This window comes from Equus caballus, chromosome 2 (genome assembly GCF_041296265.1).
Source record: "Equus caballus isolate H_3958 breed thoroughbred chromosome 2, TB-T2T, whole genome shotgun sequence".
In the NCBI taxonomy this organism is placed as follows: Eukaryota; Metazoa; Chordata; class Mammalia; order Perissodactyla; family Equidae; genus Equus; species Equus caballus.
Window position 1 is genome coordinate 98,690,958 of NC_091685.1, and position 144,179 is coordinate 98,835,136.

The 144,179-nt window shown below is 36.6% G+C and overlaps 1 protein-coding gene across 2 annotated transcripts; it reads left to right on the forward strand.

The window, feature by feature from the left end:
- The first annotated feature begins 15,646 nt into the window (after nucleotides 1–15,646).
- SLC7A11 (solute carrier family 7 member 11) lies at nucleotides 15,647–115,323 on the forward strand. Of its 2 annotated transcripts, none has more exons than XM_070259043.1 (12): nucleotides 15,647–15,748; nucleotides 39,128–39,254; nucleotides 43,160–43,275; nucleotides 50,499–50,624; nucleotides 54,455–54,554; nucleotides 61,446–61,490; nucleotides 89,273–89,396; nucleotides 91,259–91,362; nucleotides 92,164–92,260; nucleotides 93,760–93,909; nucleotides 95,152–95,329; nucleotides 107,223–115,323. In XM_070259043.1, the coding sequence occupies exons 1-12, from the start codon at nucleotides 15,739–15,741 to the stop codon at nucleotides 107,288–107,290; spliced, it is 1,245 nt and encodes a 414-aa protein (XP_070115144.1). In that variant the 5' UTR covers nucleotides 15,647–15,738; the 3' UTR covers nucleotides 107,291–115,323. The 2 variants fall into 2 exon arrangements, with proteins under 2 accessions (XP_070115144.1, XP_005607903.1); XM_005607846.4 differs by lacking the exon at nucleotides 15,647–15,748 and adding an exon at nucleotides 34,689–35,573.
- Nucleotides 115,324–144,179: the final 28,856 nt, after the last annotated feature.

Genomic DNA, 144,179 nt, shown 5'->3' on the forward strand with positions numbered 1-144,179 from the left:
AGGATGTGTGATGTTTGAGGTAACAAACAGAACCCTTAGTAGGTCACATGGAGATGGGTCTGTTTGCATTCTCTAGAATGTGTGTGATATTTAGTATTGATCCCCCTCAACTTTGGGACTTGAGTAGCATTCTCAAATTGTTGGAAGAGTCTTATTCAGCATCCTGATTCAGGCATAAATGAGAGAAAATTATTAGTAATACACTACTTAGGGGAACATATAGGTTTTGTGAAGCCTGAACTTATATAATTTTGCAGAAACTCTTTAAGAAAAGAATATGAAGGGGCCAGCCCAGTGGCACAGTGGTTAAGTTCACACGATCTGCTTTGGCGGCCTGCAGTTTGCTGGTTTGGATCCCAGGTGCAGACCTACTCACTGCTTGGCAAGCCATGCCGTGGCAGGCGTCCCACATATAAAGCAGAGGGAGATAGGCACGGATGTTAGCTCAGGGCCAGTCTTCCTCAGCAAAAAGAGGAAGATTGGCGGCAGATGTTAGCTCAGGGCTAATCTTCCTCAAAAAATGGAAAGAGAATATGAAAGTACGAATACAAATTTAGGTATGAAAGAAACTTTGGATGTAGAATTAGAAAACCACAATATATTTTAAAGAGTTAATTAATGCTGAGGACATCACAAAACCCTCACAACACTAGGCTACTTTTTTCCTCTACTTTTGGGCTAAATACTCGTTGAACACTTCTTCATATAAGAAAGATTTTATAATATTTTCCACAAAGCATAGGAAGATAATTTATTCTTTCCTCTGGGATGGTTGGTTAAAATTTGTTTTCACTCATATTTTCACCACTTACTATTAATACCATCACATCAATTTTTAGGATTGTAAAATTTAAGAAAATTGCTGTAGTGTATTTATAACTGCGTACACTTATTTTTCAAGCATATTCTTGACAGAAGTCCATTCTTTTTGGCTAGATGTCAACATGAATCAAATTCTCTGCTTACAATTTTTTTTCCTGAGGAAGACTGGCCCTGAGCTAACATCTGTGCCCATCTTCCTCTATCTTATGTGGGATGCCTACCACAGCATGGCGTGACAAGTAGTGCCATGTCTGCGCCCAGGATCTGAACCAGTGAACCCCTGGCCACCGGCAGCGGAATGTGCGCACTTAACTGCTGTGCCACCAGGTAGGCCCCTGCTTACAATTTTAACTTATCTAATGATTGCAAAAATTTTCCACAGTCTGGCTTCTGGCTTGGTATATTTCACATCTCGCTTTTTCTCTACTGACATACTCTGGTTACAGGTGCTATAGAATTGGCTCACATTGTGATCTGACCTCTGGACCCGTATGTTAGTGTCACGAAGTTGGGTGTGTCTCCAGAGTGATGTGTTCCTGGAAGCCTCTCCCAGCGGGTGATGACCTAACCACAAACATAAATCCCTGAAAACCACATAAATCTTTCTCATTAAACTCAATAGAAATGTATCCCCACCTCAACTTCCACTATACTGGATCCCAAACATGCCTGCAACCGCTCCAGTTCCAGAGCAGAGATTGGGGTGGAAAGAGTTCGTAGTCTTTAGTGGTTGGGGTTAAAATATCTAACGTTTGCTAAGTTTCTAAAATTCATGACCGTGCAAATACTTCTTTAGACCCTCTTAGCACACTGAGGGTCCTTGAAGCTTGAGCTTCATTTGCTTCATGGTAAACCCATCTCTGCTTCCTCGTTGTTTTATCCTGGAGCACATGAAAGCGCTTCCTGTGTGGTTGGATGTGCATGGGTTCTCCTCTCATGTTCAGGTCCTCTTATGAAATCCACCATCGTGTGCTGTCTCCTTCAGCCTCTATAAAATATACTCTCCCCAGGGTATTAGCATCCATAAACATTGGGTCCCTTTGCTGTCTCTCTCCCAGTCCCAGAGGCTTTGGTAGATATTTAGAGCTAGGAGATTTAGTGGATATTTAGACAAAGTGGTAGGTTTCATTTTTCCTCCAGGGAGCATCTCAGCTGTCAAATGAACCAATAGGTAAGACTTCATACTTGAGGGAAGGCCACTTATATACTATGAATATTTGAGTCCCAGTCTTTTGTTGGCCAGGAAACCCAGACACACGATTAATGTAAGAAATCTCTAGATAATTGGGACCAAGATGCCTCAGTGTCTCTTTGCTCGCATGACAGCCATCAGTAACTCCCTTAGAAAAATATTGGCCAATATTGTTTATATATTGCACATCTATAAAGATGTGAATATAAATTCATTTCATTTTTAGTCATCCAGTTAAAGTCTTAAATCTTGAAATCTCTTTTGGACCACTGACAGTTTTATTGTCAAGGTACTTACTGCTCTGATAATGCTTGTAATTTTAAATGAGGCCAGCATCTGAGGAAACTTGGACTAAAATTCTTGTTTCTTCATTCTGCCAAATTATGAGTAGAATACCAAAGTCGAAAAGACAGCTCTCCAAGTCTGGGAATAAAATGTTTCTCATCACGTTGAATTCTGCTACTGCTTATTTTGCACTTTTGAATTTGTTATTTAAATAGTGATATCATATGCACATATTTGCAGATGTGTGCTGCTTATAAAGTAGTTTTATTTTTTCAGGAATTTTAACAAAAATAATATTATGTCCCTACCACCAGTGAATGGTCTTTTCTTACAACTGGACATACTAGTGGCAGATATTTAAAATAGGGATCAAGGCGAGATTGCTAATACTTCAAATATGATTTGGGACACAGATGCATATAAAATGAATTCTTTATGACCTCCCTACCAGGTTAAGTTCAGGCTTTTTTCATTCATTGTCATGGGAAAAGAACAAAAGACAATGCTGGATGAAAGTAGGGAGAGAAATTGGGGTACAGGGGATGCTTAAGGTGTATAATAATGACTAACTTATCTATGATATGGAGTTATTGTGACAGCTCAATAAGGTAGAGTACATTAAAACATTTTGGAAAATGTAAAATGCTATAGCCAAGAATAATTAGGTTTGTGTTTTACAATTACATTTCTCTCTATTTAAATATAAATATTGACCTAATAATCTGTGCCCAACAGAAGTTCTTCTTTTAAAAATTCACGAAGATTTAAACGGATTTTCTAAAAATTTCTGGGAAGCCTCCTGGTTATAATTATTCCCATTAAGTTGAATGTAGTTTTCTAAAAATAGGTTGCTTTGGGGCAATGCAGATTTTAGAAAATAGAATGTTTGAAGACAGTTTTTACTGGGAAAAAAATTAAGAAGGCCAATAAAGACATATTCCTGCATATCAGGAATAAATCTAGTGGAATAAAATGCAAGTTAAAGATTTCTTTCAACACAGTGTTAGCTTGTCTCTTACTTTTCTTTTCACTATTCTTACCTTCCTATTTGTTAAACTATTGACAGTGGTATTTTCCTATAAATTTCTATTAAAACTTTTTTTCTATCCAGTGGAGACAATGACCACAGATGTTAGTAGTTCCTGGTTCCCTTGTTTCTCCAAATTTCACTTTGATATTCTGAATGAATTCCACAAAATTAATATCAGAAAAAGAGGAGAAAAAACTTCATTTCTGATTATTGTATATGCCTGTTAGTCGTTTGTCAGCCAGCAAATTGTCAAATTTTGTGTTTAGTTTACAAACTTTGAATAAAAAGTAATCATTACACACAAGGTGTTAATTTTTAGTTGTGTGACTTCTAATTGATATATATTCAAATGTGGGTGGATATATATAAATAAATAATATGTACATATATATATTTTTTAAACATTGGACCATAAAAGACTAGACTTCTGTTTTGCTATTTTACGATGTAATATTCCAGTGGTAACAACAAAGTGTAGCTTATAAACAAACTAATTTATTTATTAGATTATTTAATTTGTGAAGAAATAATCCCTTTGCTTAAAATAATTGAGGTCGCACACCTGTAAATACTTTTGAAACCATAAAAAACATAACACCCAAAGTTGCTCTGACGGCCGGAGATCAAAGGTACATATCAAACTGAAAAACAGACATAACATCTGATTTTTAATTCCAGCAAGCCACAGCCCATATTTCAGTTTATGTCTTTTCTAATGGATTCGGCAGGCCTCACACTGGACAGCACATAATATCACCAGTTTGATGAGGTGTGACCTATCCTAAGGTCACTGGGTAACTGTAAAAAGAACTCTCACATATGCTTTCAAGTCTAGGGTTTCAAAGTTGGACAGCATTCCTTGCAAATATATTCAGAAATGAAGTTTCCAATTGCTATGCACTTTTAAAGATTTACTTTGCTGAAAAGTCTCCTTTGGAACAAATAGCAATATTAGAGATAGAATCAAGGAATATTCGTGGCAGAAAATATTGAATTATTGTAGTGCAGCAATGATATTTGCATTTCATTAATGAAACAAAAATTTCTTCACTGTAAAATGAGGAGGTGGGTTCGATATTGTGTCATTTTCTTCCTAGCTCTAAAAGTCTATAAGTAAACAATAAAGATCAATACCCTACAAAGAAAAGCAGCAGAGCCAAATGGAAGTTCTGTTCTGATACTCCATAAGTTGGATCTTTGTTCTGGCTTTCCCTTTCAAATCATGTTTTCCTTCAATACAATAAGTATCCGAAACAGGAATCATCAAACTTACATCAAGCAAAAACTTACTGATGAGACAAACTAGGACAAATCCAGAAAGGTAGCTGATGTGTTTATAGTCATGCCATCCTTGCTCCTTTTACTTTGAAAATGGAGTTATTTGTTGTTGCTAGCAAATTCCTTAGCAAAACAGCCTCTGAATCTGTTTTAAAATGGTTAGAAGAAAAGGGCAAAAAATAATTTGATTTTCACTCTCCCTGATATTTTCCCTTCCATTACAAAACTCCATTAAAAAAAAAATACTTAAAAGCTCTTGTTTTTGACAGGCATCGCAAAGGCAGATTCCATGCCGGCATTCTCCCACAGCTGGCAGACGTCAGAACCCACAAGCACCTGTTGAATGAATCCCCAGTATTATCCAGAATGAGTTATTTGGAATAAGTCATTATTGCCCCCGGTATCGCCCCTTCAGTTTGAAAGTCTCTCCTGTCTAAATATGTTTTCGAAAACCATTGATAAGCAGAGTTGATGTGGGCAGAGATCATTATAAAGAAACGTCCAATGTCCATGCTTGGAAAATGGGTGTGATTTACTATGACATATTTGTGTGTTTGCTTTCTGATATGTCACCTAGTCCACACACGATTTCTAAGTTGAGAGTAGGAAATACAGGCCCAGAAGCGAAGGAGAGCGAGAAAATATGGCAGGAAAATTTGCATCCTAATAATTGAACAAAACACTCTGGTCTTTCTGAAATATATTTAACTTTTGTAATTACTTTCTGGAAATAGTTAATTTTTTAAAAGTACCCAATTGAAGAGTTATGTGCAATGTGTATATTATCAGTTTTCTCCCTAAAGCTTTCTTAATCTAGAGATTATTTTTCTATAAAGATCAAGGAAATATTCGTTGTATGTAGAAACATTCTGAGTAGGATAAATTACAAAACTGCTTAGAGTAGTATAGTGTACGGTATAATTTTATCAGGAATGTAGCACGGTAACATAAAATTTAAATTATGAAATATGAACACCACAGATATTAAATAAACAATATGATAATGAAATTAAATTATTCTCATGAATAATATTTTACCAATCTTTGGAAAATTATGTGAAATATTTAGGGATTTTTGATAGAATTTAGAAACAAATCAGAATTGTGTCAACTTACCCATTTTGTAGATGAGAAAATTGAGATGAAGACAAGATAAATTATTTGCCTAATGTCTCAATAGTACTTGCCGTAGAATAGGCAGTGAAGACTTTTCTTAATCTATCACACTCATTCTCCTTCCAGGGATATGAGACTGCCATAGTGATGCACATCAAATGTAAATCTAGTACCAGGAAAATTTTACATAACTTCACATTGAAAATGTGTGTAATATTTCACAGTCACTCTGATGTAACATAAGTAAAATATCTTATGATTCTAATAAAGGTTTTGATTCATGGCACAATATTTTCTAAATACCAAGGCGATTTGTTATTTGAGCATTGTGCACTCCTTGTGTAATTGTACACTCTACTTCAGTTATTAGACACAGCATACAATTTATAGAGAGTATGTTCTTGCTTTTGAACTTGAGACCACGTGATTTCTAATTTCTTACTAAACACAGAATCTTGGACTATAGCAAGGATACTGAAAGCTCTATAATTTAAGAGTTCTCCCTAACTGTAAAATATGGATAATAATTCTATTTACCAAATGGTTGGCACTTTTTGAATTCTTATCATGAGCCTGGAACTAAACAATATGAGGAACTAAACATATATCAACTCATTAGACATCAGGATAACCCTTTGAGGTAAGTTCTAATAGTCGTGTTATGAGGATTAAATGGACAAATACATGCCAAGCACTTAAGTGAACATAGCAAAAACTTAGTCTCCAAAGAGTTAATCTCCAAAACATTAGCAATTAGGATCGTCTTAATGAAATGGTCTTCAAATTAAAGTGAACCTAAGTTTAATCAAGATGAAGTCACTGTTGGTAGTGATATCACCAATGTCAAGAGAGTACATGAACAGTTACAGCCGGGATTATTTGTGAATTCAAGCCTCCTGATAGTGTCTGAAGATCAGAGTAAATCATCCTATCAATGTTGTGATGCTTCACATTTGTAAATCAGCTATTTTTATTTGTTCATTTTCTTTTAGGAAGTGCCTATTTTTACTGCACACAGACATGCCTTGAGAATGGGTTTCTAATGAACTCATTTTTGGTTTTGGCCACCAGGTTCTCTCCAAAATAAATGTAATAAAATAAAATCCATTGAGTGTAGTAAAATTTCAGATTCTGGTTGAATTTAGTCGATCCTTTAAGAATTTCCACCCCTTTTCCACAGTGGCTTGAATGGTTTTTTCCTTGCTATGCCACAGGCTACCAAAAATCTCCTCCTTCATAAACAAAGCTTTTCAGAAAGAGTTGGGTCAAGGTTCTCCCACATGTTGAAACAGGGACTGATTCTAAGGGACTAGAAATTAATGACTTTAGCTAAAGCTGAAACTTGCCTCAGCATCTCCCTGGTCTGTGAGCAATAGAGCAATTAAGTTAAGTAAGATTGGTATACTGATTCTACTATGCCATGCAGCAACGGGTACCTGTATCAACTGCAGATGAAGAAAAGGGCAAAGGTCAATGCCTTCTGAATATTCACCCTAGAAAATGAGGAAATAGAAGTGTCTTTCCTATTAGATTCTGTGGTTCTCGATTAAAGAGTATTATCTTAAAATCTTTGGCTTTTTCTATTTTTCAAATATTATATTTGTATATAGCAATGCAGTCAACTAAAACATTTATTAAGCAACAAGTGCAATACGAAGTACACAATGAAGTGATTTGCCAGTGTAGGGGAGCAGAATTTGCCACTCCAAAATGTATCTTTTTGCCTTGAAGATTATTTTGGGCTGATTATTTTCAAGAACAAAAGACTTAGGAAGAAACTTTGGCTTTCCCCTTAACTGCCTAAAAGAATTTAAGATAGAAGGTCTGTTCCAGGAAGGGGCTGTCATGATAGATAACTCCAGCATAATATGAACTACTGGTAGACAGGGAGGAATCTAGCAAGGCCCATTTGATCAAAGTCCTCTCCTGTCCCACTGTCTGTGATGGCCCAACAAGCACTGGTTTACCAAACGTTAACTCTTCATCTTTCTGTAAGTTGCTTCCTTTCCCTTTGAAGGCCAAGATCCTTGCCCCCTTCTCCTTAGATCACAATGACAAATAAACTTCCTTTTGCCTGACTATCTTTGGACTTCTTAGTGCTTATGTGAATCCCCTTTGTGCACTTATTAAGCTTTGTGGGTTTTTTGTTACTTTTTTTAAAGAGCCTGAGCTAACAACTGTTGCCAATCTTCTTCTTTTTTTTTTAATTGCTTTTTCTCCCCAAATCTCCCCAGTACATGGTTGTGTATTTTAGCTGTGGGTTCTTCTAGTTGTGGCATGTGGGACACCGGCTCAGCATGGCCTGATGAGCAGTGCCATGTCTGTGCCCAGGATCCGAACCGGTGAAACCCTGGGCAGCCGAAGCGGAGTGTGCAAACTTGACCACTTGGCCACGGGGCCGGCCCCTTAAACTTTGTTTGATTTTCTTCTGTTAACCTACCTTATGTCACTTTAATTATTTGACCAGCCATGAGAACCAGGAGGGGAAGGGGGGAATTTTCCCCTCCCCCACACCAGTTAGGCACATGATTACTATCCTCAGGAAACCTATAATTTAGTAAACATAGGGATACATTTTAGATAATTTTTTTTTTTTAAATAGGAGAATGACATGAATCACCAGGTACAAAATGCTGTTGGAGATTGCAGGAAGTTATTTATGCAATACATTCAACTCAACATGACGGTATTTTTCTGTTATGATTAGGTTGCAGCTTTTTAGATGTAATCGTTAAAGATAATGTGCTAAACTGAAGAGCATATTGTAAAAGTGAAGAAGTTGAGCTCTGAGGTTTTTCAGAAAGCCTAAAAAGGAAGAAGTGGGAATAAATTTTGAAAAATATTTGTAAGGCTAAAATAACGATCTCAACAAAAATGCAAGAATAAAATATAGGCTGTGCTCCTATAAACTGGTAACCTCCTTGGCTGGGCTCCAAGTGATCCTCTTTCAGATCAAGCAGTTTTTCTCCAGGAAAATGCAATATGTACATTGATTTGTCAGGAAAATGAGCCCCTCTAGAATTCACTGATGGCAGTTCAATGCTAACTCTGAGAGCATTATATGTGATCTGATGTTACTCATCCAGAACACTTTTTTTTCAAAATGGGATACATTCTCCATTTTTAATTTCTTTCTTAGTACAGAGAATCTGTGTTGACTTAAGTGATTGCTTTTTTCTCCCTTTTTTTGCTTTCAGTTTTGTCTGTATTCTTTTGAAAGCGGTTCACTGCCAGGTGACTCTATTACTTGGTCAACTTTATAAAACAGTTTCCACTTGGATACAACTTAAATCTTAAGTGGATATCCTGATTATTCTTCTGCAATCTCTTTATCAGCAGAAGTGATGACTGCCTTCCACAATGATACACAGGATGTTTTGCTGCAAAGCTATATTTGGAGTTTGCGTATATTATAAACACATGAAAAGATAGCATTTGTCTTTATTGGAAATTGTACAGAGTAGAAATATTTCCACAAATACTTCAAATACTAATTTGTCTCTAAAGAGTCAAGAAAAGAATGTGGTTTTAGACTCCAAGACTCTTTGAAAATGATGTCAGATCTTCCACAGTTGAAGAGACAATCTAGCAGAGCGCCGAATATATAGACTTTGGAGAGAGACGTATCTAAGTTCAACTCATTCCTCGTGGACTTACTGACCAGGTGTCAGATTTCTTAAACTCTCTGAGACTCTTCCTTCATCTATAAAATAGGGATTGTAGTATATACCCAATAGAGCTCTTACGAGCATTAAGTAGGCTAATGTGTGATTAGCAGAGTAAAACATCAGTGGCAGGAGATGACTATTACAAGGGCACAAAAAATTTTATCAAATTAGAACAAGCAGTTTGGAGCTTTTCCCATTGGAGAAGCTATCCCAGTCGTATTTGGTCTAGCTCTGTGAGAATTGAGAGATAAAGTATATTAAGTAGGTATGTGTAAAAATTATTGGAAGGGATGCCCCACAAACTACCTGTTCCTGACGTTGGAGAATAGTAGAGGGGATCATGCCATTCAGATGATGGTAGAAAAAAGTTTGCAGTGAATGAGTGGGCCCTGGTCTGGTTTTCCCTCAATAGAAAAAAAGTGAAGACATCAATTTAAATAAGGGTACCAGAATATTTTATATCTCTGTGGCATTGTTCCAGGCAAAGGGGATGGAACAATGAACAAAACTGCCTGATTTTTCAGAGTTTACACATGGATGGGAAAGATAGATAGTAGATAAGATAAATAGGTAATTTATAACATATAATAGAAAGGGAGTAAGTGCTTTGGAGAAAAATCAAGCACAAAGTGATTGGGAATGCTGTATGGGATAGAGAGCTAGCTATCCAGGGTGATCAAGGAAGATCTCCTAGGTCAAGATTTGAAAGAGGGAGGGAGCTAGCAGATTCCTGGGGCTAAAATGTTCCAGACAGAGAAAAGAGCAAGGATAAATGCCCTGAGGCAGGAAGGCACTGGCATTCCCAGAGAACAGCAGGAAAGGCCACATGGGAACAGACTGGACGGGAGGAGGAGTCAATGCTGTCAGACAAGGACTGCTGGAACTTCCAGGCCATTGTAGAGACTCCTGCTTTCATCTAGCGCGAGTTAAAAACCAGAGGAGAGACCTCAGAAGACTTCACATTTTAGAACATCATTCTCACTTCTGTGTTTTGAGTCCTCAGTGATCTGTGAAGGAAATAGAGAAGATGATTTATTTAAAATCTTAAAATGTGAAAAGAGTAAATGATCAGAGTAGCAGCATATATTTATTGAAAGCTTTACCCTGCGGCTAAGCCCTGTATGAATTTAACATTCCGTAATCTCATTTAATCCTCACAACTAATGTAGGAGGTAGGACATAGCTTATCCCCATTTTACAGACAGGAAAATCAGTTCAGGGTCTAAGCAACTGGTCCAAGCTCACCGGGCTACCGAGTCACACTGAGGAGATCTGATTCTAGATTCTAGGGTCCAGACCTTAATATGTCCTCCTTCTAGGACATTAGAGGAGATTTTAAAATTTTGTTTGTGTATTTAAAATTTTTTCTTTAAATTCTGTCTTCTTTCTACTGGAAAGCCTAATTACTACTTATTAATAAAATACATTGCCTTTCATATTAATGAATATGAGTGAATGCAAGTATCTTTACGTTTCCACTTACTGTATTTTGTAGCAGGGCCAGAAGGTCAGCAGACAGTTTTCTGTAAATCGCATCCAACATTACTTACATTAACATGAGTCCTCAGCAGTGAGAGCCTTTTTAAAACATTGATTCACAAGTGTATGCGTTTTACATCTTGACAGTCTTTAGCTAGCGCAAGTGAAAAGTAAACATACTGATTTTCAATGTACCCTATATTTCTTTTTTCAATTTTGATGCATGATTCAGAGTCCTAATTAAATCTCTCCAGGAAAGTAGCAGATTTTGAAATAGATTGAAGAGAATAGATGTTTGCCTTAAATCTAAAGCCTCTTTCTCATCTTTGAAATGCCTTCTCTTCAGGTGCCAGTGGCTGGGTTACAGCCCAAAGTACAGCGATTGCTTTCAAAACAATCGAGATCCCTGAGGAACTTGTAGTTTAAATCCTAGTGGAAATATGACCATGATGGCCAATCCCAGCTTTACACAAGTGGAAGGCCTATCTTACTTTGTGTTTCACACGGAAAGGCTAGCCTTAGCTTGCTCCCTGCGATAGGCTGAATAATATCCCCCAAAGATATCAGTCTCTTAATCTCTGAAACTTGTGAATATGTTATCTTCTATTGTAACAATACCTTTGAAGGTGTGGTTAAGGATCTTAAATGGGAAGATTATCCTGGATTATCTGGGTGGACCCAGGGTAATCACAAGGGTCCTTCTAAGGGGGAGGCAGGGGATCAGAGAGGAGTAGATGTGGCGACAGCAGCAAGAATTGGGCGTGATGCGGAGGAGCCACGACAAGGACAGCAGGTGGCCTCTAGAAGCTGAATAAGGGAAGGAAATGGATTGTCCCCTGGGGCCTGAAAAGGAACCAGCCCTGCTGCTGACACCTTGACTTTAGCCCCGGTGAGGCTGATGTTGAACTTCTGACCTCCAGCAGTATAAGAATAAATTTGTGTTGCTTGAAGCCATTAAGTCTGTGGTACTTGCTATCGCAGCAATAGGAAACTAACACGCTTGCCCATTTCCCTCAGGTTTCTGCTTCAATGTCATCTTGCAGTTGAGGCTTTCCCTGAGCTCCCCATATAAAACAGCAGTGCTTTTGCTACCAACCTGTCCCCTCTGTAGCACCTTGCCTCTTCCTTTTACATCCTGCTCTCAAGAGTCCCTCCTTAGTGCAGGGCTTCATCCTGAAGGGCAGCTTCATTTGGTTAGTTGCAGGAGTCCAGAGGGTCCGGATCACTCCAGCACAGTCACCCTTTACTGTGGTCCTTTTCCAGTCACCCATGAATTGGAGCCTGCAAAGCCCACTTGTAGTTTGTGTGTGCGTGAGGAAGATAGTCCCTGCGCTGACATCTGTGCCAATCCTCCTCTAGTTTGCATGTGGGATGCTGCCACAGCATGGCTTGATGAGTGGTGTGTATGACTGCATCCAGGATCCGAACCCACGAACCCCAGGCTGCCAAAGTGGAGCACGGGAACCCAAACACCATGCCATCAGGCTAGCCCTCCACTTGCTCTTTTGATGGCTGTTTACAACTGGGCCTATTAAGCTTTTCAGTGAGTACTTCTCAGCAACATGTGGCTTCTTCAGCTCCTAGGGCCCTCAGAAGTTCCTTTGCCTTTCCTCTGGCTTCTCCTTAACCGCTGCTGATATTCTGGGGTTCTTTCCTCTTTGAGTGGCTTGTGGCCACTGATTCATATTTTGGGATTTGTAATGATGCTCTGTTACTTAAATTTTTTGTTGATATTGTCTGTAGGTTTGGGGTCTTTGCTTGCTGTTTATATGGGGGATTCAGGGGGATCCTAAAACCATGCCTCTGCTGTCATCTCTTCCCAGAATCTTCTAATATCATTTAAATATTCACTAATCTTGGAATGGAGCTTTCCTTTGTTTTTTAAATAGGTTTTAGAGGAACACAGAGAAGACAAAAATATGTTATTTAGGGATTTGAAACCCAAATTGTTAATCAGTCCTTACTAAGTAAACTATTGGCCCGGTACAAATTTATACGTAACATTTTCCTATAACAGACCTCTCTTACTTAGAATGGAAGTCAAAGTCATTTTACATATTATATGTTAGGCACTATGCTGAGTATTCTGTGTCCATTAGGTCACGTACTTCTCATAGCCTTATAAGGATATGTTAGCTCCATGTGACAGACAAAGAGACTCAGGCTAAGTGAGGGTGTTTGGTTTGCTTCAGCTGGTGGGTGGGATGCTTACACAACTCCGGCTCCTGAGAGAGATGGAAAGTCAAGGGTCCACAAAAAAGATGCAGTCAGGGTAGGGGTCTAGTTACAGCAGAAGAGAATGTGTGGAGAAACTGAGGAAGAAAATTATTCACATGGGCTAGGCTAGCATGTGGTGGGTTTGGAACAGTAGTAACAGGCTGGGCTTGTGGGTGACCAGGAGCTGTCTCTTACCTGACCATGGGAAAAATGGTGACAAGACTTTCTCATCGTCCCTCCTGGGTGAGTGAGGTTGGAACTTCCCCACTTGCTCTCAGGAGCACCTGGGGTGAATAACAGGGGGAGCGGTGCTGTGCAATCAAAAGATGCCTTTATGCTAAATTATCTGTTTGGAGGAGGGTCAGCAACCTACTAGAAAAACCCAGTGAATTATTGTGTAAGTATTCTACAAACACATGGAACAAAAGACTGCTTTATCAGAGTAAGCAAGAGATGCTTTGCATTCTTCCATGCCCAAAACCCCCAAACAAACAAAACTTCCTACATGTATCATCAATTGCTTTTAATTGGAAGATACTCCTTTGAGGTTTGAGCTTATATCATGCTTAGTATAAATTCCTCCAATAAAATTGCTTTTTTTATTGTTCTATGTAAAAGGAAGGACATTTTCATGAAAAAAAAAAAGATTATTTTATGTTATGAGGCACTTTATTGAAAAGAGGATTCAGTTGGGGGATTTTAAAAGATCAAAAAGATAACAGAAATATTCAGCTGAAAGGAGGGAAAAGGATGAATGAAGGATGCCAGAAATAAATTTTTCCTAATTTACCATTTTCCTAAGTGTGCCGCTGAAAATGTTCTCTTTAGAAGACTTTCCATGCCATAGGTAACCCATACTTCATCTTTTAAAACAGTCAAATATTTTGATTCTGTCAAACACATAAAATGGTTGACTCCAATTTCTTTCTCCTTATATTTAAGATATGTCAGAGAAACATGAATTATTGTAATTGGATGCTTTTCTCATACTACCTTTGCAATTAAAATGACTGTAAAACACTCAGCCACGTACATATTTTTAAAGAATGACTTTCTTTTTTTCTTTCCTCTCTTCCTTCCTTCTTTCCATCCTTCCTTCCTCTCTCCCTCCATCCCTCCCTCTCCCCTTCCTTCCTTTCTTCTTACTGCTTTCCTTTATTTTTTCCTTCTTTTCTCAAAATGCAAACCAGCGTTGACTCAGTTTGCTAGGAAATGAAATGTGACAAATAGGTACAGTTTGAACCCTTATTTCACTGGCATGTTGAATACCAAGACTTCAAAGCTATAATTGGTCCAATTTCCTACCATTCTTATCTAGAAATCGAAGCCACAAAAATGTGGTCAAATAACTAGTTGTGACAAATACACTGAATGTTGCAGCTGGGCATTTAACTGAAATGGCTGCATTCTGACTTGACGGTAGTGGAAGGAAAAGGTCTCTTTGCCAAATTAAAAACTCACTGCCAACTTAGAGCTTTGCAAATTTAAGTTGTTGCCAATCACGCTGTACTTGAGTATGTAATCCCCAAACATAGCATAACTACCTGCCTTATTTCCGAATTTTAAACATGCCCTCTCTGCGTCAGCTTTACTTATCATCTTCCCCTTCCTTTCAGCCTTCTCATGAGCACCTGTCAAGTCTTGATACTTTTTTTGCTTTAATTTTTTTTCAAAAAAAATGTTTGTTCCAGATTCATTGACACTTTCTCAGCACATGATGTATGTTTTGGGTTAGCTCCAGCCTGGCTTTCCTTTCTGGTTCTTTCACAAAACACTGTGCATTTGATCACTGGAGGGTTGGACGGGACAGACTGCTAGGGTGCAGTTTGCTCATTAACTTGGCAGATTGATCAATTCAGGGATTCAGCGGAAGGCAGAACAAGTACACCATGTTGATGTGTTTTGTATGGTTGTCATTTGAGTGGCTGCCTTAGCAGTTCTCGTGTTTACTCTCCCTACCTTTTCAACCAGCACATACTTGCCACACACACACACACGCACATGCATACACACACACACAGGTTTGCACAATCTATTTGACTCTCAGGGGTCATAACTATGCCTGTATTTCTGAGGTTTCTGCTACTGCTTGCCTGTTAGCCAGTCTTAACATTCTTTTTGCTTTGTCCTCACATTGTGTCATGCCATATATTAGACTTTTGATTACTATTTTGGACACTGGTGAATACACACATGCACATACATATATATGCAAGCTAAACAAAACAAATTTTTGAAGGGAATTCCACTATAATGTTTCAATAAAAGCACTGTTGCTATAAGGTACTAGCCAGGACTTCTAAACATATTTATTACAGTATAATTTACCTTTCAGTATTATTCTTTCAAGACTGACTTGTTCTGTTTTCTTTTGCTTTATTTTTTATTTTTATTTACAATTATGTTTTCAAAATTGTAATGAGGAGGAAAAAAAGACCATGTTAGTTTAAGAACCAGGAAAGAATTCCTCTTCAGTGAAGCAAATGCATTTCTTGAGACAAGTATTGTGACGGGCCATTTGGTTTGTGGAATGATGTCTCTCAGTGTAAGAATACGCTGGGCTAGGAGTTGAGGCAAACGCAAGCCAAACGCTCTGAATGACAAAATAAGAAGTTTAAGTTTCTCGAGGAAGCCTGAGACTGAGAGAGAAGATGAAAGTAGGTGAGGAAAGACAAACGGCTAGAAAGTTTCCAGTTGTTGGTATTCTGTATGGAAGGAGGGCGGCCAGGTAAAAGTCTCCAGTGTCACTAGTGGCTAAGAGACTCTAAAAACAGATATATCTAATTTTTAATTTCAAGTTGCTCACTGTGTTGCTCTGATATGTAAACTCCCTCTCTTTAGCTCCTATTGCACCAGAGTTTCACATCAGTCTGTTAGATACATGTAAATATGCAACTTTGAGTGGTTGCTATTTGCATGTGTGTGAAAGGGTTGGGGCAGTGTCCAGTGGATTGAAGAGGTGAGGAAAATCAAAAGAATAAGCAAGAAGCCAAGGCAGAATGGTGATATAAAATTCAGCAGAACTAAAATCTCAGTGCCAACAATGGCTGGCAGAGTTACAGGCACTGCCCTCTTCCTCCAATCTGTCGCACGGGTGAAATAAAAGGTTTGCTCAGCTTTACTTAAGGGACAAGGGGACCTCAATACCATGAAGCACTTATTGCATCCAGAGGCTGACTTTTGCATTGCAATGTAGTCTTCATGTGGGAAGCATTTCTGATTAGATTAACACCATGATATATGTTTTAAATTGTGCATTTATGTGCATTGATAGCTGAAGGAGATAAAAAGGAATAGAACACAAGGAGAAAGGCGAAAGAAGGAAGAGGAAGTGGAAAAAAAGAGAAGGAGGAAAAAGGATGTCAAAGTTCTATACTTTAAAAATTAATCATGAACTTTCTGCCAGTGCCCTTCTCTCCTACTGCTTTCCTTCTTATCTTACCTTTTTTCTTTCTCTTCGTTCATTCCCTCCTCTTTCCTGCCCTCCTACTTTCATTTTCTTCCGTGCAATGAAAGAACACAGATTGAGAGGTAGCAGCGACATGTAAGAATTTTGGGAAAAGGTAGCTTTCAATCAGCAATTCCTGCATTCTCTTTGGTTTTACTTAGATGATGCAGGAAAATGACTGTGCATGAGTGCTTGTGTGAGTCTTTGTATATTCAATGGGATGAAGTATATTTGCCTAAATATGGAGATGGAGGCCGAGTATGAGCTCATTACTGCAGAGCAGGTCAGGACACCGGAGAGAAAGAGGTAAGAGGGAGGAAAAGGCTGCTTAAAGGTCTCTAGGGGTACAACACTGGTCTTCAGAGAAAAGCATTGTTGGGGCACGGAGACAAGACAAGGAGGGCGATTCCTGTGCTTTCTCAGGGGCACCATACCTGATTTTCAGACCATCTCCCTGTCATTTAGACTCTTATAGGTTTCCTTCTTGGTATTTATTATAACTAATCAATTTATTAGTTACTTCTTCTCTACTAGATTGTAAACTTCATGAAGGCAGGCATTTTAAAGAGCTTATATAGTGCCAGGCACATAACACACATTATTATATTATTATTATTACTATTATTAACTACTAAATATTCCCACCAGGTATAATACATGGCACATGGTATTCGCTAAATATTCATTAAATGTTTGCTGAAGGAAGGAATAAAAGGACAGGTGCACAGTGGGAAAGCATGGATGGAGGAGGGCAGTTTATGGATTGGTTCTCCCAAAGTGGGCGTTCTGATCTAAGAGCTCTGGACAGTGAGGTGTGTGACTTTGTGTATCGTTTATACGCCTTCAAAGGATGTACAAGTGGGAAGATAATTTGCTTAGCAAAATTAATTTGAATGCTTATGAATGTAAACAAATTTGAAAAATAATCCAATTTTAGCAAAATAATTTTATATTTTTTTGATTTTACAATTTATTTGTAGTTCTTTGTGACACCTGCTATAGCGAGTTAGCCATTTTACAAAAATTGTTTTGGTGAATTCTGGCCCTGAATTTCACATTGAGATTTTCATATAACTCAGGACTGTATTGAATTCACAGTTTATTACTTGTTTTATATTATGTTAGTGACAAGGATTCCACCCTCCCCTCCTTTCAATAATGCTTTTATTTTATTTGTAACTAAGCTCTGGAAAATTTCTTTAATAAGTTCTTTCCCGAAACAGAGTATGAAGTACAGGGCCTCTGACAAATCATTCTAGTGGTGTCAACATAAATCATGTTGTAGATATGCTGTCAGTAGTGATGAAGGGTGTACCCTTTTCAGAGATTAGGAGATTTCCTGCTTCTCAAAAGAACAAAGAGTGGAAATCCAAGTTGAGACTTGCCTGGAGTTACATTGTGATGACTCAATCTCATGACTGAAATCAAGGCATGAGTCTTTTATAGCTTGAATTTTTGAAATGGAAATACCATAGGAATCATGGTATTTCAGCTGTACATATGACTCATATTTATAATTTCCCTCATTGCTTCTAAATATTCCCTTTGGAGTTCACACATTTCCAAACAGATCACAGTACAAAAAATGAAGAATTTTAGTGACTACACTAGGTGTTTTGAAATTGCTCATTTATGAATGATTTTAGTTTGCTTAGGTTTAATATAACCTCAACCATCTGCTACAAAAGAGCACTTTCAGGCACTCTGTGATGATTGATAAAAATGTATATTACAGGAGGCTAAGTACTCTTCCCCAAATCTCTTTGATGTCACAATTTAGGCTTAGTCGAGTAAAATAATTACAGGCAAGACTAGACACAGCTTATGATTCCGAGAATTCCAATGATTCCCTTGCTGGTGCGTGCTATGAATCCATCACTGGAAGTGATAGTAGTCACTGGGACTTTAGGTAGATTTTGAGAAGTCAGATTATTATGTCATATAGTTCAATTAAATTTTATTGATAAAATAATTCAAACCTACAGAAAAAAGTTATAAAACAATATAACAAACACAGGGTGCACAATTCAGACTTAGATATTCTTTTGCCGTGTTTCCATGAGCTCACACCTTTCTTTTTTTTTTTTTATTTTTTATTTTTTTGAGGAAGATTGGCCCTGGGCTAATATCTGCTGCTGATCCTCCACTTTTTGTTGAGGAAGACTGGCCCTGAGCTAACATCTGTGCCCATTTTCCTCTATTTTATGTTTAGGACGCTTGCCACAGTGTGGCTTTATAAGTGGTGTGTAGGTCCACAGCTGGGTTCTGAACCGGTGAACCCAGGGCTACCCAAGTGGAGCAAGCGAATTTAACTGCTACACCACCAGATTGGCCCCAACTCACACCTTATTTTTATTTGAAAGAAATAAAACACTAAAGAGCCCAACAAAGGCTTGTCCCTCTCACCCTTTCCTCTCTTGCCTCCTCAAAGGTAAACACTCTTCTGGAGTTGGTTATATCCCCATGTGTATGTTTATTCTTTTACTACATATGGAATGGATTCATAAACAATATGCAAAATTGTATCATGTACTTTTAAACTTTACATAAATGCTATCATGGCTGTGTGCATCCCACAGCAACTTGCTTTTTCTCACTTAAGCTTGTGTTTTTGAGATGTTAATACATGCAAATTTAGTTTATGCATTTTACCATTTGTATCACTTTGTATAGGAATAAACCACAGTTTATCTATTCCCTTATGATGAGCAGTTAGGATGCTTCCACATTGTTGCTGTTATGAACATTACTGCAATGAAAGATTCTTGTACTTGTCTCCTTTGAACACTTGTACGCAATTTTCTTTTAAGGTAGATTCCCGGGAGTGACATTCATAACTCATAGGGCAGGTCACCTTTAACTTTTCTTTTCTAAATTGCTCTCTAAAGTTGTATAAATTTATACTCAGATCAACATTTAGGTGTCTTTTCCCCATATTCTTACCAACATGTTGACGTTACCCGTCTTAAATATCTGTCACCGTGAGTGGGGTGAAATTTTAACTTTTCCTTCGTTTCCCTGTGTAAAATAGCTCATTTAGATTTGTTACTACCAGACAGAAGATACAGTTACCTCTTTTTATTTCCTTTAGGATCTCAGGCATAAGGAATTACATTCATTATATGCCTAGGTTCACGATACAAAGTCATTATTAGTCCATGCATGGCCATGTTTCATTACCTGTGTGTTTATAAATAATGTCATAAACACCCATGAGCTCTCAAAACTTCTCCCTTTGCATTCCATAACCTTGAATTTTTAAGTTTTGTCATTTTCTTGTCATTTAGGAGTTTAGTGTGTTCGCTTTTGCTTGTTTTTGAACTTCATGAAGAGAGTATCATCCTGAATACCTTTTGGGACTTTCTTTTACTTAACATTGTATAAGATACACCAATGTTGTTGCATGCAGCTATAGTTTCTTCATTTTCACACTCTAGTCTCTAAATAAAACCCAATTTATTTAACATTCTCCAGTCGAAGGGAATTCAGATGTTTGTAGGTTTTTGGTTTCTGATTGTTTTTGTGAACCTCTCCTAGCGCACATGTGTAAGCCTTTCTCTTAGTTAAATTGCTTTGACTACAATTGGTGGGTTGTAGAGTATGCAAATTTCCAACTGTACTAATCTTTGAAAGTTCTTGTAAGAGGTACCTGTAAAACCATTTGAATTTGTGCTACTCTGTTAAGATTTTACAACTCTTCAATTTTTTTAATAGTTATAGCGCCATTTGGGAGTTCTTTGTCTTCATAGGTTAGTTTTGTTATGCTAACTTTCTGTAAGAATGTGTCCATTTCACCCAGGTTTTCAATTAAATTTGAATAAAGTTGATAATATTCACTTATCTTTTTAATTTCAGTTGCATCATTAGCATTGTGTCTCCTTTATTGTTTATAATATTATTTGTGCATTGTCTTTTTTTTTTTTCCAAGAAGATTAGCCCTAAGCTAACATCCACCGCCAATCCTCTTTTTGCTGAGGAAGATTGGCCCTGAGCTAACATCCATGTCCATCTTCCTCTATTTTATATGTGGAACACCTGCCACAGCATGGCTTGATAAGCAGTGCATAGGTCCACTCTTGGGGATCCGAACCAGCAAACCCCGGCCTGCCAAAGTGGAGTGTGCGAACTTCACCACCATTCCATGGCCTGACCGCTGTTTGTGTATTTTTATCCATCAATATTACCAGAAATTTGCTTTTGTTTTGTCACTCTTCAAAGATCCGATTTAGAGTTTATTGAACTTCTCTATTTTATCTTCATCTTCTATTTCATTATTTTAATTATCTTCTTTACTTTCTTTGGGCTTATTATTTGTTTCTGATTTCTTATGTCGGGCATTTACTCTTTAACTTTTAGTCTTGATTCTTTTTTAATGAGCAGTTAAAGCTGTACATTTCCCCTCTCAGGGAGGCTTAACTACTCACCACAAATTAAGATACAGTATTTTGACTTTTATTCATCTCTAAGAATTTTAAAATTTCTTACCATTTATTTCTGACCAATGAGTTTTTAATGAGGATTTTAATATTCCTATTTCCAACTTCTAACTTAATTGTGTTGTGGTCAGAGGATGTGATTTGTATGATACCTTTCCTCTGAAAAGTTATTTGCTTTATGGACTCATATGTGGTCAACTGTGGTAACTGTTCCATGTGTATTTAAGAAGAACGTGTTTTTAATTCTGACTCTGACTCGGATGAAACTATGTTAGCCTGGGGAGGCCGAGGAGGCTGGATGAGAAGGTTGGTTAGGGACTAGGCATAACATAGGGTAACTTGTACGCAAATTGTGGATTGCATACTTCTGAGATTGATGGGATAAACCTGGCCTAGAGGAGGCCAAATTAGTTTACCTGCAGAATTGCTCTGGGATTATTTATGTCAGGCTAGATCTGGAGAGCAGATGTCATGCTAAAAGAAAGCCAGGGGGACCTCGTTCATCTCATTCATATGTTACGGTCTGCAACCGGCGAACCTTAACCCCCACCTGTGCGGAAGAATGTAGCTGGGATCTCTAGTGCACTTGACTCCTTCTTTGTCCTTTAAGCAGGTGAGTCTCATCTGATTTCCCCAAGTGGTGCTGGTTTTTCAGTCAAATTTATTATTACAATTTGTTATAAAGTGGTTGTGTACCTAATGAGGTACACATTTTCATGTTTTCTGCCAACTGAGTTTTCTTTTCTGTAAACAGTCTGATTAAATCCTTTTTGTCTTGAGTTATTTTTTGTATACATTTGCCTATATGTCTTTATATATTCTGGACCTTAAGTCTTTCTCTTGTTAGAAATGTAAATATCATCCATCAGATATAGCCTATTTCTAAGTTTCTGGTGATTTTTAACATACAGAAAAATTTCAACTTAAGGTAGTAAATTTATAAATACTTCTCATCTTTTCTGACATTTTGTATACTTTTACAAATGTTATTGAGGAAATAGTAGGTACTAGATCTTGGGGATAGAGGAGTGAATACAAAAGACAAAGTCCCTACTCCTCTCTCAGTAGTGGTGATAATTGCTATGATGGAAAATAAAACAGTAACGGTATGGACAATGTCAAGCATTAGGTATGAGGGCTAGTGTTTTATATCTGGTAGTCAGAGAGGGCCTTTGTGATTAGGTGACATTATAGCAGAGAACTTATTAAGTGAGGAAATAGGCTGTATAGATATCTGTTTTAAGAAAGTTCTCACTACTCTGATGATATAAAATTTACTCCTATACATTTTTATAAAACATTTCTTAAAATTTGATTTTCATTATCTAGGCCTTTAACCTGTCTAAATATTTTTGTGTGTGTGTATGGTGTGAGGTAGGGGTGCAATTTCAACTTTTTCTGTCTGCATAGCTATTCCTACACCACGTATTAAACAGGCCACTCTGTCTCCATTGTTTTGTAGTGCCTCCTGTCATATGCCAATAGCTCTCTATATAATTGAGTCTTTTTTAGAAGCTCTCTGTTCTGTTTCATTGGTCTATTTATTTGTTTCGGTACCAATATCACACTAATCTATTGCTACATTTTGGTGAGAAGTCATGATTTCCAGTTGGTTGAATCCTCTTCTTGCTCATTTTTTTTCTAATTTGTCCTGGATATTCTTGACTTTTTACCATAACATATAAATTTCAGGATAAGCTTGTCTAGTTTTATAAAATGTTAAGTTTTTATTGTGAGTTTGCAATATCAATTCACTTAGCAAGAATTGCATCTTTAAGATATTGAATTTTGCCATCTAAGAAAAGAGCATGTGTCTATATTATAAATCTTCTTATAAGTCCTTCAGAAAAGATTACAATTTTTTCTAAACTTTTAATTTATCTTTAGGTACTCTGCATATTTTTTCAATTATTAATGATACTTTTTTTTAGAAGGAGTAGCATGGCATTTCACTTTTATTGATTTTTTACTAGGTGTCAGACAATATTCTGTATATTTTCATATATTAGGTCATTTAATCCTCTTACATAGAGCCATCATTTAGCAAATTTGAACTAATGATAATTTTTAATGATACTTTTTAAAAGATTATATTTTAAAATTATTTACTATAGGTGTTTAGAAATGTAATTTTTTAAAATAATGATCATATATCCAGCAAACTTACTGAAAATTCTTATTATTTTTAATATATTTATTGGTAGGTTCTCTTGGACTTTCTATTTAGATAATAATGTCATCTGTGAATAGCAAAGATTTTTTAAACATAATTCTTAGACTTTCTATTTCCTTTGCTTGTTTTTGTGTAATTGGTTAGGAACTCTAATAAAATGTTGAATAGAATATGAATGTGTATATTTTACCATATTTTCATATATAAAAAGAATATATTATTTAAAAGATGTGGAATGTATGATTTTTAGCATCCATTAATTACTCAATTAAAAGATTACACTGATTTTACTTTTGTTAAACTAACTTTATATTATTGAGATAGCCTAATTTGATTATTATGAATTATTAAATACATTGTTGAATATAGTTTGCTAATATTTTTAGGATTTATATTAATACTTTAGCATGCATTTATCTATGCTTCAAGTAAAACTGGACTCTCATTTTTCTTGTTTTTACTGTCTTTTTCTATTTTTTGATATCAAGATTACACTAGCTTAATAAAAAGAATTGGGAGATTTTTCTTTTACTACTTTGGGTAACAGTTTGCTTAAGACAGGAATTATATATTCTTTGAATGTTTGTGGATCTTTTCTGTAAAGCTACTTATATGTATTTTGTTCATTTATTATATATAAGTTTTTAACTGCTGATTAATTTCTGACTATTAAAGAATTCAGAATTTCTATCTACATTTGAGTCATTTTGGTAATATAGATTTTTCTAGAAAATTGTCCATTTAATCTGATTTTTCAAATAAATTGGCTTGGATTTGTACCTCCTCATACAGTTTTTAAACCAGTGTTTTCTTGGTAGTTTTGACCCCTATTTTTCTTTTACAAAGATTTACTTCTGTCTTGTCTCTGTTTACTTTGATCCATCCTGCCAAAAGTGTGCTTAATTTGCTAGCTTTTCATAGAATCATATGTTGTTTTTTAAAAATTTCTCATTATCATCTTTATATCAATTTCTATTATTACCTTATTATCCTCTTTTTCTTTACGTTCCTAGAGCTTTCTCCATGGTTCTATGTTACAATTTTATAGTTGTTTTGAAAATAGGTATTTATTCACAGTGGTTAAATATCAAATTTAAAAAGTATATAGTGAAAAGTTCTCTTCTACTCTAACCTAATGTGCTTAATCCATGCAGAGGTTTTGCGCAGTCATATTTATACCCACACCCACACAATTATTGTCCGCCTTTTGTTACTTAATATCATACACACTACATCATATTTTAGAAATCTATATCAACACTAAGAAATTTGAAGTTTTTTTCAATAGGTGGTTAGCATTCTGTTTTATGTTTGGTTAATTATTTAACCATTTTAGTTTTGATGGGCATTGATGTTGTTTCAAAACTTTTGCTGCTACAGACTATGATGCAATGTTAATATTATACTGCATTTGATTTACCTCTCTTTATACATAGTTTTGCTGAATCATTTGGAAATATATTGCATACATCATGACATATATATTTTACACACATTTCTGAAGAATAATGATATTTTCTTCAATCACAGTTTTACCATACCCAGGGAAATTAATAAAAATTCCAAAATATAATCCAAAATATAATCTTATTCAAATTTCTTCAGTTGTTCCAAATATATCTTTTATATCCTTTTCTAAAAATCTGAGGTCCAATCAAGTTTCACAAACTGCATTATGTTGGACTGTCTCTTTAGTTTCTTCTAATAGAGAACATTCCCATCTTTCCTTGTTTTTTATTACCTTGAGTTTTTTGAAAATCTTAGGCTATTGTTGAATAGATTTTCTTTTATTATGGATTTTTCTGATTGTTTGCTCATCACTGGATTCAGGTTAAACATTTCAGGCAAGAATTTTACATAGGTGATATTGAGTTATCAATATTGGTAGCATCAACCAGCACTATTGATATTCACTTTGATAATTAAGATGGTGACAGTCAGATCTTCATCTTGTAAAGGTATGTTATCTTCTCTGAAATTTGTAAGTAATCTCTGGAGAGATAATTCAAGGTTGTGTGAATATTGTCTTTTCAACAAGATTTCACCCACTGGTTTGACACTCAGTAATATCCCCTTCTGAATCAATTATTTCCCTGAATTGAAAAATCATTGATTTTCTAATTCTTTCATTCCTTTTACATATATTAGCTGTGATTCTTTAAAGAACTTTCCTTTTCTTTTCTCTCTCTCTCTCTCTTTGCTGAGTAAACTATACTCATAATTTAAAAAAGTGTTTTAAATCATTGCACTCATTATATTTTCTGATGCTCAAATTATCCCCAGTTAGGACAGTAGCAACTTATTCAAGCTTGTCTTTTTGATTAATTCTATTTATTATTAAGCACATCCTTGATTTATGAAATTGTATTTCTCTCAATATGGGTAAAGTTGAGCATCTTTTCATATGTATGAAAGCCATTTTGTATTTCCTTTTCTGTGCAGAATATATTAACATTCTTCGTTCATTTTCTTGGGTTGTTTGTCCTTTTTATTGATTTATATAAAATTGTTTAAATTTAGAGAGTAGATCTTTGGCTGTGATATTAAATATATCATTCCCATTTTATTTTTTGACTGTGATTTTTTTTGCCACATGGATTTTAAAATTTGTATCCTCTTAATATTATCATTTTTTATCATGGCTTCTGGAGTTTGTGTCGGTTTGATAAACCTGCACCTTTAGATTCTAACTGAATTCTACCACATTTCATTTATAGGACTTTTATGATTTCAGTTTTACATTTGTACCTTTGATCCACTACGATTTTATTCCTGTTGTATGGTGTGTAGAATTGAAACAACTTTATGTTTTTCTAAATGATTATTCAACTTTCCTCACAACATTACTGAAAGCCCATATTTTCCTCTCTTGTTTGAGATGACGCTTTTAGCATTTGATAAAGTCCTGAATGTATTTGGGTCGATTTCTGGGCTTTGTGTTCTTTTGTATTACTCTGTTTTTAATGTACTTATGCCACAAACTTTTAAATACTGAAGAAATGTAGTATATTTTGATAACTTAGTATTCCCTCAATGCTGTTATTTTTCAGAAATAAAAAAATATTCTCATACAACTGCAGAATTACTTAAAAACAAACGAACTCTTGGCATGTTTATCTGAATCATGTTCTATTTATTAATTTAAGAAATTGATAGCTTTATGATATTAGTCTTCATATCCAAGAACATGACATACCTTTCCATTTGGTCAAGCTGATTTCAAATATATAAGTTTTACAAATTTCCTGTTAATTTTATTCTTTGGTTTTAAGTCTATTACTGTTATAAATGGCAGAACTGCTTTCATTATTTCATTTAAATTGTTGTTTAGGCAAAATCTATAGATTTTTCTATATTTATTTTCACTCATTACTTTACAGATGCTTTGATCGTAGTAGGGATTTTTTATGACCGTTTTGTTTTTTCCAGATAATTAATCATAAAATAGTGAGAATTTTTATCTCCTCTTTTTCATTTCTTTTAAACATGCTTAGGTTCTTTCTCTTGCCTAATTGCAGTGGCTATTATCTCATAGATAATGTTAAATGATAATGGTGACAATGGATTTCTTTGTCTTATTCCCATCATTACGAGGAATACTTCCAGTGTTCCTAAGCACCAAAGAGGTTGCACAAGGCAGTGTATCCCTTTCCAACTACGTTTTATTCCAGTTCAGCTCAGGTTAAAGTCCTAGTAATTGGAATATAACAGACTGACAGAGGCTAGCAATACTCTATTTGCCACTAGTGATGGGGTCCTTACTTCCATTTGACAGGTGAGTGAGTAAACTGTGGATCCCGTTCTTGGAGTTTGCATTCTAGACTACTTTCAATATTAACCATCTTAGTTAAGAAGCTCTAGAAAAAGACTGTGAGGTGAGGAATCATAAGCAAATGATTTTCTAGAGAAATACGTTCATGAACATTGGTAAGGGAACACAGAAAGAAGGACAGGGAGAGGAAAGAAGACAAGCAAAGATACAATTTCAGGTAAACTCCCAGGCTGATCCTGCAGGAAGAGCACTCGAGGGTAAATTATACCCTAGAGTCTCTCTCAACGCAAGGCAAGGATGTTGGACTTTCATATTATCAGATTAGTGGGTCATTGGCTGACATCCATTGAGGATTGTAAAGACCCAGGCACTTCCCATTCTGTGAACTCATGGGAAATGTGACTCCATTAGTCCAAGGGGAGTCCACTGAGGAGAATCACAGTATGCTTTTATAAAGCAGAATCACAAGCCAGGAAATGGGTGCACAGAAACAAGAAGGGTGATGTGAGGAAATATGGATAGGACATCAATAATTTGCTACAATTGATAATACGTTTTCTTGTTGATTCAAGACATATTGAAATAAGAATGTTGATATTCCCAACAACAACTGTGTATCCCATTTTCCTTGTAATTGTATAATATTTGCTTCACCTATTTTTGTGGCTATACTCCTGGGTGCACAAAGATGTTTTATCTGGGCAATGTTTCTGGTCATCCATAATTTTTTCTGTTAAAGTTTTTTGTTTTAACTTCATATGCTCTTTGTAAATAGAACCCAACTGTATGTGGATTTTTAATAATCCAGTCTAAATCTTTGTCTTTTAACTGGTGCTTTTAATCCATTTAAACTTACTGATGTTATTGACATATTTGGATATATTTTTATAACCTAATTTTATGCATTTTTGCTTAGCTTGCCCTTACTCTTCTCTTTTTTGACTCTTTCCTGATTACAGTTTGGAATGATTGAAGTTTTTCTGTTTTCTTTTTCCTTTCCTCTGTTTTGGGAGTCATACATGGTCTCTTTTTTCTTTTCTCTTTCTTTTCCTTCCTTCCTTCCCTCCTTCCTTCTTTCCTTTCATTTTTGTGATTGATCTTAAATTATTCACGTGAGTACATGACTTTACATAATCTAAATTATTATTGTCTCTATACTCCTATCCCCAAATCAAAACACCTTGGAAATCCTACTTTAATGACTTCTTATTTTTTATGTTATTAATTAGCTATACTTTGTTTAATTTAATTTTTTTGTTTTATTTTTATGAGAGCGCAAACAAGAAGATAGTTTGAAAATTCAACTAATCCCACGAGGCTTATAACATAAACAGGTATCCTAGTTTTTCAATATCTCTTTCTATCCTTCCCCTGCCCACTTCTTTGCTCCCCAGAGGCAACACATTCCCCTTGAACCTGATTTTTCTCCTGTTCCTTGCCTCCATCTCTCTAAATAATATGCCAATCCTGTTATTTTATACTTATAGTTTCGTATGCTATATATCAACTTTCTACTATGAAAGATGACTATTGACCATTTTGCTACATCTCTCTCTCCCTAATCCCCCCCTTTCACTTTCCCAATAGAACTATATAATAACATTGTTTATGCTTCGGAGTTAATAATTATCAGTTATATATCCAGTAGTTACTACTCTGTAACAGATAGTGAGTTAGAAATTTTGAGATGCAGGAATAAAAATTCAGTCCAAGATTAGGGCACTAGCAATAGAATAAGGGATGGAGAAAATTAATACAAACTAGCTTTGCAATATAATGATTATTATGGTAGAGGTTAGTACAGGAGGTGAGAGAATGAAACATGAAGATATTAAGGGAATAGAATTTCAAGCAGAGAGAAGAGCAATTCCAAATGCCCTAAGGCTGCATGCAGCGTGTCTATCTTGTAGGAAAAGCAAGCTCTGAATGTGCAAGAAGAGTTACCAGTAAGAGAGAAAAATCAAAGAAGAAATGGGTCGTCAGGTCCCGTATGTTCTCTTAAGCCAGAGTCAGCAAACTTCTGAAAAGAGCCAGATAGCAAACGTTTTCCACTTTCTGGGCCGCTCAGTCTCTGTTGCAACTACTCGCCTGTGCTGTCGTAGGATAAAAGCAGCCGAAGACAATATATAAATGAATGGACATGGCTGTGTTTTAATAAAACTTTATTTACAAAAATCCCTGTCATAAGCCATTGCAGTGGCTTTGCATTGCCCTATCCTATTTGCAGTCAAGATATTACCAGACCAAGGGTAGGCAAACTACACAGGAGCTAATAATAATTTTTACAGTTTTAAATACTCACACACACACACACACACTCTCACAGAACATTGGCCAGGGACCATAAAGCCTAAAATATTTACTACCTGAACTTCTACAGAAAAAGTTTTCCAATTCCTGCACTAGACTCACAAAAATGAATTGGATACTTTTCTTCTTTTTTCATTCTCTTAAATAACTTCTCGAAGAAAAGGGTTATTTCTTTTATGAAAATTTGGTAAGCTTTACCTGTAAAACCAATGAGGCTTGTTTTGTTTTGTTTTGTTCTTTTCATTCAAAGATATCCTTGCTTACCACTCTAAATGGTTACTCAATTTTTCTATTTATTCAATTTTTCTATTTCTTCTAGTACCATTTCAGAAGCTAATTGTTTTATGGCAATATGTTCATTTACTCTAGCTTTTCATATTACTGGCACAAAGTTGTTCACTATATTCCTTTATTATTTAAAAACTCTCAGGGCCAGCCTGGTGGTGTAGTGGTTAGGTTCACATGGTCTGCTTTGGTGGCCCAGGGTTCATGGGTTTGGATCCAGGGCACAGACCTGCACATTGCTCATCAAGCCATGCTGTGGTGGTGTCCCACATACAAAATACAGGAGGATTGGCACAGATGTTAGCTCAGGGCCAAGCTTCTTCACCAAAAAACAAAACAAAACAAAATCACAAACCAAAAAACCTCTCTCCACCTCTCTGTTTTCTCTTTTTTGTTTTACATTTAATTAATTTCCTAAGTTTTTCTTGTTCGCTTTTGTCAGACTTTTATTTATATAATTAGTGTTTACAAATAATTAGAATTTACTGTTGGGAATATTTTCTATTGTTTTTTTTCACTCCTGGAATTACCTTTTTTTCTTCTTTGAATATAGTCTTTTTCTCCTAAATTTTGTGCTGAGTATTTAGGTTATTTGCTCTTAATCTTTCTTATTTTCTGATTACTGTAACTGATATTTTAAAATTTTCCTTTCATTAAGAAGTCTTTACTGAGTCTCACAACTTTGAGCATGTAATTTCTATTATTACTCAATTTTAAGTATTTTGTGAATATTTTCCTTGCATTTCTTCTTTAATCTAAAAATAAGTAGATATGTTTTTAAATTTCCAGATAAACAAGATTTATTTTTTTAGTTTTATAATTATATTAATTTCATATTTTATTGCATTATGGTAAGAGTGTATAGTTTGCATGTTAATTCTTTGAAACTTGTTTGAGTTTCCCTTGTGTCTTAGACATGACATTTTTGTTAATGCTTTATAATAATCTGTATTTTCTATTTGGTGGATAGGAAGTTCTCTTTAGAACTGTCTTAAGTTTCTTAATCATGTTCTTCAAGGACCAGCCTGGTGCTGCGGCAGTTAAGTGCACACATTCCACTTCTTGGTGGCGCAGGATTTGCCAGTTTGGATCCCGGGTGCAGACATGGCACCACTTGGCAAGCCATGCTGTGGTAGGTGTCCCACATATAAAGTAGAGGAAAATGGGCATGGATGTTAGCTCAGGGCCAGTCTTCCTCAGCAAAAGAGGAGGACTGGCAGTAGTTAGCTCAGAGCTAATCTTCCTCAAAAAAAGGAAAATCATGCTCCTCAAAATTTCTATAGTTTTGCTTACTTGACTGCTTGATCTGTTTTTGAGAGGATATCATAAATTTCCAACTAAGATACTTTTTTTTAAAAAAATGGAATTTTAACATAAATATAGAAAAGTACAAAAATCTAAGTGTACAGCCCAGTGAATTATCACAAAGTTAAAACACTCAGGTAATTACCCAGATTGTAAAATAGTACATTACCAGGACCCTAGAACTGCCTTAGTGCCCCCCTCAATCACTAGAATCCACGTACCCCAAGATAACTGAGTTCTCACACCATAGAGTCATTTTGCTTGCCTTTAACCTTTATGTAAATCAAATCTTATAATATGTATACTTTTGTATTTGTCTTCTAACGTTATGCGAGATTCATCTATATTGTACTTAGTTATTGTTCATTCTTTTTTATTGTCTTGTAGTATTTCACTGAATAAATACAATGATACTTCTATCCATTCTACTGTTTATGGACACTTGCATTATTTTCAGTACTGGCTATGAGAAGTGAAGCTACGATGAATATTCTCATTCATGTCTTTTTGTACATGGACGCCTTGCATTTTTATTGGACATTTTCCTAGGAGTGGGATTTATTGGTCGAAGAGTATGGCTATGTTTAACTTTTGTAGATACTACCAATCAACCCTGCATAATGAATGCAATAATTTATACTCCCAGCAGCAGAATAGAACAGTTCAAGTTGCTGCACATTCTTATCACTCCTGGTATTGTCAGTCTTTCTCAAGTAAGCCACTGTGATGGTGGAATTTAATATCCCATTGTGGTTTTAATTGTCCTAATGACTAATGCTGTTGAGCAGTTTCTCGTGAATGTATTGGCCATTTTATCAAGCGTCTGTTCAAATATCTTGCCCATTTTCTATTGGGTTGTCTGTCTTTTTCCTATTGATTTGTAGGAATTTATTATTTATTCTGGAAATGAGATCTTTGCTTGTTGCAAATCCCTTCTCCCATTTTATGGTTCACTTTGGCAATCTCTCATGTCTTTTCATGGACTTAAATTCTTAATTTTAATATATTCCAATGTATTTTTCTTTTATGGTTAGTACTTTGTGTGTTCCTCTTTAGAAATCCCACTTACACCACGTTTAGGAATATATTCTATGTTTTCTTCTAGATCCGCACTATCCATTAGAAATATAATGTGAGCCACAAACTTGAACTTCAAATATAATTTTAATTTTTAAGTAGCTCCATTAAAAAACAGAATGAGACAGGTGAAATTAATATGAATAATAAAGTTATTAAGGAGATGTATTTTTTTAAAATAAGATTTTAAATTCCAGTGGCTCTTTTATAGCTATAGCACATACCAATTTGGACTAGCCATATTTCAAGTGCTAATAACCACATGTGTTTAATGGCTATCATATACCATATCAACTCAGTTTAGAAGCTTTAATGACATGCTATTTACATTGAGCTCTGCCATCCATATGATATTGTTTTTTGTGTGTGCCATGAGGTAACACACTGAGCAAGGAAACTAGGTAACTTGTAGAACTGAAGGAAGATCTTCAGGATCCAGGGCCAATCTGGGTCTCTTAGGAACGAAAACAGAGCTTGATGATTCTGGGATTTTCTATCTCTCATCTCTGCACGTTCTCTTTTATTTCATCAAGATTTTCTTAACATTGCAGGGGACGTGGGCACTAATTGTTCTGGGCTCACATCTTTACAACTTCCAACAGATGAGAAAAGATAAATCTAATTCTGTTTAGAAATATCCCAGCTCAGGTCACATTCCTATACCCTGTAGCTAGGGAGATGATTACTTTTGGCCAGGTCGTTACATGCCCATATATATAATCATGGGACAGAAATTATTACCAGAAAAAGGAAGGCACCATAGTGTATGTACCATGTCTATTTCTTACATGAGATGCTTTTAGAGACCTGGGGCTATTCCTTGTGCGCAGTATGCACTAAATAAATATTTATAAATAGCATTAGCATAGTCTCCTAATTTGACAGGAATGCTTAAAATAAGGCCAAAAGCAGGAGGAAGAATATAAACTTATTTGCTTGGAACTCGTTTTTATGATACATACATATTTGAAGACCATCCAAATCCTTAGTTCATAAGTTTAGTTGATTATAAGGGCTTGTTAACATAGAAGATAACTCAACACTTTCTTTGTAACCTGCATTTTTTGCAAATTTCTGGGTGATTGGAAGAGGTATACTGGTGTCATTGGTAACTATGTACAGCTTTGCAGAATTTTTCAATGTAACTCTCTTTTATGTGAAAGTATAATCCTTTCAGACATTAGTCTAACTTCAGCAAATTTCTTCATAATTATTTTTTTAAATATTGTGAATGAGGATTGCAATGTTATTTGATATTTAAAGAACATTTTTTCCTTCTTTAAAATTTATCTAACTTCCTGTCTGAGTGCAGTGTTAGTCTCAATTTATGAGTTCAGTCATTTAGCACAAAATTTAAAATTGAAGTGAGCTCTGAGTTAGTGAGAGATGAGAAGTTGTGCCCTGAGATTTCTAGTGTTCGACTTTTAACTCACATTTCTTTAGAGCTAATCTGTTCCCTTTTCTGGAAACAAAGTCCTCTCCTCTCTCCATTATGTGCATTAATCAGGAGAATTGTGTGAGTGGAAGGACACACAGAAGCAGGAGGAGAAATAGGGGACAAATCTTCCTTTTGCTTCCTTTTTTGGAATTTCCACAAGATTGAATGAGGAAAATTACCCATTTTTATTTTTTGAAGGCCATCCAGCTGAGAAAAAGTATTTATTTTGGCTTTATAAAAACCCTGACTTGGTATACCCAAAGCAAATTATGTAGGGATTAGGTAAATAATATAAAAAGGAAATGATGTAGCCTAATTATTTGGAGAGTGGAGCATTGATGTGATATAATTTTCTCAGGTGCCCACATAACAGAAAACGGCTCTGACATTCTTCATGCTACTTTTCTGGAGGCTGTTTCTTTCTTATATCTGTCTTGACCCTCCTCCCGGTTCCCACTTCTTGCACACAAGTTTTTTGTCTGCTGTTTTTGTTCAGACATTCGGAAGCACATTCAATGATGTTTGCAAATGTAGCCTCAGGGTAATGATAACATCCGATTCTCACTGAATCGAAAACTACCTATACCCACAGCCAAAAGTGACATCTAAGATTTCTTTTCTTTTGGTATTTGTTTTATGGACTCTTGATTAAGAAAGTTAATAGAGTTTAAAAATGTTTCGCCTTTTTTACTGTTTCAAACTAAACATTCTATTTCTAATTCATTTTAAATTTATAATCATAAAATAACAAAGTTCTTACACTTTAGAAAAAATCATACATAATATCATCACCTTCCACAACTGTTATTCTGTGTATTCTTTTTCAAACTTTTGCTATATGCACGTTTTAATGTCATTGTAGTTATTGCTTAATTTTGAAATTGGATTTTTTTGAAATTGGATGGAACAGTATGCAAATGAAGAATATCTTTTACTTAGTTTAAGAGATCACCTAGTGCTAATGAGAATCAGGAAACGACTATTTTCTAGAGTCACCGTGACTTTTAACTTTGTCACAGTCATATGGTGATTTTATATACTGATTTATTATGGGTAGTAAGAAATAATTTTTATCTTTTGAAGTTGAGTCAGGCTCACAATTGTTATGTGCGCGACAGCAGCTATGCAGAATCATTCTAGCTTTGTAAATATTAGATTTGACTGTGTTGCTAGGAAACCCAAAATTTAAAAAAAATTAAACTAATCAGGAAACATCTTATGAAATCTAAATTGGGTTGTAATAAACAATGAAGCTCTTAGTTACGTTCTATTATCAAAACAGTTGCGTGTCAGATGTTTTATACGGAAGGGAAGTTAAAGAAGAAAGAAACTCTTTACAATGCCGTGATCATTTCCTGTTTCATTTTTCATTTTCTTTTTGCATGAAGAGCTTTTGCCCCTCACTAAGAGTTGCTTTAAATCTCTGGGAAGTTCTGTTCCTTATTTACTACTTCTGGATGGTTAAGATCCCTTTTAAGTGTGTGCTTTGTTCTCTGAAAAGCTTAGGTCAGTTGAGCAACATGCTGCTAATGTGAAAAAAAAAAAGAAAAAAGAGCTGAGTAATGCTGGCGCCTTCTCATGTGGCTGATGCAAACCTGGAGAATTTGCATCATCATTTAGCTGGAGTAAGTTGGTGTGACAGGCAGGAGCTTAAATACCAGCCCATGAGGAAGCTGAGCTGGTCTGTAACGATAGGGCGGCAGCAGCAGCCGCAGCAGCAGAGGTAGTCAGAGGAGGTGAAGGAGCCGAGAGCACCATGAACACACACGTGTTTCTGAGGAGTTATTAGATAGCCGTGAAAGAAAATACACCTTTGAGTTTTTACCTATGAACACAATAGCACTGAGAGAGACAGTCTGAAAGTAGAGAGGAAGAGATTGATCAGTCACACCAAGAACAACCAAAGTTGCAAGTTTGGGAGTTTTTTTTTTCCTGTGTTTCATTTTTCCCCCGTGTGTCACCACAATGGTCAGAAAGCCTGTTGTGTCCACCATCTCCAATGGAGGTTACCTGCAGGGGAATGTTAACGGCAGGCTGCCTTCCCTGGGCAGCAAGGAGCCCCCTGAGCAGGAGAAAGTGGTGCTGAAGAAGAAAATCACTTTGCTGAGGGGCATCTCCATCATCATTGGCACCATCATTGGAGCCGGAATCTTCATCTCTCCTAAGGGCGTGCTCCAGAACACGGGCAGCGTGGGCATGTCTCTGATAATCTGGACGGTCTGTGGGGTCCTGTCACTATTTGGTGAGTGCAGCTTCTTCTCTGGGGGTGTGTCTGTGGAGCTGGGCGGTTTGCTTTCTGAGAAAGCAAAGGGGAACTTTTAAAGAGTGAATGAATGGCAAAGGCTACGCCGGACTTTCTGATTTCTGTTTAGGTATGCGAACCACCCAAACACAGCGTCCACTGTTGGCAGGATCCTGAATTCCCTCAACTGACTTTCTGCAGGCTGTGTCCTCTTTTCCTCACTAAGACAATCTTCTGACTTTACCCTGTGGCGATGAGAGCAAAGGCTAACTCTGATGAGCCAGTAAAAGACATTTGAGCTTTCTGTGCGGGGCAGTTGTGCTTGGTTACGTATGTTTGGGGCATCTTGGCAGCTGACATGCTGAATGAAACACTTGTGAAGTAAAACCCAGCTGTAGCCTATTTAGACACAGAACTAAGCATTCGGCAGAAGTTTTACTGACTTTTTATTGGCAAAATGAACGGGCGGCAGTCTTTTCCTTTTAATTTTTTTTAACTTCATGTGCTTGCCAGTTCCTAATATTCTTTCAAAGGTCCTCAACGTGAAAAGCTGTGTGATGCACGTAACTCAGTGCCTATTGTAAATAGGAATATTGCGAGGATCTGAGCGTACTTCAAATTATTTCCACCTTTCACATCTCCCCAATACCTTTAAATGTTTGCAATATAAATTGTAAAGTTGGAATTAGGCGTTAGTTTGCTGTGCTTGCCCAGATCTGTTTTCTTTCTTTATAGTTCACTTGGTCTCCAAAGACACAGGTAATTTGTCCACCTGTTCAGTGGGTTAATCTGAGCAGAACTGGTAGAAGGATAACAATTATTAATTTTTCTTCAAAATCTAGATCTCTTTTATTGATTTGATAATTAATAGTAAAAAGGTAATAAATTCCCCCTCATGTGGTGGGAAACTTACTAGAAAGCTACCTGAGTTAGTTGTAAAGGTAACAAAAACTGGTGAATGGTCAAAAAAATTAAATTATTTTTATACTTTGGGTAGATGTCTAAGATTACTTGCTCCTCTCTGGCAAATAGTGTGTTTTGATTCCAAAAGGACTCTAGTACTAATTCTTGGTCATAACTGTAGGACCTCGTCCTAACTCTTGGTCATATAGGTACCAATCTGATCATTTTTAAGACCTTGTGATATTTTAATGCATTGGTTTGTCATTCAGCTAGAGAACTCAAATTTCCATTATTAGAAAGTATTTTAAATAAAACTTGTTAAAACAAAGCCTTAGTATAGAAATATCATAGAGGAATTATTTTTAGGTTTTTAATAAGAGTTGGTGGTTTTCTACAGGGTTCTGGCACGTACATATATAGACAAACAACATAGACAGAAACCTAACTGTTGCTCTTCTTAAATAACTTTGTGCACCCTCAGTCTTTGATCTTCTACAACATTTGGTATATTCAGAATAAATCCACGTCTAAAAGGGAAAACCGTAACCAGCTTCCTGGACTCTGCATACTTATGTGCATGCAGCTTCCACTATGTGATTTGATTTTTGTACACAATAAAAAGTTATTCAGATATAAAAAAATGGATCACACTGAGCATTGAACTAGTTAGTGATGTTGACCTGACTATGAAAATGCGCTTCTGCATAAGTGTATCATCACAAGCAGAAGCTCAGGGAAAAAAAGTTAAAGGGACTAGCTAAGGTGACACGAGATGGTATTCTTTGATTACTAATTGCAAAGTGTGCGCTCCTGTATTAATCTTCTTATCTATAGTTACATTGCCTTTGTCACTTAAGTTACCAGGAGCTTTTTGAGAGGATGCTTCCCTAACAGGAAGCAAAGCAACGTATGAGAAAAAAAATCCTTTGCCTTAAAACTCTAGAACTCTGGGACTAAGAAGAAATAATCTATATATGTGGTTTACAATTTTTTTAAAGTCAGGGTCAGTACATGGAGTTTTACATCCTGTTTTGAACTTTTTTCATCTGGGTAAAATGGTTCTGGAGCTTGACACCTTTAAATGAAAATCTCATTCCTCCAGAACTCAATTTAGACCTAGGGTAACCATCCTGGAGTTTCAGCAGAGCGTACACAGGTCTAGGTATTGATGCTCTGGCAATAAATTCTGAGGTACTTAAGACTCTTTCCAATAGCATTTTATATTGGATGCTTTTCTGTACAGCCTACCAACATGGTTACTGGTTTCCAACAAAGAGTGAATGGCAACTTTAATGAGTTATAAATAGGCAAACTCCCAGTGATCCCCCAATATCAATCTGCAAACTAGTTACTTTAGAATCATCTGTGTGAGTTTGGAAATAATAGATTTTCTTGGATCCCTCTATTGGAGAGTCTGGACTCTCTTGATTAGAGAGTAGTTCTGGGGTATGGCCTTAGAGTCTGTTTTCTATTTGTTTTTAAATAAAAAATTCTTCCCAGTGACTCTGAGACAGTGCTAGGTTCAGGAATAGCATAAGTGATACTAAGATTTCACTGAATATCCAGATTATCTTCATGTCGGACACTTCTACCTGAAGCTTTACTGATTGGCAATAATTTCCCACACTTGAATCTCTGAAGTTGCTCAGGCAAAAGTTGTGTTACATTTGAGTACTTAGCATTATGGATAGAACTTCTCGTAAAATATCCAGATTATATTTTTCATTTTCTTGGTAAGCAATTGCTCAAATTAATAGGTATAACTTTATTTCATGAGGTGATTTCCGTGTGTCAGGCCCAGTACTGCCCTTGGCATTCATGATCACATTTATACACTCAACTCCCTTATGGGCTGAGACTTGCAATCTCCATTTTACAGAGAGTGAAACTGAGGTTTTGCTCAAGTCCGTGTGAATTCTATTGCTAGATGTTAAAATTTGGTTTATAATTAATTCTACCTAAGGTACATAGATATAAGTTATAGCAGCTCTTTTTTAGAAGTATGCTATGTCAACTACCCAGAAGTGTACACTTCAAAAACATCCAAGAAAATATTTTCTAGAAATAGAATATCTGAGTCAAAATTCGTTTTTTTGACAAATAAAACATATCCCACAAATTAAGTGAAGTCTTGCAAGGCCCAGAGTCCATATGCTTCCGAAGTACAGATAAATTTTGTTTATTTTGATGCGCCACAGAAATACCTTGATTAAAAAGATTCTCAATATAAGGAGGTCAATTTGGAATAGTTCCTTGTCTTGGCATGAAGTTATATTCTTCAAAAATAGGTTAGTTATTGGCATCTGTCTTCTCTTTTTCTCTTGTTCTGAGGTTTGAGATTCAAAATTCTTAATAATATGATGTTGTTTTAGAAGTTTGTCTTTACCACTTTAAGTAAAATTACATTGTTTGAATCGAATGAACTATATCTCACATGTGAAGAAGTTGCAAGATCAAATGTGAAGAAGTTGCAAGAGGAACTTGTGGCTCTTATCAGATGACTATTTTTTTTTGTCTTGAAATAAGGATGTCATTCAGACCAAAGCATGCAGTCACATATCAGGCAGCATAAACATTGCTGTATCAGTTCTGTTGCAGGATGACTTGGTAATGTTTTAACTTCGTGCCTTTCTGTTATAAACATTTCACAGGAGCCTTGTCCTATGCCGAATTGGGAACCAGTATCAAGAAATCTGGTGGTCATTATACATATATTCTGGAAGTCTTTGGCCCGTTACCAGCTTTTGTACGAGTCTGGGTGGAACTACTCATAATACGGTAAGAGCATAGATAGAAAAAAATTAAGGAAAAATAGACCTATTCATTATGCCCTTCTTTGAATCACTTTGATTAGTTTTAACTAATTAGAAACATGAATGTCATGTGACTATGTTGTAAATACGTCTACATAAAATCTGTGATGAAATACCTCAATTAATGTTCTTAAGGAAGTTTTGCCCCTGACAGTGGTTTGCCAACCATGCCAAACTTTTAAAGTATCTGCTTCTCTTTAATATTCACTTATTCTCTATGACATTTATAGGAAAGATGTTGACCTGAAAGCATATGAAGCATCAAAATCCACCTTCATAAATCATACCTCTTGACTAGCCAGACAAAACTAAATATCATGCTAGGAGTTGGAGCTTTCCTTTTTGTAGATTACACCATTAAGTTGTTTAACTTCACTTAATTTTTATGATTAGGAAACTTCTGTGCCTAACAACTTAGTGTGTCACCAAGTCTTATGCTTTACAACAAATAAAACCTTGACATAAATGACTCACGTCCTCAGCTTAAACAAATCCGTGAACCACAGTTGCGAAAGTCTTTTTTGATTTTATTGTTATGAAAATGTCTTCCTCTTCCTGATTGTCTTGGTTGAAAATCAAACCAAATAGTGCTAAGTCATTCTGAATAGCAAATTTCCTTCAACTTTGTGGAAAACTTGTGATGTCATATGAGAAGTTTAGAGTGTCAGAGTTCCATAAGGCTGACTGCTTCCATAAAGCGTGACTTGCACATTCTGGTTAGAGTTTAACAGAGGTAACTAGGGGAGTTTGCTCTTACTGTAAACTTATCAGGCGTACACAGCTGAAAGCTCACGTAAGTTTTTATCCTTTCATTGGTGGCTAAGTGGCAAATGCAGAGCTAATAAGTATTGACAACATTAATCATGATTTTTCTAGTCCTAGGAGTCTCTTTTTTAACAAAAAGCTTCAGAGTAGTATTCACTCCTTTGTTAACTCTGTTCTCATTTTAAGCAATTCTGTATTATTTAAAACTTGTTATAATGGAATAATGATGAAGAACTATTTTGTTCCTTTTCTAAAATCTCGGATTTGCCTGAGACATGCCTTCCATTCTTTTCTGATGATCCGAATCTTACTCTTCAAAGGTCAGCTTAAATCTTATCTTTTCCACAGTTAATTTCCTGTTCATCTCGGTTTATAGTATTTCTTTCCTCTCTTAATTCTTCTGAAAAATGAAGTCTCTGCTTCTCATTTGACATTGAACATGATAACTTAGATTCTTGCTTAATATTTTAGGTGTCTGTGTTCTGTTTCCCCATTAAAACTGCAAGCATTTCAAGCACTTAAGACCAGGTCTCGCACTTTTCGTAACCCTTATACTACTTACTTCAGTGCCCTGAGTATCATAGATGTTAAATTCTTTTTGAATAAATGACTGAAATTTTAAGGTAGTAATAGTTTGAATACAACACACTCAGCATTCGAATGAGTGCACTACTTATTTAGAGTGCTTTCCTGTCAGGATAGTGGTCTTTGTATCCTGATCCAACTGGACTTGAATCCCTCTTCAGTCATGTATTGATTGTCTGGCTTTGGCTAATTGGTTATCATTATGACGAGCATGATCATTCCATTTGCAGTAGCACAGATATAGTGCTCATTCATTCATTTATTCATTCCACGAATTGCTACTAGATGGCGAATGGCAAGTTAAAGCTATGTAAAGTGGATTGAGCCCTAATTCCTGTTCCCAAGTAGCTCATAATCAAACGTTACTTTAATTGCAAGAGAGCTGCTTCATGGTATGTGTGTGTGTGTGTTTTGACAGAGGAAATTACCTAGATGTACTCTAGAATCTTTTTTAATAGGCTTTTGTGTTTCTTTGTAATAATGGACTCACATTGCTTGGTTGCTCTTTCAAACAGAGAGTGTAATGAATGACTTGAGGGGTGACAAGGTACCTGTGTACTTTAACATTTCTCTTCAGTTGACAACACTCATAGTACCTAAATACTTACTATTAAAACCATATTTCAGTTTAAGTCACTCTTGCCAGAAATAATCTGAAAAACATATCTTTCAAGGAAAGAATTATCAGACATCTGTACATAGCAGGGGTCATTATAATGAATTCACGCATTCACCGTAGATTCAATATTTATTGGGTTTCTACTGTATGATAGACACTATACTGAACACTGGGGATAAAATAGTGATTAAGATAGACACAGTCTTGTGGTCATGGAGCTCAGGGTCAAAGGAGGGAAATAGTTATCAATCAAGAAATCACACAAGTGAATATAATGTTCAACTATGATAAGAGCTGGAAAAGCGAAGCCATGAGGTTCAGTAAGAGAGTATTCTCTGGAGATCTAACCCAGTCAGAATGTTGGAGAAGCTTCCTTGCACCAAGGAAGATTGGACTAAGATCTGAGGTATAAAAAACCTGTCAGCGAGTTGCAGGGCCCCCAGGTAAAGGGTATTCAGATCCTTCTAGTGGGAAGAAACAAACTGAAGAGGAAGGGAAAGAGACTTAAATGGAGGATTTTTGCATATTCTGAACATATTTTGAAAGCACTAAAATGACATGATCCTATTTTAACTTATACATCAAAAATTGATAAATGATGGAGAACAGGAAGAATATGTTTGAGGAGAGGAGGAGAGGATCTCTAGTAAAAGAAGGAAGTCAAGAAATTTATGGCGCTGCCTAATATAAGCAGGCCAAGGTTGGAACACATAATGGTGGTTCGTTTTATGACAGTCTAGGGACCGAGCTTGGGTGTTGGGTCACCAAGAGAAGGAAGAGAAGCTGAAAGGGAAGATTGGCATGAGAAATTAGATAATTCCCTGGACTTGTCCGTGTATCTAAAGAGTATACATTCATATATACATATTTTTAAACTGAAAGGCATGTGTAATTTTCTCATAGGAATATTTGAAGAATTAAGGTAGAATGGTTTGTTACCTAACTTGCTACATGCCTGAACTTATTTCATTTTCTTGTCTCATGCCTGTTTTCTCAATTTTATAAAATTACAAGGGTACTATTATTTTTCAACTTATACTTTGCATCTAAATATTTCTATGGAATTAAGAATAATCACTTGGCTCTTCAGGTTTTTGTCTGTACTGGAAAAATAAGAATAATACAATGTCAAGGATATAAGCATATATTTGCGATGAGCACTTATTAATACTAATTTTTTAAGTCGAGTTTTGTGTTCATGTTCTGACCATGCCCTGACCCTTGAGATCTGCACTTTTAACATATTCATGCTATGGCTGGGGTTTAGTTGTTGATTTATTGAGAAGAAGACTGCTTCTTGTGAAGTTCAGCTCTGTCAGGATCTCAAGTAATAAACTAGATTTTTTAAGGAAAAGTCAAATATGAGAGAACAAAACTGATAGCGCTTAGTCATGCTCCCATGGATATGTGAAGTTTAAAAACTAGCCACCAGGGCTGGCCCAGAGGTGTAGTGGTTAAGTTCACATGGTCTGCTTTGGTGCCCCAGGGTTCGCAGGTTCAGATCCCAGGTGCAGACCTAGCGCTGCTCATAAGCCATGCTGTGGCGGTGTGCCATATACAAAATAGAGGAAGACTGGCACAGATGTTGGCTTAGTGACAATCTTCCTCAAGCAAAAAGAGGAAGATTGGCAACAGATGTTAGCTCAGCGCCAATCTTCTTCATAAAAAAACAAAACAAAACAGAACAAAAAGCCAGACACCAAAGTTATGGACAATATTTCATTTGGAATTTCTCTGACAACCTAATCAAATATAGAGTTCTGAAAACTATAGACTTGCATCTTTAACATGTTCCATATGCTGAATAATGATACCTCAAAGTAGAAAAAGTTTGGTGAAGACACTATTCAGTTTTTTCCTGTAGTTAATGTGAATATATATTTTTATTTTTTTTTTCCTAGCCCTGCAGCCACTGCTGTGATATCTCTGGCATTTGGACGCTACATTCTGGAACCATTTTTTATTCAATGTGAAATTCCTGAACTTGCAATCAAGCTCATTACAGCTGTGGGCATAAGTGAGTATCGTGAGTATAAATATGAAAGAGAAAAAAACCCACAAAAATATTTGGCTATAAAGACTTTTTGCCTGGTGGGACTGCGCCCACATTGTAGTGTTTTGCTGACAGTTCCTTGCCAAATTTATGTTGGAAAATAAAAAAAGAATAAGAATTTGGAGTGATCCCTGATATTCTATTACGTGCCAGTTTTGCAGTGAGTCAAGACATCTGATGGCTAATCTTTTAAAATAGGACAGCAAAAACCACTTTGTTAGGAAAACTATAAGTGGATTGAACAAAAGAATAGAATTCTTCAGAGGAAAAATCAATTATTTCATGGATTTTTTTGAATGAGAAATTACCCTTCCTCAGCAATAACTTGTTGAATGATAACTCACTTATCCCCATGGAGTGATGTTTATGTGTTGGGTGTGTACATAGTGTTATACATTTTATAACGTTAGCAGCTGTCACTTTCAGTGTCATAGTTCTAGCTGTCCATTGACGGTCATGATAAGAGTCTTCCTTCAATAATTGATTATTAGTAACATTTCTCAAATTAGGTCTCCAAGTTAGGAAGTTGTTCCTTTTTATCAATGGGCACAGATATTAGGAATTTTTTTTAAAGGAAATAAAAAAGAGGAACATGCACAATATTACATAAGTGACATGAAGCCAAATATAACTCTAACTTCCTATAGGAGTCTAGATTTCAAACTCTTGAGTATTATGGGAAACAACTTATAAAGAACAAAAAAAATTTGTTGACTGATTTTTATGAGAAGAGGTCTAAGAATTTTCCTCTAGCAGAGAAGTCTATGGAATGCCAACTTGTTAAACTTGGAGAATTACGCAGCTTCAGTTTTCTCAGGCAGCAGAAAATTGGTGGTAAATGAACAGCATCAATGTGATGTTCAGATCTAATACCATGAGCTTGTGTGGGATGAACCATCTGAGCATAGGATTATAGTTCAGGTTCTAGAGACACACAATCTAGGACTGAAACTTAGTGTCACAATTTCTTAGTTATGTGATTTGGAGCTAAATATTAAACCGTTTTAAGTGTCAGTTTTATTTATGGGTAAAATACCTGTGAAAAGATAATCTATCTCGAATGGCTGTAGAAAGATGAAATTACGTCAGAGTTTTAAGGCCTTTAGCAGAGTGTGTTCCCCATAGACAGTTCTTGATAAATCTGGTGTCCCACTAAGGGATTGGACTAACAGCCATTGTTGTACCCATTACATTCTTATCCCTCAAATGACTAAGGTAGAATTATATCACAATTATTATATGCAAAAAGAGGATAGGTAGCATTTTTGAGAGCTCTATAAATTGACAATACTGGTTAATAATTAGAATCTATAACCAGCAAACTTTCAGTAGATTTTCTGTAAACATTTATGAATCCACAAATATTGCCTGCTTGGACTTGAAATGAGATGGACAATGATAAAATATTACTCTTTCAGTAACTCTAAGTGACCTTCTTCTTACTTATCCCAATTCTATTAAACTTCTTAAAGGGAAAATTTGTATTTTAGAGGAGTAAGAGGAAACCATTCAAGCTAAAATTTTAAAGCAATTATAGGTAAGGATAACTAAGTATGGGCCATTTACAAAACTCCTGGAGCAGAGATTGGAATGGAGATGGGCTAGAGATGGAATAGTTAACAAAGAGCCTGAGTAAATCTTGGATGAACCTAGACACTTCCTTCTATTTTTTTCATTAGTTACAACATTAGTTTACAAATTTTGATCTTCCCATCGCAAGCTTGAGATTCTGAGGAAATGTGTTCCCGTAGTCAGAAGCACTGAAAGAGAAAACGGGATGTTCTTATGACTCAGTGGTTGGTCATGGCAATCAGAGGCCTAACTGGGAGAGTCAAACTGTCTTTGAGAAAGATTTAGCCTTAATGGAGCAACAGCGGGTGGAGAATGGAGACTGAGAAGGAGAAATGTACCTGGGGGCAAATCTCTCACATTCTGCATTGTTCAAAGTGACTATAACAGGTGATTTTCTGCCTGTTCGGGGTGGAAGGGTAGGAAACAGAGTTTAATTGCGTGAGTTGCCTCTCTGTATTCCCTGGGGAAGGAAAGAGTTTGTGGGAGTTTGAAATCTTTAGTTCAAGTGGAGAAGAAGAGCAAACCTGAAGGATCTTGTTATAGTCAAATCACAGCAAAAAGAAATTTCAAGCTTTGTTAAATGCCAACCAACCATTTGAGAAATGATAGTGGGTTGGGGGTGGGGAGTTACTAAATACTAATTTACTCCCGTCCCTTTTTTTAAAGTACTCTACTTCAATTCTATCAAATTAATAAAGATGAAAAGTTTTTGCTTATCCAAAATCCTGTCCATTCTGGTAAACACGTCAGGCACGTGGAGGTTTAACTGGGAAATCTTAAATACTCACATTTGGCGCTCCCTCTAGTGCAATACTGACATTACGCCCTTTACTTTCTATGGAAGTCTGTGAATTTTCACTGTCTTTGTAGGTAGGTTCAATAAGCATTGAAGTATGTTTAATTTTAAAATGATATTTGGTCTTTGGTTCTGGTCTTCTGAAACTACACCTTATATAAGAATACACTAGAATGGCAGAATATTATAATAAAAATACTTTTGTCAAAATGTGAGATCTAGTCCCAGATCCACCCCTGACCAACCTCTCTGAGCGTCAGTGCCCTCCCTAGTTTAGTTTATGTAGGTGAGTAAAGAGTCTGCCATGCTTTTCATACCTTGTGGGAATAATTAAGGGCAGCAAATAAACTAACACTTGCAGCTACACGGTGAAAAAAATTAGCCAGTTCTACAAATGCGTGACTGTATTTGCAAAACTGTGTTGTCCTGGCATCATTAAATTACGTGAAAGAAAATCTGGGACCAGGTCTGTGCTAGCATTTCAAATATAGCATGTGGTGTGGCTCTGTTCAAATCTTCGGAAGTCTGGCTACATGTCCTCCTTTTCCACCATAGCTAAATTACCAACACAACCAATTCTTAGGTCCATATACATAGTATTGACATATGCAAGTACTGTGGAACAAGAACCATATCCTTCAGGAGGATGACCAATAAAATATGGAATCCAAGTGTCCTGAAAACCCAGCCAAGATAAACATGAACCTTAGCAGAGAGGAAGAGCCATCAGGTGTTTGAAAGAATGAGGTAGACTAGAGGAACAATATATGTTTTTTGAGCTACTTCCTCATTGTTACCTATGAATTAGCTGTAAGAGTGGGGTCAGCTTTCCTAGGCTCTGCGCCTATCTTCACACTTAGTTATATGAACAGAGACAAGTTAAATAATATCCTGAGCCTCAGCTATTCACCTCAGAAATAAGGCCAATGATGGTAACAATGTCATAGAAATATGAGGATTAAATAACACTACCATGTAAAGTCTTTGTACAACGTCTGCCACATAATAACAGTTTACGTTTGTGTAATGCTTACCATTTTTATTCTCAATCATGAGATCCTGGATACGGACTGTCCTCTGCATTTTAATGGTGTTTGTTGGTATACATCCTCTCTGAAATTAATGCATCCAGGAAATAAATGCTAACAAAGAGATAAAAGGCAACCCAGGCAGCTGTTACAAAAAATAGTGGCAGGATCCACTTTAACTCACCAGGTAGCATCCATACGGCATCCATATATTTTCTCAGTTTAGCACGAAGAAATAAGAAGTCAGAAGCCAGGGAGAACCCGAACATGGGAGAAAATCTACTATATCCAGGCTCAGTGATCTCACTCTGCAAAACCGGAGACAGACTGGAATTATGGAAGTGCAGAAAGAAATACTCGCCAGTCCTTAAATCACTGCGGTAGTCCTTGACATTCCCCTAAACATTCTCTTCAAATACTGCTCCCTTCAAATATATATTTCTTACCTCCAGGATTTATACATTTAGCTTTCATGGCTGCAGCTCAGATCTTAGGAAACTGCATCACAAATAAGTAAATAAAAACTATATGTCCTGGTATTTTAATTTTGGCAACATTTAAGGAAAGCAAAAAAAAAAAAAGAAGCTCAAATTGATATAAGTACTTCCTAATGTGTGAAATTAGCAATTATTATTCAAAGGAAGTAAAACTAGGACCAGAGAGCTTGCTCAGATTTTCTTGATTATTACAATGTGGGGATAGTGTCTATAAAAAAGCAGATACTATTTGTTTTAGAAACTCAGAAAGCTCTTGCATTTAGTGAATCCCAAATCCCTTTTCAATATTGTTAGATGAGCAAAGTAACGTGGACTTAAATTTCTCTGTAAAGACACGTGATGAAACAGCCGTTCTGGCCACTGGAGGACCTTCATGGTGCCTCTGTACTAGCTGCCTTGTTACTTGTTAAGCTGTATCCTCCAGGTCACAGAGGTACCTCTCAGCTGGAATTTGGCGTACCAAATAATGAAAACAATGTCTGGGTGCTCAGATAAAGCAGGGTTTTGAGAAACCTTTGAGAGAAATCAATCTTAACCAGAATTTTTAGTTCAGCATCTGAGAGGAAAGCAAGGCGAGATTATCAACTCACAATATTTGCTTGATTTTTGTCTTCCATTTTTCCAAGAAAACTTTACAAAATATAAAAGGAAATCTCAAATATTCACTTTTTTCCATTCCAATAGGCATTAAGTACTTACATTCTTTAGGAAAGTTACAAACCTTCTTTCCTCTTTTCAAATATATAGACAGAAGTTCCAAAAATAAAAATACCTCTTTCTCTCAAAAATAAAAATACCTCTTTCTCTCTTCCCTCTCCCTTCGTCCCTCCTACCCTTCCTTTCCTCTCTCCCTCCTTCCATCCACCTTTCCTTCTTGCCTTCCTTCCCACTTTCCCCTTCTTCCCTCTCTCCTTTCACCCACCCTTCTTTTCTCCCTTCTTTCTCTTCCTTCCTCCCTCCCTGCCTTCCTTCCTTTTTTTCTTTCTCTTTCTCCTTTCTTCCTCCTTTTTCTCCCTTCCTCTCTGTATACTCAGCTCTTTTCTATTGTGGAGTATTTTCAGAAATAGAGACTGTTTGGGGTTTTAGGGGCTCTACTTAAAAGAACACAGTGCTCTTTTGTTGCTGGTGGGAACATGAGTCCAACGTTTTTCAGGCCAATGTTGAATCTCCTTAACTAAAATAATAATCCTTTTCAAATGATGACTTATTTGTTATAGTGTAATTTGCATAGAAAAAGGAAAAGAATTGCTGGATGATGAAGATGAGAGGAGAGTTGCATTAAATTTTTTTCAATATATAAGTGCTTTATATGTGGGAGAGAAAAATTATCTTATTTTTTATCCTTCCTCTGATAAAATAATGCACTTTGCCATTAACAATGGACCTGTTTATTTCTTCATGTTTTCAGTTTCAAATGTAGATAAAATATTTCCCTTAGCTTCCCATGTAGCTTCTCACTGCTCCGGACTCCTCATTACTGCTTTGAAACATTTCTTCATTAGTAACCCCCTATTTAGCTTTGTATGGGATCTACTGATCCCTGATTTTTCCCAACGTCAAATTTTCTTCAAAAATAAAAATTGCTTTATTGATATTTTACTTAAAAATGGCGTATGCTCATTATAAAAATTATTAAAATAATGCAGAAAAATAAATATAAAAATTGAAAATTGTTCAGTATTCTATCATCTATAAATACTCTCTGTTAAAGTTTTGGTAAATGCTCTTTTAGATGTTTTTCCTTCCCTTTCTCTCTGTCTTTGTGTTTTTATCTATCTGTCCATCTATCTATCTATCTAGCAATTGCCTATCCTGTCTTTGTAACTTTCTGTATTGGTCAGTAATATGTCATGAACACCCTTTCATGTAATAAATATTTGAGTGCATCGTGATTTTAAATGGCTTCATACTAAACCATTAAAAAAGATGTACCTTAATTAGCCTTCCTTTAGGAGGCTAGATTATTTTAAAATTTTTGCCATTACATGTTCTGTGTTGATAACATTTGCACTGATTCTTAAATTCTGAAATGAGCTACTGATTACAGCAGGCGATGGAAACTATGAAGATAACTCAGTACTGAAGATGTAGAAAACTTCCCACTGTAACTTGAATTATAAAAATTCTGTATTTTTTTTTATACCTGAGAAGTATCTTCATACAGTTTTGTTATTTGTTTACGGAGAATACACCTTTTAAAAAATAAAGCTTATAGATAATAATTGCAAATGCCAGATAAGAAATAGCTTTTTTTGAGGGTGGAGGCGAGTAACTAAGCATAAGTTTGGAACGAGCGTAAGGTTGGACTCCACTGTCTAGAACAACCTCAGTCATTCTGGCAGAGCACAGGAGGCAGGGTCTCAGAGTATCACCACTCATTTCGTGCCTCCTTGGCTGAAGGTAGTTTTTCTAAATTGAGGATCTAGCTCATTTATTTATTCAACAAAACTGGGCCGGGTATGGAGCTGGATACTAGCAATACAGAGATGAATAACACTTGTTCTATTCTCAAGGTTCTTATTGTCCACAATGTAGGGAGAGTGGATAGTTGAGTGCTGCTCAGGAAACGAGACAGCATCGTTAAGACAGAGAAATTCTACTGGCTTCAGCCCCAATGTGTCTTCTAGCCTGAGATCTAGTCTGATTCATCCTTAGAACATTTTTTCAAGTCCCCAAATCATATCTTGGAAGCCTCTACTTTTAGGGTAGGTTGAAAGTCTCTCCTTGATGTGCTAACTGGAAAGAAGAAGAGAAATCCAAAACTTGCTGGCTAAGGCTAGTCCTGAGAGTGAACAATAAGGTCCCAGCCAACTTCTCGACATATTGTTCCATCTCGAGTGCGATTCCACTCTGGCAGGTGAATATGCATGCAGTCATTGAGGGAGAAGATAGCTGCCTGCCACATCAAGCCAAAGAGCCACATCCAGCAATCTGATTGCATGCTGTGATGAGTTCAGGATTTGCTTAGAAGATATTTTTGTATCATTGTCAGGGCACCACAGTCTTTGTCCACTCTTATTGACGTGTACAAAGAACAAGAGATGACTTCTTACTGTCTGGAGATTTTATCCAAACTTCTCAAACGTTAATGTACATAAACATTAGAAGATCTTGTTGAAATGCAGATTTGCATTCAGTAGGTCTAGGACCATGCCTGAGATTCTGCATTTCTAAAATGCTTCCAGGTAATGCCAACACTGCTGGTTCACGGATGGCACTTTGAGTAGCCAGGATCTAAGACGTCTTCATGCCAATGAGGATTCACCTTTTGTAACTTCATCTATTTGTTTGCAGCTGTAGTGATGGTCCTAAATAGCATGAGTGTCAGCTGGAGCGCCCGGATCCAGATTTTCCTAACCTTTTGCAAGCTCACAGCAATTGTGATAATTATAGTCCCTGGAGTTATGCAGCTAATTAAAGGTATGGACTGAAAAGTAAATGCTTTTTAGACTATGAATCTGCTTTTGGTCTAACACTAACTTTCGCTTATACTAGCAGAATCCCTTAATTAGTCTCTGCCTGTGGAACTTAGTCTCTATACTGTCATCTTATTGATTTGAAAGTCTGCTACACTGGGGATGAGTTGGTATTTACAACTGAATGGCAACAAGAGGATTAAGACTGGGTCAAGCAACAAAATAAGGCGTCGGTGAATTATCTTGGTATAAACTGTTGAGAGTGAAAATTTAAAGTGGAAAAAAAAATCTGCCTTTAGTTATAACCACAAATAAGTAAGTCCTCTTATTTTTACTTTAAAGTAGTTCAGTGGTAGTAATAAAGATTAAAGAGAAAAAGATATTTGGAAACTAATGAAAGATGATCAATAATTATTTTCCTTTATGGATATTATTCCTTTTACCTTGAGAATAGAATCTTGACAGAAGGCGATTGAGACATGGGAATAGCAATCCTAAAAATGAAATATTAATTGACAATAAAAATAGTTGTAGAAACAATTTTTATTGTTACATTATTTTTTATGTAAAATCTGCCTTTCTACAGAAATGTGACACCATTTTCTGGGCGTATTTGTCTTATAGAGTTGACTATTTAATAAGAAAAGATGAGATGGTTGAGGAGGCGATGTCATTTGGAGTTTCAGTTGTTTTAGCAAAGAAGGTACTTGTTTGGATTTAGTGAAAACTGTTGGAAGAGAAGGAGGTTGAGGTGAATTATGTAATTAGCAATGGGCATGATAGTAGGAAATAAATAGGAAAGTGAGACGAAATTGTCAAGAAGTGACATATAACTTGGGCATGTGAAGTATTTAATGTTTACATTGATACTGTCTGTTCCAAGAAAGAGAATTTATAGAGAAATTTAATGAAGTTGCAGGAGAAGAATTACACAAGGCGAAAGGAAATGCCAAAATTCAGCAAAATCATGGCTGATAGTAGAGGCATTAAACAATAACAAACATCAAGAGATCAGTCACTCTGCAGCTGGGGAGCAGGAGCTGCTGCTGGCCATTTAATAAGCCTAGTGGGAGATAGAGCTCTCCTGGCTAAATGTTTGCATCAAATCCAGCAGCCTCAGCCAACTCAGAATAACCAGAATAAGGCTTCTTAATGCTATTCCTTACATTGAAGAGAAGACGTGCGCTCGCTCTTCTGGTTCATCTTGGCCTCTCCGGAGCTGGCCTGCTCTTGTTTTATGTGATCCATTAGAAATGTGGGGAAAAAAGCCTGTTTTGTTAGTGCTTTTTTATTTTCCCCTGGACTAACTCTTTAGTCTTCTGTAAGGAGTTTCTTCCATTTTTGGAAAGTGTCGAAACTCAGGGTCATTGACACACTTTATTCTAGTTTAGTTTGCAAAAGATGATATACTATCCTTTAAAACTAAGATTTTTTTCTTTCTTTTTTCTTTTTGGTGTAATGTAAGACTGCAGTCAGTGTCTACCACTTATTTATATGTGTGTGTGAGGTGAGGTGAGGTGTGGTGAAGTTGCCAAAGGTTACTGTATTGCAAATTCTATGAAAGCAGAGTCATGATAGAGCTTTTGGATGTTCTTTTGGCACTTACAATAGAATGATTCTTTAATTAAAACTTATAATATCAGTACTTAATGTGACCAGGCTTTCTTATATATTTCACCTAACAGAGAAATACCCTGAGAGTAGTACCAGAGTCTGCAGTAAATTTTAATATTTGGAGAGCATTCGTAGAGGGTATATTTATTACTATAAAATGGAGACTTTCTTTATCTCAAACTTAATCACATGTTTTTCACATTAATTTGATACTCCAGGAAGAGAAAAATTTTACTAATACGCGTTGTGTATTTGTTTCTACTCTAATCAGATCCTGAAAATAGTTGTATGTTCTGTCTTCACTTACAAAGATTTGTTAAACTTTCCTTTGAATATCATGACTTTCATCTTCCTGAGACCTCTAGTATGCAGCCAAAATATTCCTGAAGTTTAGAAACAGCTCGTTTCTGTAATACTCTCAAAATGGCTCTTTTTGGGATCTCTGCTTGGGATCGCTGCTTGGGATCTGGTCTTTACAAAGTTTGTTTTCTCTTATTGATCATTCAGCGCCACACTTTTAGGAATAGTGTCCTTAAGGCCAAGGAGACCACAGATCATGATAAAAGAATATTCAACAAATGTTTTTATCTGAGTTCCAGTATTTATATTTCCCATCTATGTGGACACAGAAATGTTTCAGTAAAGCAGGCACTTCTGAGTTCAGTATCATTTTAAAAAATGAGCTATATTTGGGTATTGGACGCTTTGAGGGAAAAATCATTTAGTGTATAACCCAACATTCTCCATTTTTAGTCTCAAAACTCACACATATTTTATTGATATGGCAACCCAAGCAAAAACGGAGATAGGAGTGAAGAGAGGGTCTTACGTACATCATCTACCTCTCAACTCCCTTTTATTCACTTCTGTGAAGAGAAATTTTGAAACAAAGTCACATTTCCCATTTGGATAATCTCATTTGCTGTTTTCTTTGGGAAATAGAGACATTTTTATGCTTAACTTTGAATATTGGCTGACTGAAGTAAATCTGAATTTCTAGTTTTTTAAATTATTCAAATTATATACAAGAAAAAGCCCATTATGATTCACAAAGTAGAGAAAAATGTGATGAATAAAAATGTTCAATCCACATGTTGCAAAATTTGTTAAAATCTATTTATTTTAGAGATTGGTATAATTTCTTTTGGTGTTTCTAGGAGGAAACCATGCCATTCTCTAGGACAGAGTAGCAGACTTTCTATGTAAAGGGCCAGATAGTAAATATTTTCAAGTTTGCCTGCCATGTGGTCTCTGTTACAACTACCCAACTCTGCTGCTGTAGGGTGAAATCAGCCATCCAATCATAGTATAAGTCAGAATAGTGAGGCTGGTCCTGTGGCCAAGGGGTTAAGTTCATGCACTCCTCTTCAGTGGCCTAGGGTTTTGCCAGTTCAGATCCTGGGCACGGAACTAGCACTGCTCATCAAGCCATGCTGAGGCAGCATCCCACATAGCAGAGCCAGAAGGACCTACAACTAGAATTTACAACTATGTACTGGGGGACTTTGGGAGAAGAAGAAGAAGAAGAAGAGGAAGAAGAAGAAGAAAAGAAGATTGGCAACTGATGTTATCTCAGGTGCCAATCTTTAAAAAACAAAAAATTAGTAATATGTAAAAAAGTGGGCCAGACTGTGCTCCAATAAAACTCTGTTTAGAAAAGAAGCTTGGCGTGGGAGGGGGGACAGGGGAGCGTAGATTTGGTCCACAGGGTTTTCCAACTCCTTTTGGTATCTAACGAACTATAAGGGAAAAGCAGAAAGATAAATGATATGAGAGAGTAGTTTTGGGTTTCTCACCACCGCCTCATTGAGAATAGACCCTTGGATATTTCTTCCCAAGCATTATATCATCTTAAAAAAATTCTGTCACACTCCTAAAAACTATAATTTACAGAAGACCCTTTAGTCTTTCATGGTCAAACTCTGTTAAGAGTAGAGGCATGCTTAAATAAGGGATGCTTTTTAAATGCCATGTTCCTCTTTGCTGTGATTTTTATTTAAAGAGAAATGTGAAGTAGTGTTAGTGATGATCATTCTGCTTTTGGGACTTCTTCTCTAGAATGGATACAGTATTGATAGTTTAAGTTGGCAATGTGCTGAGAGAAAGAAATCTACACCTGAGACTATAATTCATCCCCTTTCCCCCCTCATGTTTATGGTTAAAGAACGAACAATAACCAATTCTTTGAAAAGTCCTAAAATCTTTCTATGCTCATTGCAGGGCAAACACAACACTTTAAAGATGCCTTTTCAGGAAGAGATGCAAATATTATGGGATTGCCACTGGCTTTCTATTATGGAATGTATGCATATGCTGGCTGGTAAGTTGATATCTCTAGATTTAGTGGTTTGATGGTTCATAAATTCCTTCAAGTGTTTTGATCAAGTGCTAAGCAAGGTGCTAGGCGAATGTGAAAAGCCATGATCCAGTGTGATAAACTTTACTTGAAATGAGGAAGACAGTGTGCCTCCCTCCCCCAGGCCAATTACTGTGCACAGGACTTAACACAAACGTAACTGAGGTTTCCAGTGAAGGCCACTCCTAGATTTAGCAAACAAATGCTGGGCCTTAAGAACCAGTACAAATCACTTTTAAGTATGTATCAGTAAGGACATAACAGTGCCTTGAGAAATTAAACAGTGCCTAAAGAAATTAAAGATTAGTACTTTGATTGTCAAAAGGCCTTTCAGCTGAAACTCCAAGGGTGTTTACAAATAGTGATTAATTGATTTTTCTCCACCTTGCCATGAGAAAGAAATAATTCAGAGGTAGAAATAAGTAAGATGTTCCCAGGAGGTAAAATGGTACTCTAAAGGCAGAGAAGGAGAAACTAAGATAGTGAAATCGGTGTATGAGTAATCTGTTACATTTGAAAGGACCTTACACATTCCTTAAAATTTCCTCAACATTTGAAAACAAATTTGTGGTAAAGATGATTACAATCACTATGCCATGGGTACATTTCTTTTGACGCATGTCCAAGTCTGGTACTGTTCTGGTTGAAGTATTGGAACGTTGTATTCATGCCTCATTTTCTTCAGGAACCTGAATAACAATAATCATGGATAAGAGTGGGATATTTTCCTAATTAAATTTTATTGATCTAGTAAGATTTAGTTGAAGTGACTGTTTCAGGAAAGCCCATTGGGTAGAAAAGTATTGTAGTAAAATTAAATTTCACTGTTTTGAAGTAATTAGTAGCAAGATTTCTTTTTTATTATTTATGGAGCTAATAGTTTTATAGCTTTAGCTGTGAGGATGTTCTATGAGCCTAAGAATAATGTCAGAAAATGACACTAGCTCAAAAATTATGTAAATGCATTTCAAACACAAATATAATTTCCTTTTGTTTCTTTCATTTTTAGGCTCTTACCTTCCAGCTAATGCATGAAATATAAAGATATATTTCAAAATAAATGAACTATTTACTCTATTAATCTCATTGAATTATGAACATATAACATTAGAGGGGAATGAGGAGAGTACAGGAACTGAAAATTTTAGCACGGCTTTTGAAGCAGAATATGTTTGAAGGTCTTTAAAAATTTGTAGGTCTAAGGAGTCTAGTGTAAAATATTTGTATATTCCCGGAATATTTTTATAACCATTGTGTATAGGAATTAGTCTTGAATCACTCAGTAGTTTTGAAGTCTTTTTTTTTTTGTCCAAAAGACAATGTGATGTGAGGAAAGTACAGAGTTGTGATCACAGAGTTAGTAGCAGAATAAACTGTTCTAGGGCTACTCAGCCTGGATCAGAGCTCTAGAGGCCTCGGGCAGCAGCCAAGCTACTGGGAGGGTCTCCGGGAGATGCCAGAGCAAAGTGGGGAGGTGGCAAAAGCTTTCAGCTAGAGCCAAGTGTTGGGAGCACGGCAATATTCAATCAGGAATTTGGAATGTGGAGATAGTCACAAGGGAGATTTGATTAATTCTATTGAATGAAGTTTCTTTTGCCTGGGAGTACCAAGCATCTGTTCCCACGGAATCTTAAAATATTCTTCTACCCAACTCACTCCCCCACTGCCAGCACTGAATATTCAGGTCACCTGCTTTATGGAGAGGAAATCTTCTCCACTTCTGGAGGCTTTTGAGGGCTGATAGATTTCCCTGTGTATAAAGATTCTTTTCATTTTGAGTTATCCTATTATCTTAACATTAAGTTTTATTGATGTTGAATCCAAAGTGTTACTCTTCTTAAAATGATTATAAATAACAATTTAGGTGAGACAAGCCATAATTAATACTTCATGAAGCGGGAAGTCTTTACTCTCAAGAATCCAGAGAACTGCAAAATGGAGCCGAAGAAAGGAAGCTTTTATAGGATAAAGAATAAAGAACAAGGGAGAAAAAAATGGAAAATGAATAAGGAATGGGGAAATAAGTCTAGAGCCCAGAGTTGGCTTGGCATTTGCAGATTGAGTGGCTCCATCGTGGGTCTAGAAATTTACTTCAACACTCTGTTTACAGAGTAAATGAGGTTTACATGAACATTCATTTATACTTCTACCCAATAATCCTCACGTCCACTCCCTGTTTTAAAGAAAGGAGACTATTGATTTTCTTATGCTTGAGGGTTCAATCATAGTATCAGAAATTAAGACCAGGATTTTAAATGGAATGTTATCTGATACAAGTGGCTTATGTAGGGGACAGATAAGTAACTATGTTTCCATAACAGGTTGTTATGCTACCTGGATGCTGCTTTGTGGATAGGTAGATATAATCTGATTGTTAATCAATGGCAATCAGTTTAAGAAAAAGGAAGCTGTGTTTAGAAGAAATAGTCTCTTGGTTTGGAGTTCCCAAGGAAAGGTTAGTATCTGGATGTAAATGGAGCAAGATGGAGACTAAAAGAGTTCCCACAGAGAAGGGGTATTTATTCTCTTTCCAAATGTGGGCCTGCCTCTCTGACCTTTCTCTGTCCTTCATGATATAATTACAAACTGGGTTGTGGAATTATAAATGGGCCACTGTAAATGAACCTCCACTCCCTGTGCTGCTGCTGTGACAATGTTTGATGCCAAATAAAAGTGTGGGGGACATAGCAAGTAAGTAAGACAGAGCAGCTATTGTCGTCAGAACCTAACCACCTGGGGTGTAAGTAAAAGCAGCAAGACTTTGTTGTCCTGGAGGCCTTGCTCTGTTGGCAATTCAACTCATTCATGTTGAATAGGAAAAAGACCCTGCCAAACCTTGAATCTGAATAGGGTAGGCTTTTGGCTATAAGGAGTGCAGAACCTTTTTAGAATGATGAGAACTCCTTCACACAAGCATGATTAGAAGGAAAGAAATCATTAACCCAGGCCAGGTCACAGAGTTGGGTCAGAACAACTTTAATATTACTGCCAATGTCTGCATTCAGAGAAATACGTCTGCTAGTCTCCTTTGTGGCCCGGGGGAACTCAACCAATTTCAGTCCCATATCCAGATCCAAAGTTAAATATTGCTTGGTGGGATTTTTTTTTTTAATTGTGTGATAGAAAATAGTTTCTTGGTGTCTTTTTTCTCCCTTTTAAATCCTATCCTCAGTGGATTTAGTTTTTCTAAAGCTGGGGTTATTTTGTACCATTGTGTCAAATCTAATCTGAAGAATAAGCTTCTTTTTAAAATAATTCACATAGTTGGGTACTGGAATGCATTGCCAGCTTTGGGATGTCTTTTATACACAATCATGGAAAAGCTGAACAATAGATCTTGTGAGCGTTCTCTAGACACCTTGAGAAGATGTAAAGCCATGAGGATGTTCTGGACTCATTGCTGAAGACTGGGAGAGCATAAAGATCTATTTCCCACAGGATGTGAATGTTTGGACCAAAATAAGAAGCTTTCTCCTTCCCACCTCCCACCCCGCCCCAAGCCCTTTCCTTTTCCCTAGAGCTATGGCAAATATTTGAAATTGTGTTCTCTTTCATAAATATTTCCTTTCTTGCTTTAACATTGTTGGAAAACACCAGTTTCTAAAACAACTGTTAAGAAGGAACAGGCTATTTTTGACATGAGAAGGCTGGAAATATTTCTTAGTGTGTGTGTTTTGTTTGTTGTTTTTGTTTTTTGGCAGAGTGGGGTAGGGGTGGAGGGTTGGTTTTGTGTTTTGGCTTTTTTTGCATTTTCTTCATGTACTTCTCATTGCCTCAGGCTTGTAACAAACACATCAAATCCCTAAGAGTGAATATTCTAGATATAAGTATTGATTGTTGCTTGCCTTCCTGGTGTAACTACAACCTCTATGTTTAGAAACTTACCTTCTAGTCATTAAAAAAAAATCTTTTATTGCTAACTTTTTAGATCACCTTTATTGTTCCTGTTCTTTTGACTGTTCAAATGTTTCTACTTAAAGCATAGTTTTTAAAATATTAGACACCTTAACCTTGTTAAAAGGTAAACTGAGGCATATCAAAATTTTCCAGAGTTTATTTAAGCAAAAATTGATTTAACTCAGGCAGCATCCACTAGAAAGTAGCCCTGAGGGGCTATACAAAATGAAAGACTTTCATAGGCAGAAGGGACTGGGAACAAAGAAGTTATACTAGGCAAAAAAGCAGGTATGGCAAGGCTACTTTCATTTAGGGGATGGCAGGAGTCTAGTAGGCAGATTACCTAACTAGCAGTGATCAGGCGATTCCTGATTGGTTTAAGATTCCATTTCTGGGAGAGCCGAAACTATAATTAAGTTTCAGTTTGGTGGGTGGCTTAGCATTTTGGCAACTCCATTTTGGGCCAGTTGTCCTGTTTATAACAACCATAAAGACCAACTGCCTATTTATGAATTTAGATGAGGTTTTTATAAAGATGGAATAAGACAGGTTTTCTCATCGTTGTTTTGTAAGTTATGAGATACCTAAGGTATATTAAAGGCTGATGGGCTAATATTCCAGCCGTTTGGTTTGGATTATAGAGAATTTGTACCTATAGACTTGTGTTTCTCTGTACCTACATAATGGCTATTTTACCTTGTAAGGAATAATAAGAGAAAAGAGTATATGGAAAATATGATTTTTTTATTTTGTGGAAATTTCCTAAGCCTATAAAGTGAAGAGGTAGAAAGGGCATTGTCTTCGTACGGTTAGCTCTCCCCCATCATGATCCCTGCGTTTTCCCATCTTTACCACCCAGTTGTCTATGTGTGCTTATTTGAGATTGGAGTCTGTCTCAATCTTACATCTTGGAACCTTGAGAGGGAACTATAAGGGTATCCAGCAGTCCCTTTAGATTAGAAAAAGAAATCAACAGTGCAAGGGGTTAAGTATTCCTGGGCGGGATAAGTAGAGTCACAAAGGAAAGGAAAGGAATCTGAATTTTTCTAGGGCCATGACTTTAGGGTAATATTTGTAATCCTATGGAAATTGAAAGTGAAATATTGTGTGCCTAGAATGCTTCTTGTCATGTAAGCGACCCAGAAAGTGTTCAGGATTTGGGAAATATTCAAAATGTTCTGCTCTTTAGTTATCAACTTACGGTGTAATGACTAACAGTGTTTCTAAAATTAGCTGCCTAAATATACAAAAAAGAGTAATAGCAACTTCATAGTCTCGTGACTTGAGACTATTCGGATGGAATGCATATTGGAAAACAGTGAATTGAGAGGAAGAAATGTGAACTGAGAATTTATTAACTTTTATCCCATTTTTGGTTCCTATTTGCCCTCTGTGTTTATATCTAGAAAGCCAGTTCCCTAAAACTGGGAAATGTTATTGTCATACTTCTGTTGCCCTATAAGTTTCGATTGACCTGTCACCATGACTAAAATCTGGACTCCCAGAAGCCAAAGGCCATCTTGTAGTAAAATTCTCTTCTCACTGCCCCTGCCACAGCTTGTGCTGCAGAATGCTAAACTGTTGCTCCTACCCCTGTGTGTAACCACTCTCCCACTCCCCCGTGCTCATGGTCTATACTTAGTCTGGAAAGTCCTTACACCACTTCACCAAGGCTAAGTATTAAGCATTTTTAAAGACTCAATTTGGGTGGTGCCTCTGCCAGACTGGGTTAGACCTCACCCCTGGTTCCCCTGGTGCCCTGTGCCTGCTCCAGCATTGTTTCCCAGCCTGTATCACATTATTCTCTAGACCATCCTATAAACTATGAGCTCCTTGATAAGAGACTATGGATTTTCCACTTTCATTCCCCCAGTGACTGACACATGATAATCTCATATATTGCTGGTGGGAACACAAAAATGGTAGAAAATAGTTTGGCAGTAAACATACATCTACCCTATGATCCAGTGATCGTATTCTGAGTGTATGCCCAAGAGAAATGATTGCATGGTTCCCAAATGGACATGTATGAGCTTATTTATGGTATCTATATTCATAAGAGCTATAAATTAGAAGTAATCCAAATGTCCATCAATAGTAGAATGTATAGCGTTACATTCATACAATGAAAAGAAACAATAAAGAATAATGAATTATTGCTACATATAGTAACCTGGATAAGAATCAGAAACATAAAGTCCAGCCAGACACCAAAGAATAAATATTGTGTAATAGTTATACAAGAAAATATTAGTCTATTGTGATGAAACAAGCAAAACTCATCTATGGTGATAAAAGTCAGAATAGTGGTTGCCTTTACAGGAAGGTGGGAGGGATAGTATTGACTGGAAAGGGCCATGAGGGAACCTTCTAGGGTGCTAGAAATGTTTTATTTCTTGATCTTGTCGTTGGATACATAGGTATATAAATGTGTAAAAATTCATCAAGCTATGCATTAAGATCTGTACACTTTACTGTTCATATGTTACACTTGTAAAAATACGTTAAGAGGGGCTGGCCTGGTGGCACAGCGGTTAAGTTTGCAGGGTCTGCTTCGGTGGCCCAGGGTTCCCCGGTTCGGATCCCGGGTGCGGACCTGTGCACCGCTCATCAAGCCATGCTGTGGCAGGCATCCAACAGATAAAGTAGAGGAAGGTGGGCACGGATGTTAGCTCAGGGCCAATTTTCCTCAGCAAAAAAGGAGGAGGATTGGCAGCAGATTTTAGCTCATGGCTAATCTTCCTCAAAAAGAAAAGAATGTTAAGAAATAGAAAATAACTCCATAATGTGGTTTAACAGAAAAATGATTTGTAGGAGCTTTTGGTTGTTGGAGATTTTCATCTTACTATAATTTTTTTTACAAAGTTTTCATAATTTTGAGTTTGATTTTAAATATTTAAAATTTGAAACTTTGGACAAAATGTATTAATAGTTTGTAATTCATTTATATCTTTTTAGGTTTTATCTCAACTTTCTTACTGAAGAAGTGGAAAATCCTGAAAAGTAAGTAATCACATTTACTCTGAAATATTTATAAAGCATAAAATGTAAAATTAGCCAGTCCTGGTGGTCTAGTGGTTAAGATTTGGCACTCTTGCCACCATGGCCCAGGGTTGTTTCCCAGTCAGGGAACCATACCACCCGTCTGTCGGTTGTCATACTGTGGAGGCTGCGTGTTGCTGTGATGCTGAAAGCTATGCCACTAGTATTTCAAATACCAGTAGGGTCACCCATGGTGGACAGGTTTGAGTGAAGTTCCAGACTAGGAAGAAGGACCTGGCCACCAACTTCCAAAAAAATTGACCATGAAAAATCCTTTGAATAGCAGCAGAACAATTCCTGATAGAGTGTCAGATGATGAGAGGATGTTGCAAAAAGACCAGGCAGCATTCTACTCTGCTGTACGGGGGTCATCAGGAGTCAGAGTTGACTTGCTGGAACTAACAACAATAAAAAATTGTAAAGTTACATAGTTGAAAAAATAGACCTAAAGAATGAATTCAGCATGAGCTAATCAACTTTATCATCATCATCATCATCATTCTCTTAAGCAGATACAATTTATTTGATTTATCATAAATTACATGTAAATAACTATATTATATACTCTACATTTAATACTGAATATCTGATAATCTGAAAGCAGAAGAATAAAGTTGCATTTTTGGTAACCTATCTCATGAAAACATATACATACAACTTAACGTGGACTGTTAGCTACCCACAAGTGTTCCATAAGACACGAACTCCAAAAGTTGATTATTTCTAATAATTTACATGAGTTTTTTCATAACTATGCAGTTAAAGAGAATAATGTAATTAATGAATAATTAGCTATGAAAGCCTAGAAATAACTTTAGGTTATTATAGAAACTTGTAAATTTCGGCAGCTAGATGATTGCTTTTAATTTTTGTTTTAAGGTAATACTTTTGATGATTAGATGATTTGATGATGATTTACATATATGTTTCTAAAATAGACTAACTTAGAAAAATGAATTATTTTTATGATTTGTGTGTAAACATTTTACTTTGTATAGGAAAACAACACATTCTATGGACAGAAAAGGGAAATTTTAAGAAGTATGGTGTAAGATATCGACAGAATTATAAAGTTATTTAATTCACCTGACTTTTATTGTGCATCTACCATATTTCAACCATTGTGCTATGAACGTCCTAGATGATGAATAAGACTTTTGTGATCAGGAGTCTATTGTCTATTCAATGAGTCAAATGTGTAAACAAATAAATGTAACATGGTGTGGTTGGTACCATAATAGTTTATTTACTCAGTTTAACAGAGAGAAGGAGGAAATACTTAAGTCTATCTAAGGTGATGTTGTTTATATAGAGTCTCAAATGATGAGCAGCTATTCCCTAGGTAAATATGACAGCGAGGGAGATAGAGATAGAAATGGAGATACAGAGATAGAGAGAGAGAGGAAAAAAAGGGAGAAAAACGTCCAAGAAAGGGGACGACAAGTACAATAGTATAAAATAGCCTGGACGTTGGAGAATATGCTTAAGGGTTGACAATTCAAATTAAGATAGACTAAGAAATTCTGACATCAAGTATATTGGGAGATAGTAAACTGATTAGATCTGGCCACATACCAAGAGTTGTCAGAGTTTTTTTTTTGAGGAAGATTAGCCAATCCTCCTCTTTTTGCTGAGGAAGACTGGCCCGGAGCTAACATCAATGCCCACCTTCCTCTACTTTATATGTGGGATGCCCACCACAGCATGGCTTGACAAGCAGTGTGTAGGTCTGCACCCTGGATCCAAACCTGTGCCACTGGACCGGCCCCCAGAGTTGTCAGAGTTTTGAACACACAAACCAGTAACTGAGGTTAAAATGATCTTTCACATTATCTAATTCAACGGTTATGAAAATCAGTGTGTAATTTAAACATATGAAAAGATATTTTATTGAGAAATATGGCAAATTTATGACAATATTGTCTTATTTATAAATGGAATTGTGGTAGAGTTTATACATTTCTAGGAACTAGTTCTTTCTAGCTACCTTATGAAATTATAAGCTACCTTATGACTCTAAAGCCATTGATGACAGAGGTAATAGGTTGGCCTGTCTTTTTAATTGTTTTTGAGAATAATTAGTGTGTAGGTAGCAACACAGGAAAGATGGCTCTTACTAGATTTTATATAAAATATTTATTGAATTTCCGTTGTGTGGAAGAGATTACTATGGATTATGACTCTCTCTTTTTAGTCTAAAAACATTTTAAAGAGACTAATTACTAAAATCTAATATCAGAGTATATTTCTTATGAAAAAATGGCAAAATGTAGGTTTGTGGCTATGACCTATAACATAACATTCCTTATAGGGTACATTATATATATAGTTCACATTTTCTTTTAATGTTATTTAACAGTGTAAGCAAAAATTTTTGTTTGCATATATACAATAGTGTGTATATTAATCATATCTTTAAACTATTTCCACCATTATTATCCTGACCTGAATTCCTGATATATTCTACCAGAGTGGTATGCCAGTCAAGAATTCTCTCTCTCCCTCTGTTTCTTAATTTAATGGTTTTAGTTTCACACATTAATAATGTCTGTGATTCAGTATATACAAATACTAAAGAAGAGTGATGTTTGGATTCAGTGTTTTTTTCTTACAGAGAAATTTCCTCATCTCAAGAAATGAGAATAGTAATAGCACTTACCTCACTGGGTTGTGGTAATTAGTCAATGTGTGTAAAGTACTTAGAGTAGTGACTGTCATTTTTTAATCTCCCTGAAACTGTTTGGTTTTTACTATTGTTGTACCCATATTTTAGGAACAAGGTAAAATGTTATTCACCTAAGTGTTTCCTAGTTTCAATATCCTAATCAATTATCTTTCTTCAGTGTTTTTGAAAGAAATGTGAATTATTTCACATTGTGTTGAAGCCTGTTCTCTAAACTTTCATTATGGAAACTGAATATGCATTTTACAATCTCTCCATTCTTGTGTATCGATTTCATTGAATTTTTTTATTTAGAGAAAGTAAACTTGTATTTTAAAGGAAAAATGTAAGGTATAAGAGTTTTATAATAATTTAAAAGTGACTATCAAAACTGATTTAGACTAAGGTTATTATCACTGGTTACGTTAGATGAAGTATTTTCATTTCCTGGGAATTATGATTCTGCAAACTTTATTAAATATTCCTGGAGTACTTTCAATTTGATATAATATTGTAAGATCTTAAACTAAGGAACTTCTCAGGAGAGAGAAAGTCCAAATCTCTGGATTTTTGAGGTCAAGATAATGAGTAACAGCAAAGACTTAAGTTGAGGAAAGAAACCTCTGACACATTTCGTTCTTTCATGCTAGGCACTCAGACATTCAATATTTGCATGGAGGATTCTGTGTAAAACTAAGCCAACACATTTATTTTTTAAAATCAGACTATGAGAAATCCACAGAGAATCCTCTTAATGGAAAGTAAAGTTTAAATTTGTATTATGTATTTATTAACCAAACAAATCCAAGGTTTTGAGCAATTTATTCAATGTCTTAATTTTAAAAATAACATTTCCGTGCTATGTTGATAATCAGCCCAGGTCTTTCAAAACTAAATCTTATTATTCAAACACAGAGAATGCTTTGGGAAATATTTACGGTTGAGTATAGAGAACAGATGGTGAAATTCTGTGGACCTAGTCCAGATGTGTAATTTGTATTATTTTGTGGGTAGACACAGCTCCAAAATACCTATAGTTATAAGGAAGAATAATTATAATTCCACCTCCTTTGTGACATGCCAAGATAAATGTGTTTCCCAATCAGTCACTGGCGCATGTGTCCAGGTGTGCTGCAACGTGCAACTTTCTGGCAGCTGGTGAAATGAATCATCAATTAAAGATACAACACCTTTTCCTATCCTCCTCCACCTAGGCCATAAAATTTACCTAAAATTGTGACTAATAGAAAAAGTGGTCACTAATTTAGAACACTGAAAATAGCGATGTGATTTAAAACGCATAGAATGTAGAATAAAGTTTCATCATCACAATTGACTACTCTTTACGTATAATTTAATTTCAGTGGAAATCTTTCGAATTATCTAACATTACACTATGGAATAATTTCTGAACTGCTATTTGAGGCTGACTTATAGAACTGTTCCTTAAGTGTAACAAGTGAGAGAGAAACTGGGAGATTAACAGAATCAGAATAACTGGCTCATGACTTCTTTCTTCTATCTCACCTTCTCTTTAAAGCTTGTAAAGCAGTAAGCCTAAAATTTTGGGCAAAATTCTTGTTACGTGATTACATTTATAATGTTAAAAACGGTTCCCATAGTCTTCCTTGTAATGTTTTCTTCTCTGAGGGTAGCTTTACATCTATGGAAGTATTGATCCTTTAAAAGGCATTTATCATTTTCATGTGAAAATACAGTAATTATCATTGAAATGTTGTAAGAATATAAAAATTTTGTATTTAATAATTATCTCTTGCATGCTGGCTAGCTCCAACAAGAACAATATTTTGAGAAGCATGGAATGTCCAAAATTTGGACCATGAAGGTGACAGAATCCTAAGGAATATGTGAATTTTAAAACGTTATTTTCCCCCAAAATGAAATGTGTAGTAGTAATGATTGCTAATGTGCCCATTGGTTATTAAAAATGGAAGGTTTTAAATTTTCACATATAATGAGTATTGCCTTACGACATTACTTTTGTGGTGACTGTGCAATCTATCATTGTTCAAAAAGTTACACAGTGCAAAGAACGTATCATTGAGATGTATAATGTTTGTAATCCTGCTCTTAGATTGATAAATCATGTCTTGTGTTGATGGAAGCCAAAAAATGAATTGCTTTACTTTGACCTTGGGGCTCGGAGATTATTCGGTTTGTCTATTAGACTTGTTCCAGTGTTCTTCTCACTTCATTTATTCCCTCTGTTCTGAAGAGTTGGAAATAGTAGACTTAGAGGAAGTCAGTAAAGCTTGATATCATCAGTCATTTTTGAAGAGCAGGCTATCAACGTGCTCTGAATAATCAACTTTAATAGAAGGTTTAAATAACCAGTGTCATGTTTAATTAATAGTTTGCCTGCTTCCAATTTATATTAATTGATGCCTGAAAGTCATCACACCTTGTAACAATGATAACTTAGAAGAAGAGAAACTCAGTTTGGGAAAAATGCCCAAAGACATTTAAGGCAGTGTGATCCATCAGACTGGTCCACAAATGGTCCACAAAGGTTCATTTGCATTCAGTTCCAATGTTGCCATTTTAAATTCTTAGTATATGTGTGTTTCATTCCTTGTTGACTTGTATTAAGCCAGAATAAAGGCATTTATTAAGAATATTATACTATTTTATAAGGGCTATTGCTTATAGAACATATAAAACCATTAACCTGATTAAAAACACAGCAAAACAAAACTAAAAACCTTGCCCAAAGGTGTTATAGGAGAGTTACATCATGAAACATCAAAAATTGATTTGAAGTCTTTTATCTTACCTTTTGGCATTTTAGGGATGCAGTTTTCTATGAAAGCAAATCTTCCTCTTTATATGCTTTATAACTTTCTAACTTAACAGTTGTTAGAAAATAGCATACACTGTCTTGCCTATATATGTGTAGATTGCAGCAATATTATATTTTGTGATTTTTTTATTACAAAGAAATATTATCTACATTTTTAGAATATTTCCAAAGTTTCTTTTATAAATGCCCAAGTGATATATCTTCTTAAGGTATGTAAACTAATTTTCACAGAAAGTTACCTCACTATAAATAAATGTATACAGAAAAATATGAATTATTAGGCAGAATTAATTTTTAAAAATTTTGCCAAGTGAGTCTTTTAAAAATGATGTCTCCTGGGGCCGGCCCCTTGGCCAAGTGGTTAAGTTCTTGCGTTCCGTTTTGGTGGCCCAGGATTTCGCCAGTTCGGATCCTGCGTCTGGACATGGCACTCCTTGTCAGGCCACGTTGAGGGTGTTCCACATGCCACAACTAGAAGGACCTCCAACTAGGATATACAGCTGTGTACCAGGGGGAATTTGGAGGAGAAAAAGCAGGGGAAAAAAAAAAAAGATTGGCAACAGTTGTTAGCTAAGGTGCCAATCTTTTTAAAAAAAAAAATGATGTCTCCTAATCAAGTTAATTTGTGAAATTGGATTTCTACTCAAGTTTACAAAGATCTCTTTGGAAAAATAAGACGTCTCTGTGTTAATGAGAATACAACATTGTTAGGATTATCTTAATAGGTGACAGAGCTTCTCTTTAATTGTTGAAATAATTGACACCTAAATTGAAATCATTCTATTTTGTGCATTTCTTCTGGAAATACATATAGAAAGTTTGGCAAAGCCACTTTTAAACATGTTTCATGGTAGGAAAATAATTATACTGGTCGAGCCACTGAGGCAGATGAAAGGTCAGTATTTGGCCAGCTGTCACAGAGAAGAGATGATTCTATGTTCAGAGAACAAGGTCACCAAGTTGCTTTTTCTTGCCTTTGCTCAGTCTAAAAATTTCTCACTAATGGAACATGTGGTTGATGTACCCTGGGATCAAAATTCTTGCATTTCTCAGCTTCACATATGCATAAAAAATACATTTGGCTCAAACACAGTTTGTTCATGTAAGGCTGAAGTGTCAAATAAGTGGTGCAGAAATTATAGGATTATATTATAATATTTTATCAGGCAGTAATCAAAGAAGACAGATATTAATCCTTCAAGTGCTTTGTGGAAGCCATTTAGATTTTTTTTTTTTAATTTTAAAGATTCTAACCCTACTATGAGGCAAAAATTTGAAGGTCAATGCTTTTGACTGTTTTACATCCTTTCATATTAGTTGTTTCTAAATTCTATTTTTAATTTTGTCGAAGTTTATATTTTGAGTCTAGAATCATAAACTTGTGTTTTAGGAACAATAGTTGCGGCTGATTTAATTTTACCCTATCTTTCTGTTCCCTTTAATTATCCATAAAATAAGAGACCTCAAGTAGTATGATGAGTAGAATCAAAGAATTTCAGAATTAAAGGGCGTCTTGGACACTATCTAATCCAGCTTTTCACCAGAGGCACAAGTCTCTGGTATATCTTTAAACAGGTATAATTTATATAAAATAAAATGAGAAACTGACTATAAGTTCCTTGAACTGGGCTACCCAGTATTTTTCACTTACAGATGTTGATTAGCAACCTGCTAATTGCGATGATCATTTCAAGTTTTTTGTGTATATCTGTGCTAGAATTTCCATTTATTGGTTTACAGCTATTCATTTGCAATGAGAAAAGTATTATTTATTCATTAATTGAAAATTTATTGTGTTTTCAAATTTTTTATTGAGATAATATTGATTTATAACATTGTGTAAATTTCAGGTGTACAGATTGTTAGTTACCAGAAGGGAAGGAGGATGGGGGTGGGTGAAAGGGGTAAAGGAGCACGTGTGTACGGTGACGGATGGCAACTAGACTGTTGGTGGGGAACACGATGTAGTCAAATTTTGATAGATTGTTAGTTGAGTGGCATAGGTAGGATGGGTCAAATATCTTGACTATAATAGACACAACCCAAATGAGGAATTAAATGACACACACCAGAAGTTACAGAGTTGGAATCCTCTCATCTGAAAGCAATGCCTTCTACAATCTTCATAAGTCAGTCATTCGATTGTCTCCTGCTTTCAAGTTCACACTTTACTAGCTCCCCTCATCCAAATTCTCATTTCTGCAAATCAGCTACCCTTCTCTCTGCCCGGGTTTGAAAGTTAATGATTTTACCCAAAAGGTGGCTCGTAAAGAAATTTTACACTCTGTGTTATACTTGGTGAGAAAAGTCTTAGACCACTCATATCTAGTCTGTGGCCTGCTGCCTGGTATTCCTTCAGATACAATGTTGTTTAAGATTCTCACAGGAGCAGAATAACATCCCGTGTTGTTCATCAGGGGCAGAGACAAGATGCACCCAGGTCATTATGTTTACACTTGCCATGCTCTGAAATAATTTTGATCATTTTGTTCTAGTTGTGTTCAAACATTGACTCAGCTTATAGATCTACTCAGGAAAATGAGCAACTTTTGAAATGCATAGGTGCATCTAAAACTGTATTACCAATGTAAACGTCTAAAAGGAACCAAATGAAGTTAAGCCTTTTTAGTACAGAAAGATTTACTTCACTTTTATGAACTATAACAATATTTACTTACTGAGTCTTTGAAAATAGCACTGGTTCAGGAAATCAAAATTCTAATCCTGTCTCCTCTTAACTAGCTGTTTGACCTTGGCCAGACCTCTAAATTGCTTCTGAATCTTTGCTTACCACTTTTAAATAGAGGGTAATAATCCCTATAATATAGTTCTCATGGGGTTGTGAGGATAAAATATGTGAAATTCAAAAATGTTAATGAGCTCGACAAGTAATATACAAATACCATCTGCAACCAAAACCTATATTCTTCAAAGATTAGAATATTTCATAATCTTTGGAAAAAAATTAGAGGATTAGCATAATTGTTTTATGAACGGGGGTGCCTTTTCTACACACATGACCTATTAATCAGCTTGAAAAGTTGTTCTGCATCATCAGCAAAGTACCCAATTATTAGTAGTTAAAAGGTTCAGAAGATGATGAGAACTGCTTTTTATTTAATAGTCTCCAACCTCCCTCAGGTGGCAATATGCTCACGCATCATAATCAGAATGAATTTCTTAGTAGACTTTTTTTTTCCTTCTGAACCAAATCTTTGTATGCACACACCCATACTGTTGTCATCACACTTTTAGCTGGTGGTGCTGATATACTGGATGGACTATTTGTACTTCGACTGCAGTCACCTATTTTTAGGTGCACTATCTGACTGAGAAACTCCTTTATGAAATCTGACAAACAAGGGCTTGATCTGAGTGGCTGGTATCAGGTATTTAAATTTTTATTTTTATTTCCAGGAAAAAAACTATTGAATTAGTACAAAATAGGAGAACATAAGCATTAGTTTACCCCCAGATGGTTTTTATGAATTTTTGTCTAATTAAAAAATGCACAGTCTTTATTAAAAATATAAATAGTATTTGTGAGGGACATGCCCAGTGGCATAGTGGTTGAGTTCAGCACCCTTCACTTTGGTAGCCCCGGTTCATAGATTCAGATCCCAGGTGTGGACCTACACTACTCATGAAGCCATGCTGTGGCAGCATCCCACATATAAAATAGAGAGAGACTGGCATGGATGTTAGCTCAGGCCCACTCTTCCTCAAGCAAAAAGGGGAAGATTGGCAACAGGTGTTAGCTCAGGGCCAATATTCCTCACCAAACAAAAAAATAATAATTTTATATATATATATATATATAGTATTTGTGATTTGAGTAATAGATGGATTACAGAGTAGCACTTTAGATTATTTTGAATAATACAATGTGTATTATTTCCATTCTTCTGTTGCTAAAGTTGAAACTCATAGATGTGAATTAACTTCTCATGGCATGTAATTAGTACATGAGAAGATTAGGATTATAATCTATGCTTGATATGATTCATGGAGTGTTTGTCTGGCTCCAGAGCTCATACTCTTCCAACATGCCAGTTTGTCTCTTTGGGAGGCAAAACGGAAGTGATCCATGGGTATACGAGGTGGTTTAATAGCTGACTAGGGAAGTAACTTCGCTGTGGAAGAGGAAGTTGGAAAAAGACTAGGACCTAGAAAGGTAGACTAGAGAAGTGAAGGTATCTCTGACATGGGATGGGCATACCCACAGCTGTGGAATCATTTAATGATTTCAGAGAATAATGTGTAGACTGCTCTGTCTAAAACAAAGGCTTGTGAAGGGCAGTAGAAGACAAGCTGGTAGGAAGATGTGGATGCTGGGATGTGGCGAGCCTTAGCTTCCATTACAAGAATTTTGGGCTTGATCCCATAGCCAATGGAATAGGGTACATGGGGTGTGATGCAAAATTTTGGTGTATATGAAGCAGTGATTGGGGAAGATGAGCCTGATGGAGGTTTCAATGGATTTTCTTTTTGTGACATATATACAGTTTAAAGAGAGTTGTAGTTCAAGCAGTCACATTTCAATCTTCTTTTATATGTTTATTTTTCATCAAAGTAAGTATCTTTGAAAAGTTCATTGCTTCCTGGACTTGAACCATTGCTAGAGTCAGAAAAGTTGCCAAATCATGTGGCATAAAATTCTGGCAAATAGCATCATCATCTCCATACTGTCCCATCTCAAAGATATAGACTAAATTGCTTAGAGAGAAAGAAGAGTCAACATAATGTGCACATACTCTCTTCAAGAATTTAGAGGGCTTTTTAAAATGAAAAAAAATGCTGTCATTTATTCTCCATGCCAATGGAAGAGCGAATGAGATTAAATTAAATGAGAAGAGAGCTCATTTCAAAGTAAAATTTATATTACGAAAATATTCAAACAAGAGAATTTGGTTAGGCATTGGACTTCTCAAAATAGAGATAAAAGGGATTATCATTTAGCCACAATTCTTCAGACATTCAGGTTGAAAAAAATGAGGGAGACCTCTGCCTAAGTTTCTTTTAGTTCTATAATATTATGGTTCTGTCTTTAGGTTAGTGAATATATAGGAACCAATGTTATTAGGGAGGGGTGCCACATACTAGTAAAAACCTTTACTTAGAGTTTAAGGTAAAATAGAAATCCTAGGTCAGAGTTTGGAAATATTTCAAATAACATGTGTGAAAGATCTAGCTTCCAAACATTTGCTAGTCTAGGGGAAGGGTGTGTTAAGGAGGAGAGAAAAATAGCAATGCCAGTACAGGACAAGAGTTGGGCTGGGAGGCAGCTGGCACTGCCAGGCGCAGTGACATTCACGCTGGTCTTGTGGGAAGAGCTCTGAACTTGGAGTCAAGTGACTAGGATTCCAGTTCTGGTTCTGGAAATATTTAATTTTGTGACCTTAGCTACATTCTTTATCCTCTCTGAGTATCTGATTTCTCAGCTGCAGAAAAAGAGTAGTAGAGTAGCAAATTCTGAGTTTCGTTTCAGTCCTAGTATCTTCTCTGATTGTTGTAGACGACCCACAAGTACCTAGTTTGACAAGTGGAAGAGATTGTTTTGGGCCAATGGCTGAGGGATAGAAACTTAGACAGTAGATCTGTCTCAGAAAGAAAAGTGTCATGAGCACAGACACAGAAAAAGTAATTCTGTGGTCAGTGTCTAGATCTCATGATGATTGCAAGATTAGATCGAACTAAAATTTTTTGAGTTATTTAAAAAAATGGTAAGAAATTTCAATGGACAAATGGGGAGAATAAAGCCAGATTGGCACCCAACCTCGTGGGAACTTATTAGTTCTGAAGATCTAGGGTTAAATCCAAGCTGTGCAGTCTAATTCACTGGGTTTTCTAAGGGGACCCCTTAAGGACAGGGTCTTGTGATATGTGGAGCGCACCAGGAGGAATACACTTTCTATTAATACACTTGTTAGGGTGGTCAGTAATGTGTGTGACAATAAATCCTGGATTCTATTTATATTTTTATCATATATACCTATAGAAGGTATAAAATGGTCTCTAGACCTCTGTGGTGCAGGCTAGTCATACTAGCCTTTTACTATGTGTCTCTTTATTTTTCTGAAGAGTCTAGACATTTACTCTGAGGGAATTGCCTATGCAGAGAGGTGTCTTCTCTGATAGCTCTACTACTTTAAGCATTAGACATTTTCAATAATCCAGTTACGATTGCATTTATTTATTGATAATTTTATGCTGCCTACCTAAAGAAAAAGAGAGAGAGAGTTTTGTAATAACTTTCAAAAATGTACATTCATTCTTTTACCCAACTGCTAAGGAGGTATTCTAAAGCTTATCTTGCAGAGTTTTTGTGAGAATTAGAAATAATATACTGCTGTGTCTGACAATACCTGGCTCAGAGTAGACACTTATTTAATGGCAGACCATTTATTTTTTATTATTGTTATCAAATATCATGTCATTAGCTCATCTGTAATCCAGTAGGGACTATCAGATCAGGATTTGTGAATGCGGGCAAGCTGTTTCTTTTCTTCTGCATTTCTTAAGTGTTGGGTTTGAAATCCATTATGACAGGGTAAAAGACACCCTTGTTTGGAACACTTTGCTGTGGGAAGCAGAAATTATCTCAGTCTCAGAGTTAGGAATTTCTAATCTCTGACACTAGAGGTTGTTTTTCAAAAACATATACTATTTTGTTGGTTTTCTAAGGAGCCAAACTCATGGCTTTTAAAAATCAGATGGTTTTCCCAGCTAACTATTTACTAGTGTGCCATATTCTCATTTTCCTCTTTTCTCATATTCTCTCTTTTGCTCTTAAAATTATAGATAGGGAACTGATAGAGCTATTGTAACAAAAGCTTAATAATAATTACTACTGATGCATAATAATTGAGAATGCAGTGATCAAATACCAAGGCCACTGTTTTATATAGCAAGATATACAGTATTATATGGAAAATAGTTCATGAAATTGTCTATGGCATAACATTCAAATATTTCATAATATTTGGAAAACTAAATCTTGTGATATATAGTCATTTAACACAAAATGAGAAAGAGACTAGAAATTCTAACATATGACTTTATAAGAAGAGTTCTTTCTAGGATCTGGTAGACAGCCCATTACCCAGTGCTTTTTATAGGCATCTCGCGTCCCACTTCCTTCAAAGTGTCTTTACTGTTGTCCTTTCATGATGCCATTTCTCTTTCCCCTCTGACATTCTACTGTCATGGTCATTCTCTCAGAGATAGATAACAAAGGATGTGATAATGTCTCGAAATTTCTAAATTGTCTCCATTTCCATGTTATTTGTGTGTACTAATAGTTCTCCACCCATTTCCCTTCTTCCATTCATACACTGGCATGGCTGACCTAGTTTATTAGACTAACTCACTGTCACAATTAAAAACACAATGAACTTGACCTAGAGAAAATAAATCACAAAGGTCTGGGATGTTAGAACTGGAGGGGAAGTAGCCATCGAATTTTCCAACCCTTTCATGGGTAAAGATAAAGAAATTGAAGCTATAGAGATAGATTAATTTATCTGTATTTACAAATTAAAATCCTGATTCCTTTCTACTTCTCTTTCTAAACACTTAGTTTGTTGAATACAAATCTAAGAGAGATGGATCTGGCAAGATTTTAGCCTTGAAATTATCTGGGGGAAGAATGTATTCATTAGAAGTGACCTAAATGTCATTTGAGAATAGAACAAAACTGCTTTTAAAAATGTGTAAAAGCATTAACATTTGCCTGCCTTCAACTTTCTAAAGCTGTTATTCAAACACATAATGAAAGAGGTCCTGGGCTAGCTGAATTAAGTAATCTATTCCAAGTAGTTTATTGAAGGTCATTTGGTTACAAGATTAAAACAGGAACTTTATGATTGGGAAGTGCTGAAATGGTAGAATGTTATAAGGAAATCACTGCTTTTTATTTTCTCTAACATCTTTACAGATATACTGGTTCTTAAAATAGTTCTGATATCTCTTTGGGGGGCAATATTTAATTTTTCTGTATTGATATTATCAAACGATCAAAATCTCACTTTTTATACTCTGGCCTGAGGCAAGGAAAAGAGAAATTGATGAAGAAAACTTGATTAACTTTGTTTTGAGCCAGAAAATGACAAAAGAAATGAGTGAGTGAGATAGCGAGAGCATGTCATGATTCTAAAATACTGTTTTGTAGCTGCTCAGGGGCTGGGGGAAGAAAGGTTAAATGTGTTTTAAATGTATGTAAATGTTCAGCTATTTGATCCTCATAATGGTGTGTACTCTTGCCAAGGAGAGGTAATCAAGTGGCACATGTGGGGAGAAAGCAGCTATGAATTGAACTCAGTGATGTTTCTCTCTGGGCCATGGAGCTGTTTGTCTTCATGCCAAGCCACAACCTGAACTCTGAACAGCCTGGTGGGAGAAAGCTTGTTTGGCTATGTAGGTGCTTTTCAAGCCGAGGAGTTTATGAGGCAAGTCTGTGATGAGGCAGAGCAGGAGTTTCCTGTTCTCCAGCAGATAGTGTTAACACGGCTCCTGTTGTTGCCATTTCCATAGCAACTCCTGGACGGAATTCCCTCGCCTCTCAAACCCGCCTCCCAACGCCACACCTCTAATCCAGGTGCACCTAGAAGCATGAGATATCCTGATTATCTCATTCTCATATTTCTCCTAATAGACACACTTGCTTATTCCATTTTTAATTGACTGGGACACAAATCTCCACTTAGTAGCCGTGGTCAAATGATCCATTTAGACAAGTGATGGAAAGGGAAATTTCTATGTATTCTGTAACTTACCAACAAAAGTAAAGTGAAACTTTATGATTTTCATAGTAATTTCAGTAACAATATGTAGCCTTTCCCCTCTTTCTTTTAGTAACAGTAGTTGGTCAAATTTTAAAATGCCAAAAAAATATGCAGAAGAAAATGAAAATTACCTAAAATCTCTTAATCACATCAAATAGAAGTAATCACTGTTATTATTTTGGTATTTTGTTTTCTCCCCCTCTGTGTGTGTGCATGCACACGTATGTGTATGTATTACGTTAAAGTATTTGAAATACATTTACATATGCACTTTTCTTCATAACCGTGGTATTCTATTTGCTTGTTTATTTAATGTCTGTTTCCACTGTGAGGGCCAGGGCCCTGTTTGTGTCATTCATTGCTGTATCCCCAGCAACTTGAAGGCACTGTGAAGCCTGCCCTGCCATCTACATTTGTTGTATCTCAAGCTCAGTTCTACCTATTCATCTAGATCTATCTTGCATTTTCATTTGATGTCATTTCATTAGATCTTACTAGATCTTTAAAATCTTAGTAAATGTCCTTTTTAATGGTAGTATATTTCATTGGGTAGATGTACCAATATTTACTCATTTTCCTGTTAGGCGTTGAAAATGTTTCCCATTTTTCTTAGTATAATAATGTTGTGATATACATTTAATATATAAATCTTTGTATATAGTCAATTATTTTCTTAGGAAGGTGGTTGGAAGAGAATTATTATGTCAAAGGCAGTGAACTTTTGAAGTCTCTTTCTGTATTACCAGGTTACTTTCCAAAGTGGGTATATCAATTTCCTCTCCCAATAGCCTTAGTGAATAGTTAATCAGCATTGAGTGGCCTTATTTACAAAAATCTTTGTTAATTGAAAAGCAAAAATTACACCTCATTGTTTTTATTTTGTTGTGAGGAATAATCACCCTGAGCTAGCATCCATGCCAGTCTTCCTGTGCTTTGTATGTGGGGTGCCTCCACAGCATGGCTGATGAGTGCAGTAGGTCTGCACCTCAGATCTGAACCCACGAACCCCATGCTGCCAAAGTGGAGTGTGCCAACTTTTAACCATTTGGCCACAGGGCTGGCCCCCATCTCATTGTTTTAAATGGTATTTTTTTAACCAACCTGAGGCCTAGTATTTCCCCCATGTTTAGTAGCTGTATATGGTTGCCATTTTGGGGCATGAATATTTGTGATTCAACAGAATTCTTTGCATATTATGGATATTAACTCTTTATCCATTATATTGTTTGCAAAAGTTTTGTCACAGTTTTTCATGAAACTAAATTTTCTTTATATTTGCTTAAGAATGTTGAATTTAAATGTAGTAATTTAATGTTAGATATTTAAATTTAACTAAATTTAAATATAATCATTTTAAAATTTGTCTATATTGCTTTATATCATAAATCTTTCTGCATCTCTAGATCATTTAAATCTCTCATATTTTCTGTTTGTTTGTTTTTTCCTGGTTTCTTTTTACATTGAACTTTTTTCTTTTTTTTGAGGAAGATTAGCCCTGAGCTAACGTCTGCCACTAATCTCCCTCTTTTAGCTGAGGAAGACTGGCCCTGAGCTAACATCCATGCCCATCTTCCTCTACTTTATATGTGGGATGCCTGCCGCAGCATGGCTTGTCAAGTGGTGCGTAGGTGCACACCCGGGATCCAAACCAGCAAACCCCAGGCCGCTGTAGCGGAATGTGCAAACTTAACCGCTTTACCGCTGGGCAGGGCCCTTTACATTGAGCTTTTTAACTTATCTGGAACAGATTTCTTTTAGCATGACATAATATAGGTTCTTGATTTTCCCTCAAATTTCCCCATATTCCAGCATTTATTGAACAGTCATATTCCCCCTTAGTTTATGACATATACTTAGTTTATAATACTCACATTATAAATTATACTTGTCATCATACTATATGTTAAGTTTTATGTTATATGTTAAATTGTATTTCAAGATAATCTATTCTGCTCCACTTATCTTTCTATTGATGTATCAGCCAATTACTATAAAATTTTTATTATTAAAATTTTTAATGCTCTTTCTTATCTGGAGTGAAAGGTGGCTTTAATTATCACTCATTTTCTCTGAGTAAATGAACATCGAGTATAACTTATGTTTGTTTGGAGACAGTTTCTACTCAGCTTTTCATGCATAGAAAGAGAATCTCTATAGTGCTTTGCATTTAAAGCTCATAGTTTTCAAATTATCTTGGCAATATTATCTGATAATACAATCTGCACTATATAAAGTTGTATTCTACATGAATGGCTAAATCCTTTATAGTCTGGAAATTTCTTTTTCTGTGAATTACAGTTAATTATTAACTTGGTTTCTTCTTCCAGATTTAAAAAATACTAACCAATTAAAGTAGCCTACAAGGCACCTGCCATTGATATTTACTTTTTTCCCCCTTTTGGCTTTTTTTCAATACCCAAACTCTACTAATAGAGCACCTTTTATAGTGATTTTCTATTTTCCATAATATTTTTTAACACAATACTGAATGCCAAAATATTGATGAAAATATCAATGGAAAGGTGCAAAAAAGTATTTATGATCCTTATAATTGCTGAAACTGCCCTATAAGGGATTAAGCATGAATCATTTTATTATATATATCCAACTAGTTGAATTTATATTTCTGAGAAATAATTCTTTACCGTATAGATTATAAATGTGGTAAAAAACATGGTTCCTAAGCAACATATGTTAGAAAGAATAAGATACTTTCTTCCTTGACATCCTTCTTTTTATCTTTGAACCAAATATCTGTTGGAAAATATTCAAATCATATTTTTATTCATCTCCTAGATGTTTGCTACTTTCTTACAAAATGAGAACGGCAATGTTAGATTATTTCATTACTAGCCTTTGCTTTCTCATGGTGGTTCCAGTTCACTTGGTATATTCTAAACTTCTGCATAAAAATCAACACAAAGCGAATTGTGTTGCTCTCTCAAATCGAACAGTCAGTCAGGAAGCTCAGTGTTTTGACCAGGAGTGTGAGGCAATTGCTGTAGAAATTTAGAAACGAGTCTCCCTTGTTCCCCTTTCCCTCCCTCAGTGACAGCATTTCATTCTGGGGTCCGTTTCCATTGGCTGCTTCCTCTAGATTGTGAGGCCTGATCCCTTCTATGGTTCTGGCGCCCTGTTTGTCTGTCCTGCTGACTCCCTGCTGCCAGCTGCCAGCCACCTGTGCTTGTGCTGAGTTTGTGTTTTATGGGAAAATGTTCATGTGTGGCTGCTGTTTGATATTAAACCTGAGATGAACTTCAGGAGGTTTCCTGCTTTTTATTAAAAATGATTTTGGCTGGGGGCTGTGTTATCCTGTTCATAAATCAGGTATTCTCAAAGATTTAATAATTTAGAATTCCCATGAGGATTTGGTGGAATAAACATTTCTTTTCTCTGTTAAATCTGTCTCTTAACTTTTTTTCTTATTCCTCTTCTCTGCATCCACTTATTTATTTTTTTAAAGAGTTCTTTTGGAGGTTTGTACAGATTTATCTCATGACTGTGAAAATTATGTAAAAGGAGGAGTCAAAATGCTAGCTTAGTTTGGCTGGAGTAATTTAAATTTGTTAAGTTTCGTGAGTCTTCCCATCACTATTGTAAACATGCTTCTATTTTAATTTATTTTTCTTTTTAATCCAAGTTATATCTTCCAAAGTAGTTATCTTCTCTCCTTCTCTCCTTGTTTTAATGGACTATTTCTTTTAGGACATATCCTAGAAATAATAGGTTGATAAAAAGCAAAAAAATAACAGAGGCTGAAGAGGCCAGGAACTCTGTCCAAATGCAGTTACGAGCTGCATGAAAAGCAGAGTTATCCTTGAGGGTGACAAACCGTCCCCATAACTCTTCTCAGAAATATTTGCACTAGAGATTTAGAGGAAATACTTTGAGGACACTTTATAATGCTCAGTGAACATTTGTAGAATTTGGTGAGTATGAATATGTAAAGATTTTTGAAAAGACTATGAGGAATAAGAAGATGTTTTGTTTTGTTTTTCCTCATATTAAAACTAGTAGGGAATGAGGAGTGGGTGGGGCTGGCAGCATGCGTAGAAAAAGGAAGATTTTTCTGAGGGCGAGACTTTTGATCTGGGTCTAACTAACAAGAATGAGGCAATCACATGAAGAACAGGGTGGCGGGGGGCCTCCATGTCTTTTCCTGTTTGAATTTTGGATTCCACGAGACAATGAATGTTTTGCTGTGGTTGATGTTTTTATCTCTTTACTCATAATAGTGTCTAGCATAAAGATGATATTTGATAAACATTGGTTAAATGGATGAATTCTTTATAAAGGACTTTAATAGATACAAATGACAATATCCTTAATAATATCACTACAAATGTTCTCTTAAAATACAAATGACTTTTAATAAATATTTGCAATAAACTTTTGATAAAAGCTGAAGGCATAAAATATAGTGACTCATGAAGACATGTATCTATGATAATAGGGTCCATGTAATGTGGTATTTGGAGGTCTGATCTGATTACAGATACCGTTTTAGACTCTGGAAGAGTGGACAGACCACTTATCCTTTAAATGAGCTTCTGTAATGATCAATGTTTTCAGCCAGGCTTACACATTGAAGTTGTATTGATGGAAGGTGCTTTGATGTGCTGATATTCCCAGCTGAGGATAGAATAATAGTCTTCAGAACACAGGAGAAGAGATTATAAAGTTGGCGTCCTGTTCTCTCCTCTGAATGACAGAACAAGGCAAAGGCAGACATTTCCTTAGAATGCTCTGGGGCATGAGCAAGTGCTTAACTGAGCTTCCAAAGTGTTCTGTTAAACAATCTTTATGAATTAGCTTTATTTGCTAAAATGATTGAATAAGGAACTTTCAAGTGAAATGGACTTTAGACTTTATTAATTCAACACCCTCTTTAACTGATGAGGAAATTTAAGCTTATAGAAGTCCAGTGATCTGCCCCTGATAGTGACTAGGACATGACTAGACCCAGCCTTCAGAGTGGAGTCCAGAGAATGTTTCATAATTCTATGAAATCAAGTTAAAACAAATATCAAAGGCAAAACTCCAGGGGAAAGATGTTGCAAAAAGACTGTTTACACTTGGGGCAGTATACATCAATTTTTTTCTTGATTATAGGAATCTGGGGAATGGAACTGAGGAAAAGCATGGCAGAGAAATATGGAAGAGAAGGGAAATTAAGGGGTGGGTGAATGTAACGACCACTTCTGTTGTCCTAGGGCAGATAGTCCTTGCGCCATTGCACAGTATGCATCACTTGAGAAAATTATCCCTGGAAAGAAGGTTGTCTATGAATTTTTATAGTCCAGGAGAAGGCATTAGCAAATACAAAATAAAAGCACAAAACATTATTTTTCAAAAGGTTTAACTTTTTCCCTGAAAGATAGAAGATCACAAAATTTCCATTTCTGCTGAGAATATGAATCTTTGTAAATGGACAGCCTGAGAAGAGGAGAGGCAGGCCTCACAGGAGGCTCTGCCATTCTGTGGGCCTTTGTGGTCTTTTCAGGGAGCTGTCACTGTTCCAATCAGAAGTCTTTACCATCACTTTTTTGACAATGACAGATCGTCTCTCTATACCGGCAGGGGGATTAGTCCATCATCTCTGTTCTTTCTCATCTTCCTGTTTCTCTACTGCTCCATTAATCTGCTGTGTCGTGTTCTCTGTGGCCCTGCCGTGTGGATTTACAAGTTCAACTAAAGCCAGGCCATAGCTACTGCCTTCCCCGTGACCATACCTTTCCTACTAAGAATTTTCCCCTCAATTGCCCAGAAGTGTAAATAGGGATTTATTGCAGTGAAAACTTATTTTTAACTTTGTAGGGTCAAATATATACATACATACCTGTATAATCATTCATAATAGACACTTTATGAAACCAATTCATATATTTTTAAAACTACTTTAGGAAACCAGCATTATGTCCAAAAATTGAGCTCAAGACGCAATTTGACTGTGGAATCCAGAGCAATGATTTTAAAACTATTTGAAAGCACTGGATCACTTCTATTGTCTGGCAGAATCTCAATACGTAGAAGAGGACCGATCTGGTTGAAGTGAGTGAGAACAGGGTAGTCTGTAATCCTATTAATTGTCCACCTTCAATTCTGATTCCCAGAGCACCTAGTTGGAAAGCCAGTTATCTACTTGACCACCAGATATCGAAGTAAAATGATGACTAATAATTAGTGTTGTTACTGTAGGTCAGAAATGGTGCAGGCAGCTTTTGAGTAGAAGCAGTAGTCCATTTGTCCTGGTTGAATGTCTCCATGTTTACCTGTTCCATTCCTTATTGTGCAGCTGCTCACAAATGTGACTGGACCTGATTTATGTGTGTGTAGTAGGAGAAGTATTACCAGTTCCTTCTAAGACGTGTTTCTGGCCAGAGGGAATTTCCACTCTAATTCCCATTTACTATGCCAAAGTGGGTATATTTATTTTAAAGCTGCCTTGTTCTTAGTATATTTATTTAACATTGTATTGTCTATTATGTATCCTTGGGCAAAACAAAGGGCAGTTGTACTTTGATCTTTATTGAATTGGTGGCAATTGTCAGAATGCAGGAGATTTTATATTTCAAAATAGTTAACAATGGGGTCTATCTTTGCTCTGTTTCTGGGAAGTTTGAATAATAGTAATTTGTTTTATCTTAACTTTTTCAGATGTAAGTGTTTTTATTTGATTTTATATGTCATAATAATGTCCTTTGCGGCATTATTTTAGGAATCGGTGACCCAGATTCTTTTCAATGGTTTTGCCACTCTATATGTCCTCTAACTCACTGTCAGTTAGGGAAAAGGGGTGACAAGGCAATCCATTACTTAACCACCTTGGCCTTCAATTGACACATCAATTGACACACAAGAATGTGTCACATTCCCACCTAGATACAGAGAGTCTGGGAAATGTGGTCTATCTGTGTAGCTGCTTCTCAAGAATAGCTTACACTTTGGAAAGAGGAACATAGAATTGTGGTGGGTCGTTTAATTGCCTCAGCCACACATCTGAATCTCAGAAAGTCTATTCTAAAAAATGGTTCACTGAGTTGTTGCAGTACCTTAGTGTACTTTAGACAAATCCTGAGAAAATAATACAATTTTAAAGGATACGTTGTAAAAACAATATAACGCAAAATAAGAATTGAGCATTAATATGAAATTTAATTTATTGCTATTAAAGTATTTTGTCTTCTTAATTATTTAATTGCTAACATTTTATTTGAAACCGGTTTGTCTGGTCCATTAGAACTTGCCTGTTAATATCTTTGTGTTTACCCATGATAAATATGGATAACTGTAACACATCTGAAAGACACACTGTAAATCTTTAGAAAATGAGAAAAAATGAGATGCAGAAATGCAAATTTTTTGACTTTGTATGAAATGCAAGCAAATGAATATTTACTCTCAAGCTACAGTTTGCGGAATAATTTTGTTGAGGCATGAATTTATTCTAGTAGTAGGATAAAAAGTAAAGTATTGTAAGGGGTAAAAATACTTATACTAAGGCTTCTGCTTGCTTATTACCCTCTGTTTCTGAATGGTAACATTCCATTTTAGTTCATTTTTCTATGTGGTTTTGCTGTACTCTCTTCCTCCTTTATGTGTCTGCGTACATTTCTCCACGAGCCTCCTTCAGCCCTGCTGTCTTGTAATCTGTGTCTGTTCATTTCTTACCTCTCCCTACAGGTCTCTCTGTCTTCTCTTAATGTTTACGGAGTTCTTCATCTGTGGACAATGGAGAACGGTGAGATTTAGATAAGACATCAGTGGTATCGAAATTTAGAATGTCTCTGAAGACACCCACAGCCTTGCCATGCTACTGTAAGAAGCAGGGCAGGTGTTTCATGCTTGAAATCAGTGGGATCACTGTGCACCTTTATGTGACAATCTGCTTGTCACATCACTGTGTTCAGCCTTGGCCCAGAAATTCTCATGAAGGTAGAACATAAACCATAGACCTTGAAGAATGTTCATAAATAGGTTTATTGAATGTATTCTTCCTCTTGCTACGTTTTATCTTTCAGTGACACCCCATGCCTTCCCCCCAACAACTTGCTGTGTCTTCTCAAGTGCCTTTCTTTTGTTTTGTTTACAGACTAATCCCCACTCTGGGTGGATAACTAGACAGAGGGTGATAGCACTAAATGACAGTGAGGCAAAATCACTGAAAACATGCAGAGGAATTCATCTGATTGCAATCATCTGTAACCTAATTGCTTCAAGTCTGGAAAATGATCGAGAACACTTATTTGTTAGTCAGTCCCTGCTAGAAACATCAGAAATCACATAGCCGGATAGGACGCTTGCATGTCTAGGGTCTCGGGAGAGTTTGCTGTGAGCAAGAGCCAGGGGAAGCATGTAAAGATGTATGGAAGGCAAATCATGTGAATGACAAATATGGATAGATTTTCTTTGACATATGATCTTATCCTTTTGTCAGTAACACATGACTGAAGTTTGAGGAGGGGGATAAGATTAACAGCAGTGGTAATAAAAAAAGAATAATTCTGCAAAAAAAAAAAAAATTTGGTGGATCAAAAGAGAGAAGTAAGAGATGCTTGAGTCATTTCTGGGTCAGATCTACGGAAAAACTTTCAAGGTCTCTATAGGGTCATTATAAAGAAAATGTGAAATAAGTATGATTCTAAAATAAATACTTGGAATCAAAAGGTACTTAATGTAATTTTAAATACTTTATATTGAGGTGAATCACAGTTATTTTTCAATTATATATACGCAAATAGTCCCTAGTTTACTAGTAGAATAAAAAAATACTTTGAAAAAGCATTTTTCTTTTATTTTTTGCCTCTCATGTTGTTGGTCATTTTCTTGTCCTTCTTAATCTCTCCTTTTTTTCTTCTTCATTTTTCTTGAATGCCAAATACATGTGTTAAAATATTAATTATTTTTAAATAGAAAATGTGAAGCATCAACCACTTCTCTTAGAAAATTCCAGAAGAGTAAGTTTTAGCAGAACTGACTGTTATCACACCCAGCCCCATGGCTCAAACTCAATTTTAGGTGCCCCAGGGTCAATGAGTTCTATGGTCTCTATTGTGTGTATCCAACACAGGGAATTATATGAAACATTTTGGTTCATACAAATCTCAGAAGATTTCATTCAAGTTATAAAAAAATTTTAGGAATTTCCTCAATTTAAGTGATTACAGAATTACTCATAAGATCTGAATATCAGAAATCCCTGTAACCATCAGCTATCCTCAACTCTCTGGAGAATCAAGCTAGGCTTCCTTCTTCTGTTTTCATAGCAAGATCTTTTTAGCCAATATGAAGAACTGGAACTATGGTCATTTCTGATGCTCTATCATACAATTGCACAGCATATTAAAAAAATGTATCCCGTGCTGCATTATTTGCAAGTTTGTGATAACTATTAGGTGCATAGAAAAATATACTTGGCTTAAAATCTGTCACATTGTAACTGTCAGCCTTCTGATATTTGCATAATTTATATAAAATATAATACCTGTCTGTCAGCATGTAAAAATCCTAGAGACCTTGCACCTAGAGTTAAAGTAAGCACAAGGCAGCCATGATATCATGAATGTGAAACTTAGAGCTGGAAGATCTAGGTTCAAGTTCAGCTCTCTCACTTACTACTTTTGTGACCTTGGCCACACCATAAGCTCTCTGAGTCTTGGTTCCCTTGTTTAAAATGGGCTATTACCTCCTATTTCAGTGGGTTGTTGTGAATTTTGTTTGTTATTTGTTCTTACTCTATCTCATTCCACAAAGAATTTGAAATGACATGTGTATATTTGAAGATAAAATATATTTGCTGGTGCTTTATAGATTATACAAATATAAGATATTAGCCATTACTATTGGGACTATTTGTACTCCTGGGGAGGTGTATCCTTTAGAATGAAAGTGTTTCTAAGCAGATGTTCCAGACACTTCCATTTAACAATTTCAAATAAAACAAGTATTTGTCCATGTGTGACGTAGACTGGTTAGAGGTGTCAGTTTAAAATAAACCTACAAGAAGAGAAGACTATCCAAGATCTTTTGATTGAAGACCATTTGCAACTAATAAAAATATCAGATTCTTGCATCCTTAATGCCTGTTTTTTGAAAAGACTATATATAATGCCAAAAAACTCTTAAGGCTTAAGTAATTCTTTTCAAAACATTTTTATTTTGTTAATCATAACAAACAAACATTTTAGAAAGAGTCAAGTCTTAGGTTGAGTCATTTTTATTCAGCTTAAAGATAAGGCTTTTGTTGCACTTAGAATTGTGGATAGCTCACAATAACACAGAGGCTTTGAAATATCTGTGGCCTACCAGTTCCTTTAATTCCTTTTATTATCATGTGCCGTTTGCCTTAATCTTGGATTACTCACCATGCTTATCTGCCCTCTGCATCTAAAACTACTGGAAAGATTGCTCTGGCGTGGCCTAATAGCTTTTGTCAACTCTCCTAGTGAGGCTGAAGCTTTGATGCTTGAAACCCAGGAGTTGACCACATGGTGCCAAGCCCTTCTGAACAAGTCAACAGCTTTCCTCTGTAAATGATTACTGTTTATGTCAAGGCGGCAACGCACTCCTCTCCTTCCCTTTGTCAAAGTGCAGTGGAACCTAAGGACAGAAGCTAGTGACTATTTTGTCAAACCTCCTCCAATTCCCATGGCTTAATTTTACCCGGAGAGGAATTATTGGGCGTGTGTGATCTGTGGCCAGGTTAGACCCTCTTTTCTTTCTCTTTTGTCCTGTTTTAAGCTCCTTTGGTTTTTTCCTCTGGTATCTAGATATTATGTTTGGCAGATAGTAAAATTCTTAATAATCTATTTTGGCTTATCTGACAAGCATGCCTACTTTTCCTCCTTTTCTACAAAAGCTGTCTATGGAAATTTATGAAGGGAGCCTCTGTTGTCTTGTAAATTAAAAAAAGCAAACTATTTCCTAAACATCGAAACTATTTGAAAACATTCTATTGACCTTACATTCATGTTACACAGAAAAATTATAAAAATCATGGAATAAGTTTTTTCCCCCTTTATAGTCAATGAAACTGCATTTTCAGTGAATCTGTGAGAAATACAGTCTTGATAAGAGCTTTCCAATAAATATTATGTTCAACAATTATGATTTCTCTGGAAATTGAGTTTGAGAACCCACGTGCATGAGAAGGAGAGAACACTTCAGTGGTTAAAATGCTTTGACTTCAAGGCAGGATAGATCTGCAGCTCACTTCTGGGTTTCCACTTACCAGCTGTGTATCCTTGAACAGTTATTTGAATTCTCTAAGACTTCATTTGCTCATGTATAAAATGGTGATGTTGTTTCTAACTCACAGGATTTTCCAAGGATAAAATGAGGCCAATATGTAAAGTGTCTAATAAAATGTGGGGTGCATAGCAGCCACCACATCAATGGCAGCAGCTGCTGCTGTTGTCTTTGTTGTTGATATGCTGAGGACAGAAAAAGGGAACTGACCTGGAAGGTTAGATTTTTTAGGATCACTTCTACTAAGATCAGTTTAGAAAGTCTCCGTCGGAGAGACCTTCATCTCCAGGCAGGATGCAGACAGGGCAGCTACCTTGGAGGAGCCGGGCTGGGAGATTCTCTGCTGGGAGGACCACAGCCCAAGTTTCCGACTTTCCTCTCTCTGTTATTTTGCAGCGTCACATGATGCGCCAGTGCTACCTGTCCTGGACAGCTTAGGTTACTTCTCTACACTTAACAATAAGTCACCTCCCTTTTTATTAACAGAACCTTGACATTTCTTAATCCTATTCTTGCAAGGCTTTCCCTGCCCATTCTCTCTCTCTGCTTGTCTCCTACACAGAAAGAACTTAACACTCCATTTGGGATGTTATAAAAGCTGAAAGGATTCAAGTTTAAAATAATACAGTGAGTGGTTGAAAAGCTGCATCTACACCTCCATGTTCTCCTTCCTATCCATTTGCATTTGCATATAGCCTTTCTTTCAAAGAAACAGAATTCATCTTTAATTCCCCTGATGCCATTCACCCCTTTGTACCTAATTGGCTCAGTGATTTCCTTTGCTTAAATTTAGCATTTATCAATCACAACCAGTAATGCACGTTATGGTGTTAGCAGACAATTCCACAGGACCCTCTTCGCACTGGGGAAGGGGTACATCTGCTACTTTCATATCAGGATGGCGGGATTTAGAGGTCAATGTGTTTCCCCAGCAAGGCTTAAGACTTTGGGGAACAGGGGAAGCGTCAGGCTCCAAGCAGCATAATGAATGGCAGTTGCTGGCTGGCTCAGTTTGCCTGTTCTCAACAGGGAATAGTGCTGCTCAGCATAATGAGCTGGGACTTAGTGTGCTAAACACACTCAGCTTTGGGAATGAGGCAGGCTGTGCCCCCTCCTCCTTTTTTCTCCTGGTTCTGGACTGTATTTTCATCTTGGAAGAAATTATATTGAGGTTTTCATTAGTGGCACCCAGCAGGGTTAAGGGCCTATGAGAGCTGATAAGCTCTATGGCTAAAAAAACCATCAGCCTTTGTGCAGAGAGCTGAAGGTTTAAGTTGCTTGAACTGGAAAGAGTCTGAAGAGGTGATTATGTTAAGCAAGTAATGTGTATCGCTAACATGGAATCAAATTATTAGGGTCAGTAACTTCCTGGCTTCCCCAGTGCATTAAATGAAGACATAACATTGCATCTGTGTCAGGTACTTCTAGATGCCACATAGTGTCAGCGCTGTCTGGTCACATGTATTTCACAGTGTGTCACCTCTAATTTCATGGGTTTCTCTGTGCTGTTGCTTTAATAGATACTCATGATCTTGAGCTTCCTTTGAACTCACAGCAGGGCAGTGCAAAGTCATTATTGTGAGCACTGCTGTGATTTTTGTGTTATATACAAAATTATTATCATCCTCATTTAGAAAGGTAGATATATCCTGCTTTCATGCTTTCAAAAGTGTGCACTTATTTGCTAGTAAGGGAAGCTACTAAAGAGGAAAACACTGAATGTGAAAGATGTTTTTCAGGACTGGTATTGGAAAAGTGTCAAGGTGGAAAATTAATATTAGAAAAGCATATAGGATAGTGGTGCCCAAAGTGGTCGCTCGGCCAGGTGTCAGAATCACCCAGGAATTTGTTAGACATGCAAATCCTACTGACTCAGAGAGTCTGAGATGGGGCTCAGCAATCTGTGTTTTAACAAGCCTTCTAGGTGATGCATGCTCAAGTTTGAACAACTCTGCTATAGCGTTTATGGAGTATGTAATGGGATGGACTCATATGTTCTGGGGGCAGAGCAATAGATAAGACAGATGAAGTGTCTGCTCCATGGACCTTATTAAATTACAAAGGAGTACGTGGTACTTCACCCTGATGAAATGTTTATATATACCCAACAGAGCCTGTCATTATTGTATGTACCATTTTATTTTTCATTGCAATTAGTCTGTTATCTTCTTTGGTTTCAGAGAATGATTAACAAAAGATGACTAATAAGTAATTCCTTTGCGCATTTCAGAACCATCCCCCTTGCAATATGTATATCCATGGCCATCGTCACCATTGGCTACGTGCTGACAAATGTGGCCTACTTTACGACCATTAGTGCCGAGGAGCTATTGCTTTCCAATGCCGTGGCGGTGGTGAGTCCAATTTGGGAAAATGCCAATTTGAATTTAGGTTAATGAGTCGATACAATTTTTTAGTAGCTCCCTCCAGCAGAAAGTGTTTTGGAATTCAGTAATCTTTTCTTGACCTGAATGATAATGAGTATTTAAAAAATTTAGAACAAACCTTAGTGTATTCCATTTAACTGATGCAGCTAAAATCCTATATGATTTCTCTGTACTGTTAATTTCACATAAAACATTTCCACATATACACTCTTGACAATCTGTCAAGGCCTGTTGAATAGAAGGCATTGTTCTTCCAACATGTCTTTAAGGACAGGTGGGCAGTTACTGAATTTAAATGAATGCATTTTTTCATACGCAAATTTCAGTTTATTCTGTACTCTTTTCTGTTTGTAAACTTTTCAAAGGCTAACAAAATTATTTTTCCAAGTACCCCTTAAGACTTTTCAAGTGGACCATATATACTTATTTTTTCTAGTATGTCTTTTTGAATACTAGTCATGGAATGCTATTAATTTTTGCAAATACTGAGTTATTCAAAGTTAAAAGATGTTGCTACAGCACTTCTTAGAATATTAAAGATGCTAATGTGCAGTTTAACTGCCTTATGCTAATGCATAAATGGATACTCATCATTTTACAGCACTTTCCAAAATGTATTTGGCTCCACGACCATCTTGGCTCTCAAAGGTCATGGTATGGGACTGTTATTCTGTGACGCATACTTTTATTTTGTATAAAAACTTAGCTAGTAAGAGTGCATTCATTCATGACCTCATAACAATGAAGGGTGAAAAAATAACTTTCCATATGTCAATTCCTTTTAAAATAGTCGCTATTACCTCATATCAGCAATATCCACAGGGAACAAATTATCTCATTTCATCTGAACTTATGTACGAGTTCACTGAATTAAAAAAAGACTCTGCCCACTGCTGTAAGTCCTACCAGACAACAAAATGTACAAAGCTTACCGATGTCAGGTCAGCCATCTCATCTTACTAGACAAAGGGCAGCACTTATTCTTGGAGCGTAATGTGGTCCATTAATTATACAGCACCAGCTGCATCAAGGACAATTAAAGAATCCCACATATTTTTTTTGGAAAATACATTCTTGGTGGAAATTTGCAGTGTTGCACATACCATGGCATAAAAGGATATTTCAGAAGTTTTGTTTCTCTTCTATATTTTCTGTGGCTTGAGTTCTTCAAACTTGTATTTGTATTCTATCCTTTTTATAGGAAACCACAGAAGGAACTGGCAGATACCTGAAAGGCAGGGAGTGACTCAATAAACAGAGATTCAGCTAATGTGATTATTCCGTGCAAAAGAATTTCAGCACTCCTCATGTAGATGATATAATTGATTGTCATCAATTATTTTTTGCCACACTTTTATGTCATAACAGTGGGATTGGTATATGAAACAAGTATCTGTAATACTCCTCAGTGTACATTGGTACTTCACTATAAAAATGTGGCTTTCTAGACTAAAGAGAAGGTATTGGACAGAAGGATTTCTGTCTCCAGAAGGAGAACTTCTGAATTGAGCTTTTTCCACTTACCAGAGTCAGAGATGACAGATGTCATAGTTGATGAAGATTCAATAAATAGATCATTGCTTTTTGAAAGTAGAGAGAAGGTACTTGTTTTGACCTTTGCCCATAGTTTTGCAACAAGCCATGTCATCGTACCTGCTTTTCATTATTGTCTAACAAGTTAGTCTGACCCTAACTAAAAAAGAAGGATTATAAAACATACACGTATCATCAGGCTAATAGAAAGTCATAGAACGAGTCTGGCCTCAATTGTTTCATTTTATTCCACTTTCTGGCAAAGCATTAATTTTCTTCGTTCTGTCTTTCACTAGACCTTTTCTGAGCGGCTACTGGGAAATTTCTCATTAGCAGTTCCGATCTTCGTTGCCCTCTCCTGCTTTGGCTCCATGAATGGTGGTGTATTTGCTGTCTCCAGGTGAGTGAGTTCAAACATTTCTAGAAATGCATTTCTGTTTTTGAGATTGGATGTAATAAGGATAAGTTTACAAAGAAATAGTGCCTCCAAACCTATTGTTTTTAAAGAGACATGCAAGATCGAAGTCTTTATCCAAGCATCAACAGCGTGTCTTATTCTGCCCATTAGAGGGCACTGCTTGTCTACTCATAGCCTACTCTGAAGCTGTCCTGTAGTGGTTTTTTACAGTATATCTAGAGTCTAACAACAGCATTTTATTTCTGGTGATAAAATCTTTTGTTTCTCTAAAGGTGGCAAGAAAAAAAGTAAAGTAAGAGACACCAAAAATCACCACCCCACCATCTGTATCCCTTTTGTTTTTGTTTGATGCAAAAGTTCCTTTCTTTTTAATATAAAATTAAAACCGAACAGATAAATATGAACGTTGTGTGTGTGTATGTGTGTGTGTGTGTGTGTGTGTATTGTGTTGGACTGAATTGATAACACACATACAATGCTAGGAATCTAGAACTAACTTCACCATCAGCTATTTATGTACAGGGAGAGCTATGCTGAGTGGGATGTTGCTATTGTTTTCTGCTCAAAGAATAATATGATATGTTGGCAGATTTTACAAAATTCGAAGTCAGATTTCTCATGATGTTTTCTACCTTATCTGAAAAGTGAAATCTAAGTAATTACCTAAGAAATTCAAAACCATTTGGTATGAAAAAGGGGCAAGCTTTCTCTTAGAGTTCTGGATTTTTCCCTTTGAAATGATCAATTATGCAGTCAACTCCACCCACATTTTTCTCCCATTAGGTTATTCTATGTTGCGTCTCGAGAGGGTCACCTTCCAGAAATCCTCTCCATGATTCATGTCCGCAAGCACACTCCTCTGCCAGCTGTTATTGTTTTGGTAATGCATATTAACAAGTATATCTAGTTATAACCTCAAAGAACAGGTTAGCAAAGATTTCAGACCAAACTTTAGATCGTGCTTTACTTTCTTATTCATTGCTAAATCGGCTCTATGTATGTCTTGGTGGAGTTTGGGAGGCAAGATGTTTTCCATCACTTCCCTTTATTCAGTATCTGATGCTTATTGGATGCTATGGGACAATAATCACATCACTTCTTTTTCACCTGTGTAGAAATTTGTGTGGTTTAAGGGAAAATGATTAGCTTGGCTCTTATCATTGACATAGAGCTCACACAAAAGGATATAGAATAACATGTCCCAAGTCTAGTTACTGGAAGTGGAACTAAAAGCCACAGTCCCAAAACACCCACATCTCTCATCATAGTCCCCTTAGAATGAAAAGCATGCAAAATTATAGAAAAAATTGATGAAATCCTAGACAGTGCAGTGATTCTGTGATTAAAAGTGAGACATTTGAGAGCAAACCTAGGTGGAAGAAGTAAAAGCACCCAAACTTAAATTTGAGTTGTAGAATTCCTCATGCAGAGAAAAGCATTTGTGAAATGTGGATACAAAAGACTGCGCAAGGGGTAAAAGACCTCAAATACCCACTGGCAATGTTATACTCATTTTTCCCTACGATTTTGCAACATTTTTCTCAAATGGAATCTGCTGTCAGGAGCAGCATAGCACTCACTGAACATTTTTTTTCATGCATTTAATTTGTTTCAAAATGTTTCCTTGAAATTTCTTTGCAAAGTACCCATACTCTCTGTGCTGAAAGTTAACTTCACTTGTGGGAACAGAATGTATTACTCACTGAAGAGGGCTTTCATTTTAAGCCTCGGCTATCAGTCATGCTGTCCTTGGCATGTGCAGCTGCAGAGACTTGCTACGCTGATCTCTGCGCTTCATTCTTTTCTGCGGTCTTGAGGGTCACACACGGCAAGCACACGGGGAGAGACCGCGTGGAGAAAGAAAAGGTCACTGTTTTGCATTCACAAGATGACTGGGTCATCTGGAAGTGGCTGTGTTTCACGTGTGCGCGTACCCAAGAGCTCATCAGAAACTATTTGCAGAGCTTTCCGTGAATTTTGCAATTGGACGCACTTTTCATTTTTATTATTAGTTATTTACTAATCGTCTCAGCCTCTGGTCTTTAAATTTTGAGTGGTTGAGTATCCCGTGTTTTACTCTTTGAAAACACATTCTCTTCTCTCAACTGTAAAAGCAAGTAAAACCCAAACATCCATATAAAATTCTGTCTGAATAAGTGGCAATGACAATGGCCCTCTTATAATGGTACTGGTGGGTAAAGGGATTATGCAGAATATAGAAAGGAGGTTAGTTGAGTATAGGTTTTAATCACAATAGTAGTTTATCGGTATAAATAACCATTTGAAAACGCTAATATAAAGTGTAGTGATGTTATTGTTTGATATCCCCTGTGTTCCCTATTAACTCACTGAGTGTGGTTTTTCTCCCCTTCCCACCAGCACCCTTTGACGATGATAATGCTCTTCTCTGGGGACCTCTACAGTCTTTTGAATTTCCTCAGTTTTGCCAGGTGGCTTTTTATTGGGCTGGCAGTTGCTGGGCTGATTTATCTTCGATACAAACGCCCCGATATGCATCGTCCTTTCAAGGTAACCTCAGCAATCTTGATGGGTTTACATAAATCTTTCTCCTAATACCTAGTCCTCCCTTTGTCATAACTTGATGATGAGGAACTTGGACTGGGGGCAGCATCTTCTGGAATAAAGTGTTTAACTCTTGCAGGTAGTGCCTTCATAGTAGGTTTATTTTTAGCTTGGAAAAATAGTTCATTCGGTTTTTTTATGTGTTGCACTGAGCTTTATATGTCACATTTTTGAAAAGATGTGGTATTAATATAGGATGTTTGCTGTGTTGATTTTTCATGGATGTGCCCAATGACCTGATGTGTTCAAAGTATGGGATACTTCTATCTATCCATATGCCAAATAGTTGTGGGCAGCCATGTTGAGAAAGAGTGAGGCAGATATGTCTGGAATTATCACTAATTAAAACTCTAAAATGATGCTGCTTTACAAAGTAGGTGTTTTAAGTATTCTTAAATGTTATGACTTATTACCTTGCTCTTTTTCTACATTATACCCTTTAGAAGGAATAAAAATGCAAAATATACAGGGAAAGCGAACATGTATGAATTTACCACTTAATAGAAAGCCCATTTACCATAACCAAGCATTTCCTTTTGGGAGGGCAGAAGAATATGCTTTTCAACTCCTCCAGCCTTGAGCATTCATGGATTGATTTGACCTCACTATTTATTTGCTTTTAAGAAATAACACAGATAACGTTGTCAGTCATGTTGTCAGAATTTGTTTCTAATTATGTTCCTTGCCCAATGCTGGCAATGTCTTTATTAGCGGTTGAATAGGAGTTGGCCTGTTTTATTTCTGTCAGTTCTCATTGTGAATCTCCAACAGAAAATCAATATGCACTGAAAGGCTTTAACATGTAACAAGCAGCCTGTGCTCTTGGCTCCACATTAAAGTGGATTCTAATCATAATTATCAAACAGCCAATCTTTTACAATAAAAAACATAAATCATAATGGTACTTAACTGTAAGATAATTCAAACAGAACATCTCTGATGAAACTCACTTATTCATCCTTAGGTTTTATTCTATCTGACAATTTTTAAAAATTTAAGGGAGTATGTTTATGACATTCTCTGTGCCCCATTAAGGAGATTTTGCTGTTAAGGTAAGGTAGGATGGTGCCTGTCGCCCGGTTCCCTGATGAAAGTTGTTCACCCCATCACATGACTGACCTGCTCATCTTGAACCACTTTGTCTCTTGAACTATGTTTGAAGTGATTTTTTTCTGTTCTGTGTCCCAGGTGCCGCTCTTCATCCCAGCTTTGTTCTCCTTCACATGTCTCTTCATGGTTGCCCTTTCCCTTTATTCGGACCCATTTAGCACAGGGATTGGCTTCGTCATCACTCTGACTGGAGTCCCTGCCTACTATCTCTTCATTATATGGGACAAGAAACCCAGGTGGTTTAGAAGAATGTCAGGTAAGACTTTGAAGCAATTTCAGGACCTTTTGCGAGACCAGGTTGAAGAAAACCCATCCATGTGTACATACGTGACATGCACATCTCAAAGTTTAAAAATATGTGTGGCAATTGCTAGTTTGAATATGTTATTCCATTTTAATTAGAACTGAGAGAAGACAAAGCAGGAAGGATGTTTAAGGTACAGCCACTGAATTCTTTCAGGATATTTAGTCTGGGCTTCTCTAATCACTTCTTAGGAGAACAGCTCTTTCAGATAGAATTTTGTCTGCAGTTCTGTAAATGACCTAATTGCTCTTCTGAATCCCTTGCTAACCTAATTATTTTTATGCTGGGTTGAATGCAGTTTATTGATTCTATATCATAACATACTGCTTGATGAGTGATATGAGATTTGGTGGCAAGTTAGGCAGAGACCTGCAAAGGTCTTAAATATCATGATTGTAACACTACCCTATTTAATAGGCATGGCGAATCCCGGAAGGGTGGGTCATAAGAACAGCAAGAACAATGAAGAGAATAGCAGCTCACATTTATTGTGTGATTTCTATGTGTTAGCATATCTATGACCTTTTTAAATCTTTATAACAACCTTCTGAGGTAGGGAAAACTATTATCCCCATTTTATAGATTTTGAGATGTAGCATGGGACGATTCATGTGACTTATTCCCAGTCATACAACTATTAAGTAGAAGAGCTGGAATTCAAATTCAGGCAGTTCTGCATTTTAGAAAAATCATCCTGGGCAATCAGGATGGATTAGAGACGGTTGAGGCTGAGGACAGAGAATCAAGCTTGGGGGTTAATGTGGTAATCCTGAAGAGAATTGAGGAAGGTCTGAGCACAGGTAGTGTCAGCAGGATCTGAGAGAAAATGAAAGATGTTGAAGAGGAAGAACCAGCAGTGCTTGGTGTTGAGGTAATTTGGGGGAGGAGAAAGCATAGTTGATCAGTAGGCAGGAAGGGTGCTTAGGAACACCTGCTTTTGAAAGCTTACCCAATGCTCTGTAAGGGCCTCTGCCAAGCAAGCCCTTTCGCTCACAGCATCATTTCATTCTATCCTTCACAAGATCCAGGTGTGAGGCGCTGTTATTTCTCTACCTAGATGGGGAAACCAGGACTCAGGAGATGGAGAATTTATTTTTGAGTGTGCAGGTTTTAAACCATTGAACTAGGATTTGAGCCCATATCTACTGGATTTCAAAGTCCATAGTCTCTCTAGATTGGATGACTGGTGGAAGAGAGAGAGAAGTAAAAAATACAGCCAGAGGAGCAGATCCATTCTTGCTGGTGGGTTTAGGAGTTTAGACAACAACTTTTGTTCTTCTCATATACTTCCTTTACCACCGTAATTAATTTTTAAAAGCCTAGTAGAAAAGTCAGGGAAATTTAAATAATGTCGGTGTTACTAAAAGCGAAAAACAGAGAAACCAACTTGGTGTACATATTGGAATCTCTAGTGTTCTATACAAACTCATTCAGAAATCAGTCATTCAAAATAGTTTTGCTACTAATGGGCTTTTAATTGATACTTGGTGTATTTAGACCTTAAACTACCATTTATACCTGAATTTTGCTTTCTAACTGGCAACACTATTCCCCAAACAAGTGTTAGTCTAAAAGTTAGGTTCTTTAAGGCTAACAGGCACGCTGATGACCAAGCAGGGTATTCAGTCGGTTTCTTGTAGGATCACACTGGTTTTCTGTAGAATATTTTTAGTTATGTTTTCTCTGTTGTAGGCAATGAATATAGAGCCTTTTCTGAAAAAGGAAAGTCTTGTTAAACAGTATTGCCATTAGAATTGCTTTCCTCGTCACCAGTGTTCAGGACAGGTTAGCGCTTCTCACCATGAGATCTGTATCTCCGATCCTGGCCAGAGACAGTGAAAACCCCAGAGCACCCTGGAAAAACCAAGAGAATTTAGGAAGAAAGAACTGGTAGCCCTAGAGTGGGACAACAATGAGAAGGGAGCAGGAGGAAAGAGCAAATTCCCTCTTCTCTCTTACTTCATAGGCATTTGTTCCTCCTGTTTTCAGTCACCCAACTCTAAAAATTATTTCGTTTTGCTAACAGGTACGGATTGTGTACCATTTCTTTGTCAGCACGTATGAACTACTAGCTTTCATCCTTGATCCTTCTTCGATGTATTTCCATGCTCATGTAATTTTGAAGTTTTTTATTTTTCTTTCTCTAATGACATTTTGAACATCTCCAAGGACTCCAAATTTAGTGATAGCCATTTGTGAAAGTAGCGGCAATGCAGTGGTCCCATAATGGTTATTTGGTTCTCAAAAATGCCCTTAAATCTTACCAGGGAACATGGCAATTCTGCCTTTAAACTGCGATCATTGTAGCCCTTTATCTTTATAGCTGCCTTGAAAGCGAGTAGCAGAAAGCAACAATCCTCCATAATTTTGTTTGATTTTCCTCTTAGGCAGCTTCTTGTAGTAAAATAAAGAAAGTTCATAATATTTATGGCTGCAATAGCAAGTGTTTTCCTAGCCTTTGGCCAAAACAAAACACTCACCCATAGACACACAAAACAAGAGAGTCCTGATCCTCCGCCTCACCTTCCCCCCACCAGCTGCTTCCTTGTTGTTAGAGAAAAACTCAGTGTGAATGTGGAGGCCAGAGGGCCTCTGCTTGGAGCAGTGTGTTCAGTCACTGAACATCAAATTGTTTTGTCGGGTAACATTCTTTAGCCTTTAAATCATTATTTATTTTCTCCCTTAATGTACATGAACAGATTAGCCCCGTGAAATGATAGTCTATCAAAATACATCTTATCTAGGATGCATCCATAAAAAACGTGAGGTAACTGACAGCCTTCAGAAAATGGTGAACGGCTGCCCGTGTAGATAGCCAGGGAAAGCTCAGAACTCGAGGAACTGAGATTTTCAGAGATTGGATGAATTTCTCCAGCCACAGGATGCCAGTATTGAACCACGTTTTGTTTGACAGCATTCCTAGGGTGAAAAGAAAATGTGCTCTGAAGGGAATAATCAGGAAGATTTTCTCTGCCATCTGTGACAGAGTGGTTAATTCTTCTGGGTATTTATTTATTTATTCACTCATTCATTTATTCATTCATTTATTCAGGCTCAAGTTTCTCATCCAAGGAAAACAGGGCAGATACCCCATTGACGTACATAGAGATAGCTAGACCTGGCAAACCCCAGCCAGGGCTCGCGGCAGCCGTCTCACTTGGCTGCCTCTGTTTACCCTTTGTAGCCAAACCTATCACAGCTGAAAGTGAATGGGGTGACTGGAAGTTGGTCCCTCTTGCTCAGGGTGAGACATGGAAGAGAGATGTATTTAAACAAAATCTTTGATTATAAAGCATCAGACTGGGCAACACCAGCAGAATGACTGTAGCCCATCTTTGTGGACAGTGACTTTGCAATTCCTGAGTCCTAAAAGCGTATGCTGCTTACGGTGTGTTAGGATAACTTCATTTATGATACTTCACTGCAAGCTGCTAATGCATTTGACAGACTCTTCACGAAGACTGCAGTGCAACATTTTAAATTAGTTAAGGTTGCCTACATTTCTTAGGGGTCCAAACCATCTTTATGTAAGGATAAAATAAGACCACGCATGTGAAAAGATTTTGAAGACTTTTAAAAAAGCACACGTACTATTCTTATTATGGCTTCCAGGGAAGATTCGTTTTGTGCTAATACTTCACAGTCTTACTCAATTTTCCCCATAGGGCTCACGCTTGCACCAGGTGTGGTTGGGTAAATCAGATTTTGCAAGGTCAGTTGTTTCAACTGATTTCAAGAACAACTACTAGACATGAAAGGTAAAGCTGAAATGCCCCACTTGCTATTTCGTTTTGTAGCTTGTGTGACTGAAAACATAGAATGCAGACGATTGGCTCAACTTTATTTAAAAAAATACTATCACAGGGTTGATTATCCCCAAAGCCAAAATCCTTACATGGGTGTGGATGTAGTTGAATGCCACATGCTCTGCAACTTTCCTGGGCGAGCAGGAAGCTTCCACAGAGGCTTACTTGGGTCGGTGGAGCACACCTGTTTGATTCCATGGCTGTAGATAACTTAGAAGGAAAAGTTGGTGTGGCTCCAACGGCTACTCAGAGCCCAAATCAGTCACTCTACTCAAACCTCCATGATGATGAAAATTACTCAAATCTTGAGATCCCAAGACAGAGCATGAGAAAGCCACAGGAGAGATTATCAACAGGGCTGATTGAACACGGAGGAAGAGAAAAGACTGCGTATGCAGAACTGAAAGAGAGATTCTTTGGCCCCATACGTGCTATTGAATAGAAGATCCAAACTGGGCTTTCAGGAGGGAGAATGTCACACTAGGAGAGCAACAGAATCTTGAAGTTGCTCTCCTGTTGTCTGGAACTGATGCAGTTCCATTATTTGCTTACCCACTATAACACGGGTAAGCAAAATGGGAGGGCGGGGCAAGGAATGTCCTTGCATACAGAAACACACTTTTGGAAGAGGATTTTGTTTGGGGGCACGGAGAAGCAGATGCTGCATAAGAAAGATAGTCATAGTCATTAAAAAAAGAAAAATCTCAGCGGGCAAATACATGAGTACTCCTCCACACACACACATACAGAAAAAGCGCTCATTGTGGAGATTCGTTCAGCTAGCTACTGCAGGACTTCTCCAGGGAGGAGGGGCTGGAGAGGTCAGTTCAACCCTACTGCTTTGCATTTGACTATTGCAGACACCTAAGACCTTTGGTTTCAACTTCCTGTCAGATAGTCCAAGCCCCCTCTCTGCTTACAAAAACCGACATCTCCCTTACTGTTGATTGCTATTTACTTTTCCACAAGTGTATCTTTCCAGGATCATTTTTACCATTTCCCTTTTCTATAAACGTGGGCTTTAATTGCTGGAGTGCTCCCTTGTGCTCCACGTACATCTCAATGTAAACAGCGGGTTGTGAGAAAATATCATTTATGTAAGAAACATTTACGTGGAGTTTATTTGCCAGAATTGTGCTTGCTGTTTATAATTAATGTATATCATAAAAATTAGTGTTCTGAGCAGAACAACTTTGGGAAACATTATTATAAAGCGAAGGGTGGGAAAATATACCCTGTTTAGAGGCATTAAATAGTGCTTGGAGGAGCCTGTTACAGGTGACAAGTCATAAAAGAGAGACTCTATGTCTGGATGAGAAACGATCTCAGTCTGAAACCATCAAGAAGATAGCCTCTAGAGGCTTCAGGACCAGTAGCAGTTTGAAAAGCTTCTGTAGGGATTGATTACAAAGATAAGAGGTGAACAAGAACGAATGTCCTGGGAAATGAGAGCCACAGAGTTCCAGGACTGCCGAGATAGGGTGACCTTAGAAATCATCTAGCCCAGGGGTTCCTACATTTTACTGTCTATCAGAATCACAGATTTCTGGGCCCTGCCTTCAGTTTCCAATTCAATAGGTCTAGGATGGGGCTGAAAAAGATGCACTTCTAATATCTCAGGTGACGCTGATGTTGCCGGTCTGGCAATTACACTTTGAGAACCACTGACATAGTCCAAGTCCCTCATTCCTTTTTTTTTAAAATTATCTTGTTATTGAGATATAATTGACATGTGTAAGTTTAAGGTGAACAGTGTGTTGTTTGATATATTTATATATTGCAATATGATTACTGCAATACTATTAGCTAACACCTTTGTCAGGTCACCTATTTATCATTTCTTCTTTGTATTGAGTACAGTTAATATTTAGTCTCCTAGCAACTTTTATAATACAGTAGTGTTGACTGCGTTCACTAAGATGTGCATTAGACCCTCAGAACTTATTTATTTACTAGTTGTAAGTTTGTGCCATTAAACATTTCCCGAATTCCCCCACCCTCCAGCCCCTGGTAATCACCATTCTTCTCTCTGTTTTCACAAGTTCAGTGTTTTAGTTTCCACATATACATGATATCAAACAGTATTTGTCTTTGTCTGATTTAGCTCACTTAGCATTATGTCATCAAGATCTACCCATGTTGTTGCAAATAGCAGGATTTCCTTCTTTCTCATGGGTGAATAATATTCCATTGTATATATAAACTACATCTCTTTATTCATTCATCTGTTGACAGACACATAGGTTGTTTCCACATCTTGGCTATTGTGAATAATGCTGCAATTAAAATGAGTGTGCAGATATCCCTTCAAGATACCGATTTCAATTCCTTTGGAAACCTATCCAGGAGTGGGATTGCTGGGTCATATGGGAGCATATGACCCTTTTAATTAACGTCTTGTTGAATTCAGTTTGCCAATATTTTGTTGAGAATTTCTGCATTCTACATTCATCAGGGATATTGGTCTGTAATTTTCTTTTCTTATATTGTCTTTGGCTTTGCTATCAAAGTAATGCTGGCCTTGTAAAACGAGTTTAGGAGTCTTCCTTCCTCTTTAATATTTTTGGAACAATTTGAGAAGGATTGATGCTAATTTTTTAAATGTTTGGTAGAATTCATCAGTGAAACCATCTGTTCCTGGGCTTTTCTGTATTGGCAGGTTTTTGATTACTGATTCAATCTCCTTACTCATTTTTGTGTTTTTTAGATTTTCTATTTCTTCATGATTCAGTCTTGATAGCTTGAGCGTTTCCAAGAATTTCTCCATTTCTTCCAAGTTATCTAGTTTGTTGGCATATAATTGTTCATAGTAGTCTCTGATAATCCTTTGTATTTCTGTGGTATCAGTTGTAATGTCACCTCTTTCAGTTTTGATTTTTTTTATTCTTCTCTCTTCTTTTCTCAATTAATCTTGCTAAAAGTTTGTCAACATTTTTCTTATCTTTTCAAAGAACCAACTCTTCATTACATTGGCCTTTTCTATTTTTCTGGTCTCTATTTATTTCTGCTCTGATATTTGTTATTGCCTTCCTTCTGATAACTTTGGGCTTAGTTTTTTCTTCTTTGTCTAGTTCCTTGAGATGTAAAGTCAGGTTGTTTATTTGAGATCTTTCTTGTTTCTTAATGTGGGCATTTATTACTATAAACTTCCCTCTTAGAACTGCTTTTGCAGTATCCCATAGGCTTTGATATGTTGTCCTTGCATTTTCATTTGTTTCAATAGATTTCTTGATTACCCTTTTGATTTCTTCATTGACCCATTGATTGTTTAGGAGCATTTAGTTTAATCTCCACATATATTCCAGCTTTCCTCCTGTCACTTATTTCTAATTTCATACCATTGTGGTTGGAAAAGGTAGTTGGTATGATTTCAATCTTTTTAAATTAGCTAAGACATGTTTTGTAACCTATCACATGCTCTAGACTGGAGAATGTTCTGTGTGCACTTGAGAATCTGTATTCTCCTGCTGTTGGATGGCATGTTCTGTAGATCCATTTGGTCTAAAGTGTCATTCAAATCCAATATTTCCTTTATTGATTTTCTCTCTGCATGATCGATCCATTGGTGAAAGTGGGGTATTGACGTCCCCTACCATTATTGCATTGCTGTCTATTTATCCCTTCAGATCTGTATTAGATTGTGGTTATGAGAGGGGAAGGTGGGGAGGGGGAAGTGTGAACGGGGTAACAGGGCACATATGTACAGTTGTGGATGATAATTAGTCTTAGGGTGGAGAACATGATGTAGTCTATACAGAAATTAAAATATAATGACGTACACCTGAAATTTATATGATGTTATAAACCAAAGTTACCTCAATAAAAAAATAAAAAATGATAATAAAAAATGTTTAATATATTTAGGTGCTCCAATATGGGGCACGTATATGTTTACAATTGTTATATCCTCCTAATGACTTGACTTCTTTGTCATTATATAGTGACCTTCTTTGTCTCTTGTTACAGTTGTTGACTTAAAGTCTATTTTGTCTGATATAAGTATAGCTACCCCTGCTCTCCTTTGGTTTCCATTTGCTTGAAATATCTTTTTCCATCTCTTCACTTTTGGCCTATGAGTGTCCTTAATGCTTAAGTGAGTATCTTGCAGGAAGTATACAGATGAGTCTTGTTGTTTTAAATCCATTCGGCCACTATCTTTTAATTGGAGAATTTAAACCATTTACAGTCATGTACTGCAGAATGATGTTTTGGTCAGCAATGGACCACATATATGACAGTGGTCACATAAGATTAGTACCATATAGCCTTGGTGTATAGTAGGCTACACCATCTAGGTTTATATAAGTACACTCTATGATGTTTGCACAATGACAGAATCATGTAATGATGCATTTCTCAGAATGTATCCCAGTCGTTAAGGGATGCATGACTGTACACTTAAAGTAATTGATCAATAAAGACTTACTATTGCTGTTTTGTTAATTGCTTTCTGATTGTTTTGTAGTTTCTTAGTTCCTTTCTTCCTTTCTTATTGTCTTTCTTTGTGAGTTGATGATTTTTTTTGTAGTGGTTTGCTTTGATTCTTTTCTCTTTATATTTGTGTATCTATTACATGTTTTCATAATACATCTTATAGTCATAACCATCATTTTTAAGCTAATAAAAACTTAAATTCAGTTGCATAATAAAGTTTTACCCATTTACTTACCCTTCTCCCACAATTTATGTTGATGTCCCAATTTTCATCTTTTTATGTTATATGCCGTTGTAACTATAGCTATTTTCTTGACCTATATGGTAGATTTCAATGTAATTTATAAACCACATTGCAGTATGAGAGTATTTTGAATATATATTCACCTTTATAAGTGAATTTTAAACTTTCACATTTTCATATTCCTGATTAGCATCTTTTTGTTTCAGCTTCAAGAACTCACTTTAGCATTTCTTGTAGAGCAAATCTGTTTGTTATAAATTCCCTCAGCTTTTGTTTGTCAGGGAAAGACTTTATCTCTCCTTCATTTCTGAATGACTGTGTTTATGGGTAAAATATTATTCATTGATGGCAGTTCTTTTTCTCTGTACTTTGAATATATTGCCCCATTCTCTCCTGGCCTGCAAGGTTCCTGCTGAGAAATCTGCTGACAGCCTTAGCATGATTCCCTTGTATGTGTTCTCTTGCTGCTTTCAAGATTCTCTCTTTGTCTTTGATTTTTGAGAGCTTGATTGTAATGTGTCTCAGTGAAGATCACTTTGGGTTGAATCTGTTTGGGGATCTTTGAGCTTCCTGTGCCTAGTTGTCCATACCTCTCCCCACATTTGAGAAGTTTTCAGCCATGATTTTTTAAATAAGATTTCTGTCCCTCTCTTCTACCTCTGGGACTCCTGCATTGTGGATATTGTTTCTTTTGATTGTGTCCCACAATTCATGTAGGCTTTAGTCACTCTTTTTTATTCTAATTTCTTTATTCTCCTCTGACAGGATAATGTCTAGAGATCTGTCTTCAAGCTCACAGATTTTTTTCTTCTGCCTGATTGAGCCTATTGCTTCTTTCATTTCATTCATGGTTTTCTTCATTTCCAGGATTTCTGTTTAGTTCTTTTTTATGATTTCTATTTCTTTGTTGAATTTCTCATTTTGTTCATTTATTGTTTCTTGAGTTTATTGATTTGTCTATCTGTGTTCTCTTGAATCTTGCCTAGCTTTCTTAAAATCATTATTTTGAATTCTTTTTTGGATAACTCATGGCACTCTATTTCTTTGGGGTCAGTTACTAGAGCTTATTGTGTTCCTTTTGTGGTGTCATGTTTCCTTGCTTTTTAAGGCTTCTGATGGGTTTGTATTGATGTCTGTGCATTTGAGGGTACAGTCACCTCTTCCAGTCTTTTTGGACTGGCCTCAGTAGGGAAGGATTTGCACCTGGAGCTGGCAGCAAGAGCACTGACTGGGTAAGATGCAATGTCTGTGGTTCCTGTGAAGGCACAGTGGTGTAGTCTCTGTGCCTCTTTGTTGGCTGAGGTTGATTGTAGGGGTCATCTGTGGCTATGGTACCTGCAGGTGGCAGTGGCAGGTAGGGCTATTGGGATCTTTGGAGGCTAATTATGCTGAAGTCTTACTGTTCCCTGTCCCCCTGCACCCCCCCTTTTTTTTTTACCCATGGGAGGAAGTTCTAGCTGAGGAGAACTTCTTGGAGCTTGGTGTAGCATGCTGACACTCAGAGCCCTCAGAGTAGTATTGGAACCAGGGTCCTAGGATCAGATACACATGGAACGACCACAGAGCCTGGCTACTGAGCACAGATGAGCTTGCTGTGGCTGTAGTACTGGTGTCTAGTGTATGGGCATGTGCAGACATCCCGTGGAACTGGTACCTGCATCTCAAGGGCTCACCATCATGACTCCTGCTGGTGGGAAGGAATGCAGTAGTGGCAAGGGCACTGGGATGACAAGGTGCAGTGGTGGCTTGGGCCTAGGGGGCAGAGTGCAGTAGTAGTACAGCCTTCGGATGGTGGCTGAAAGTCTCAGGTCTGGCCCCTGGGGGTTGCTCACAGGATAGCAATAGCACAACTTTGGTGGTGTTCTGTTAAAGCCATGTGTAAGGGCCCAGAGAATTGGGTGCAGAGCTGTGACAGCATGACCTAGGCAATGACAGTTCAGAGCTAAAACCCAGGAGCCAGGGTATAGGGTTCAGGAGAGTGGCAGCTTGGTCCCAGCAATGATGGGTCTGAGCCTCTACCTACCACAGGAGTGGGGTTCATGGTAGTGGCAACATCCCTGGCAACGATGAGTCAGAGCTGCTACCTGGTACCCAGGGGGTGAGGCTCAGGGCAGTGAGAGCCTATCTCAGCAACGACAGTTCAGTCTTGACCTGATGTGTTGGGTGGGGCTCAGGGTAGCAGCAGCATAGCCCCAATAATGGCAGCCATAGTGTGACTTGGGACCCTGAGGACAAGGCTCAGGCAGGGGAGGCTGCCTTTGTCATGATGGGACAAAACCTCCACCTGGGGCCAAGTTGGGCAAAGAGCAGTGATGGCTCTGGTCTCCTATATGATGAGGTGCTGTGGTCTCCAATCCCTGAGAGTAGAGGAAGGGAGACACAGCAACAACCAGGGTCCTTGAGGGTAAGTCTCACTTCAGCAACAGCTCTATCTGGGACTAGATGCAGAGTTGGGGCACTGCAGGCTGCTCCATCAGCTGGAATCAGCATCACTGAAGACTGTGGGAGACCTCTGGAGCAAAGGCTGCAAACGGCCGCAATAGAGAGGCTTGCTGGGGTGTGCCTGTTCTCCCTCTCCCCACGTGGTGAACTTCCTCCAAGGGGATTACCCTCAATGTCCAGCTGCTCCCAACGGGGGGAAGGGGTGATGCTGGCAAAGTGCTTCTGTTACTTGTCTATGTGGCCATCCATGATTTTTGAGCTCCACTAGGTTTTAGCTCCTGCTTCTTTGTTGTTTAGAGTTTTCCCTGAGCTGTTTTTCTCAGTTTGTAGCTGTTTATTTATTGTTCTTCTTGTTTTTTTTCTGGGGAAACAAGCATTGGGACCTCCCAGTTCTCCATCTTGCTGATGTCACTCCCAAGTCCCTCATTCTACAGAGGAGGCAAATGAGGCCTGAGAGAGAAGATATTTTGCTCAATAAAACCCTACAAGTTTCAGACTGGAAATTACATTCTGATTCTTCTCCTGATTTTGCTAAGGAATTGGTTATAATCTCATGAATGCAAAAACAACAAACCGATTTTAAACTGAGTATGAAGTGCATTTTTGAACATTTATTTATAATCTTGGACCTTTTGTCTCAGAATATTTTCAGCCTCCTGGTTCATGAATAAAAGTCTTTATTTGAATACAAAATATTAATATATTCTTGCCGAGAAGCCATCATGGGAAGTTACAGAAGTGACAAATAAATTAATTGAGCATGATAGGATTCTAATGAAGTAAATAATTCTTGAAAGTGCTCTGTGAAATAGGCGGTTGTGTGTTTTCAGTATTCAACCCAAGATAATTCACATTTTGCTGTTTATGTGCATTTCTGACTTCTGTGCATTTTTAATTTCTCTTCTTTATTTCCCTGTAGACAGAATAACCAGAACATTACAAATAATACTGGAAGTTGTACCTGAAGAAGACTGTCATAAATTATGAATTAATATATTTGAAATCTTGGCGATCTGTCCCGGCCCTTGTTTCTTCCCAAAGGGCTGAAACAAAATATGGATCTTCACTTCATTTTATGACAGTCCAGAGGATTGCGACTTTGGTGATGGACTAAAGGAATCGGTTATTTCCATTCATATCTTTTTGTATGTTCAAACTGGTTTCTAAGAATTTTAGTTACAACTCCATGTAGGTGTAGAAAGCTGATATGCAGCTATACCATGAGTTCTCATGATTGTTTAGTTCTTGATACCTACCTGTTGAGGTTAGGGAAAAAGACTGCGGAATGAACAATTACTTTAGTGGTCTTTTTCTATAACCTATCTTATAACGGCTAAGAACCTTCAAATTGATGACTGAGATGTTTTCTGTATATGTGGGTTTTGTAAAAACTATTTTTACATACTGTAGATGACCATACTGTGAAAGTGTTTTCTACTTTTCTGGAAAAAAAAAATCATATGTCATCCTTATGGACAGAGGAAAGAATGAAATTTATTTTCCATTGGCATTGCATTGCTTCCCTTTAGATACCAAGTAAAACACCACTCATCTTTTAATGGACTATACCCAGAGCATTTTGAACAAAGGACAGAGGGGATATGCCTAATTTTAATGAATGTATTAAAGAAGAGCTTCTAGGGGCTATTGTTTATGAGACAAATCCAGGAATTGTATTTAAGTAAAAATCCTTGAGAATTTATTATGCTAAGATTTTTTAACTCATTATCAGGAAGTCCCATGGTTATGTGCCATTTTATTTTCATGGTAGCCCATTTGATCAGGAAAGGATATGGCACCTTTCTTAGAGCAAAGCAATACTCAGTTTGGTGTTACAACCTCTTAAGCACAGTAACTTGTTTCACTAATACTTTAACCCTTGAAAAATGTATCTAAATATGTGTATTTTTAAATCTTCAAATTGCAATATCAACATAACACAGAAATCACCAAGAAAAAATGCCCAAAATATTATGTTCAACCCTACAATCAAATCTATATGCAGTGTTAGTAATTCTGAACAATTTTTCTTGTTCATAGCTATTTTTACATGGTGATGAGTTTTGACAGTTTGTACGTTTTCTTTATACATTTTATATTCTGTTAAAATATCTCTTTGGATAAAACTGTCCAGATCAATTAGGAAAAGGCATATATTTACATAAAAATTGAGGAGGAAATGTCACTGCTAAATAAGATTTACAACCGATGTTTCTAAAAATTTTCCACTTCTATATCTAGGCTTTGTCAGTAATTTTTTCACCTTAACTACCATTTGACTTGCAAAAGAGATAACTGATAACAAATTCATTGAAAGGAGGAGAAACTGTGCGTGATGGTGTGCATTCAGACAGGTGTTGTTATGCTAGGATTCGAAAATATTGTGAAATTTTCAAATGAAAATAAGATAATGGTGAAATTTGTAAATTATTATTTACATACAGCTAAGATTAAATAGTTATGGCCGGAGTATGTTTCACCCTTTAATATTTGTTGATTTTAAAATAAGAAATTTTGAAAGAATTACACTGATTAAAATCATTAAGAGCAGATGTAGAGTTCATAGATATTTGACCAAAGTAGAAATGATTATTTATAATTTGAGGCAATTCCAATTCATTCATTTCAATTTTTTCTTTTGATAAACATTTAATATATATCCAATATTGACATCTTTCCAGCCAAACCTAGTGTTTGGGTCTTTAAGTGAATTAATAAAAGTTCCTTACTTTTTCTGTTACCATAGAGTTTTAAAATTTCGTCTGGAATCTTTAATACCTATATCCATTTGTCTACATCTTTCCCCACTATATTGTTCCTAGAGGCAGAAGTAGATTTCCTTTATTTTCCTATTTTTTACAGTCTAGGTCTATACAATCTCAACCAGCAAACTCCTTTTTTCTCGCCTAATAAAAAAAAAGGTAAAGTCTCATGAAGAGGTTTGTGTAGTTCTTGATTATTCCTGAGATTAATGTGCTCATATCAATAGTGGTAGATAAGTTTCCTCATTGTGTTTGCTTATTTTGGGTTCTAATTTCTCTTTAAATATGTTGTTGTACAAGATAACTAGAATACATATTCATTATTCTTTCCATCAATTTCAAAAATGATTTTTGCATTGTTAAATTTCTAAAGCCATTGTAATATCATTTTAACCAGAGAGAGAGTCAGTTGGTAATTTTTTAAAAAGTGATGAAGATTAAGTTGTATTTCAACTTATTTTTAGGACAGATCATGACAAGACACAGGGTTTCTGTAATCAGGGAATCAATGCTTAGTTTTTATTCAAAATGGTGTCATGCCAAGCAGATTCTAGTTCTAAATCTCTCCTGCACACTTTTATATATACGTGTATTTTATACTAAGTAAAATTTTTTCTCATATATTTAGAATTTTATATATATGGCATTATATATATAAATTATTACATGTGATATACTTGTAATAGTGTGCATATTCAAATGGTTATATACATATTGAGAGTTGATTATAACACAAAATAAAAATGCTAATACGGTGTAAGACAACTAGAATACTATTTTCAAGTGTTCTGCTTTTTGGGTACATAGAATCTCAACTATTTAATTATGAATTAAACAGATCTAGTAAAAAACTTCCAAAGCTAAAACAATCTGGTTTAAAAAATGGAATGATTCTCCTTCCACAATTATGAATATTTCAGAAATATTTTTGATCCATTTTTAAAATATTAGATTATCTTCCTAAGATTTTTCTTTGATCAAATGAAGAAAACTGGACTGTTATAAATGGTGACTTGGTCAGCGGGGAAAGTAGACCCTGTTCTTGTCTTTCTTCAGGAGATTAAAGAGTTGTCCTAGAAAAGATGGCTGACTCCAGTACCACACATAAATGTTAGGAGTATGCACGCACACATATACATATGTGCTTGTACTGTATCTCCCTCACTCCTGCTGGCACAAAATTAGGATAGATTATTAGGTTACGTTCGCAATGCATGGCAGTTTCTCTAGCACTAAAATATGCATGTTGAAACAAATTTCCAGATTGTCTTCTGTGTCCGGTAAAATTATTTCCCCAATTGCTGTTTGATCTATCAACAGATGGTTAACATGAGTATAATTACATAACTCAACAGAATTCTTCATGACCTGTAATCAGTCTTCTGGGAACTCATTATTTTATCTCTATTTACAGATGAATGTAATGCTAACAAAGAAAGGGAGCATCTTTGACATATAGTTGATTTCTTGTAATTGAAGTACAGGTTATGAAAAGATAAAAAACTGAAGGTCAGGGTAGCAGGAAATGGAAAGTAGTAGGGGATGGAAGGCAATAATATTTGGGTGTAATTTATTATGCAATATAGTCAGAGAAATGTTAAAAATTCATTGTCTGCTGCACGTAGGTGGATATCCTGAGAAGCTAAAGAAATGTAAGCATCAGTGCCCCTCACTTAGACATGCCTCTTCCAAGGTCCTGTACCTAATTTTGCATTAGGAATTTTGTATTAGTTTTCTTGATGAAGATCAGCAAAATTATCTATACTTCTGGCCCTATGAAATCTGTAATTGTCCCTGTGCGTAAGGTAAAATAACTCCCATTACTTCTTCTATTAGAAATAAGCATGAGCTTTTTGTAGGATATATTTTTAAATAATGAAATTGTGAGGTAACTGAAATATCTATATATAACTTTAAGCGGCTTTCTCATAAATATTATGTGATATATAAGGAGAAAATTTCACCTTTTATGTATATTTTGTGTCAGTTCTGAATGTTAGAAAAAACAATGGGATTTTAATTGTAGCTCTTTTTTTTAGTTTGGAAAGAAGTAGATTTGGGATTTGGATGCAGATTAGTCAAGAAATCTGGTTTTACTTAAATATAATCTTGCGTCATTTTATCCTATGGGCTATGTGTTGGTGCTGATAATGTGGACAGAGTTCGATTTTACCCTCCTAACCATTCGAAGTTAGGAATTAAAGTGTGGCGTTGTATACCTGACAAGAAGCTGGTGGTGGATATAAATTAGAATAGATAATGAGTCATCCTGACAGCTTCTGTTTACATTGTTTATATAAAGGTAAAAGAATTGTTACCTATAAATGTATTTTAAGTTAATTTTCTCATAAACAGTATTTTCAATCTATCGCGATATATAAAATACCTAAAAGTATAACCTCTCGGTAGTATTAGTACTGTACTTAAAAGGATATTTTAACAGCCAAGTTTTGGAGATAATTATTTCTTCTTTTTGTTGCATTTTCAAATTAGTTGGTGTCTAACAATAAATGCTTGGTCTATTTTTAGATCTGATACAAATTCACAAAGGTGTAAATCATGGTCTCACAGAAAATTCAGCAGTTTTCCATATGTTGTGAGCCATATCATCCTTCTTTACAACCTCACAAGGATATTAACGATCTTTTTGAGCAATTTCTGTTTTCTTTGAATGAATCAATGATTCCCTTTGTTTTTTTTTTTTTGACACCCCCTTCCCCCAAGATAAGAGTGTGTCTTAATTTGAGTTTATACAATTACCTGGGTATTAGTGCGAAACTACCACTTAGGTTTCCTTTCTTGGAGTCCCTGCCCCCCAATCTTTGTTAGAATTGGCTTTAAAATATCGCTGGAGCATGGTTACTGTCTCCAAATAGTTGTCTGTTACATGTGTGTATTTCAGCGACTTGGATCCAAGGTACATTTATAGTTTCAATAACTGTCTTAACAGTTTTATAGATAAGAATTCTCTCAAGAAAATGGAGCATTACGCATCTGAGAGCCATACAGATGGATGCACTGGTTTGAAAGTGAGCATACTTTTTTCCCTCAACGTATACACTACTGATTTTTTTTTTTTTTACAAGGTATGACTAGAGAAAGTGAATTAATTTATTGGTTAGAAGACTTGGTTGCTGAGCCCTTATTACCTCTGGTTGAAGCCTCTAAAGGCTCACAGCTAGAGGGAAAAAAAAAGACTAACACACAGTTATCTCTTTTGTAGCAGTGTCTGCATTTTGAGCACCTTGTGCATCAGGGTATTTTTGCATAGCTTCTTGTGGGAAAACATGTTAGGCCTTTGGTTGTTACAGCTGTATAATTGGTTGGGTGGTGAGTGGCCTGACTTAAATGAGGCTTGTGAAGTTAGACCTCACTTATTCCTACTAATTGACATTCTTCAGCACGTGCTCCAAAGCACATTTGCATCTCACTGGGAGGCAATGCAATGTGGTTCCCTGGTTCTAGGTTTGAATTTCATATTTCAAAAGATTTCTGAATTTTTTTTTCCCTACCATTCCTCCCTCGTTCCAAATTTCCATTTACTGACTAATGTAATGTAAAGAATATTCCGATAAAGTAGAAAAATACTTTGGAGAAATAAAACACATTGTTTCAAATGAATGTATGCTTAGAATAGAAAAGATCTACACCAAACTACTGTGTATGCAGTTGTCCCCTCTTATCCATGGGGGATACCTTCCAAGACCCCTAGTGGATGCCTGAACCCGGGGATAGTACTGAACCCTATTTATACTATGTATTTTCCCATACGTACATACCTATGATCAAGTTTAATTTATAAATTAGGCACAGTAAGAGGTTAACAACAGTAACTAATAATAAAAAAGAACAATTATAACAATATACTGTAATAAAAGTTAACCATAGATCGTAGCAACCTCAGTATACGATTTTCTTCTTTCCTTATTAAATCAAGAACTTTCACCATTCACTTAAAGCAAGCACTTTACAGCTTCTCTTTGGCATATCCAAAATGCCAGCATTATTACTCTTGTGCTTTGGGGCCATTATTAAGTAAACTAAGGGTTACTTGAACACAAGCACTGCGAAACCACGACAGTCGGTCTGATAACTGAGATGGCTACTAAGTGACTAAGAGGTGGGTAGCATATACAGCATGGATACACTGGACAAAGGGATGATTCGTATCCCGGGCAGGACAAGGCAGGACCACTTGGGATTTCATTATACTATTCAGAATGGCGCACAAGTTAAAACTTATGAATTGTTTATCTCTGGAATTTTCCGTTTAATATTTTTGGAGGGCAGTTGTCTGTGGGTAACTGAAACCACAGAAAGTGAAACCTCAGCTAAGAGGGGGCTACTCTATTAACGGTTTCACATTAGTACATACATATTACTTTTGAATTGTTCTGGAGACAAAAACCAATTTATATAGCTACGGTTATAACACAAACCACAAGAATCCTCCCCAAATATTAAGTAGTCTGGGATTATTTTGATCCTCTCCTTGAAGAAATTTTTTACCTAATAGTTTTCCTTTGGGAATGTTATTACTACTGCTGTAACTCTGGAACTAAATGAGTGATACTTACATTTTGAAAACTGGGTTTTTCTCTTGACATTATCCATGTTCAGACAGTGGCATATCACTTTACTCTTTTAGGATATTTGAGGCTAATGCCTGTGTTCAAAATAATCATTGGCATTGGCCCCAAATGTTTATCTCTTAGTAGATGGATTGCTGCCAACGGTAATGCGTTTCACTGGTACCTCTCAACATTTTGAGGATTTTGTGAACGTAAGAATCAGATGTGTTGAGTGCATTGCTTAGTACCATTGAAATACAGTGTCTTCTCTCTACACCAAACTGATGAACAAACATGTAGTTCTGTTTTACTGACGCTAAAACTTGGCTACTTGTGGTTTTATAATAAGCACAAGTCAGAAAAAGTAAGACAAATGGCCTCTTGTACTGAATGCTTGGCGAACTTAGTTTGTCCTACTCTTCTGACAAAGATTTGACTAGATTTCATACAGCTTGGTTTTTACTTATCATAGAGTGAATTAGATGGTAGTGATGCACTGGTAGAAATGGTTTTTAGTTTTTGACTCAGAATTCATCTCATGATGAATCTTTCGTGTCTTTCTGTTGTATGTATATCTGTATTTACTTTATAAAAATGTGTTTAGTGAGCTTTGTGTTAAAATTTGACCTAGTAGCAGTAACTTCTTTTTCAATTATCAAGGGGTAGAAAAATCCACATATGTGTTGGTATGTTCATATTAACATATTATTAGGTACTATATATGAATATGAATGTATTTAAATGCCTTTTATAGTCTAGGGCAAGCATCAATCATTTGCACCAATGGAATCAGTTTAGCCCACTGGGAAAGTAGTGGTCAGATTACTCTAGAGGGTTGTGCTGGCAGCTTTCTCTTTGACCTGTGACCAGCTATATCCCTTCACTTGGATCTGGAATGCATTTGTCATGACCTTGTACCATTCCCCTAACTGGGGGGCGAGGGGAATGGTGGGTTTGGCCTGGTGCTCTAAAATACAGGAAGTGGGAAATCCAGTTGAGGAAGAGTGAGCCTCAGTATCCTCAATGGTCCTCATCTGTGGTGTGGTTTCTTCACTCTGGCATTGTGATAATGAAACTTGGTAAAGGGGATTGTGCATATTTTATACAAATTTTACACACTGTCATATTGATAAATTATTAAAGAGCAAAATTGCTTTTCTGCATCTACATTCCAACCATATCAGGAGTACTAAGATGACAAGCAGACTTGACGGCACGTAACAACAAGATAATTAACTATGAAAATATAAATGGTGCAAAGGGACTTTGGTTTGTGGATTGTGTTGTGTTTCTTAGGGTTCTCTGGCCCTGATGCCTATACCAGCATGTGATATGTAAGATAAAATGGATTTGTCTACAGCTTAATGCTTTCCCTCCGGGGATAGTTCTGGTGCAGCAGTCACACTGCCAGATGGTGTTTATGGCTATTTGTGTAAGTGGTAAGATGCTATGAAATAAGTGTGCTTCCATCTGATGGAAACTGTTGATGCGTGTGCTTTTGTATTGAATAAATTTTGGTGCAATATGATGTCACTCCATTTTGCATTGAATTTAATTTCAATTGTATTTATGTATGTATGCCTGTCATGCTTCTAGTTGCTTCAACCTTTGTATATATATTTTTGTACATATTTTTACTTGAAAACACTTTAATGGAAATTAAATAAACATTTGATAGTTTACATAATCAAAGTCATGTTTTGCTTTTTTAAAAAAAAACTTGGGGGTTTGAGTTTTAATGATTGGATTTATCTATCATTGATTTTGTGAATTTGTTGGAGTATCATACTTAACATCGGTTTCCTCTACCAAAAACTCAAAGTGGTGGCAGATTCAGAAAACGCTGTAGACACTTTTCTTCCTCACGACCTACATCCATCTGTTCTCTGGTTCAAAATATCTCGTAACTTCTCTCTTCTATTTTCACCTGTGCTTTCGGTCTTCTCATTTCTTGCCTCAACAAAAATCTCGTCTCTTGTCTATCTCTAATTCAGCCTTCACGTGTTTCCCCAGAATGTTCTTTCTGAAAGGCAAATATGGTAAAAATCTTCAGTGGTTTCACATCTATTTATTTTTTTTTCTGGTTGGATAAAATCCGAACTCCTCTGTATAATATACAGGGCTTTCCGTAACCTATTTCCTTTCTTTGTCCAGTTACAAATGACCACTTCCCCATTCTCTGCAGCCATATTAAATGTCTTTACAGTAGTTTAACAAAGAAAAGCTACCAGTATTTCAGTTGACACACTGCAGATTCTTACAGGAATTATATTCCCCCCCCCCCCACCCCGCCCCGATTCCTATCTCCTACTCTTCACATAGCAAACTTCTACCCAATATTCAAGACTGAGTTCAAAAATCATCTCTTCCCAAAACCTTCCCCAAGCTGGTTCAGGACTGACCCCTGAACACCTTCATCAACATGGGCACACCTCTTTTGTAGAATTCCTTGTACACCATTGTAATTGATTTACTAGATTCCTTTCTCTGCCTGGATTTACAAATATTTTTTTGTCTTTCAATAACTAAAGCATAGTGGGTACTTGGTTAATATTTATTAAACTCATAAATTCAATAAATGAATGAATGAACAAATGACTTTTATTCATTATGTTTCATGATAAACTTTTCTTAGAAGCAATTTTTATTACCTCTAATTTTAAACAATCTGTTAGATTCCATGGAAAGAATATTTCTGTGAATGTCTTACCTTCAGAATGTAAGAAAACTAAGGACTTCCAGTCTCTCTTCTCCTCTCCCCTCTCCTCATCTCTCCTCTCTTTATCTCTTTTCTCCCCACTGCCCCCACCCCCAGTTCATGTTGGTAGGTGAGTCTTGATGGGGGAAACGAGCAGTCAAATGACCTAATATGAACTCTTGCTGGGAAAAGACATTTAGGTTCTTATATTCTTGACAAGTTATCTTTTTCATAATAATAACTTGAAAAAAAAATAGTGGTCTGAAATATAGAGCAAAAGGAAACCTAAATTTTGATGACCACTCTTTGAAGTAGACGTGGGAGATTAAGTAGCACTTTTCCCTGGTGAAATGTTTTGGGAGAACAATAAAAAAGGAAACTCATAACTTTGGCACGTATTAAATTTAAACCATTTTGAAAAGGAATGCAAACTCTGTGATATGTAGGTATACTTATTTTAAAATTGGTCAATATGACTGGAAATGTGTTTAATGAAAGTAAATAAGAGAAAGTAGATGATACATAATGGCTGATAATTTGTTTTCAAAACTACCATTAGGTTCTTTAACATGCTGGTTTAGGTTCACAAAGGTTTTTGAAGCTAAAGTACACCTAACAATTTTCTACTTGAATCTTTAGACTATGTCTAATTTATAAAGATTTGCGATGATTATGCAAGCCGGGACAGGGTTGGAAGGCCGTGATTAACTGTACTCTTGCTTTTGCCTCCACACGCCCTAAACATTTTATTTGCAGACTTCGTAGAGGTCCAACTTTGAAGGTCATGTCTTCATAGCCTTCTTATTGTTTTTATAGTCTTAAGCTTAAGAACACCTGGTCACCAGCGGGAACTGGCTAAAACTATGATCAAAAAATGTTTGATGTTTGAAAGAATTCAGAAATAAAAATATAATTAGGATTCAATACCCTTTAAAATTTTAGCTTTGAAGATTTATTAACCTCTGAAAGACATGAAACAGGATTTCAAAGGTGTTAATTCAGGTTAAATACTACCAAATTTGAAATAACCTCCAGCAATAATAAAATCACTTAGTAAGTATAAATGAGTGTAACCCTAAGAAATCTGTGAGCAAGCCAGATATTTTCCTCTCATTTTAATTTTCCTTAAAATAAGAGAAACTAATCTTACTTTTGCCAACATAATTAACATTATAACTATATAACAAGATGTCATTATTGTCATCATGTATTCTGTTTCCTAAAATCTAAAGACACCATAAAAATGTCTTTCATCTTCTGAATTCTGTCAAACTTATATTTACTTCTTACTCTCACATTGCCATGTTTCTTTCAAAATTTGTTACTTGAGGAGCTCAGGTTACGGTATAATTATTCACTTATTGATTCAACAAAAGTTTACCAAGCATTTCGCCTATGCAAGCAATACGGTGGGTGCTAGACATGTAATGATTAACAGTTGATATTGCTTCTGCTTCACGAAGTTAAAGAGAGAGATTTTTTTCTTCATCATTCAAATGTATTGCTAAAAATTAGGATAAGTCTCAGGTGCTATAAGACAGTATGTGTACCCAGATGTGATCTGGTCTAGGAGGTTGGGGAAGGCTTTCCTGAGAATGTAGTACAAATTGATATTGAAGAATGGGTGCACATTAACCCGGAAAAGTGGAAGTGGGATGAGGAGTGTTACAGGCAAAGTGGACTGTTTGGTAAAGGTCCTGAGCCAGAAAAAGCAAGAATTGTTTAAGGAAATAAATGCAAGATCAATGTAACTGGAGCATGAGGGTAGAGTACATAATGCACCTCTAGACAGGAGCAATTGTAGAGGACTTATTGGCCAATGTACAAGATTTTGGTCTTTACTCAGCATAATGGAGATGGCATAGACAAATGAAATTCACACATAATGTGAACATTGAACTGTATCAAAATTTCAAATCTTACCTCCTAAAATCTCTAAATAGAATTCTTTCAAACAGTAAAAAATAATTTTTTTGCTTTTTTATTATTCTTATATTTTACCTAATTAGTTCATGCTGCTAACTGTTTGCAAACTAGGCTCAAGCCATATATTTTGAAAGAAAAAGTAATTGCAGAAATTACGTATCAACAAATGAGGCAAATCTTTTTTCCAGGAGTTTTATTGCTGCTTCTCCTCAACATGTTTCTCATCCTCTCTTCCAAGTTAGATTACATCTGATGTACATTGTTGAACACTTGCCAACTATCATTTTTAGGATGTTTTGTGATTTTTTTTTTTTTTTGAGAAATATTCTGCTGGTGCTATAATTTCTTAACCTAATCTTAACTTTTAAAATTTATTTTTTACCCCAAATGAGAACATTAAGTGAAAACTACCTTCCATGACATATTATTAAAGAGTCATTGTCTAACAAGCAAAGGTATCCTTCATTTGACTCTAATGATTTAATATGAAAAATGGTAATACAATAATATTACTTAAAGTTTTTTCTGGTTCTGTAGAAATACAGAGAATGCATTCTTAGGTTTTGTTTCACTCTTCATAATTTACAATGACCAAAAAATGGCTTTCTTATCAAGATCATCAGAATTTTGTGTAAGGAATTAGGGAAATAAAGAGGGAAAAATTGAGATTGTTTAAAGAACCCTTCCATGGAACACAGGGAATTATCTGATATAATTTCCCCTCCCCCAGCTTTATTGAGATGTAACTGACAAATCACATTGTGTAATTTTAATATGTTCAACGTGATGATTTGATATATGTATATATTGTGAAATGATTACCACCTTAATGTTAGCTAACATATCTGTCACCCCACACAGTTACCACTTTTTTTGTGGTGACAACATATAAGATGTACTCTTTTAGCAAATTTCAAGTGCACATTTTCATTATCCATTCATCTATTGTTAGACAGGTTGTTCCCATATCTTAGCTATTATGAATAATGCTGCAATGAACACTGGAGCGCATGTATCTCTTTGAGATCCTGATTTTCATCTTCTTCAGACAAATACCCAGAAGTGAGATCACTGGATCATATAGTAATTCTATTTTTAATTTTTTGAGGAACTGTTTTCCACAGTGATGGCACCATTTTACATTCCCACCAAAAGCTTGTAATGATACCCTTTTCTCCACATTCTCACCAAGACTTGTTATCTCTGGTCCTGTTGATGACAGCCATTCTAACAGGTGTGAGGTGATCTCTCATTGTCGTTTTGATTTGCATTTCCCTGATGATTAGTGATGTTGGACATTTTTCCATGTACCTGTTGGCTATTTGTATATCTTTTTGGAAAATATCTGTTGGGATCCTCTGCTCATATTTAAAAAGAGGTTTTGCTTTTTTTGCTATGAAGTTATATAAGTTCCTGTATATTTTGGATATTAACCCCTACTCAAATACGTGGTTTGCAAATATTTTCTCCTATTCTATAGGTTGTCTTTTCATTTCATTGATTATTTCCTTTTTCTTTTTTTAAAGATTTGATTTATCCTTTTTCTCCCAAAGCCCCCTGGTACATAGTTGAGTATTTTTTTAGTTATGGGTCCTTCTAGTTGTGGCATGTGGGATGTGGCCTCAGCGTGGCCTGATGAGCGGTGCCATGTCCGCGCCCAGGATTCAAACCCATGAGACCCTGGGCTGCTGCAGCGGAGTGTGTGAACTTAATCACTGGGCCATGGGGCTGGCCCCTGATTGTTTCCTTTGCTATGAAGAAGCTTTTTAGTTTAATGTAGACCCACTTGTTTAATTTTGCTTGTGCTTTTGATATCATCTCCAAAAACTCACTGCCAAAACCAATGTCAAGGAGAGCTTTTTCTATGTTTTCTTCCAGAGGTTTTATGGTTTCAGGTTTTACATTTAAGTCTTTAATCAATTTTGAGTTAGTTTTTGTGACTGGTATAAGACTGAAGTCCAATTTCGTTCTTCTGCATGTGGTTATCTACTTTTTACAACATTATTTATTGAAGACTATCCTTTCTCCATTGAATATTCTAAGTTCCCTTGTCAAATACTAGTTGAGTGTACATGCACGGGTTCATTTTTGGGCTCTCAGTTCTGTTTCATTGGTCTATATGTTTGTTTTTATGCCAGTACCATATTGTTTGATTACTACAGCTTTGTAATACAGCATGAAATCAGAAAAGATGATGCCTCCAGCTTTGTTCTTTCACAATCTTGCTTTGGCTATTCAGGATCTTTTGTGGTTCCATACAAACTTTAGAATTGTTTTTTCTATTTCTGTGAAAAATGCCATTAGAATTTTGATACGGGTTGCATCGAATCTATAGATCACTTTGACTTGTGTGGACATTTGACAATGGTAATTCTTTTAGTTCACAAAAGTGGGATATCTTTTCATTTATTTGTGTCTTCTTGTTTCTTTCATAATTTTCTTATAGTTTTCAGTGTTGTCTTAAAGTTTTCAGTGTTATCTTAAAATTTACAGATATCTCACTTCCTTAGTTAAATGTATTCCTAAATATTTTATTGCTTTTAATGCTATTGTGGATAGGATTGTTTTCTTTATTTCTTTTTCAGATAGTTTGTTGTTAGTGTATAGAAACACAACTGATTTTTATCTGTTGATTTTGTATCCTGCAACTTTGCTGAATTCATTTCTTAGGTCTAATGGTTTTTTGGTGGAATATCTAGAATTTACTAAATATATGATCATGTCATCTGCAAAGATAATTTTACTTCTTCCTTTGTAGTTTGGTTTCCTTTTATTTCTTTGTCGTGCCTAATTGCTCTGGCTAGGACCTCCAGTACTATGTTGAATATGAGTGGTGACAGTGGGTACTCTTGTCCTGTTGCTGATCTTAGAAAAGCTTTCAACCTTTCACCATTAAGGATGGTAGCTGTGGATTTGTTGCATATGGCCTATATTATGTTGAAGTACATTCCTTTTTTTTTTTTTTTAAGATTTTATTTTTCCTTTTTCTCCCCAAAGCCCCCCAGTACATAGTTGTATATTCTTCGTTGTGGGTCCTTCTAGTTGTGGCATGTGGGACGCTGCCTCAGCATGGTTTAGATGAGCAGTGCCATGTCCGCGCCCAGGATTCGAACCAACGAAACACTGGGCCGCCAGCAGCGGAGCGCGTGAACTTAACCACTCGGCCACAGGGCCAGCCCCTAAAGTACATTCCTTTTATACCCAATTTGTTGAGAGTTTTTTATCATCAAAGGATGTACTTTTTTGTCAAACGCTTTTTCTGCATCTATTGAGAAGATCATATGATTTTTATCTTTCACTTTATTAATGTGGTGTATCACATCTATTGATTTGTGTATATTGTACCATCTTTGCATACTCCCACTTGATCATTGTATATGATCCTTTTAATGTGCTGTTGAATTCAGTTCACTAGTAATCTGTTGGCAATTTTTGAATCTATGTTCATCAGGCTGTGCTCCCCAGCCAGACTGTACCACTGGCTAGACTCTGGATTCAGGCTGGGCTGCAGGCTGGGTTCCGTGATTAGGCAGTATGCTGGTTGTGCTCCACTCTTGGGTGAGCTCTCTGGCTGGGATCCCTGGTTGAGCAGTATCACCAGCTGTACCTTGCAGCTGGGTGGGGATGGAGGCTGTGCTGCATGGTCAGACAGGGCTGCTGTCTGGGCTGTCTGGTTGGGTGAGGCCATAGACTATGCTCAGTGATTGAGCAGTGCTGTTGACTGGGCTCTCTGCCTGGACGAGGCAGCAGGTTGTGCTCAGCAATTGGGCAGTATCATAGGCTCAGCAACAAGGCTGCCTGGGGTCAGTGTTTGGACTCCCTTGCAGACCGGGTGGGCAGAGGTTATGCTCTGCAGTTGGACAGGGCTGCTGGCCTGAGCAGGGCTATAGAATGGGTGCCACAGTTGCTCAGGGTCTCTGGCTGGGCTTGCTGGTCAGGCAGGGCTGGAAACTGTGTTCAGCAGTTGGATGGGGCATCTAAATTTATTCCCTGATCAGGAGGGCTGCGGGATGTACCCTGTGTCTTCCTGGGGTACCTGGCCAGGCTTCCTGGTTGGGCAGGGCTGGAGGCTATGTGCAGCAGGTGAAAGGAGCTGCTGACTTGTTTCACTGTCTGTGCGGGGTCATAGAATGGGCTCTGCCACTAGGACAGCCCACTGAATTTGAACCCAAACTGGGCAGAACTACTGACCAAGCTCCCTGGCCAGACAGGGCCAATGACTCAGGCCTGCAGATGGGCAAAGCCTCTGGCTGGGATCTATGGTCAGGCACCACTGCCAACAGGAACACCGTCTGCCAAGCTCTGCACACGCATTACTCTGAGCCCTGCTTCTCTTCTCCATCTCTAGCTGATTCCTCCAGTGATCCCCATGACGCCATAGCTAAGTAGCCTTCCTAGGAAGCTTCCCGGAATGCTGGAGAAGCTGGGTGTCCACCTTGGGCTCTCTTTTTCCCAATAGAGAAAACATAGGCCAGGGGGACCCCCGAGGTGTAGTGTTGCTCTGGCCTGGGGGAGGGGAGATGTGGTCAAAGTGAGACCACTCCTCTTATGTTTCTCGTGCAGTTTTTCTTGCCTTTCCTTTTTTTGGTCCAAAGGGTGCTTCAGCCTCACCCCCAGGTTCTGGGATCTTCACAAAGGTAGCTTGTCTATAGGTAGTTGTGAGTTGTTCTTTCTGTAAGGGGAACTGAAGCCGGGAACCATCTCTTTTGCCATCTTTCTCTGACACAGTTTTTTCATACTTAAATTTCCCTTACCTGAAGTTCCATTACCAGATGTTTCTCTATACACTTATAGTGATATATTGATTTCCTTAAAAGAATAATTTGATATCATCCAGGTGTGGCTAATGATAAGAAAAGGTTAATAAAGAAAGTCTATGATTATTAGTAAAACACTTTCTCAAATTAAAGCTCTCAGATTTCAGTGAGAGAATATTGAATCAAAGGACTGAAACGGCAAAAGAAATTGGACAATGGTTCAATTTTGTAATAGACGTTATTTATCATTTTTATTAAGCTTCGTATTAGCCATGTGCTTTACATTGACTAGAGTATTCCTCACCACTCCCTAGGAATAAGACAGATGACAAGTCTTACTTCCATTTTGGATTAAGAAAATGAGTCTAAAATAGCTAAAATGGCTTGCCTAGAGCAACAAAGAAAGTCAAAGGGGTCAGAGCAGAAATTCTGATCATCAAATCATTCTTAGATTTCAGACTATTGAATCAAACCATCTCTTAGGTGAAGACTATCACTTTGTTTTATTTATAAGTCAACCAGTCATTAAACATTTATTTTGTTTCTGCTATATGATTAACACTGAATTTTATGATATGGGAAATGTACTATGATTCTTCAGCCCTAGGAAGTCACAGTAATTCTGCTTGGATAAAGCAGAATCTATAATCGGCCACAGGAACACACAGTTTAATGTAGTGTGTGATTAACCATGACACTGTGTGTTACAACTGTAAATGCGCTAAAAGATAAGAGCATTGGGCTTTGCATTTGTCCTTAAACATTTAGAAGAGATGTTCAGGAGGGTAGAAGTTGATTTTGGATGATGTGTATGTGTGGTTTACAATTTAGAAAAGGCATGTATGCAAAGCATACTATGCTTTGGGTTCACAAGAGAGCTAAATCTGAGCAGAGTTGAAGATAGTAAATACGGAGAGGTTGATTGTATTACGTCCACTTAATACAGAGCCTTTAAATCAGGAAAATGAGTTTGATCTGAAGATGGAAGCCACTGAAGGCATTTGTGGAGGGAATAACATGCTCAAAGTGGCAACTGAGCAAGGTTATGTTGTCAGCTCTGCTAGAAAGTTTATGAGGACAAATCTGGGATCAGCAAAATTTAGCTGATGAGCTTTTGTGATAAACAAGCATGAAGGCTATATTGGGACTGGAGATAAAAGGGCAGATGAATGAAAAATTCTGAAGGAAACAACCCAGCATTTCTTTACCCCTAACTTACTATGGAGGATTAAGAGGAGGGGTTAAAGGTGACTCCTAGGTTTCAAGCCTGAATGAGCTGATGAATAAAAGAGCGTGTGACTGAAAGAGGCATGTTTGGTGGTAAACTTCTGATTTCCTTTTATGAGATGATTAGAGATTGGAGATGGGAGCACATTTCCAATCAGGAGGTGCTGAATTTGAGGTGGTGAAAATTCCATCTGGGTAGATCCCCTGCTCATTAGATTGCAGGCAAGAGCTCAGGTGAGAGGACAGGATTCGAGATACACATTGCTACTATTCTTGGGGAGGCTTATAAACAGCACTTCTCTTCCCCTCCTAAATTATAAATCATTTAAGACATAAGTCAAACTTGCAAGGCAGGTAGGAGCACAAACTATCACCTTTATTGAGAATACAGATAATACAGAGGACCGTGATTCACAGCTCTGGGCGAGGGGGCTTTCTGATATTGAAGTCCAGGGTTGGAAAGATTTGCCTATCCCATTGTGGGCCCCCTTTTATGATTTCAGGCCTCTTTCCATGGATCTCTGACCCTGTAAAACTTAAGTCATGGAGCAGCACAGCAGAATTAATGTCCTCTGATAGCTCCCAAGTGAGAAAAGACACATAACCATTTTTTTTTTCTTTCCGAAATCACCAATAAGATTAAGATAGTAATCTTCTAGAATGAGGCTAAGAGTGTTTCCCTAATGTGGAATCATCTACATGGAGTAAATGTCAGATATGGGAAAGAACACTTTCCTCCTCACCCACCCTATCACATTTAGGAGTACCCTGCAAGGAAATGCACCTTGGTTCAGAAAATGTGTCTTTTGCACTTAGTACCCACAATCTAACTCAAGTAACTCAGTTACTCAACAAATACTTTTTCATTAAATGAACTAAATAAACTTGGAAGTTGAAGATGATGTGAATTGATGTTTTTCTATTGGAGAGAGTGTAAAAAGAGAAGAGAGTAGCCCCATGGAGTAAGCTTGGGTGTTCTAGATAGGAAGTGGAATGGGATAGCAGAACTAAAAGATAGAAAAGCAGTGGGTATCTATTAAGACTCTTTGGATCTAAGATGAATGTCTGTTTGGATGATGACACAACATATTGTAGTTTCAGAACACTTCCTTTGATGTCATCCTCTGTTTCTCATGTTTTGTTCGAGTTGGCAGCTGTCCTGGTTTCAGGTATGTGGTAAGTGAAAAGAGGTCAAGCAATGCTTATTTTATTATCTTCTGATCGCAGAAGCATTCAAAGACACAACTCTGAGCCTTAACAAGCGTGTTGTAGCCTTGACAAGCTTGCTGTGATGTATTATATTATTTAGCACTCTTTTGGATGCAAGTAACAGAAACCAATCCAAGTAATTGAGACAAGAAGGAATGTGGTAAGGATATAGCCATGTCTTGAAAAACCGTTTGTCAGGTGTGCGCTCTGGCCTCAGAAAGGGCCCCAAATCTGGAACTGAAAAGCTACAGGGAAGCAGGCAACATTCTGTCTCCATTTCTTATCTCTGTGTCTCTGTGTGATTCTATTATACTTCTATTATTCCATATACTGACCTTCTCTATACAATGCCTGAGTTTATATATCTCCTCTAACCAAGAGACAAACTCAGACAAGAACTCAAATCTTTTATTCACAATTACAGGTAACAAATTTTAACCCCAAGCAGAATGCAGTAATGGCCCTCAGGTCCCTGAATGAGTGAATGGTTTTGAGGAGGTGGAATTCTGAGACCGTACTAACTATAAGAGGTTTCCCCTAGACACACATACACACAAACACATACTACATACGCAGACACACATGCACATAAAGCGTGAATAAATCAAGAAATTGGAGTAGGAAGAATGAAAGGCAGCCAGTAAGAAGATAAAAATAACTACTGTTTAACAAACGCATGTATAATGTGCCTTTCGCACTGTTCTAAGCACTAACTATATACTAACTCATTTAATCCTCATGACAACTTATGAAGTACACATTATTAGGAAGAAACTGAGGCAAATCGGAGTCAAGCAGTTTGCTCAAAGTCACACTTTAAGTGTCTGGCACATTTGAGATGCCTTTAAATAAAAGCATTTAAAAATTATTCCTATTCTCCAACACCAAATGTTTTATTTTCAATGTGTTCATAAGTATTGAAATTGGTTTGCTTACTGGGAAAAAGCAGAAGAAACTTCCCTCAATAGGAGGATTGATGATGAATATTACCGGCTCTTTTGGACAGCCATAGGTCACAGGGCGTACTGGTGTTTGTCCGGATGAGGCCTTACCTACTTGCGGGGAGATGTGAAGAGTGGAAGTGTAATTTGGGAGGTTCTCTCACCACTGGAAAATCCTGCAAATAGTAAGGTCGTTCAAGTTAAATTACAGGCCTCATTTCTACACTCCTGACACAATGCCATAGCTAGTGAACATGATTGTACTTCTAATTCACAATTCCACCTTCCCCTTAGTTTCTTGACTTCAGAACGTTTTGTTTTGGTGGAGGTGAGCAGTGGACAAAACAACAGGGAGATTTGGATGAATTACCAACTTTAGATGGAGGTTTTAACACTTCCTCAAAGATTGTTAAGATCAAACCAACAAGGCATGAAGCTATAGAATGTTTGAAAATCACAATTAATTATATACATATATAAAATATATATATTACACTTATATGAAATTATGTATAATTATAATATATGCTTTATTCATAATATTATAATAGTATATTATGTCATTTATTTATATAATTAGATTATGTATTTATATATAATTAATTGATATATTCTATATAAATTATGTATTTATATATAAACTTATATATATTAAATACCTGATAAACAAGTATTATTTTTGAGCACCTATAAACCATTTTCAAAAATTGAGATTCTATTGAGACTCAATGAAAATGAACTAAATCTCAAGGAATTGATATCTTGGAGACTACGACAATAATGTAGCGAAATTAGAAATCAATAATAAACGAATAGCTTAAAAAGTCTGTGTATCTGTAATCTTAACAATAGACTGCTAAGAAACTCTTGGATAAAAATATTACAAAATACTTAGATAGGTGATAATTAAGAAAAAACAAGCCAGAATTTTTAAGTTCCAGCTAAAACGTTCTAAGAGGGATATTTAGAAGGCAACAGAGAGGGAGATGTGAATTTCAGGGGAAATAACAATGACAATGACAGCCTGACAGCAGCCACCAGACCAGCAAAGGGACGGCACGGGTTGATCAAGAGGAAGGATCCTGACCCTAGGATCTGCTTAATAGTATTTCTAGAAGGCAATAGTTTTGAATGAATTAACTGCAGTAATGCAATAATAATGTGTTCCATTAAAATCAGTTGTTAGAAAGGAAGGGGAGTTATTTAGCAGAAAATTAAAATGATACTAGGAGCTGGGATAGAAACGCAGGCACCAATGAGATAATTGTCAATGCACATTGTAAAATACCACAACTTTTTCAGTTACTTATGCATCTGAGGTCCATAAGAGAGAGAAGAAAAAATAAAGAATAATAAGGATGGTTAGTTTGCCACGTTAGCAAGAGAAGTTCATCTCCTCCATAGATTTCTGCGATCGCCTGCTTCACTATCCAGGAAATTCACCACTGTTTTCTAGATTTCAGAGAAATACCATGCATAGAACAAACTTTCTCATATCTCAGCTTCCCTGGGAGAATCTCTGACCTAATAATCTGAGTTTCCAGGTAGTGTAATTTTCAAATACTCCTATCACGTGAATCATAAGATATTCTCTACAATTTACCTTTAACTTGCTAGTAAATGAAGCAACAAAAAGAAGCCTTGAGATGGGCTTATTAACCTTTTAGCTGCATAGCAAGATAAATGTGGTAATGGAAGGTCATTCCAGAGACTTTCATTTCAGTTCCAATATGAATACGGATTTTAAATTACTGCTTTATCCCGTAAAATCTTTTTCCTTCATTTACCAAACGTGAGTCTTATCTCTATCATACAAGTGCAAAGGTAATTTATACTTTTAAACTGGAAATTTACTATTGCAACCCTGATTTGCTTTATATAACATTTTCTATCTTAGACGAATTTTCCAGGTTATAAATAACTGAATGAGTTGTGATGTTTTATAACATGCATTAAAATTTCTTTCACTGGTGACATATGTTTCTATCAGTTCCTCAATATTATTCCAATTTGCTGTTAAGTCAGTCCCTTCTCATGCTAGAAACTGATCTTTTTATAGCTGTACAATATTATGTAGTTGAATTCGATAATTTAATTCATTTAACAAATAAGAAGCAACTGCTGTGTGCCAGGTTGCGTTCACTTTGATGTGCACTCAGAGATAAAGCACAGTTTTTCTCAAGTAATTAACAGTCTGATAACAAAGAGACCCATAGACAGATATAAAACAGTATTTTAAGGGCCAGATAGAGGTAGGCATGGGGCATTATGGGAGCATTTAACAGTTACACCTAATCCAATCTAAGGAAAACAGAGATGAGATCCTGGAAGGATAATTCATAAACTAGGCATTAAAGGCTAGCCAGGCAAAGAGATATGTGGGGGCTGGGATCTGTGGAAAGTATTCCAGCTAGGGGGTGCTATACGTGTTATGTCAAGGAGGAAGAAACTGTACGGAGTGCACAGGGACCTCAAGTGGAGTTTGAGGCTGAAAGGCATGAGGTGGGAGAAGTGGCAAAGGCCTGGTCATATGGGACCACACAGGCCTTGGTGAGCAATCTTTACATGATTCCTTTGGGTGGTAAGCAAGGGGAAGTTCTCAGAAAACCCTATATGGAGTAGAGACTAGATTTTAGAGAATCAACATGTAAGAAGTGTTACAATAAAGAGGTCGTGACAGTGTTCTGGGCAAGACATGAGGAGAACCAAACCAGGGCTGTGGACATAGAGACTGAGATAAGGGGATGTATTGGTTTCCTATTACTGCTAGGATAAATTACTACTTACTTAGTGGCTTGAAACAACACAACCGTATTGCCCTACAGTTCTGAAGGTCTGACGTCTGAAATGGGTCTTACAGGGCTAAATCAAGATGTCGGCAGAGCTGTGTTCCTTCTGGTTGCTTCAGGGGAGGAGCTGTTTCTTTGCCTTTTCCAGCTGTCCTGCATTCCTTGGCTCATCACCTCTTCCTTGTATCACTCTGACCACTGCTTCTATTGTCACGTCTCCTCTGACTGTCACCCTCCTGCCTCCCTCTTATAATGACGGTGGTCACTTTGGGTTTGGCTCGCCTAGATAACACAGGATAGTCTCCTCATCTCAAAATCCTTAACTTAATCACACCTGCAAGGTCCCTTTTGCCGGGTAAGGTAATGTATTCACAAGTTTGGAGGCTTAGGTTGTAAGCATCTTTGATGGACCATTATTCTGTCTACCACAGGGAACAAATTGAAAAAGTATTTGGGAAGACTTGGTAACTTATGAAGATGGTGTGTGGTGAGTGAAAGAGAAAGTAGAAAACTCCCAGGTATTTTACTTAGCTGACTTTAAGAAAGGAGAAGTCATCAACTGAAGTGAAGTTCACTGGAGGAAGAATCATTCAGGTGAGAGGTGTGGTGCGTGTAGAGGTGGAGATGCCTGTGGAACCTCAAGCCAACAGAAGATGGATTGCAGGTGTGTTGCTATCTGACCCTGAAGCCTGAATGAAAATTGTATTGGAGGTTTAGACTTGGATGTTCTCAGCCTCTAGAGAACAGAGTTGAAGCCATTTTGGAAGAAAACACACAGGGAGAGATTGAAAGTGAGAAGAGCAACAGGAAGCCAGCGTTGGGGTATTTAGAAGTGAGCAGCCCTCAACAACTTGTCAGAAATGGAAAATTGGTAGAAGACAGGGTCTTGGGAGTCAAGGGAACAGAGCAATGGTTTTTACACTGTTGTCCCCAAAGTTCCACTAGGGATTAGCACATTTCACAATAGTAGAGAGGAGTGAACAGATGGGAGTCCACACCTCTCACCAAAATCAGAGTAACTGTGCTTTTATTTGAGATATCAGTTAACATTTTTTCCATAAGGTGTTATTTAAATAAGGAGCTTTGTGATAAAATTGTGTTTAAATTTTGAAAACCTCCAGATCAGAGAATCTGAGGAAGAAGGAATGACAAATGTCCTGTGGTCGCTTGGCTAGGTGGAGTGTGAAGATAGACAAAACAGTGCAGCCACTGATGACTTAGATCAATCTTTATCACTAACGATAAGCCTTGTTGTTTCCCGGTGTTCTCAGAGCATCTGGTACATATCTCTATCATGGCACTTTTTATCCTCTACTTTCATTTTTAACTTCTCTGTGTCTCTTCTAGACTGTGGACACACTAAAAATCTCTCCAGTGACTTTCTTCTTTGACTTCAAGTGTAAATAGTAGATGAAGAAAAATTTATTCACTAGACCTTATCTTAAGGAGAAAACTGCCTGTCATCAAGTACAGAGAGAAAGACCTCAAAAGCATGCTCAAACAAAATAGAGTGCTTACTAAACTGCTTTGCAGGAGAAAGATGTTAATTGTTTTGATCCTGAGAAGAAAGAATGAATGAAGAATAAAGAGCAAAATAAAGAAAGCAAAGAGAATGCAGGAGATCTTATGATGCGACTCTGGCCCATAAATTGTCAATAATGTTTCTACACTTATAAATCCTTTTCTTTAAGTTAATAAGTGATAATGGTTATGAATTTTTGGCTGAGCTAATATAGAGCAAAATGGAGACAGTGTGTATAGAGGAAGTATGTGATGGACGTGCCATGAAAATGCAATATCTGGGAATTTGAAGAAATCATGAAGAAACTTTGAACTTTAATAAGCGAAGGGTATTTGAAATAGGATATTTTAGGTCAGTGCTGCCCAATGGAAATATAATGTGAGTCACAAAAGGCAAGCCACATACATAACTTTAAATGTTCTTGTAATCACATTAAAAAAGTAAAAATAAATAGGTGGAATTAATTTTAACAATATATTTTATTTAACAAAATATATCCAAAATATTTTCATTTAAGCATGTAAACAATATAAAAATTATTAATGAAATATTTTACATTCTCTTTTTTGTACTAACTTTTCAAAATCTGATGTGCATTGTATACAGAGTATATCTCAATTTGAACTAGCCACATTTCAAGTGTTCTGTAGTTACATGTGGCTAGTGGCTTCTATATTGGATCTCAAAAATCTAGATCTCAATAGTATAGGTAACCTGCAGTCAATATTAAGACTTCATTTTTAGTGCTTCTCTGGGATTGTTGAGCTTGGACGAAATATAGAAGTGCATCTTGGATGACACCTACCAGTAATACATTCTCACCATAGCTGCCTAACTGTTGAATGTGTCTAAGTTAAGACTCAACTCAGCATCAATGAACACACAGTTTCCTATGTAGGAAGGAAATGGTTAATCAGGTCTTCAATCCATTCTCTTCCTTTACCTGGAAAATTCATCCAAGAAAAAACGAAGGTGACCCAGTCAATTCCTATTATAAACATTCTAATTACAGAATTCTTGGGCAATGCACTAATGGTATTTAGTGGTGGGAAAGTCTTTTATCTATGGACTGCTTTGAGCAGATGTGTCTGGTCTGTCAATGATTACTCACAGAAGTCTGTGGATTTGGGGGAAATGAAATCTAGGATGTGTATATGCGGATTTCTAGAAAATGTCATGAAAGCTATTTGGGTATAAAGTGGAGATATTTCATGATTAAAATAGATCCCTTCTGTGTAAGCAGTGTAGTTGCATATATTATTGGTGATCATACACATTAATCAGGGCCAGAGGTATTCTGACGTGGTGAGAAAACACAAGGGTTGCTGCACTAAGGATGCTCGTCTTTTCCTTGCTTTGCCTGTGCCATGGATTGTTTTTAACTCAGAATTATTAGTAGAGCTTGAAACTCTAGTTCATGTGAGTCTTGGTGGATAATTCAGTCTTTCATATTTTTCCATTAAGAGATTAGAATATTTAATATGAAGAAAATGAGGTCTGTGAAGATGCGCTTAATAACTTGGTTGCTAATATAGCTCTGATTATTAAGCAAGTACTTGAATGCCTGGCAGAGGTTACTTTATCTAAAGTGGTGCTGTCCTATATGATAGCCACTAGCCACATGAGGCTATTTAAATTTAAATTAATACAAATTAAATAAAGTTGAAAATTCTGTTTCTCACTTGCACCAGCCACATTTCAAATCCTCAATAGCCACACGTGGCTAGTGGTCATTCTATGGACCAGATGAATATAGAACATTTCTGTCATTGCAGAAAGCTCTATTGAACTACCTGCTCTATAAGTTAGAGGTCTTATTGGGAAATAGAGTGTCACAAACTAGGGAGAGATTTTGTTTTGAGTTAGAATATTCCACTAAAATAAGGCAGAGGTGACAGGCATGCAGCAGGAAAATAATTTGTTTTGGTCTTGAGAGATGAAGGAGAGTGGATAAAAGGGGAGAGGTACAGTGAGGAGGGATGCAGGGGACCAGAGAGATGGGGGAAGGCTGTGTGTTCTGCCATACAGTTCTATACTTGTGAGTTCTATGTTTATAACAGCGTTATTGAACTCGAGAATAAGCAGGAGTGTGTGTGTGTGTGTGTGTGTGTCTACTGTTAAAGAAACTAAGTTTCAGATATGGATACGTTTGGAAGCAGATGCCACCAAGACAAAGCAGGGCTCTGGAAGCACAGCAAGTGTGAGAAAGGCTTTGGCTTTTCTAGTAGTTTCGAATTTGCAATTTAAGCATATATCTATGTCCCTCAGAGAGACAGGGACTATGCACTTAATATTTTGGTTATATTAGTACGTGACATGATGTCTGATGTAAAATAAGATAGTCGAATGAGTGGATTAATCCAGTACCAATTGACTTCCTTGAAGCAACTTTTGTTCATAGACAACTGTTAGTGTAAGGAAGGTTGGGGCAGCACAATCTTTGACTTGCTTTGATTTTGCATTGACAATGTGAATTTAGATCAATGGCAGTTCAGATACAAGTAGACTTAGAAGCTCAAAGGTAGACTAGCTTGTACTGGAGGCCCCTTCATCTTTGGAAATCTATAGTATTTCTTTATGTTAGAATTATTGCTACACTCAAAATTCTGAAGTAACTAAGTGTGCAATAATCTACTGCACATCTTCTTCAGCTACAGAGTAGACCTTAAGTCTAAAAGGATTTTGCAGACACCATCAAGTTGAAGAAAATGTGAAAAGTAGATGACACAAAGACATTGACCCTTTTGACTCATCCTAATAAAGACAATTCTAGAAGTGCATCTCAGTTTTGATCCCCAAAATCCAGTCCTGAGGACTGACTTCAGTGCTGAAATTGTCTTGTCTGGAAACTGGTTTAGATTTAGTGTTACTGAATGGTATAAAAGAGACTTCATTAAGTTGGCTTTCATTCTATTTATGCCTTTGTCATTTCCTTCAGTGTTTAAGTGAAAACAACACATAAGAAATCATTGCTGACAGGCCTAGAATTTATCTTCTATTATTTACTGTGATACTCCTCTCTCCACCCACCATTACACTCTAACAAGTCAAATATCAGTTAAAGGGATGTTTAAGACCCTGTAATTCACAGCATGCTATCTGTTTTGACTATATTTAATGGCCAGCACTTACTCCAAATGAGTTAAAGCATATTATTGTGTAAGCATTTATTTTCACTACTTTACTGCCTTGGTAAAACGTTTTCCTGTTTCTCCGCTGCTTTTCTATTCCCTTGTAAGCTGAAATCGCAGGATGTAACCAGCTAATAAACAGGATTAAATACTGTACCATCCAGCTTGAGAAGTGCAGGAAATTACCACCACCCTAACAAATCGATAAACACATAGAAATCCATCAAACACCCTGGTCCCTCATTTTTCCACAAGTCCATAGCTACAGGAAAATTTTTCCTTTTGACTCAGCTCCTGAACATGAGTTTCCCTCTCTTGGAGAATGGCATTACCATTTGTGTTGTTGCTTAAGTCACAAGTTTGGCTGTCATTCTCAATTCTCCCCCCACTCTGTCTCATACGTATGTTACATGTGGTGAATTTAGAATCTAATTGTGTAGCATAGACGATAATTTGAGTGAAGCTAAGTTCTCTATTTTTGCCCCCTTTTAGAATTATCTAGATTGTCTGCATGAATGTGTATCATTTACAGATGACTAATTATATAGACTTTAAGTTTTCTTTCATTTTCAGGACTTTTCTATTTTGTAATTTAGGCAGTTATGATCTTGACTATGTAAAATATTATAGTGTTTAATAGCTATTGGTTATTGAATAAGGGGGGAAATAAGGATTTGGATGTATTAAAATATTGGTTTTGCCATTTTCTTAAATTGTCTTCTGAAGAACTCTTCATATCTATATCAAACGTAGAATAAAACTCAGTTTACATGTTAGAATTAGCCTTCCTATAAATATATATAAATGTTTATGCAGTTAGGTCAACCATACAGTGGCTATTATTAAGAAAACATTCCACAATCCTCTCAGTTATCTCTATGAGTCAGAGAAAAGTATGTATATAACACTATTTGGTTAGTTGGCTAGTTATAATTATATGTGTTATCACCGTGTAATTTACTGGAATAAGTGTCAAGGGAAATTAAGAGAAAATAATAAACATAATATGTGCATATTAAGAGCTACAATCTAATGCAAGGGACAATACAAAAAGAGATTTTAAATGAGTAAAATTCATAGTCAACTAAGGTTGTAAAATTACATACTCAGAATTTGAGTCTCAAGATGATGATTTTTTTAATAGTATCCTTGAAAATGGTAATTAATAAGAGACGAGCCAAATGTCAGTGGCACAATAAGTAAATAAATGGGATAGAATATAACCATTAAAATGTGGTTTTCCAAAAATGTTTAAAGCATGAAAAATGCTCACAGTATCATGTTGAGTAAAAATAATGTATGAATCAAAATCAAATACAGAGTGAAAAAATTGAGTCTATGCGGTTTCCAGAAATTACCTTTCATTCTTAACGTGAAAAAAAAATCTCTTTTGTAACTCAGTTCTTCCAGCTGTGTTTTGCTCTACCCTCCTTGTTGGCATCACGTACTATATCCCCCATCGGTTTGTGAAAGCTTTGACACATGGCTTATATCCATCACAACAGGTTATTCTACACTGCAGTCATAACTCAAAAATCTTATTAACTTATAATGATAAATGTTTATTTCTCTCATGCTAATATCCTTCACTTGTTAATTCTGGATCTACTCCTTGTATTTCCTCTAGAACTCAGGGTGATGGAGCAGTCTCTCTCTGGAATGTGGTCCCTACACAGAGAAAAGAGAAATAGCAATACACATAGGCTCTTAAAGCCTCTACATCTCATCAACTCACAGCACTTCATGCGCATTTAATAGGCCAAAGCAAGTTCAAGTTCAGCAGAATGGGAATTTGGAAGCATTCCTCCAAGAGGGACACAAAAAAGGGGAGTAACAATATTTGATCTCACAGTAAACAGTGACCCTCATCTCTCATTTCCTCCATTACCTCAATAATTTTTGCCACTACTCCACTTTAATTATCCATACTCCTGTCACATCCTATGCTATGGCTTTGTCCTTTCAAAGGAGCTCAAATCCTGTTTCTCCACACAACCTCCTGACTCCTCATTCAAGAAGAGATGAAAATATTTCACTTAATGAGCCTCTGGGAGACATGTTGCTCACAGCTAATATGTATTATTATCCACTTGCAAACAGGTAGGGGCTTCTCTGTGCTAATTAGAGCAGTCTCGTCCTGCTGGTGGCCTGAAGCATCCTCGTTCTTATAGATGGTGGATCATTTATATTTACCCTCTTTCTCTTTTTTGGATCCTTTCCCACATAACCAGGTAGGATGGGTGAACGGAATAGGGTTGGGACCGGTTAGCTCTTAAAAGTTGAGGTAACTATTCTCTGTCTCTTGAATATCTGAAATATTCTCCATTCTGCTTCTTTCTGAAATGGTGGCCTTGCTTTGCATTCAATGCATAGAACGTGTGACGATTATTTGGGCTTTGGTCTAGAAGTAGAAAGAAATATCCTATTTAACACTTCAGCTCCAGAACTTTTAGACTTAAACACTTTGTAGATTCTTTCTAAAACATAAATAGTGATTGTCTCTGGCTTTTGGGATTATATACGAGCCTTAATTTTTAAAAATTTTTGTAGTTTTCCAAATTTTTTATTTTACGATAAGCAGATCATTACTTTTACATTTAGAAAAAAATACATCAAAATTATTTTCAAAAGCAACATAAGAAGAAATAGAGTATTGCTAGGGAAAACCGGCATCAGAGAAGTCAGGGATAACTTGAGGTCATTTGGGAATATGCATACTGTCTTGCTCATTTTTGTAATTCTCACAGTTCCCAGTGTTGAAAGGTGTTAGTGTGATCTTTTGGTGGTATTAGTCCCAGGGACTACAAGTAACCAAATCAACACTAGACAGATCAGCCTTTTTTTTTTTTTTGCAGTTCTGGACAAAGATGAACAGAGGAAGGGACCATAAGGGAAAAGGACACTGCAGGAGTTTCTAGGGCTTTAGATTCATACTCCAACATAAAACTCTTGTGAGTTATCCTGAACCAAAATGATGAAGAACATTTTAGATGGAGCGCTTCATCTAAACCATCTGTGTTCGAAGAACCTAGAAACAAAGTAAACCATATGTCCTATCTTATTATTCCCTTACTGAAGCACAAATATGTTTAAGAATTTCTACTTCAGAGCACCCCACCAGTAAGCAGAAGAGAATGTAGGAATAAGATACCAAGCCTTTACTGCTTGCATGAGAATTTTCTTAGGCATGGAAAAGCTTTCTGCTTTTGGATCTATTTACCTAACAGAGGTATGATGGGGAGAGATGGAGACAATAGGGCCAAAGATGCAAAGAAAGGGACACAGAAGAGAGAGAGAGAAAGAGAGAGAAGAGAGAAGGGTAAGAGATTGAGAAAAAGAGAGACTGATCTTCTCAAGCGGTTTAGGTCATGGGACGTTATTCCATGATCCTAGGAAGAAAAGGTCTGAGAAAGGTACACCCACATGCATTCTTTAGCAAAGTGTCCACTGAAATATTCTAGGATCTGAGTATTTCCTAGGAGCATTTTTTCTCTTCGTTGAAGAAAAGTGAAACTTGTTCTGAGCATTCTGCATCCAACAGTTGACACAATTGCAGAAGCGAGTCGCTGCACGTTGAAATGAAGAGATGGGTGTCAGGATGGGTGAAGCTTCTAACATTTCAAATGGACTGGAAGGTAGATTAGGAGATATTTTTTTCTTACAGCTACAATCTTCAGCCTTTGTTCATCACTATATTAAGTTTTTACTCCAACCAAGTGGAAGATTTATCATCAAATTTTCATTCATGCATTAATGAATAAAATTAACAAACTTTGACATCTAACAGATCTTCTAAGAAACATGTATCTGAATTTTCAATTTAATGGTCATAAAATGGACAAACTGAACACTTCAAATGTACAATCCTTTATCATATTGACAGCTTTACTTACTATTATTTGCATTATTTTACAAACAGCTTTTGGGGAAGTTATGGTTTACTGGAGCAATACATTTGTACCATCACGGCTTCTCTGGCTGTTATGAAATTTCCTTTTGAAAACACTTCAGAAGATATTTCAGACTTAAGAAAATAGAAGCCAGGTCAAATTATGAAAATTAAAACAATTCTAAGTCAAACCTGGCCATGTAAGAAGTGAGTGAAATTCAGTATAAAAAGAAAAGTTAAAGCAATCTTCAAGAGTTTAAAAGAAAAAACTAGCATTTTCATATAAAAAGAGAATTCTTTACTGCCTTAATCCATTATTAAAGGTGACCATTCATCCTTAGTAATCAGATCAATTTGTGCTGAAAATTTAGTTCTATATGTGTGAATTGGAAGTGATCTTATTAGTGTCCTACTACATCAAGTTTGATAAAATCCCCAATCCATTTCAGTTAAGTTTCTATTGATCCACTTAAGAGATCAATTTGGGCTTGTTCAATTCTTTTGTCAAGGGATTTCATCTGGCTTGAGTTTAACGTTATGAAATAAATGTGATTTAGAAATGCGAGCTGGAATAAAAACGAGTCCAGATGAGTGTTGACAATTATTTGAACTCAGGTGTCTGCATCTGATCATTTGATAGGGCATTGCCATTTAGAAATGGACTAGAAAAACAATAGGACAAAGGAGTCAAAGAGTGCTTTTCAGAGTAGTTAACAGTCCTACCTTCCCTCACTTCAACTAGTGATTAGGTTTCCTATGTCGTTTAACAATTTTAAATCTGTCAATAAAGTGTAGTTTTAGTTCTTTCTTAAATAAGTTTTACATCTATTTATACTTCCATTAACTACATATTTCCTTCATATTTATTTTTCAATTTCCTATTATTTTCTGCATTTCACTCTAATTTCTCTTAGAAGAGAAAGAATGGATTTTAAAATGTGTGGAAGTCGCAGGGACAATTACCAGAGCTCCACCTGATAACCCTTTTTCTGACTTCTTCCTCCCCTCAGGAACAAGTTTAGAAGTGGGCCTAGAAAGAGAACTGCCCAGAGACATTCCTCTTTCATCCCGAATTCTATCCTCTTATTCATAGAATAGGTGAGGGACTCATTAACAGGAAGCAGTCTTTAGGACCTTGTGTTCCGCCTGCTAAAGAATAAGGGCGTAGATACACATGATTCTGCATCTGTAACATCGGCAGTGAAGTTCAAGAAGAAGTGAGGACAAAGAGATTTGAATACGGAGACCAAATAAAATGCAAGAAAGTCAGAAACTATAATTGCAGGTCAACATGTTATGTAATGCCATTGTACCCATTGTTTTTCATTTAGGAGAACAGAGCCACTATAAGTTTCATGGCAATAAAAGATTTGTTAGATTTTGTAGAAGAAATTAGACTATAGACAAATGCGGGGGCTTGCTGAGGAAGTGATGCTCTGGAAGGGGGACGCTGGAGGATTAGAGAAGTAGCTACTTAAAATCGTGAAAGCACTGAGATGAGCAGACAAATGGAATCTTGTGGGAAATTCAAGAAACTAAGCCTTCCTGGTAGCCAAGATGGAACCAGAGGAGCGCACACACACATAGTCCCACAGGTTCTACCAGCATAGAAAAGGGGAGACAAAGACGATGAAGAAAGATGAGGCCTTGGGCAAGGAGTCAAATAAGGTCCTCATTTTCACCATATTTTTATTTCAACTATTATTACTATTAAATAATGATTGAAGGTAAATTTTAAAGACCTCTGTTATGGTATTTCTCATCTTTGTTGGTTTACTAGGTAAAAGGCAGTAAGGTAGGTAAAATTTTCACCCTGACATACATAGAAGATTTTGGGTTAAACTTGCATCATTTCACAGATGAGTAACTTGAGAGCCAGAAAGTTTAAGAGATTCATTCAATATAACATAGTAAAGATAGAGTTCTGCCAGCTAACTCCTATCTAAGTGCTCTTTCCACTGTACCTTACTCCACCTTTAAGAGACATTTTGACTTGAACTGCTGGCCAGGTCTCACACTTTAAAATTCTTTGATCCTGTAACTGGCCTTATTGACACTGACCCTAGCGAATCCGCTTTTCAAGGCTTCATTCTGAGAGGCAGGATTGACTCTTTCTTCCCCAGAGAACATATTGAAAGAGGTGAGTGACAAGATATGATTTACTGTATCCTTACAAGATGAGAATATTCATCTTTAACCAGTTTCACCTGGAAATTCTGAGAACCTATAGTATGCCATATACGTATGAGGCAACAGGAAGAGGTGCAAAAAGGATCAGATATGACCCCTCTGCTTTAAAATGACATAAGCTTCAGATAATTCTGTTGATCTGTTCTGTTTTCTCATGTCACATTCACTGCCTTTACATCAGCTTTTTAATGATTGAAAATTCTTGCTAAATTAGATAGATTAAACATTCAGCTCAAATTTATTCCAGTAAGCAGAAAAATACAGGGTGTGAAAAGGTGTTAAATAAAGTATCTTTTCTTAAAGATACATAAAGATAGGGAAGAAAACTTACAGTAATTGCAGACTAGGTTTTGGCATAAGAAAATGTTGTCTTTGAAAACTGGAACACATTATGAACCAAGGTCTATCCTAAAATTTTACAACGTAAAATCAAACTCTGTTGGTGCAGTAATAATGAACATCGGAATGACTAGATTTCTGTACCACTTAATACCTGTTTTTGTCTTCTATTTTCATGAGATTTCTAAGATCACCTGAACAAGTTACAACCAAATTTAGTTGCGCTTGTTGATTTTTCCTGTTGCTCTGTTTATGTTATATAAAGTAGTAAGTAGCTGAGGCCATTGATTAACAGTCAGAGCAACACTTGGGAGCTTAATCAATCTTCAAAACAATTTATTGTTTGTGTGGTTTACAGCTAATGCTGCAATTGAGATTTTTCTTCTCATACATTTAAAATCACAGAGAAATTATTTTTCTTTCTCCTTCAGGGTGGTGGGCTCTTCCTTCTCTGACTTTCTGAAGTTGGTGAGAATGGATTGTTGTGAGCCTTTCAATAAGCTGCTGAAGATGGATTCCAGTTTGCAGGCAATTGGTGGCCATTCTGCCATCCTATCTCTTATGCCAAGAAAGGGATGAGAGCAAAAGTATATTTGGGCAAATGAAAATATAACTAATGGAAGTGATACAGCATCAATTCCTAGGGTAGTTATTGAAGAACGAGTGAGCTGAGATGAAGGTTGGTGATGCATGCTGAACACACAGAGGCATCGCAGCTCCAGATTGCAACATTTATGCTCTGCTTGATTCTGTTTCCTGTAGCTGAATGCTCTCCACAACACCCATGTGTTCTTGTCTATTCTGCAGCTCCACTTACTTTCTTATCTGCTGTAGCAACTAAATTAGTTCCCTCTGTTCCATCTAAATGGAGGGCTTTGACAAGCAATTGGATGCAACTTGAATCCAGGCCTGAGGTGGGTGTCCAGGGTTTGGCTGCTTTATGACATGAAAAGCGCAAGGGACAAAAGGTGGGAGAGAAACCCAGTAGCCAGAGTCCCCAGTCTTAGTGCTATGGCAGTCTTCCTTCAACAAGCCAAAGCAACAGGGCCTGCTCTCTGCATCATTTCAGTTGGCTTTGTGAGAACTCCACTCTGTTTAGTTTCCTCATAGATTTCCTTGATGTTCATTTCAACCATAGTTCATAAGGGAGAAGGCAAACTTATTTTGAGTTGCCCCAGGTCTGATACTTCTGCCCTTTTGAGAGCACCATTATACTGAATTTAGAGGGTTTATGAATGGTCAAGGAAGGGCCTAAAGATGATAAAATTACAGGGAAATTCAGACATATGGAAAAATACATTTACAGAAATTGAGTCGTTTATCATAAAGAGCAGAGAGGATGAAGTCATGGTAAGAAGGATTCCAGCCACCCAGCAAATGATGTGTAGAATAGGAACATGAAGCTGCTAAAGTGCATAGGTTGGAAACATAACCCCCAATTGTATTATGGTACCCTCATCTGGTGAGGCAATGGAAGTGATTCCTTGGTTCTCATATTGCAAAATCACATATTTTGCAATCACAGTTTTTTAAGACTCCCCTCTTTCATGCTACCACTTTCATGGTCTTTCTTGTTTATTCTGCTGGTTAACACTCCCCTCCAATACTTCTTAAGACGCTTTCATCTCTTCTACTTATACTCTCCTACTTGCCACCAATTATTACAACAGCTTTTATTTCAGTATATTGCTTTCATGGTGACTTTCACAAAGACCCTGAGCTCCTTGAAACCAGGAATCACATTCTTTTAATATTTTTATAGTTGAAACTCTATCACAGTGCATCATGTATAATTGGTGCTCAATGAGTTTTTTAAGTCATATGAAAGAAGTTGTAAGAGAAGTAGTTTGATTTTAAAACAAAGACTTTAGCAGAAAAGGTTGAATGTACATAGATCTCTGGAGCATTAGGAAATGGCCAACCCAGCTGGTCACATTCCTGCACCAGCCTTGAGTCTTTTCCCAGCTTCTTGCCTTTTTCCACCACCTTCTAAGCTCCTTCTCAACAATTTTAACTAGCTACAGAAACTTAACAATTAGCAATCAGAATGAACTCAAACCAAAGTTTTAAAACCCCAAATAACAAAAAAGAAAATGAGGACACCGAAATGGTCCACTGCCATTCACCCACATGATTCACTGACTTTTCAATAGAATCTAGGACACCATATGGATGCACTGAATGGGCTGATTCCCTGGGCAAGAAAACTGAAGCGCAACCCTTTGTGCGTCTATGGGAACAAAATAGTACCAAGAATAAGTTTACTGTTGGAAACTGGCCCACAGCACCAGGAAGAGTCCATTTGTTCAATATGCAGTTATTTTTATGACCAGTCCTAATTATTTCCTATTAGTAACAATTACCAATCTAAATATTCAAAAATAATTCTCTATCCTTATCCTAGGTACATGTAGTATGTTATTACCTTCAGCAAAAAGCGAACTAGAAATAAAACAATGACCAATTGAAGTTTGTTTTTGACACTTTCTGTCTCTCTTTTTCTCTGATATTCTCCACCTACTGCTCTCACTTTCTGCTTTTTGTGAGCATGGCCACCATACTTAATATAGCACTCCTTCAGGCTAAGAGAGTTTAATTCTTAAGTCTAATGGAGCAAAGGAATGTCATGTTCCTTTTTAAAGGATTTTGGAGAAACATTAAAGAAATTGGGGCTTCAATGAACACGTGAAGAAGGAAACAATTATTGCATTGGTGTGAGGAGTCTACTCAACAGCACTGAAATCTGAGTCTGCAGGTAACCATCCCCTCTGTACAAGCGGGCTAATCATGGCCTTCGCTAACAGAAGATAGCAAGCAGGATTTTGAAATATTTGATCAAGTTTAATGGCTAATTCATTCCCCTAAATAATTGGCTTCTTAAAGAAATTTTTAGTCTGAGTTTTATTATACCCTGTCTACATGAAGGGGTATGAGCCCTATGGTAGGTAAACAGACTCTGTGTGTTCTAAATGAGTGGAATATTGACCTCGACTCTTTCCAGCAGTGTGGTTGAGCAGAATGGTGAAGATGACTTAGGAGGCGAGTCTGCCACATTAATTTAGGTGACACGCTCTTCCCTTCATGAACAGCTTCGACATCCTTTGCCCACACAGCAAGTGCCTTCCTTTGAGTCAGCAGTAATGGAACATTTGCTCACTTCCACACATTTAAATAACCAGTTCATATGAAGCCTCAGAGAGAATTTGTTTATATACATTAAAAAAAGGATAGACTTTCTGTTTGTGAAACTCACATTTAGCACTGGCCCTTCAATGCCTGCTTTTAGTCAAGATATTAATTTTTGGAACATTTTAATTGGAAATGAGAATATGCAAATACAAGCAAATATATATGTCATAGCGTTACAAGTTATGATAACATTTTATTACACTTGCCATGATTTTGCTGTTAAGCAGCTTCAAATTCTAAAGTTTCATCTTATTTTAGTGAAAGAACTTCATACTTTAAAAGTATAGCCCTAAAGAAGGGTTTTTCAAGTGCTGCATAGTGAACAATGTATCCTCCTTATGGTTTATTTTCTTGATGCATTGCTGTAGCTTTGGAAAGCAAGGTCCTTAATGAATGTGACCACTCTGCATTTCTTATAATCTTCCAGCTTTGTAAATGTTACAAAGCATTTTGAAAGCCAAGATTTCTCACCTTATGATAGAATTATGAAAGTGAGAGAGGTGGGCAGATGGTAGTTTTACTTACCTTACCCTTTAGAGGAGAAAGTAAGAGAGAAAATGAATACAGGGCTTCCCTCAATGTTAGGAGCAAATTAGGAGATAAATATATTTTTCCTGAAGCCTCCAGCTAGTTTTGAAATCATTCTACTTTCAAGAAAATGTTCATAAAAGTGGCAATTCCTTCTTTATTTAATGATATTCTATTTCTGTGCGGCGTATCTGACTTTAAGATCTCG

What these genes read in the sequence shown, in the direction of transcription:
- SLC7A11 (XM_005607846.4), top strand. Translation starts at nt 35,297, where the DNA reads ATGGTCAGAAAGCCTGTTGTGTCCACCATCTCCAATGGAGGTTACCTG. An exon ending in GGTGTATTTGCTGTCTCCAG is followed by an intron (nt 91,363 to 92,163) that starts GTGAGTGAGTTC and finishes TTCTCCCATTAG; the next exon opens with GTTATTCTATGTTGCGTCTC. An exon ending in GTGGTTTAGAAGAATGTCAG is followed by an intron (nt 95,330 to 107,222) that starts GTAAGACTTTGA and finishes ATTTCCCTGTAG; the next exon opens with ACAGAATAACCAGAACATTA.